The 144,179-nt window shown below is 44.0% G+C and overlaps 2 protein-coding genes across 2 annotated transcripts; both read right to left on the bottom strand.

Moving 5' to 3' along the window:
* Nucleotides 1–67,405: 67,405 nt before the first annotated feature.
* On the bottom strand, nucleotides 67,406–99,057 carry LOC311110116 (receptor-type tyrosine-protein phosphatase H-like). Its single transcript, XM_084188685.1, has 14 exons — nucleotides 98,988–99,057; nucleotides 95,939–95,981; nucleotides 95,485–95,751; nucleotides 95,093–95,359; nucleotides 90,681–90,950; nucleotides 83,899–84,159; nucleotides 83,069–83,338; nucleotides 81,534–81,803; nucleotides 80,217–80,300; nucleotides 79,983–80,129; nucleotides 70,299–70,438; nucleotides 70,112–70,221; nucleotides 69,769–69,912; nucleotides 67,406–68,818 (listed from the first exon to the last, which is right to left on the bottom strand). Exons 1-14 carry the CDS (start codon nucleotides 98,988–98,990, stop codon nucleotides 68,770–68,772), a joined length of 2,325 nt encoding a protein of 774 aa, XP_084044811.1. The 5' UTR covers nucleotides 98,991–99,057; the 3' UTR covers nucleotides 67,406–68,769.
* A 9,575-nt stretch (nucleotides 99,058–108,632) lies between these two features.
* On the bottom strand, nucleotides 108,633–111,390 carry LOC311110233 (uncharacterized protein; the record flags this gene model as incomplete). The annotated part of the gene is made up of 6 exons (XM_084188770.1): nucleotides 108,633–108,780; nucleotides 108,979–109,073; nucleotides 109,895–110,037; nucleotides 110,715–111,014; nucleotides 111,110–111,211; nucleotides 111,330–111,390. 6 exons carry the CDS (start codon nucleotides 111,388–111,390, stop codon nucleotides 108,633–108,635), a joined length of 849 nt encoding a protein of 282 aa, XP_084044896.1.
* Between the last annotated feature and the right edge of the window lie 32,789 nt (nucleotides 111,391–144,179).

Genomic DNA, 144,179 nt, shown 5'->3' with positions numbered 1-144,179 from the left:
ATCAATCCCAGAACAACAGCAAAGGACCTTGTGAAGATGCTGGAGGAAACAGGTACAAAAGTATATATATCCACAGTAAAACGAGTCCTATATCGACATAACCTGAAAGGCCGCTCAGCAAGGAAGAAGCCACTAATCGAAAACCGCCATAAAAAAGCCAGACAAAGGTTTGCAACTGCACATGGGGACAAAGATCGTACTTTTTGGAGAAATGTCCTCTGGTCTATTGAAACAAAAATAGAACTGTTTTGCCATAATGATCATCGTTATGTTTGCAGGAAAAAGGGGGTCGCTTGCAAGTCGAAGAACACCATCCTAACCGTGAAGCACAGGAGTGGCAGCATCATGCTGTGGCGATGCTTTGCTGCAGGAGGGACTGGTGCACTTCACAAAATAGATGGCATCATGAGGAAGGAACATTATGTGGATATAGCAGCATCTCAAAGCATCAGTCAGGAAGTTAAAGCTTGGTCGCAAATGTGTCTTCCAAATGGACAATAACCCCAAGCATACTTCCAAAGTTGTGGCAAAATGGCTTAAGGACAACAAAGTCAAGGTATTGGAGTGGCCATCACAAAACCCTGACCTCAATCCTATAGAAAATATGTGGGCAGAACTGAAAAAGCGTGTGCGAGCAAGGAGGCCTACAAACCTGATTCAGTTACACCAGCTCTGTCAGGAGGAATGGGCAAAAATTCAGCCAACTTATTGTGGGAAGCTTGTGGAAGGCTACCCGAAACGTTTGACCCAAGTTATACAATTTAAAGGCAATGCTACCAAATACTAATTGAGTGTATGTAAACTTCTGACCCACTGGGAATGTGATGAAAGAAATAAAAGCTGAAATAAATCACTCTACTATTATTATTTCTTAAAATAAAATGGTGATCCTAACTGACCTAAGACAGGGAATTTTTACTAGGATTAAATGTCAGGAATCGTGAAAAACTGAGTTTAAATGTATTTGTCTAAGGTGTATGTAAACTTCCGACTTCAACTGTATGTGTTTATTTATCTGTATTTAAAACAGGGCTGTCCTTACCTTTGATATTCCAGTTCAGCCTTTCTATCTCCTTCTGTAGCTGGTCACGCTCCATAGTTCTAGTGTTCAGACTATTCTGTAGCTGGTCTCTCTCTGTGGTAATGGTATTTAGACTATTCTGTAGCTGGTCTCTCTCGGTGGTCCTGGTATTTAGACTATTCTGTAGCTGGTCTCTCTCTGTGGTCCTGGTATTTAGACTATTCTGTACCTGGTCTCTTTCGGTGGTCCTGGTATTTAGACTATTCTGTAGCTGGTCTCTCTCGGTGGTCCTGGTATTTAGACTATTCTCTAGCTGGTCTCTCTCGGTGGTCCTGCTATTTAGACTATTCTGTAGCTGGTCTCTCTCGGTGGTCCTGGTATTTAGACTATTCTGTAGCTGGTCTCTCTCGGTGGTCCTGGTATTTAGACTATTCTGTAGCTGGTCTCTCTCGGTGGTCCTGGTATTTAGACTATTCTGTAGCTGGTCTCGCTCTACAGTGGCATCTATAAAAGGGAAAAGTCAATCAAAATGTGTAACTGTCACAACATTGATTACAAATGTTTTAGTAAAAAAATTAAACAAACTTACAAGAACCCCACAGGCCTATGATCACAGCCAGTAGAACACACACTGCAGCAACTCTGGAGGGTCTCTTCCACCACTGAACATTAACTGAATCACAAATTATTAAAGTAAAATCTTTGGTAATGTGTTTATGTGTTTTACTTGTATCATCAGTGCTTTATTTGAGCTGGATCCTTTGGGAACAGGATCCGGCACCTCTCCATTTTGGACTGATGCGTTACAGAACCTATTTGGCCGGATCCGCTACCTTTCGTAGCATGAAAAATAATTGTTACTGTTTGCAATGTAGAAATTATGATTAAAGACCTCAAAGTATCCTCGTTAATTCTCCTGCCCCCTAAAAAAAATGCAATGTGAAAATGTCGATTTTCAGCCCGCGCCTGATATTCTGAGAATACTAAACTTTTAACTACTTTATTACACATGATGTTATTTCTAAATGGTTCACCCGATATGGATGAAAATACCATCAAATTAAAGCTGACTGTCTGCACTTTAACCTCAGTCATGATTTCAAATCCAAACTTTTTGAGTATAGAGCCATAAGAAGAAATGCTGCACTGTCGAGGACACTAGGTAGGGGTAAGGTAGAGGAAGGTAGCCTTGAGGTTACAGTGTTGGGCCTGTAACCGAAAGGTTGCTGGTTCGAATGCCGGAGCGGACAAGCTGAAAAATATGTTGCTGTGCCCTTGAGCAAGGCACTTAATCTGAATTGCTCTAGGGGCACTGTGCATTGGAGCCATTGTGATCATTGTCAAGAAGCCGCACCCATCCCATTCGCGTTCAGAGTGAGAAAGTAAAGGCTATAGAGAAATAATTACGCTCTAATGATGAGGATTTCTATCATCTTTAACAGGAGGAAAAGTAGAATATTAGTCAAAGTAGAAAATATACTGTACCTTTACATCCCATGCTGACAAATCCATTATGATTAGTTCAGTCATTTTGATAACTAGTTAAAAATAAATAAACTTTGACACCAGACATAATACTTTAGTAGAGTACTTCCTTACCTGTGGTGAGGGTTGTTGACACCAGTTGACTTTCCTTTCCATTTTCCAGCACAGTGCAGACAGTGACAGAGTACTGAGTACCACCTTGCAGGTCAGAGAGGGTGATGCTGGGTGAAGATGTGGTAGTGATGTGTGGTTCTGTCCCTGGACAGTGGTAGGAGATCTGGTAATGATGTTGGGTTTGGTCCAATCCTGGTGGCTGGCTCCAGCTAACAGCAGCTGATGTGGTGTTCACTGAGTCAACAGTCAGCTGGTCTGGAGCAGGAAGTACTAAGTGAAAATACATTATTGTCAGTGTTACAGTTTAACTCCAGAAGTAAACTGCACTAAGAAAAGTAAAATAGTAGTAAAAGTAGAAAAGGCCTTCAATTATTTTAGGTTTGGGAAGATATAAGCTAAAAAACAGAAGTCACACAACAAAAGTTGAATTCGTAAAGTAACAAAAATAAAGGGTTTCTGCTGTATTCATTTAGCAATGGCGCTGTGCAGCTAAATTGTTGCCGCCACTCCAAAAAATATATAAATAGAAATTAAAATATGATTATAAATCCTCACCACAATAACAAGGTGTTTAACAATGTAGTACTGATAATGTTAAAGCAAGCAGAGGCAGATCAACTCCTTGACTTAATGACTCACAGGAATGGAAGAAAGCATGAATTCAGTTACTGTACTATAAACAACGTTTAATGATTTCAGCACCAAACTGCATTACAACATCTGGGGAATTTACCATAATATATTTCTCATCAGGGAAGATACTGTACCATTACATCCCATGCTGACTGTTACGGGTTTCGGTTCTGTTACGGTTTCTCCATCCATTTCGAGGTTGACTAGGTTGGGCGCTCTGTTTGGAGTCACCTCGTTAGTGAGTATGTGTTACAGCTATGCTGGCCCTTTAAGAGCTGCTGGCCCTTTAAGAGCTGCTGGCCCTTTAAGAGCTGCTGGCCCTTTAAGAGCTGCTGGCCCTTTAAGACCTGCTGGCCCTTTAAGAGCTGCTGGCACTTTAAGAGCTGCTGGCACCTTAAGACCTGCTGGCCCTTTAAGAGCTGCTGGCCAAGTGCATCAATTGGAGAGATGTTGGGAGAGCTACACCTCATGTTAGGGCGGCCATGGCATTTAGCCAGAAACTCCTGTTTATTTAGCTCCATATCCTTTTCACTCCAGATCCTGAGTTGGTGTGGTTTTGTCTTTTAGTTTGTCTTTTTGGAGGTAAACCTTAGTGGGCATCCATGGTGGGTGTCTTTCAGAACCCCTTACTAGTGGCTTTGCCATTTCTCAGTGGGCACCCCCATGGTGCCTTTCAGAACCCCTTTTGAAACCCTTTCTGTTTTTGGTTTGGTTGCCAACGTGATTATCTTTGTTAGTTCCCTTTTCTGTGAGCGATGACATTGTGTTTGTCTTTTGGGAACGTAACACTGACACATCCATTATGATTTGTTAATTTACATTAGTCTTTTTGATAACTAGTCCAAGTTTGACACCAGACATAATACTTCAATACCTGTGGTGAGGGTTGTTGACACAGGTCGACTTTGCTTTCCATCTACCAGCACAGTGTAGACAGTGACAGAGTACTGAGTGCCACCTTGTAGGTCAGAGAGGGTGATGCTGTGTGAAGATGTGGTAGTGATGTGTTTTTTTTTGCCTGGACGGTAGAAGGAGATCTGGTAATGATGTTGGGTTTGGTCCAGTCCCGGTGGCTGGCTCCAGCTAACAGTAGCTGATGTGGTGTCCACTGAGTCAACAGTCAGCTGGTCTGGAGCAGGAAGTACTAAGTGAAAACACATTATTGTCAGTGTTACAGTTTAACTCCAGAAATAAACTGCACTAAGAAAAGTAAAATAGTAGTAAAAGTAGAAAAGGCCTTCAATTATTTTAGGTTTGGGAAGATATAAGCTAAAAAACAGAAGTCACACAACAAAAGTTGAATTCGTAAAGTAACAAAAATAAAGGGTTTCTGCTGTATTCATTTAGCAATGGCGCTGTGCAGCTAAATTGTTGCCGCCACTCCAAAAAATATATAAATAGAAATTAAAATATGATTATAAATCCTCACCACAATAACAAGGTGTTTAACACTGTAGTACTGATAATGTTAAAGCAAGCAGAGGCAGATCAACTCCTTGACTTAATGACTCACAGGAATGGAAGAAAGCATGAATTCAGTTACTGTACTATAAACAACGTTTAATGTTTTCAGCACCAAACTGCATTACAACATCTGGGGAATTTACCATAATATATTTCTCATCAGGGAAGATACTGTACCATTACATCCCATGCTGACTTTTACGGGTTTCGGTTCTGTTACGGTTTCTCCATCCATTTCGAGGTTGACTAGGTTGGGCGCTCTGTTTGGAGTCACCTCGTTAGTGAGTATGTGTTACAGCTATGCTGGCCCTTTAAGAGCTGCTGGCCCTTTAAGAGCTGCTGGCCCTTTAAGAGCTGCTGGCCCTTTAAGAGCTGCTGGCCCTTTAAGACCTGCTGGCCCTTTAAGAGCTGCTGGCACTTTAAGAGCTGCTGGCACCTTAAGACCTGCTGGCCCTTTAAGAGCTGCTGGCCAAGTGCATCAATTGGAGAGATGTTGGGAGAAATACACCTCATGTTAGGGCGGCCATGGCATTTAGCCAGAAACTCCTGTTTATTTAGCTCCATATCCTTTTCACTCCAGGTCCTGAGTTGGTGTGGTTTTGTCTTTTAGTTTGTCTTTTTGGAGGTAAACCTTAGTGGGCATCCATGGTGGGTGTCTTTCAGAACCCCTTACTAGTGGCTTTGCCATCTCTCAGTGGGCACCCCCATGGTGCCTTTCAGAACCCCTTTTGAAACCCTTTCTGTTTTTGGTTTGGTTGCCAACGTGATTATCTTTGTTAGTTCCCTTTTCTGTGAGCGATGACATTGTGTTTGTCTTTTGGGAACGTAACACTGACACATCCATTATGATTTGTTAATTTACATTAGTCTTTTTGATAACTAGTCCAAGTTTGACACCAGACATAATACTTCAATACCTGTTGTGAGGGTTGTTGACACAGGTCGACTTTGCTTTCCATCTACCAGCACAGTGTAGACAGTGACAGAGTACTGAGTGCCACCTTGTAGGTCAGAGAGGGTGATGCTGTGTGAAGATGTGGTAGTGATGTGTTTTTTTTTGCCTGGACGGTAGAAGGAGATCTGGTAATGATGTTGGGTTTGGTCCAGTCCCGGTGGCTGGCTCCAGCTAACAGTAGCTGATGTGGTGTCCACTGAGTCAACAGTCAGCTGGTCTGGAGCAGGAAGTACTAAGTGAAAACACATTATTGTCAGTGTTACAGTTTAACTCCAGAAATAAACTGCACTAAGAAAAGTAAAATAGTAGTCAAAGTAGAAAAGGCCTTCAATTATTTTAGGTTTGGGAAGAAATAAGCTAAAAACAGAAGTCACACAAAAGTTGAATTCGTAAAGTAACAAAAATAAAGGGTTTCTGCTGTATTCATTTAGCAACGGTGCTGTGCTGCTAAATTGTTGCCGCCACTCCAAAAAATTTATAAATAGAAATTAAAATAATGTGAATATAAATCCTCACCACATTAACAAGTTTTTAACACTGTAGTACTGATCAAGTTAAAGCAAGCAGAGGCAGATCAACTCCTTGACTTAATGACTCACAGGAATGGAAGAAAGCATTAATTCAGTTACTGTACTATAAACAACGTTTAATGATTTCAGCACCAAACTGCATTATATCATCTGGGGAATTTACCATCATATAGTTCTCATCAGGGAAGATACTGGACTTTAACATCCCATGCTGACTTTTACGGGTTTCGGTTCTGTTACGGTTTTTCGATCCATTTCGAGGTTGACTAGGTTGGGCGCTCTGATTGGAGTCACCTCGTTAGTCAGGATGTGTTACAGCTATGCTGGCCCTTTAAGAGCTGCTGGCCCTTTAAGAGCTGCTGGCCCTTTAAGAGCTGCTGGCCCAGTGCATCAATTGGAGAGATGTTGGGAGAGCTACACCTCTCCAGGGGCAGTGAAGGGAATGGTGGTGTCTCCTTATAATAATAATAATAATAATAATAATAATAATATGCCATTTAGCAGACGCTTTTATCCAAAGCGACTTACAGTCATGCGTGAATACATTTTTGTGTATGGCCTTTAAGAGCTGCTGGCCCTTTAAGAGCAGCTGGCCCTTTAAGAGCAGCTGGCCCTTTAAGAGCTGCTAGTTTAACTCCAGAAATATATTACAGGAGGAAAAGTAGAAATGGCCGGCTTACAATTCCTTTTGATATGGAAAGAAATAAGCTAAAAAAATTGTCACACAACAACAAAAAATGGTTCTGCAATGTTGAAAATCCAAATAACAAGGTGTGGATACCAACAGTTGTTTTCAATTTCAACTTATTTCAGAAGAAATAGGGAATTATTTAAGAGCTGAAGAGCTGAGTCAAAGATCCATTTTCAGAAGCTCTGTGCACAGGCATAAAAACAGGTCTAATTAACTTTAAACAAAAGTCTACTGAAGTTAGACTTTGTCCTTGTGTTTCTTGGCTATTTTGTTCACAAGCTAGGTTGTTTTTCAATGTTTGAGTTTCAACTGCTAGGGAAGAGAAGACTATGCTGCTACTAATCAGACTCAATATCACAGGCACAAACAGGGTTGGCAGGTCAAGCTAAAATTTCCAGCCCAATGACCACTCAAAACCCACACAAAGGCCTGAAAACTAGCCCCATTTGTTTTTTCACAGCAAGGGAAGAGTTTCCATATTTATACAATAAACCCTTTTCTCATAACGCTAGAGACAATTAAGAATAAATATATTACTACTATTCGGGTTTCCTCAAAATAATAATTATTGCAAGCTATGACATGACATAATAAAGGAATTTGAATATGTGGCAAGAGAAAAGATAATTAGCCCTTATTAAACTCGCCAGATCATTTTCCATCAACGGATATCGATTTAACTTGTTTGACTGCTATGATTAAGCAATAAGGCATAAGGGGGTATAGTATCTGGCCAACATACCAAGGCTAAGGGCTGTTTTTAACATGACACAACGCAGAATGCCTGGATATAGCCGTTAGCTGTGGTATATTGGCCGTATACCACAAACCCCCAAGGTGCCTTATTGCTATTATAAATTGATTTCCAACATAATTAGAACAGTATAAAGTAATATTTTGTCATACCAGTAGTATATGGTCAGTTATAAACTGTGTGGTTCCGCGTTGGGTCTTGTGTAAGAACAGCCCTTAGCCGTGGTATATTGGCAATATACCAGACCTGCTTGGGCCTTATTGCTTAACTATACCACCGCTTTCAGCCAATCAGCATTCAGGGCTGGAACCAGGTTTATAATTGTAAATAAATCTCCTTTGTGCATGTGTTTAACTATAGATAAATCCGACAGGAGAGTTTGAGTGATGGAAGTTGGACAGAAGATCTTGAAATCTCTGAACAAGATACACTTGTTTCTGGCAATTGTGCTGTTATTATGTGCCAGATGTTAAGACTACAAACCGTTATAAATGGCCCATTTTACGAGATTGACTTGTCATTTCAATTGGCATAGGCTACAGACTAAAATCTGGGTTTATGATTGTAATTAAAAAAATTTCATGGTTTGCTTAGATAAAGGCAGGTAGCCTATATCCCCTTGTAGGCCGACATCTCATTTCAGGTAATCTACAGTAGCCTAGACAAGATGTAGGCATGATGTAAACTGAACAATTCATCAGCTTGGTTAATTCATAGCGAGGCGATTTTATTTGTTAGTTCCCTTTTCTGTGAGCGATGACATTGTGTTTTTCTTTTGGGAACGTAACACTGACACATCCATTATGATTTGTTAATTTACATTAGTCTTTTTGATAACTAGTCCAAGTTTGACACCAGACATAATACTTCAATACCTGTGGTGAGGGTTGTTGACACCAGTTGACTTTGCCTTCCAACTTCAAGCACAGTGCAGACAGTGACAGAGTACCGAGTACCACACTGCAGGTCAGAGAGAGTGATGCTGTGTGAAGATGTGGTAGTGTTGTGGGGTTCTGTCCCTGGACAGTGGTAGGAGATCTGGTATTGATGTTGGGTTTGGTCCAATCCTGGTGGCTGCCTCCAGCTAACAGTAGCTGATGTGGTGTCCACTGAGTCAACAGTCAGCTGGTCTGGAGCAGGAAGTACTAAGGGAAAACACATTATTGTCAGTGCTACAGTTAAACTCCAGAAATATATTACAGGAGGAAAAGTAGAAATGGCCGTCTTGCAATTCCTTTAGATATGGAAAGAAATAAGCTAAAAATTGTCACACAACAACAAAAAATGGTTATGCAATGTTGAAAATCTAATAACAAGGTGTGGATACCAAAAGTTATTTTTAATTTCAACTTATTTAAGAAGAAATAGGTAATTATTTAAGAAAAGTGCAAGGGGGGCAATATTTTTGGCCGCAACTGTATATAAATGAAAAGAATGCTGTGATTATAATTTCTCTCCACAATAACAAGGTGTTTTACACTGTACTACTGGTAAAGTTAAAGCAAACAGAGGCAGATCAACTCCTTGACATAATGACTCACAGGAATGGAAGAAAGCATGAATTCAGATATGAGGTGCCAAACCATTGAGCTCCAAAAAACAAATCTTCTGCTACACAAATGAAAATGTGAATTTGTCAGTTCCCTCTATTGCTATAGAACTATATCAGTAGCACTTTACATTACAACACAACATTAAAAGGTAATAATATGGTAATAGTATAGTAACAAGTTACTGTTTCTCACCATGAATACATTATTTTGCCCAGTTACTCTTTAGTGTAATTATATTATTGTTTCAGGGTAACACACCACATACATAAGAGGGGTAACAATACAATAACAATATGGTAACTTAGCTGCAAGCAGCCATGCCGGGGTTCAAGCTTTGGCCCCATAGCGCCACCATCAGGACATATTGGAAACATTGCCCTAGGATGAGCTACTTCTGTACTCCTTACCATGCTTGCCAAATATCAGAACTCAACATTGAACAGATCATTCAATATGCGTTTAATGTATTTTTGGACCATTTTAAATGATGTTGACTGCTTTAAATGTCTTCTCCAGAACCGCTCGCCCGATTGGCACCAAATTTGGTATAGCATCTATGAACCCACGTCTATGTTTTCCAGGACTCTAGATCAAAGAATATGGCCGCTATGAGCCAATGAGCTTGCATGAATGTGTTTTCCTATCCAACAGGTTAACTAGAATCACATCCCTGAGCATGTGTGCCAAATGAAACAGATAGAGATATAAATATGTACCTGTTATAGTGCCACCTTGTGTCTGATCTGAATGTGCTCGCATATATGCTGAGTCTTGACAGTGTTTGTGTAACAGTGTTACTTCCGTCCCTCTCCTCGCCCCTACCTGGGCTCGAACCAGGGACCCTCTACACATCGCCAACAGTCACCCTCGAAGCACCGTTACCCGTCGCTCCACAAAAGCCGCGGCTCTTGCAGAGCAAGGGAAACAACTACTTCAAGGTCTCAGAGCGAGTGACGTCACCGATTGAAATGCTACTAGCGCGCACCGCTAACTAGCTAGCCATTTCACACCGGTTACATTTGGAACATGTGTATTACATTTGTTACAATACGAATACCCGTGTTGGATTTATATGCATTTGTGCCAAGTCCCGCCCATGTGAATGTTTATTGGTCCATAGTATCGCCATAGTATCTCCATAGTATCTTAAACATATTGCATTGAGAGACATTGGTCCATAGATCCCACATTCCAACTTTCCTGCAGATCTGTCATTTGGTGCCAGATGAAAAACATGTTATCATAATTCTCAATGGCGAACATTAGAATAAGTTAAAACTTTTTCTGTCTCAAAATGCGAATCAGACAATTGAAATCATTGACATAGTTGCACGTGATCAAATGCTATATATGTTAGCTGTTCCCATCAGATAACCTTGCAGACTTAGCCCTATGCTAACATGCACAGCTGGCCTTGAGTATATCCAGTTCAAATTCCGTATCAGCCAATTATTACTTGTTGACGTAGTTGAACGTGATCCAACACTTTTTCATGAAAGCGTCCTTGTCCAACTGCACGTTCTGATAATCAAAGCAACTAGATCACGGGTGTTTGATTGACTGGTTAAATAGCTCTCTGTGTAGATTGCCTAGCGCCATAAATTATTGCAGATTGGGACGAAGGGTTCGAATCTTAGATTAGTTTTCTCCCCCTTTTGAAAATGTAGAATTACATTTATTATGTTAGTGTGTTGAGAAGAGAAGTGCAGCCAAAACCATTTAATGAGGATCTTCGTTAGTCCCTCTTGCAGGCCGACACAGGCTACTGGCACTGCTATAGAAATAATCGTGGCTACTATGGGCTTTATTACATAGACATGTCCAATGTTTTATATGCATATCCTCTTCATCACATGCGTTATTTGATTTGAGCATCGAGGACCAGCATTGAATAGTGTTTTACTTAACAAAAATGATAGACGCGAGCGGGGCTCGAACCCCTGGTTAATGTGCACTGTCGTTTTCAAGTCAACCGCTTTAGCGGTGTTTGTCACCAGTAAGCATTGATTATGGTACATGCTATTTGACAAATCCATAAGGCTCTTTGACTATTGTTTTTTACGATGTACGATGAACTTAAAATCTTTTACAGACCTTTTATATATTTTTTTCTGTAAAAGCACATGGATGTGTATAAAACGGATGAGCATATGCGAAAACATGCGTTTTTTATTTTGTGATGCATCATGCAATATTGGCACACTACAGTTGATACTGACCAAGAGGAACAAAAGTACATCTTGAATTTTGAGGTTTAAAATACCCCTCTGTTCGCCAAGTTGACCTATTTTAAGAAATGCCATTGGTTGGTGGACATAAAGTTTAAGATCTTTGATAGGCTGATGCAGAATTTGTTATAGGAAATAATCACTGCCAGCTGGGTCAGTGTGGCAGGTTATCTGATGGGCAAAGCTTACTGAAAACTGTAGGGTCCAACTACGTCGATGACTTTAATTGGTTTGTGGGGGTCTATTTTCTTATAACTAGATGTGATGCCTAGCTTAGAAAGAATACATTAATGATTAAACATAATAGGTTTGTGCTGTACTGATATAGACTGTTTAACATAACAAGCTGTGATTCATGTGAGGAGCTGTTAGGGAGTAGGGGGAGATAAGAACTTGTGTCTCACATACACGAACACTGCCTCTTTGTTGAACCGCGCTCAAGGACGTGTACTGCAAAAGTGCTTACTTTCTGGACAAGTTGCAAAACAACTAGACACCTGGCAACAGTGAAGTGCCAAGGGTCTGGGACCAGCCTGTGCGCCAACGATAGGCTGAGTAAGTCTAAACCACGCTCAGTCTCTACTCTGATTGGCCAGCAGGGAGCGGGAACTATCTCTGTCAGAGTATTTGGAGAATAACTTAGAACAATGGATGGTGGTATTTCAGTGAGCCCGTATACGAACCTTCATACTTATCATATATACATTTGCATATAATAAATGTAGCTTGAAATGAATACCTCTTGATCATGTTTTCTCTTATTCCAATACCAGATTTGAACTAACGCTATTCTAACAGGCTGATGCGTATTTTGAGAGAGAGAAAAAGTTAACAATTGTACTTATTCTAATGATTCACAAGTATGGAAGAAAGGGTTTGAGGATGAGGGTTGTAAAAAGGGATCCCTGTCACCATATTCTTTCTTCTTGTTCTTTGTTACCCCTTTACTTATAACCAATTAGAATATCTTATAGTGAATATTATAATGCATTATAAATGCACTTACAGGGCATTATATGTGTATGCATCATTTAAAGTGTTACAGGATATTTCATTTGTGTTGCAGAAGACCAAAACACAAATTACCATATCTGATCTGCTCTCAGGCATTAACATACAGTATCTGAATTCACCATTCCTGTGATTCATTGGGCTTCATTTTCCTCATTTTAACACTGGTCTAAACACACAGATGAACACAACGTTTAAGACTGTCACACCCTGATCTGTTTCACCTGTCTTTGTGCTAGTCTCCACCCCCCACCAGGTGTATCCCATCTTCCACCATTATCCCCTGTGTATTAATACCTACGTTTTCTGTTTGTCTGTTGCCAGTTAGTCTTGTCCCATCAAGTTCTACCAGCGTGTTCCCTGTGCGCTAGTTTGGTTTTTCCTAGTCTTCCCAGTTCTGACCTTTCTGCCTGTCCTGACCATGATCCTGCCTGCCGTCCTGTACCTGCCTGACTCTGATTTGGATTACGACTCTTTGCCTGCCTTGTCTACCCTTTTTGCCTGCCCCTTGTTCTGTAATAAACTCTGAGACTCCTACTATCCGCCTCCTGTGTCTGCATCTGGGTCTTAGCCTGAGCCGTGATAGTATGAACTGGCCATAAACAGGTTCCATTCACATTCATGTCTCACAGCTCTTTGTCTCCTGTTACCCATAAAGACGCAATCTTTGAAGTTCAGTATTTTCCTCTAGCACTTCATCAGGAGGTCATGTCTACCGTAGTAAATGGGCAGAATATTTGAATGACTAATCTCAATTATTAATCTCAATAATAATGTAATTAAGGTCTGCACCAATTGTGCTGGTGAATCAGTGTTATCCTATGTGGCACAAATGTATTCTTGATCGTTGCATTCTTAAAATATATTGACAGTACTGTATAGGCTATAGGCAATAGCAACACTGTATAATACATTAATTTGTTTAAGTTAATGATGAATGCAAAAGAGAAATAAGGCTCAAGTTCAAGTTTACTGATATATGTAATGCTGCATATAAATTCTTAGTCTACTTGCGAGAGCTAAAAAGCTATTTTAGCCAAATGTAAAAAGTAGGTAACCACACCAGCCTTGTTTAAAGCATAGGCCTACGATATTATGTTTTTGTATTATTTTTCTATCCCAGACCATTACTGTCCTTGTTTTATTCTCTTCTCAAAGCCTCTTGATACATTCATTAAATGATATTTTATGTGGAAAGGCTAATAAGCATAATGTCCAATGTTCTGCTCCACAGGTGCAAAGCGTTTACTGAGATAGCTTTGAAGAAAACAAGGTAGGGGCGTGGATCCGAAAACCAGTCAGTATCTGGTGTGACCACCATTTGCCTCATGCAGCGCAACACATCTCCTTCGCATAGAGTTGATCAGGCTGTTGATTGTGGCCTGTGGAATGTTGTCCCACTCCTCTTCAATGGCTGTGCAAAGTTGCTGGATATTGGCGGGAACTGGAACACGCTGTCGTACACGTCGATCCAGAGCATCCCAAACATGCTCACTGGGTGACATGTCTGGTGAGTATACAGGCTATGGAAGAAATTGGACATTTTCAGCTTCCAGGAATTGTGTTCAGATCCTTGTGACATGGGGCCGTGCATTATCATGATGAAACATGAGGTGATGGCAGCAGATGAACGGCACGACAATGGGCCTCAGGATCTCGTCACGGTATCTCTGTGCATTCAAATTGCCATCGATAAAATGCAATGGTGTTCGTTGTCCATAGCTTCCCCCTGCCCATACCATAACCCCACCGCCACCATGGGGCACTTTGTTCACAACGTTGACATCAGCAAGCCGTTCGCCCACACAACACCTACACGCTGTCTGAAACCGGGATTAATCCGTGAAGAGCACACTTCTCCAGCGTGCCAGTGGCCATCGAAGGTGAGCATTTGCCCAATGAAGTCGATTACGATGGCGAACTGCAGTCACGTCAAGACCCTGGTGAGGATGACATGCACGCAGATGAGCTTCCCTGAGATGGTTTTTAACAGTTTTACAGAAATTATTTGTTTGTGCAAACCCACAGTTTTATCAGCTATTCAGGAGGCTGGTCTCAGACGATCCCGCAGGTGAAGAAGCCGGATGTGGACGTCCTGGGCTGGCGTGGTTACATGTGGTCTGTGGTTGTGAGGCCGGATGGACGTACTGCATAATTCTCTAAAACAAAGTTGGAGGCGGCTTATGGTAAAGAAATTAACATTAAATGATCTGGCCGTCATTGTAAATGAGAATTTGTTCTTAACTGACTTGCCTAGTAAAAAATAGCTCTGGTGGACATTCCTGCAGTCAGCATGCCAATTGAACGTTCCCTCAAAACTTGAGACATCTGTGGGATTGTGTTGTGTGACAAAACTGCACATTTTAGAATGGCCTTTTATTGTCCCCAGCACACTTTAGATGTTGCATTTATATTTTTGTTCAGTGTAAAAGTTTTTGTGTTTTATATTTTTTCATAATGACAAGGACAAGTTTGATGTTGGACGACAATAGAATGTTCATTATGTCACTGCGACAACTGTCTACATACGTGTCGATAGACCAACTGTAAAGCAGACTATACTCCTAACCTTTAAATAGTTTAGAGATGCGTATTAATTAATTCATGACAGTGTTACCAAATCTTATGTCATTGAAAGTGGAGTGTGTCATGGTAAACATTTAAATTAGGGTCATTTAGCAGACATTAGGAGTGAGGGCAATGAAAGGAGCTGGTATGAAGAACTATAACAGGACACAATACCTTGGGTTGTTTTTATGTTTTCACTTGAGAATCCCTCCTCTGGTTTCGACTGATCCCTGACTTCCTCTTCAATGTTCTATAAAAAGTTGAATTCACAGATTAACATGTTTAATACATTATGACATTGAATCTACAACTCCGGGTCTGTTGAAAATAAAGCACAACAGGTTCAGAATTAGGGATAGTTAATGCCGTGTTTGGCATGTCTAGTTTCGGTTTAATTTACACTAAGGGTACAGCCAGACTGAGTCACATGAACATGGCTGAAATCGTATATAACATACATCATTGTCAGTTTTTGTGTATCAAAAGTATCAGTCAAGTCAAATATTTTCTGATGCCTGACGAGTTGCATACCTTAAAAGACGGAGCGTTTGTGATTTGTTTTTTTGTCTTACATCTCCATTGTCATTCATCCAGCAGCAGATGACTCCCATTAAAAAAGCAGTAGTTCCACACAAAATCCATTTGGAAAAAGTTACTTTACATTTTTAACATGAGCCCAAACTCTATTCCTTGCTGCCAACCCGTTATTGGAAAAGTAAAGTAACGTTATGACAAGCCGTTTTATTTACATGGCAATTTACAAACGTCCATTAGGGGCAACGTGCCTGTTACCATATAGTACAGGTGTTATGGCTATGGTTCAACCCAGCACTCAGAGAAACCAACACGACAAAGGGAGTGGAAGAAACAAAAATATTTTAATAAAAGTTCAAATTGTCTTAGTCCAAAAACAACTGAAGTAAAGGAACAGAGTGGGCTAGTCGGCTCCGGAGGAAGGAGAGGCTGAGGCAGGCAGGCAGGCAGGCAGGCAGGCAGGCAGGCAGACCGACAGGCAGGAAGGCAGGCAGGTTGGGAGGTATGTCTGAACTGAAGACAAAACAAACAACAGGTTAAGGAGAGTGGAGAGCCAGGCTGAAGACAAAGACAAAATAACTTTACTGGTGAGCCAAGTTACCGCTCTGGTAAGAACAACGATCTGGCGCCGGTGGAGAGCCATGCCCAGGAATAAGTAGTGCAGGTTGATGAGAGAATAGGATGCAGCTGCGTAGGCAGGAATCACTGGAAACAACCCGCAGCTGCACAGGAGAGGCAGATCCTGAGCACGCCCCCTGCTCCACTCCAGACACACCCACATAAAGGGGACAAACACACATACAACAGAAAAAGAGGGGACAAAACAAGGAGGAAGGGAAACAGAAAAGGGAGAGACAAGCTGCCCACATAACAGTACCCCCCCCTCAATGGTCGCCACCTGGCGACCCACCAGGCCTGTCAGGGTTGTCGTGATGGAAGTCCGTGATCAGCTGAGGATCCAACACAAAACGCTTAGGGACCCAAGACCTCTCCTCTGGTCCATAACCTTCCCAATCGACTAGGTATTGGAGACCCCTACCCCGCCTCCGAGAGTCCAGGAGCCTACTGACGGTGTAGGCCGGATGGTCGTCAATGAGGCGAACAGGTGGAGGTGGATCAGCCGGCGGACACAAAAGGCTGGAGGACACAGGTTTCAGTTGGGAGACGTGGAAGGTAGGGTGTATCTTCATGGCTGAAGGCAACTTCAAACGAACCGCAGCGGGGTTAATGATGGACTCCACCACAAACGGACCCAGGTACCGAGGAGACAGCTTGCGTGATTTGGTACGAAGAGGTACGTTCTTAGATGACAGCCAAACCTCTTGACCAGGATGAAACACAGGTGCGGGAGTCCTGCTCCTATCCGCTGTTGTCTTGTTCCTGTCGGTGGTCCGAAGCAATGCTTCCCGAGCGTCGCTCCACACTCTCTGGCAGCGGCGGAGGTTCTCCTGAACCGAAGGAACAGCCAATTCCTTCTCCTGAGCAGGAAACAGAGGGGGTTGATAACCCATGGTAACCTCGAAGGGTGAAAGACCGGTGGCAGAGGCGGTGAGGGAGTTGTGGGCGTACTCTATCCAGGGCAGATGTTTAGCCCAGGATGATGGATGTTGAGCAGCCACACACCGAAGGGTTGCTTCGAGGTTTTGATTGGCTCTTTCTGTTTGACCGTTGGTCTGGGGATGAAACCCTGAGGACAGACTAACGGAAGCACCCAAAGCAGAACAGAAACCCTTCCAAACACGGGAAGTAAACTGTGGGCCTCTATCAGATACGATGTCCACAGGTATTCCATGGGGACGGAATACATGTTGGACTAGGAGGTCCGCTGTCTCACTGGCAGACGGTAATTTTGGTAATGCTATATAGTGGACAGATTTAGAGAATCTGTCCACAATGGTAAGTATAGTATCATTACCTTCAGACTTGGGTAGGCCGGTGACAAAATCCATGGCAATGTGGGACCAGGGACGGCTGGGAACTGGGAGGGGTAGCAGCAGCCCCGAAGGGGACTGATGGGAGGCTTTGCCCCGAGCACAGGTTGAACAGGCTGCCACAAAAGCCCGAACGTCAGTTTCCATTGAAGGCCACCAAAAATGTCTCCTAAGCAGCGTCAACGTGCGTCTCATCCCAGGGTGACCAGCAAAACGGGAGGTGTGAATCCACTGCAACACCTGAGACCGGACCGTCTCGGGAACAAAGAGTAGGTTGGGAGGTCCATCACCCGGTCCCGGGTCCGTGGCAAGTGCAGTCTTCACAAGAGACTCGATCTCCCACTGAACAGCCGCCACGACGCATGAGGAAGGCAGGACTGCCTCAGGCTCGCTGGTCTCCGAAGGGTCAGCAAACTGGCGGGACAAAGCATCTGGTTTAACATTTCTTGACCCCGGTCTGTATGTAAGAATAAAGTTAAACCTACTAAAAAACAGGGCCCATCTGGCTTGGCGTGAGTTGAGTCTCTTAGTGGCTTGGATGTAAGCCAAGTTTTTGTGGTCAGTCCAGACCACAAACGGCAATTCAGCTCCATCCAGCCAGTGCCGCCATTCTTCCAGTGCAAGCTTGACCGCCAGCAGTTCCCGGTTTCCAACGTCGTAATTCCGTTCTGTGGGTGACAATTTCTTGGAGAAGAAAGCACAGGGGTGAAGCCTTTGGTCAGTGGGGGAGCGCTGGGAGAGGACTGCTCCCACACCTGAGTCCGACGCGTCCACCTCCACAACAAACTGCAGAGAGGTATTGGGGTGTATCAACACGGGGGAGGTGGAAAACAGTTCCTTCAAAACCCCTACCGCCTGCTCCGCCTCAGGGGACCACCGAAAAGGGACTTTAGGAGATGTGAGTCTTGTAAGGGGTGCCACCACTCTACTAAAACCCTTAATGAATCTACGGTAGAAGTTAGCAAAGCCCAAAAATCGTTGAAGTTGCTTACGGGTGGTGGGTGTGGGCCATTCCGTCACTGCCCGGATCTTCTCGGGGTCCGCCTTCACCTGCCCGCTCTCAATTATGAATCCAAGGAACGATGTAGACTGTTTGTGGAACTCACACTTCTCTGCTTTGACGTACAGCTTGTTCTCCAAGAGCCGTTGAAGGACTTGACGGACGTGTGACTCATGCTCCTCGGGTGACTTGGAAAAAACAAGAATATCATCCAGGTATACAAAGACAAAACGGTTCAAAAAATCCCTAAGAACATCGTTCACCATGGCTTGGAAAACCGCAGGGGCATTTGAAAGCCCAAAGGGCATGACCAAATACTCAAAATGTCCCAGTGGAGTGTTGAAAGCGGTTTTCCACTCATCTCCCTTTCGGATTCGGACAAGGTGATAAGCATTCCTGAGGTCGAGCTTGGAAAACACTGTGGCGCCATGCAGAGGTTCAAAAGCTGAGTTGATGAGTGGAAGGGGATACTTGTTTTTAACAGTTATGTTGTTTAAACCCCTGAAATCGATACAGGGGCGTAACGACTTGTCCTTCTTTTCCACGAAAAAGAAACCTGCACCCAAAGGAGACGACGAGGGACGGATTATGCCAGAGACCAGAGAATCACCAATGTACTGCTCCATTGCCTCTCTTTCCGGTCGGGACAGATTGTATAACCGACTAGAGGGCAAGGGAGCACCAGGAAGCAGTTCAATAGGGCAATCATAAGGCCTATGTGGTGGTAGAGACAGAGCCTTGTCCTTACTGAAAACCTCCGCTAAGTCATGGTATTCTTTGGGGACAGATGACAGATCAAGAGGAGCTGAGGGAGGAGTTGGGTTACACTTAGTGGGGGGAACCGCTGACCTCAGGCACTCGGAATGGCAGTTAGTGCTCCAACTGAAAATGGTGTGACGTGTCCAATCAATTTGTGGGTTGTGAAGAGCCAACCAGGGGAAGCCAAGGATTAGGGAGGTAGCTGAGCCAGACATAACTCTTAGCTGAATGCTTTCACAATGATTGCCAGAAATCACTAGGGAAACGGGGGTGGTTTGATGAGTTATCTCCGCGAGGAGGCGCCCATCAAGGGCTGTGACCCGGATGGGGGTAGGTAGTGGCTCCATGGGGATACGAGCTTGTGTAACGAACTGGTGGCTAATAAAGTTATCTTCTGCACCTGAGTCTATGAGAGCTGAGAGTGGCAGGGAATGACTCTGGAAACGTAAGGTTACAGGTACTTGTAATCGGGGAATGATGGGTTCAGGATCTAACTCTGGGCTCGCAAGTAGACCCACCGTTACGAGCGAGCCTTGTCTTTTGGCCGCTTAGGGCATGTAGCCAGAATGTGTGTGGCGTCTCCACAGTACAGGCACTCACCCGCCTGGAGGCGCCGTTGCCGCTCAGCTGGAGGTAGTCGAGCTCGACCCACTTGCATAGGTTCCTCCTCTGTGCTCGGGATGGAATCAGGAACAAGAAGCTGCCGACTCCGGAGAGGCGAGACTCGAGTGGTTGGAGGCTGGGGAACTCGTCCTCCTAGATGTGGCCGATCGCCTCTCTCCCGACGCCTCTCCCGCAACCGATTGTCTAGCTTGATGGACAGGGAAACGAGAGAATGTAAATCATGTGGCTCATCACGAGCAGCCAGTTCATCCTTAATGGCTTCATTCAAACCGTTTAGAAATGCTCCTTGAAGTGCCACATTGTTCCACTTGGAGTCCGCTGCCAACGTCCAGAACTCAATAGAGTACTCTGCCACACTGTTAGAACCCTGCCTCAAATTAAAAAGTATCTTGGAGGAATTACCCACATGGTCAGGATGGTCAAAAACAGTCTTCAATTTAGCAGAGAAATCAGCAAAAGTCAATCCAGTCAAAGTTTGATCTGAACACACAGCCTCAGCCCAAACCAGAGCTTTCCCTCTTAACAGCCCCAGAACATAATGTACCTTAGATGAATCAGTAGAAAACGACAGTGGTCTCTGCCGAAAAATCAAGTCACACTGAAGCAAAAATCCCCGGCACTTGTCCAATTCTCCATTGAACGGTTCAGGCGACGTGACAGGGGGTTCCCGACGGAACGAAGCCTGCCTAGTGTCCGAGGAAACAACTTGGGGTGCATCAAACTGGGGGCCAGATCGTTCTGTTATGGCTATGGTTCAACCCAGCACTCAGAGAAACCAACACGACAAAGGGAGTGGAAGAAACAAAAATATTTTAATAAAAGTTCAAATTGTCTTAGTCCAAAAACAACTGAAGTAAAGGAACAGAGTGGGCTAGTCGGCTCCGGAGGAAGGAGAGGCTGAGGCAGGCAGGCAGGCAGGCAGGCAGGCAGGCAGGCAGACCGACAGGCAGGAAGGCAGGCAGGTTGGGAGGTATGTCTGAACTGAAGACAAAACAAACGACAGGTTAAGGAGAGTGGAGAGCCAGGCTGAAGACAAAGACAAAATAACTTTACTGGTGAGCCAAGTTACCGCTCTGGTAAGAACAACGATCTGGCGCCGGTGGAGAGCCATGCCCAGGAATAAGTAGTGCAGGTTGATGAGAGAATAGGATGCAGCTGCGTAGGCAGGAATCACTGGAAACAACCCGCAGCTGCACAGGAGAGGCAGATCCTGAGCACGCCCCCTGCTCCACTCCAGACACACCCACATAAAGGGGACAAACACACATACAACAGAAAAAGAGGGGACAAAACAAGGAGGAAGGGAAACAGAAAAGGGAGAGACAAGCTGCCCACATAACAACAGGGGTATTCAAACCTTTCCTCGGGGACCCCCAGACGTTTCACAATTTTGTTGGAGACCTGAACTAGCTCACTGGTTCACCTAACCAAGGGCTTGATGATTAGTTGACAAGTTGAATCAGTTGTGCTAGCAACAAAACCAGGACATGGTAACCCACATCGAAAGTACGGCTTCAGGGCTTTCAATCATACCAAACTTTCATTTCTGTTTGCGCCTTCTCCAGATTCTTACTGACAAACTCACAGGCACGGTGCAATCTGTATCGAAAAGTGTTAACGTGCTCCAACAAATTAGTTTTATTTTTTTAGGTGTTTTCCTGCAACAACTTCTCTTTTAGCAAACTCAAAGGACCTCTGATATGATGTCCAAACATGAGCTCATTCGGAGCAACTATTGCTCAGCTGCGAAGTGATAGGCCACACAAGCTCACAGAACGGGACCACTGAGTGCTGAAGCGTGTAGCACGTAAGAATCGTCTGTCCTTGTTTGCAACACTAACTACCGAGTTCCTGCTGTCTGTATGCCTCTGGGAGCAACTCATAGACCCAAAGGATAGCAGCTTCATTTATAATAATAATAAATAATAATAATATGCCATTTAGCAGACGCTTTTATCCAAAGCGACTTACAGTCATGCGTGCATACATTTTTGTGTATGGGTGGTCCCGGGGATCGAACCCACTACCTTGGCGTTACAAGCGCCGTGCTCTACCAGCTGAGCTACATTTATATCATAATCTGAACTACTCTGATCAGGAGATGAAGCGGCATACAGTTTATGAGATTTCCCACAACACATTATAGGAGCAGTGACCAGAAATCATGCGGCCATTTTAGGGATGTGGCAATCCGCTCAAACAGAATAATATATAAATATACAGTGGGGAAAAAAAGTCTTTAGTCAGCCACCAATTGTGCAAGTTCTCCCACTTAAAAAGATGAGAGCGGCCTGTAATTTTCATCATAGGTACACGTCAACTATGACAGACAAAATGAGAAAAGAAAATCCAGAAAATCACATTGTAGGATTTTTTATGAATTTATTTGCAAATTATGGTGGAAAATAAGAATTTGGTCACCTACAAACAAGCAAGATTTCTGGCTCTCACAGACCTGTAACTTCTTCTTTAAGAGGCTCCTCTGTCCTCCACTCGTTACCTGTATTAATGGCACCTGTTTGAACTTGTTATCACTATAAAAGACACCTGTCCACAACCTCAAACAGTCACACTCCAAACTTCACTATGGCCAAGACCAAAGAGCTGTCAAAGGACACCAGAAACAAAATTGTAGACCTACACCAGGCTGGGAAGACTGAATCTGCAATAGTTAAGCAGCTTGGTTTGAAGAAATCAACTGTGGGAGCAATTATTAGGAAATGGAAGACATACAAGACCACTGATAATCTCCCTCGATCTGGGGCTCCACGCAAGATCTCACCCCGTGGGGTCAAAATGATCACAAGAATGGTGAGCAAAAATCCCAGAACCACACGGGGGGACCTAGTGAATGACCTGCAGAGAGCTAGGACCAAAGTAACAAAGCCTACCATCAGTAACACACTACGCCGCCAGGGACTCAAATCCTGCAGTGCAAGACGTGTCCCCCTGCTTAAGCCAGTACATGTCCAGGCCCGTCTGAAGTTTGCTAGAGTGCATTTGGATGATCCAGAAGAGGATTGGGAGAATGTCATATGGTCAGATGAAACCAAAATAGAACTTTTTGGTAAAAACTCAACTCGTCGTGTTTGGAGGACAAAGAATGCTGAGTTGCATCCAAAGAACACCATACCTACTGTGAAGCATGGGGGTGGAAACATCATGCTTTGGGGCTGTTTTTCTGCAAAGGGACCAGGACGACTGATCCGTGTAAAGGAAAGAATGAATGGGGCCATGTATCGTGAGATTTTGAGTGAAAACCTCCTTCCATCAGCAAGGGCATTGAAGATGAAACGTGGCTGGGTCTTTCAGCATGACAATGATCCCAAACACACCGACCGGGCAATGAAGGAGTGGCTTCGTAAGAAGCATTTCAAGGTCCTGGAGTGGCCTAGCCAGTCTCCAGATCTCAACCCCATAGAAAATCTTTGGAGGGAGTTGAAAGTCTGTGTTGCCCAGCGACAGCCCCAAAACATCACTGCTCTAGAGGAGATCTGCATGGAGGAATGGGCCAAAATACCAGCAACAGTGTGTGAAAACCTTGTGAAGACTTACAGAAAACGTTTGACCTGTGTCATTGCCAACAAAGGGTATATAACAAAGTATTGAGAAACTTTTGTTATTGACCAAATACTTATTTTCCACCATAATTTGCAAATAAATTCATTAAAAAATCCTAAAATGTGATTTACTGGATTTTTTTTTCTCATTTTGTCTGTCATAGTTGACGTGTACCTATGATGAAAATTACAGGCCTCTCTCATATTTTTAAGTGCAAGAACTTGCACAATTGGTGGCTGACTAAATACTTTTTTTCCCCACTGTACGTCCATCTCCTTTTTATTTAAAGGTGGTACAAGTCGGCTGTTCTGACCAAGATCAAACTCTGTTGAGGGTGCCTGACTGGATTCGGAGTGCTTCCAGATTCAATTCTCTTAATCGAATGGCTGCTCACGTTCTTCTTGTTTTTCATTGTGCTCAAACTCTTATTTCTGTTGCTCCAACTTTGCCTTTAGTTCTAACTCCCTCAGTTGCAAGTCTACGGGGTACTCTACCACATGTAGAACCCTTTCCATTATCCTGCCTCTCTGGGAGGATTTCCTCCTCCACCAAAGCAGTACCAATTAACTCTGACTAATGCTTTTGGATCGGTATGTGCCACTTTGATGACATAATGCCTTACAGTGATGAGCAGTTTCACATTTACATATTTACATTTTAGTCATTTAGCAGACGCTCTTATCCAGAGCGACTTACAGGAGCAATTAGGGTTAAGTGCCTTGCTCAAGGGCACATTTACGTCATTTAGCAGACGCTCTTAAACAGAGCGACTCACAAATTGGTGCATTCACCCTATAGGCAGTGGGATAACCACTTTACAATTATTATTTTTTTTTTTGGGGGGGGGGGGGGGGTAGAAGGATTACTTTATCCTATCCCAGGTATTCCTTAAAGAGGTGGGGTTTCAAATGTCTCCGGAAAGTGGTGAGTGACTCCGCTGTCCTGGCGTCGTGAGGGAGCTTGTTCCACCATTGGGGTGCCAGAGCAGCGAACAGTTTTGACTGGGCTGAGCGGGAACTATGCTTCCGCAGAGGAAGGGGAGCCAGCAGGCCAGAGGTGGATGAACGCAATGCCCTCGTTTGGGTGTAGGGACTGATCAAAGCCCGAAGGTACAGAGGTGCCGTTCCCCTCACTGCTCCATAGGCAAGCACCATGGTCTTGTAGCGGATGCGAGCTTCAACTGGAAGCCAGTGGAGTGTGTGGAGGAGGGGGGTGACATGAGAAAACTTGGGAAGGTTGAACACCAGACGGGCTGCGGCATTCTGGATGAGTTGTAGGGGTTTAATGGCACAGGCAGGGAGGCCAGCCAACAGCGAGTTGCAGTAGTCCAGACGGGAGATGACAAGTGCCTGGATTAGGACCTGTGCCGCTTCCTGTGTAAGGCAGGGTCGTACTCTCCGAATGTTGTAGAGCATGAACCTGCAGGAGCGGGTCACCGCCTTGATGTTAGCGGAGAACGACAGGGTGTTGTCCAGGGTCACGCCAAGGCTCTTCGCACTCTGGGAGGAAGACACAACGGAGTTGTCAACCGTGATGGCGAGATCATGGAACGGGCAGTCCTTCCCCGGGAGGAAGAGCAGCTCCGTCTTGCCAGGGTTCAGCTTTAGGTGGTGATCCGTCATCCATACTGATATGTCTGCCAGACATGCAGAGATGCGATTCGCCACCTGGTTATCAGAAGGGGGAAAGGAGAAGATTAGTTGTGTATCGTCAGCGTAGCAATGATAGGAGAGGCCATGTGAGGATATGACAGAGCCAAGTGACTTGGTGTATAGGGAGAAAAGGAGAGGGCCTAGAACTGAGCCCTGGGGGACACCAGTGGTGAGAGCACGTGGTGCGGAGACAGCTTCTCGCCACGCCACTTGGTAGGAGCGACCGGTCAGGTAGGACGCAATCCAGGAGTGAGCCGCGCCGGAGATGCCCAGCTCGGAGAGGGTGGAGAGGAGGATCTGATGGTTCACAGTATCAAAGGCAGCAGACAGGTCTAGAAGGACAAGAGCAGAGGAGAGAGAGTTAGCTTTAGCAGTGCGGAGAGCCTCCGTGACACAGAGAAGAGCAGTCTCAGTTGAATGACCAGTCCTGAAACCTGACTGGTTTGGATCAAGAAGGTCATTCTGAGAGAGATAGCAAGAGAGTTGGCTAAAGACGGCACGCTCAATAGTTTTAGAAAATAGAAAGAAAAGAAAGAAGGGATACTGGTCTGTAGTTGTTGACATCAGTGGGATCGAGTGTTGGTTTTTTGAGAAGGGGAGCAACTCTCGCTCTCTTGAAGACGGAAGGGACATGGCCAGCGGTCAAGGATGAGTTGATCAGCGAGGTGAGGTAGGGGAGAAGGTCACCGGAGATGGTCTGGAGAAGAGAGGAGGGGATGGGGTCAAGCGGGCAGGTTGTTGGGCGGCCTGCAGTCACAAGTCGCAGGATTTTATCTGGAGAGAGAGGGGAGAAAGAAGTCAAAGCATAGGGTAGGGCAGTGTGAGTAGGACCAGCAGTGTCATTAGACTTAACAAACGAGGATCGGATGTCGTCAACCTTCTTTTCAAAGTGGTTGACGAAGTCATCCACAGAGAGAAAGGAGGGGGGGGGGGGGGGGGGGATTCAGCAGTGAGGAAAATGTGGCAAATAGCTTCCTAGGGTTAGAGGCAGATGCTTGGAATTTAGAGTGGTAGAAAGTGGCCTTAGCAGCAGAAACAGATGAAGAAAATGTAGAGAGGAGGGAGTGAAAAGATGCCAGGTCGGCAGGGAGTTTAGTTTTCTTCCATTTCCGCTCCGCTGCCCGGAACTCTGTTCTGTGAGCTCGCAATGAGTCATCAAGCCACGGAGCTGGAGGGGAGGACCGAGCCGGCCGGGAGGATAGGGGACACAGAGAGTCAAAGGATGCAGAAAGGGAGGAGAGGAGGGTTGAGGAGGCAGAATCAGGAGATTGGAGGGAGAAGGATTGAGCAGAGGGAAGAGATGATAGGATGGAAGAGTAGAGAGTAGTGGGAGAGAGAGAGCGCAGGTTGCGGCGGTGCATTACCATCTGTGTAGGGGCAGAGTGAGTAGTGTGGGAGGAGAGCGAGAGAGAAAAGGAAACAAAGTAGTGGTCGGAGACATGGAGGGGAGTTGCAGTGAGATTAGTAGAAGAGCAGCATCTAGTAAAGATGAGGTCAAGCGTATTGCCTGCCTTGTGAGTAGGGGGGGACGGTGAGAGGGTGAGGTCAAAAGAGGAGAGGAGTGGAAAGAAGGAGGCAGAGAGAAATGAGTCAAATGTGGACATAGGGAGGTTGAAATCCCCCAAAACTGTGAGGGGTGAGCCATCCTCAGGAAAGGAACTTATCAAGGCGTCAAGCTCATTGATGAACTCTCCAAGGGAACCTGGAGGGCGATAGATGACAAGGATATTAAGCTTAAATGGGCTAGTGACTGTGACAGCATGGAATTCAAATGAGGAGATAGACAGATGGGTTAGGGGAAAAATTGAGAATGTCCACTTGGGAGAGATGAGGATTCCTGTGCCACCACCCCTCTGACCAGATGCTCTCGGGGTATGCGAGAACACATGGTCAGACGAGGAGAGAGCAGTAGGAGTAGCAGTGTTTTCAGTGGTAATCCATGTTTCCGTCAGCGCCAGGAAGTCGAGGGACTGGAGATTAGCATAGGCTGGGATGAAGTCAGCTTTGTTGGCAGCAGAACAGCAGTTCCAGAGGCTGCCTGAGACCTGGAACTCCACAGGTGTGGGGTGCGTGCAGGGACCACCAGGTTAGAGAGGCAGCAGCCACGCGGTGTGGGGCGTTTGTGTAGCCTGTGCAGAGAGGAGAGAACAGGGATAGGCAGAGGCATAGTTGACAGGCTGTAGCAAATGGCTACAATAATGCAGAGGAGATCGGAATGAAATGAACTAAGCATCTGGGAGAGTAGAGAGCAGGGCCTCCCTCACCAAAAACTTCTACCTCAGAAACTATAATTGTTTCACTGAACCACCCGAACAAAAACTCTACCAACTTCCACCTTTAGAAATCAGAATTGTTGTGAACCACAGCAGTTCAATGTTTAAAGGAATAGACTCAACCCACTTTATTCAGCTAGCTAACTATGACACCATAGCTAACTAGCATGCTAGCATCCAATAACACACAGTTTAGCACCAACACTTGGTCACAACAAACCACCAATAGTGTGTTAACACACTAAGCAGATAATTCGGCTATGTAGCACAACTATATTGTATTTAGCTACCACAGTACAGTTAGCTGGTCATGTTGGCTAGCTAGCAATGGCCACTGTGTTGACCTTGTTGAAGAACGGCTAGCTAGCTAACTAGCTTCGTGCAACCCCCGGCACCACCGAAGAACAATGCCAACCTACAGTAACAACCCACAACAGCCCACAATGCCTAGCTATGACGCCATAGCTAACTAGCATGCTAGCATCCAATAACACACAGTTTAGCACCAATACTTGGTTACAACAAACTACCAAGAGTGTGTTAACACACTAAACAGATAATTCATGTCCGTGTCTAGTTCCTTTCATAACGCAGCAAAAATTAAACGTTGGCTAGTGTTGATGATCACAAGTTTACTGGAGAACGGAGACCAAGTAGAGACTTTTGGACAAGGTGGATGATTGTATAATATAAGGCAGTTTATTCAGAGGTAAAGATATCTGTAAATAGCGTGCACGGACCCGTTCGTCAACCTCGTAGGGAGATATCTGAGAGCGCGCCCCAAAACATTGTGTGCTGACATTTTATACAATAAAATAAAGTAGGTTGATTCTAGTAGTTCCGATCTTCCGATTGGTCCTGATGAGTTGGTCGAGGTCATCTCCATTGCATTGGCTCTGAGTCGGGTTCTCTGTCTTCAGATGTTCAGCCTGACAGAAGGGGTTTTTTGTGTGTGTGTGCTTAACAATGATGATGTGTGTGTATGTGTGTGTATGTGTGTGTATGTGTGTGTGTGTATGTGTGTGTGTATGTGTGTGTGTATGTGTGTGTGTGTGTGTATGTGTGTGTGTGTATGTGTGTGTATGTGTGTGTGTGTGTGTGTGTGTATGTGTGTATGTGTGTGTGTGTATGTGTGTATGTTTAACAATGATGATGTGTGTGTGTGTGTGTATGTGTGTGTGTGTGGGGGGGGGTGTGTGTATGTCCTCAGAGCAATAACTCGTGAGTTTGGGAGAACTTGAGAGACCTATGGCGTGGGTGTTGTCCATAGCCACCTGCTGATAAGGCCGACAAGATAGAAGTCTTTGTGCATTGTATTAAGTCCAAAGGCCCCAACACAAGATGGGTTATGCACAAGATTTTAGTCAGACCAAGCTATAACATAATATATTTACCACGACACTAGCTAGCACATTAACACTGGAAACAACTCTCCACCGTTGCACTAAACAGATAATTACCAATAAACGTTACCAGTAGCTACCCGCTAGCTAGCTAGCATACCAAGAGTGTGTTAACACACTAAACAGATAATTAATGTCCGTGTCTAGTTCCTTTCATAACGCAGCAAATATTAAAAGTTGGCTGGCTAGCTAGCGCATTAACACTGGAAACAACTCTCCACCGTTGCACTAAACAGATAATCACCAAGAAACGTTACCAGTAGCTACCCGCTAGCTAGCTAGCTAGCTAGCCTCGTGCTTCGCCGTAAACAATACAATACTTACCTACTTACCTACAATAATTGCCTACGGAAACCTACAATAACAACCTAAATAACTACGTAAATAAACTACCTACCTACGATCTAAATACATGGTTTAAGCTTTACTCAACACCATATGAGAAGCCAAGCTTACCTCCTGCTAGAGAAAAACACAACCTCTCCCGACGAAGCACGACCCAATGTCAATGAGCAGTTTCACCTTCGTATATTTATCAAGCATCTCCCAAGTAGGATTTTCCACAAACGCTTCCAACTTCATGTCCATATTTTTTATTTATTATCCTGTGTGCTTATGCAACTTTCAAAAAGATTTCACCAATCTTATAGCCCCTCTGAGTGATTGTCAGTGACAGAAACTCTACCACAAAAGTGTATTTTAAACACTCAAATATCTGGGCACAGTAGAGATTCAGAGTAGGTGATTAGAGCTCATTGGAAATAAAATTCCGGACGAGCCCCCATTCTGTTACGGTCATGGGGGTGTCCACTGAAAGTTGACTAGCAACAAGAATCTGGGACCTAAAAGACCCCCACCATGAGACACCCATGCTTGAAACAACTTTAGAACCAATTATCCACAGTTGCTAATAGTTACTGGTAGATAGCTAGCTAGCTTTATTGGTCCAGGGAGTAGGTTAGCTAGCCCCTAGCTTCACCGATAAAACTCCAGTAGTACCGCTAAACTCTGTATTCATCCATTATTCTTCAATTCCATTGCAGAAGAGGGAGGAGGAGAGTGGATAGTCTTCGCCTTATCGTAGCTACCGTTAACTGTGCTGTGCTCTGTAGCAATTAGCACAAGGAGGAAGGTGGAGATGTGCACGCTCGATTAATCATTTTTAGTCATTTAGCAGACGCTCTTATCCAGAGCGACTAACAGGAGCAATTAGGGTTAAGTGCCTTGCTCACAGGCACATCGACATATTTTTAACCTAGTCGGCTCGGGGATTAGAACCAGCAACCTTTCGGTTACTGGCACAATGCTCTTAACCACTAAGCTACCAGTATGTCAAGTTGTTTTCTTCTTCCCAGCTCAGCTCTAACACCTGATTTAAATAATGAACATAACAAATCACAGTTATGATTTGTAATCAGGTATGAGCTGGGCTGGAACAAAAGCTTATACACACTCCTGCCATTCAGATCTGGAGCTGTCCACCCTTTAAAGTCATTATTCTGTACTATGGGCTCTCCTCTCCTCTCCTCTCCTCTCCTCTCCTCTCCCTCCCTCATTCAACTCAAGTTGAAGTTGAACTTGTTGACTGATGCCAAGGCGGCAGCTGCCAAGATGAAGGGAGCAGCTGTGGACCAGAAGACTGCAGCCAAGGCAGCACTGGTCCACACCTGCTCTGTCTGTGGGTTGAGTAGTATTGGTTGGTACTGTATGGACCTTTAGGTTCCTCTCCATGTGTACTGGCCTTTTGATTTGATTTATTAGGATCCACATTAGCAGACGCCAATGGCAACAGCTAGTCTTACTGGGGTACAACACATAACGAACACGACATTACAGACAAAATACTTTACAATTGACATACATTTAAAAACATTAACATGTAGTGGGTGTGTATCTATCAGTTATTGCTTAGTTTATCATTTGTGTCAACTTTGAATTCAATCTCTGCCACAGATTCTTAACTTCCTCCATTTTATACTTGACCTTTATAGACGCAGACCCGAAGACATTCAAGCAGCATTTTGAGAGCAAGCATCCCATGTCTCCAATGGTCCCAGTACTGGTTGATGTTCAGGCCTAAGTGACCACAAACTCAAATGGACCTACAGCTGGGGTAAGATTCTTCCATCATTCACACACACTAGGCATAGTGTAAACCATCATGTTGTCAACAAAATTATGTCCCAAATGCTTAAGTTGTATTGTGTATGGCTCAATTTGTGGAAATGCTGTTATCACTCATCGTCTTTAATGTTGTGATTCACAGACACACGATGAGCACGATTTGACTGCTGCAACTAAGACAGAATGCCTTCGAGGGACACACGATGAGACCCTGAGTATGACTGGACAAGGGCCAGATATTTGTGACAAAGACCTAAAAGGGGAAACACACCAACACCTCATTTTGTTTATTCCATGGCCAACCATCCCTCTAGGTGGCATTGTGTTGTGTGACAAAACTGCACATTTTAGAGCGGCCTTTTATTGTCCCCAGCACAAGGTGCACCTGTGTAATGATCATGCTGTTTAATCAGCTTCTTGACATGCCACACCTGTCAGGTGGATGGATTATCTTGGCAAAGGAGAAATCTCACTAACAGGGATGTAAACACATTTTTGCTTTTGTAGCTTGTAGCCATCTAGCTAGCTGACAGCTAGAGATGACGTGATGGAGCATGCAGGGATTTGTTGTCTTGCATGATGCCTACTTTGATGCTAATTAGCATTTTCAAATCTGAGATTAAATAGAGCTGGATATATTGATAAAAGTCACCTTGTCCGAGAGAGATTTACATGGTTATCAAAACGCAGTGGCGGCTCCTGAAAAAATTCTCAGGAGGGGCAATTTTTCTGATGATTTAGGTGACCTACACACATTTAAAAAAAGATATGTCCAGCAATAACATGAAGACAGGGGCAGCATATAAGTCAATACCAGAAGCATTTATTGACTGATCTCAAAAGTGTTGGCTTCCCAGGGTTGGTGGAGCCCTCAGTTTCATATTTGCCTCGCAAAGCTAACTCAAACACTCCGCAAAACTTCACACACTGGATTAGCCGGCTGAGGATGTGGCGGTTCTTGCTAATGTCGTAGTAAATATATTTGTTATAGTGAATATGGAATATGATATGTTGAGTAAAATGTTGTGCTAAGATCTATTTAGGTCAGGAGCTGGTTATAAGTTCTGTTCCTATCCAATAACAATGGACAAAAGGGTCCTATCTTGTCCGCCTTGTCAGCAGGTGGCCAAGGACAACACCCACGCCATAGGCCTCTCAGTTCTTCCAACTCACGAGTTCTTGCTCTGAGGACACACACAAACACACACACACACACACATCATCACTGTTAAACACACACACACACACATAATAAATAAATAATAATAATTGGTCATTTAGCAGACGCTCTTATCCAGAGCGACTTACAGGAGCAATTAGGGTTAAGTGCCTTGCTCAAGGGCACATCGACAGATTTTTCACCTAGTGGGCTCGGGGATTAGAACCAGCGACCTTTCGGGTACTGGCACAACGCTCTTAACCACTAAGCTACCTGCCGCCATATCATCACTGTTAAACACACACACACACACACACACACACACACAAATCCCCTCTCTTAGGCTGAACATTTGAAGACAGAGAACCCGACTCAGAGCCAATGAGAGCCCAATGAGAACCCGACTCAGAGCCCAACCCTTTGTGTATGGGTGGTCCCGGGGATCGAACCCACTACCTTGGCGTTACAAGCACCATGCTCTACCAGCTGAGCTACAGAAAGTGGATACTCATGGATGCGCATCGCAATTGTAAAATGTCAACACAATTGGAGACACGACGTCATTTTTGGAGACATGTTATTGACAGTAAACTATTGTAGATGCGACTGCTAACTAAATAAAACATTTTAGCTGGCTAGCTAATCATCTTAGCTAAATGTGGGGCAAACAATTCAGTTATTTACCGTTAATTTGAGGGATTGGGGTGAAAGAAATCGAGTTACATAGTGATACTTTACGATATACTGTATTGACAATATCGCAATATTTTAGCGCTAGTTGGCTGTACCTGCACCAAAACACCATTATTGTTCCTTCATAGCTTGTTCTCAATCTTTTCACATTGGGAGCCAATTTGTTTTCAGCACTTTTATTTCCATGACTGATCAAAACTCGTTCTCATGGCTTTCTGATCCCTCTGCAACAGACATATGGTGCGCAATAAAATCACAGTATCGAATCGCAATACGTATAGAATCATGAGACTCGCAATGCTGATGCATATATCTTATCGTGAGGTTCCTGGCAATTCCCAGCCCAAGTTCATTTGCCACAACAAATCTCTTCGCTAGCAAACGCGATGTCTTCTCCAAAACGGCAATGTGTCTTCAATAATGTTTACTTTTTTGACGTTCTATGGCATCTCCACTTTCCAAGCATATATGACCACATGTAATATTTTGGTAAGTGATGCAAATAGTGAACTATGTAGGGCCAGGATGTAAAATATATGTAGCTGCAGCAATTTCTCTTATCTGATATGGTAAGTAATGGGGCTTAATTTATAGCTCCCTAAGAGTTTGACGAACGGGTCCGTGAACGCGATTCCAGATATCTTTACCTCTGAATAAACTGCCTTTATTATACCATATCCACCCTGTCCAAAGTCTCTACTTGGTCTCAGTTCTCCAGTAAACTTGTGATTATCAACACTAACCTCATCGTTGTGGCGGCGGACAGCTAGCCTGTATCCCTCATCCAGTTGAGTGAGTGGCAATGTATTTTTTCGTTCGTAACCAATTTTTGGAAAATCCTCGGGTGTAGGACTTTCCGCCTTTAGTAGAAACCTGTTGAATTATTAAATTTGGTCTGGGAGGTCCAAATTGTTTCGTTGCCAATTTATCTTCATTTGTTCGCCGACAAAAAGGAACTTCTTTCAAACAATCCGCTTCCGCTCTTTTCTCAGTTACCTTCATGGTTACGTAACGTATGACGAAAGCGCGTAAGTGCAAGCCCACAGACACCCATTGAGATTGTATTGAAGGCTCTGAAATTTGAAAAAAATAGATTTTACATGGGAGTCTATGACAGACTTCTGGGCGATTTTCAACCTGACTGAAATCGCCCCAAAAGGGGGGGGAGCCATTTGAAGCACGACTTTAGCCTGATTCGACATTTAGTGGCAGTGTGGCACTGTGGCAGATCAGACGTATAGATGACAAAACTGATAACTACTGTTGCCGTGATATAATTGATTAGAAAAAAAATCCCTTCCTTTTCCCGTTTGGCAGTGCGTCGCCCATATCGCCCTATTGAACAGGCCGCCCCTGTCAAAACGTCATGCCAGGGAAAGCCTACATGAAACACAAACCTCGTTTGAAGTGGTTCTTAAAATCCCCTATAGGAAAAATGCATGGTGAAAAAATTATTGGAACCATTTCCGTGTTAGACCGCTAGGTTTTATGGGTATTATGACGCGTCCACTGTGGGGCTCTATAGTGGCGGTAACGTCCTCTGGAGGGGGCCATAGACGGGCTGTGTTAAAGCCTGGATTTTGTAGTTCTGAGCCATCTCTGCCTCTGACGTAAAAAACGTTTTTATCTTCCACACAAAATTACTTCTTTACTTATTTTTAGTGATGGGATGATTGATACCGGAGCTCCGACACTCTGATGCAGATTTCAAAGCACTACTGATTTTATATAATGTACTGATGCTGATGATGACGTTCGAAGCTTCAGACATCACACTACAATCTGACAGGTGTCGGAACTCGGAACTGATGCTCTGCTGGAAGCTTTTTGTTTTTATCTAGATATTTCACCTTCTTAACAGGTGGAAAGATCAACTAGTTCTCACAGTCTCACCTCAGAATTAGACGTTCATCCACGTTTCTCAAACAACACATTTTTTTTTTTTCAAACGTCAAACTTCAAAGTGTTTAAGCTCAGGTCGAGTCAAGTCACAAGCCCCTCATTTTGGGTTTCGAGTACTCAAGGCCACTGGTTCGAACTAGGTGAAAGATCTGCCGATGTGCCCTTAAGCAAGGCACTTAACCCTGTTTGCTCCTGTCGGTCGCTCTGGATAAGAGCGTCTGCTAAATGACTAAAATGTAAAATCGGGTCCCACTCCCATCATTGCCCATATATATATATTTTTTACAACTAATGAATCACTGTCAGACCCTATAGGGTCCGGATTTATACCTGGTTAGGTTACCAGATCAGGAAAAGCTCTGGGTCCCAGGGGAAACAATTTGCCCCACCACTCTGGGACCTGTGGTGCCACCTCTGCATCAGGGCATCATCACAACGCACAGAATCTGCAGCACTCCAATATTGTGAGCGAGATGACAAATCGAATCTCGAGTCATACAGCTCAAGTCCATGTTAAATCACGAGTCATAGATGCTCAAGTCGAAGTCGAATGGCAAGTCACAAAATGTGCAACTCGAGTAGTACTCAAGTCCAAGTCACGTGACTCAAGACTCAAGTCTCTGCCCATGTCTATGCTTCCCATCCTTAAGTTTCCTTTTTTGCATAATTTTACATTTGTTTTGTACACCAGCTTCAAACAGTTGAAAATACAATATTTTTGGTTATTCCAAAGATATTTCACTGCAGTTTAGACATTACAATGATTCTCTACACTATATATTGCTTGCTTTGTCATATAAATTGAAATGAGCCAGTTTAGAATTTTAGCAACCAGTTAATGGAGGAGTGATTTCTAAAGCCGGAGTGATGTAAAGAAAGCTGAAAAAACATAACACATTACAGGAACATGATCAGCATGACCACTGAGGATGTAAACGATGGAAGTGTGTCTTACCATCTCTGCTTCCTCCTCCTTGTCAAGGTGTTCACCTAATACCTCCTCTGCTGGGCCTTTCTTGTCAAGGTGTTCACCTAATACCTCCTCTGCTGGGCCTTTCTTGTCAAGGTGTTCACCTAATTCCTCCTCTGCTGGGCCTTTCTTGTCAAGGTGTTCACCTAATACCTCCTCTGCTGGGCCTTTCTTGTCAAGGTGTTCACCTAATTCCTCCTCTGCTTGGCCTTTCTTGTCAAGGTGTTCACCTAATACCTCCTCTGCTGGGCCTTTCTTGTCAAGGTGTTCACCTAATACCTCCTCTGCTGGGCCTTTCTTGTCAAGGTGTTCACCTAATACCTCCTCTGCTGGGCCTTTCTTGTCAAGGTGTTCACCTAATTCCTCCTCTGCTGGGCCTTTCTTGTCAAGGTGTTCACCTAATACCTCCTCTGCTGGGCCTTTCTTGTCAAGGTGTTCACCTAATACCTCCTCTGCTGGGCCTAGAATGGAGGGTGAGATATAGTATTATACATCAGCATACATGCAGAAAGTGGTTCTTATGCAGAATGAACATATGCAGTGTTTCATTGTTGTGTATTGTGTCTTTATCCTTAAAGAGCTGCATGTTGAACAACTCATCTGGTGACTGAAGCTTACAATTGAGTCATTTAGCAGACGCTCCCATCCAGAGCGTCCCACAGCTAATGCATTCATCTTACGATAGTCAGGCGAGACAACCTTATGATAGCCAGGTTGTGACCCCTCTGCCTGTAGAAATGTACATGTAGTGCTATGTATGTTATGTATTTTATTTGTTGTGCTGTTTCCTGTTTGGACCTCAGGAAGAGTAACCGCTGCCTTGGCAGCAGCTAATTGGGGATCCTAATAAAATACTAAATACTAAACACCAGAGCTGCCGGAAAGCGTGTGGCGAGACCACATTTGCTCCAGTACTTTTCAATCTGGTGTGGTCCTGCTACACCACTTTCAGAGCAGCAGCACCAACCGAGACAGTTCAACGTTTACCTGCTCTGTCGCAGTCTACCATTCTTCTTCTGTGGGTTTTATGGCGGACTACAACCCCAAAAGGTGTATTGCCGCCACCAACTGGACAGGATTGAAAAAACATCCATACTTGATAGGGAAAACTAACTTAATCCACCCATATAAAAACAGTACATTGACAAAACAAAAATCAAACACAAAACTCCCACTTCTTCCTTCCTTCACATCTCCCTTCTCAGGCTCTGGGGCCTGAGAGGCTGGTACGGATTGTGACAATATTCCATGCAACTCCTCCGCTGAGAAGTCTTTCAGTCCCAGGATACGCTCCGCCGCATCCACAATTATATCTATTTTCCTGGACTTCCTCTCCACCTTGGCAGTACCATTAATCACCATAGCTATAAAGGCCACAAAGTCCACCTTCTTAACCTTTAAAATATCTGGGTCCTGCTGGTGAAAGGCAACCCCTGCAGCTTTCAGTGAAGGCCTATCCACCATCATGGACTCTTCAGGAGCACCATTCAACCCTGAACCCTTTTAACAGCCGCTGCATATGAAATGCTCTGGACAGCCCTGACTTTGGCCATCTCATTCTCTTTCACCCTTGTCGGGCATTCAAAAGACGTGGCTTCATGGTTCCCACCACAATTGCAACATGTCACATTTTCATCACTTTTAAAACACATGATATGATCTTTTCCACAACTTGGACATCTCGGCTTCTCCCTTCTGCAAACACTTGAAACATGTCCAAAAGCTTTACAGTGATCACACTGCATTGGTATTGGGATAAATGCTCTGACTCTGTAGTTTATATACCCCAACTGCACTTGAGTAGGGGGAGACTCCATATCAAAAAACAAAAGAACAGATACACTTTTTCTTCATTCACCACATGATTCATCCGACGTACATCAATCACTACAGGAATATTTTTAATTTCTGCAAAATCGACTTCTCACGAGATGTCAGATGTTACCCCCTTGAGAGGTGCACTGTTCCGAAGAGACACACGACAAGTCAAACTTCTCAAATCGGGTGAGACGCAACACACATTCCTTCTGATCCTCAGAAGTACAAATAAATCGAAACAAGCCCGCCTCTAGTGATCCTCACAGCCTTCACTTGGATTCTCCAAGATTGGTAATCCGATCAGCTGATCCTCATTAACAAACTGTACTCCTACAAGACACGAAGGGACATTCTCAGCACTGTACGCTACTTTGCTCCGTTGTCCATTCTTTTGGACAATAGTCCAATTCTCCTTGATTCCAACGCCATTAGATTCAAGATCCACATTGACCTTTGCGAAGCCTCAGTTCCGCAGTCTACCATTGAAAACCATTGAAGACTACACGCAGAAAAGTCGTGCCATTTGTATTTGATTATAGATGGGTTAGTTGACAGTCAGGAAAATGACGTGTGCACTTCCATGGGGCAGAAGTCAGTTTGTTGTTGTGATTCTGGATGGCCAGATGGCTAGTAACCATGACAATAAACTGCCATGTGGGGAATCGTAAGTGACTCCTTACAGCTCGTTTCATCTTGTTCTTGATACCATGTCTTGTTTTGAGGTGTTTTGACTGATTTCATGTCAATGCTAATTTGGCAAAGATTCGCTAGCTAGCTAACCAACTACTGTAATGATGTATTTGAGAGACAACAAGTGCTTATTGTGCAAATGTATATATGTTGTCAAAAGACATTGGAGACTAAATATAGCTTCAGAGCTGCCAACTCTCACGCTTTCGCCGTGTGACACACGTTTTTGCCTGTTTTCACACGCACTCACGCCACACATCCAATTCCTCACGTAAATAAAATCGTCCGAGACTCGTTCGTTCCTTTTTTCAAACTCCCCAATGGTATATGGCGCTGATGAGCGCCACTGAACCATATGCGCTGCACCCCGAAGTTAGCGACAGAAGAAGAGATACTGTTGCCGCGAAAGACAAAAGGAGAAGAAACGGTCACTACCTCAAGAAGTCTGATAAGAAGCTGAGCTGAGACTAGGTATGTAACAATGAAATGTCGTCCAATTGAGTACTCACTCTCTTAAACTTTAAATCTTGAAATACATTATTTGTTTGTGCTTGTGAACACGATTTAGTGTGGTGAATGTAAACTCAGCTGATTTCGAACAGGTAAGATGTATTCCAAAGAATTTAACATAAATACAGGAAATGTGTGCAATAGAAGTAAACCTGCTGTTCTTCCAAGCCACCGTACCAACTTTCACTTCTTTCAACTCGCTGCTTCAGAGAGAGCAGTCATCACTATTTTTGTTACATGATGAGGTGGGATTGGATTTTGCTGTTTTTTTCCATTCTGTGTTTCTTGCTGATATCTGCAGGGATCCTCTAAAACAGGTTTCACCTACTATTTTTGTAAATGTCTGTTATAGATGGTGAAATTCGAACGCAAGCTATGTTCCAAGTTTATGGTTCCAGCAGCTCTGCAGTGCCATGAGAAGCCTTGTGAAATTGCCTTTAAAGAAAAGGCAAACCATTTACCAGGTTAGTATTTGACTATTATTATGATCAAACACTGTGATATGTGATATTTAGCCTTGTACCTTATACCGATATGCTGTATATGTGACAGGAAGAAAGTTGAACATTGGGTTCACAACCAGGGCTAAATTTAACAGATTACTCGACGAGGGTGACATCACACCACAGCAGGTGGATTCATTCCATGAAGCTGTGTTGTGTTTCCTGACAAGTGCTGTGGACTATGCACTTAAGAAGCTGCCACTGGAAGAGCCACTGATCAAGCACGCACAATTTATAGATGTACGGCAGAGGGCTGAAAGTGACATCGAAGATGTCCCGTACTTTGTTGAAAGGTTAGTTTTTTTCTCTAATTATTGTCTATCATCTTAGCTAAAATACCCTGTGTTTTATGATGAGGTGTGTTCACTCCTAAACTGCACATGAGATATTCTTATGTGGCTTCTCCTCAAAGATGTGTATGAACTGCTGCTGGTTGATGACTATATACCTAAAACGTAACAACTTGTAACTCTACTTTCATAAATAGGTTTCCCCATCTCCTCCCATACCATGGGCCAGAGGAGCATGACCTTCTGGGTGAGGAGTTTCTAAATTATCAGACCATGCCAATGATATCCCTGCAGGACGAAACTGAAATGGAAAGCTTCTGGGCTGAACTGGCAACCCGGAAGCATAATGTAAACATATTTTCCTTTTTTGTCTTTCCTTTTGGCAGGTGTGGCTTGGCTACATCTGTTGCTTAAAATTGATGCATGCATATATGTGTCATGCATGTTGCAAATTATGTATGTTTTTATCTGAACTTTGTTAATGGATCAACCTACAGTATACTTACAGTATTAATCAATCAAAAATCAAGGTATGTTTTTCCATTGTGTTTTGGTGCATTTTCCATAGATGACAGGAGCCAATGAATTTTAGAGGCTTGCTGCCTTCACCCAGCTTGTCCTGGTGTTGCCCCATGCAAACGCAGATGCTGAGAGGGTGTTTTCATTTGTGGGACTGAACAAAACCAAGAGAAGAAACAGCCTAGCATTGGATGGCCCCCTGTCCTCAATAATGACCATAAAGATGGCCAATCTGGAGCCCTGCTTCAAATGGGAGCCCCCCTCCGATATCATCAAGGCCTCCAAGAAGGCCACAGGCCAGTATAATCATGCCGACAGATCCTAGACAAGAGGCTCATTTGAGATGAGCCAGGTCTGCGCAGAATCGATCACCGGCGATCACCGCCCAATGCATGTTGGTTAGATTTGTGTCCGACTTGATCCCGACTTTCTCTGACGTCATGCACACGTGGGCAACGATAACCTCATGAGATCAATGCGGCCGCAGTTCTGAGACACAGGCAGTGCAATTGCTTTTCACCGACTGCAGGACCCAGGCGGACCCAGGACAAAATCTCACTCCAAGGCTTTTTGAAAAGTTGGCAGGTATGTAGCTTACTTGTTGTCAACAATCTAAACCAACCCCGTCTGTTTTGCCCCATGGTTGTGCACGAGTCGGTTTTGTTGCTAAACAACCAACCCGTATATATGATTGGCCATTCATTCAAACGCCACTATGCTCCCGCAAGCCACAACTTCTCGAGCAGTACAGCAGTTGATACATTCACACAGCACACGCAAGCTGTCCTGAGCAAAAATAATCAATCTACTCTCTAAGTTTATTTATTTGAGGTTTAGTGATCTTCAATATTGAACATACTACCAATATGCTGGCTACTGTTGATAGTCTGCTAAAATAAATCTACAAAAATACATTCCAGTTTTCATCTTGCCTAGCCTTCTGGAATACTTTTTTGGAATGCAGTTCGCTTAAAGGGGCAGCGTCTTATTTTGAGATGTATAAAAAAATCTCTAAATTACAAAGATAAATGCAATGCAATTCTAAAGAATAGACGACTTATATTGCTAAATTATATTAAACAGCTTTTTAATACATATCACAATAACCAAATATAGCCTATTAATAGCTGAATATAGAGAGAAAGCATGCCAACCTATGACCCTGTATGACCCTAATGCATTTAGAAACTACACCATGTCTGGGCCAGTAGAAATTTGGTTCAGGACAGTACGTTTTTGGCCAACTGATACTCATAGCCTATGAATGGGACCCATGGTTTTACCTGACCAGGTCATGAGGTCAGGAAAAACCCCAGGCCCCAGAAAAGATGTACACATGTACACATTTTTTTGTGACTACACTTTTGAACCTGTGGTGTGTGGGGATCTATTTTCTTATAACTAGATGTGATGCCTAGCTTAGAAAGAATAAATTAATGATTAAACATATAATAGGTTTGTGCTGTACTGATATAGACTGTTTAACATAACAAGCTGTGATTCATGTGAGGAGCTGTTAGGGAGTAGGGGGAGATAAGAACTTGTGTCTAACATACACGAACACTGCCTCTTTGTTAAACCACGCTCAAGGACGTGTACTGCAAAAAGTGCTGACTCTCTGGACAAGTTGTGATGATAACAACTTATGCCTGGCAACAATGTGCAACAGTGAAGCGCCAAGGGGCTGAGACCAGCCTGTGCGCCAACGATTGGCTGAGTAAGTCTAAACCACACTCAGCCTCTACCCTGATAGGCCCAGCAAGGAGCGGGAACTATCACTGTCAGGGTATTTAAAGAAGAGCTTGTAATAAGGAAGTTAGTTCTCTGTCTGCCCTGCGTGGTATTTCAGTGAGCCCGTATACGAACCTTCATACTTATCATATAAACATTTGCATATAATAAATGTAGCTTGAATTGAATACCTCTTGATCATGTTTTCTCTTATTCCAATACCAGATTTGAACTAACGCTATTTCTAACAATTAGTGACCCCAACGTGATCTGGTAGCGGAACTTCGCTGGAATTCATCCAGCCCATTGGACATCGCTGTCGTCAGACGGTGTGTTTCACAAAGTGCCCAGGCTTCTAAAAACAGGTAAGCAGACACCTATTGTTATGTAACTAAAGGTCTGCACATTGGCTTTATCCAAATTAATTTTGTGAAGCACCTGTTTGATGTAAGTGAACCCTATTGTACTATAAATAACGATTACAGTATACTACTTCGATTTCATAATATACTATGCAAATGTTTGATAATTGTGATGGTTAAACCCATGGGAATTGTATGATCATAAGTGCGACGCTATGACTGAGGCTCATAGGAGGTACTTTAAATAGTTAGACAGTGCGATGCTATGACTGAGGCTCATAGGAGGTACTTTAAATAGTTAGACAGTGCGATGCTATGACTGAGGCTCATAGGAGGTACTTTAAATAGATAGGCGGTGTGACGCTATGGCACATATCAGTTCAGACTAGATATGACTAGGTTCATAGGAGGCACTTACAATTCTTTAAGAAAGGGGTGACGCTATTGACACGTATCAGCAAAGGCTAGGTACAGCTAGGATCAGAGGGACACTTTAGAGTATAGAGTGTTGTCGTCTGCATGATAATGCGAATGATCCCAGTGTAATAAAATAGTGTTTGCAGACGAAATAAAAGAGTGAATGCGGGTTACTAAAGTTAACAAACCTGTATACCTTGATAGAAAACTAATTAGGAATTAAAGACGTCTGTGGCTGTCCAAACTGTATAATTTGTGAACAACTGTTGGGTTTGTGGTTGCTTGAACCGTATAACCGGTTAATAACAATTGGGAACATAAAGGTAAAATAATGAATAACTAGTATGACTAAACTGAAACGTTTGAACGGATATTATTGAACTGTAACGTTTGATGTTTGACATAGCATAACACTGGTTTTAAATAATTATGTTGAAGCAATTTGGTTTATTATTTGATTTAATGTTTGATGTTTGACATAGCATAATACTGATTTTAAATAATTAAGTTGAAGCTATTTGGTTTACTATTTAATTTAACGGTTGATGTTTGACCCTGCAAAATACTGGTTAAATAATTAGACTGAAAAAATGTGGTTTATCGTTGAAATATAAAGTAGAGAATATTTACATTTGCATTTTTGGTCATTTAGCAGATGCTCTTGTCCAGAGCGACTTGAAGGAGCAATTGGGGTTGGGTGCCTTGCTCGAGGGCACATCGGCAGATTTTTCGCCTGGTCGGCTCAGGGATAAGAACCGGCAACCTCTCGGTTGCTGGCACGGTGCTCTTGGTTACTGGGCTACCTGCCGCCCCATATGAGTTTAAGGTTGTGCCGTTGTTTGATCATGTGATGGGGTTTGATGGGTGATCGGACCATGACTGGTGTGGTTATGGAAGTAATGTATAATATAGTGGAGAGCCAATTGGGGCTCCATTGAACTATTATGGTTTATTTGGCATTTCAATGGCATAAGGTGAAATCTGTATGTATGAGGGGAATTCGATTATGTATTATTATATTATTATGGACACTCCGTAATAAATAAACTGAACCAAACAAGACGTTACTACAGCAATAGAGGATGGTTAATGTTGTTACGTTAGTGTTTAAACCCGATGATAGAGGTAAATGCAGAACGCTGTTTGAGAGTGTGTTTTATGTTTGCTACTAGGGGATTTAGTGTTTGAGATGAAAGGGCTGGCTAGTCGGGAGTGATGACGTGGCTGGTTGTGCGACATGGAAGTGGTTGTTTGGCGTACTTTGAAAGCATCGCGGAATGTGTGGGGTGACTGGCAATGTATCTAAAGGTCCCTGGTTCGAACACAGGTAGGGACAGTGGGTAAAGCTTTCGCATTGGGGCTATAGACCTAGATTACTACGTGGATTGAGAAATGTGAAAGGTTAAATTAGATAGCTTAAGTAGAAGTATTCTAGAAAGGTCTATGAAAATATGTTACAAGGTCCCCTTGCGCCTTCCCCGTTGTGTAGGAAGGAGCATGGGGAGGGGTGAGAGATAGTTCAAATGATAGGAATATCATTAAATGTATGCTTATCAACGATAGCAAGTATTTGTTTTATTAATTAGGGCCTAATCAGAGAGAACAGTTAAAGAAATTGAATAGCGAACTGAAATGGCGATAGAGCTGTGAAAATTGAGTTGAGCACAAAGGAAAGTAATTCATGGCTCTGGTTAGAAGAAAAAAAAATAGAGACAGTCAAGCGAGTTGGGTTGAGCTGTGGGATTTCAAGTGTAGGTCTGAATGCTTGACTGGAAGGCAGTGCTTTGATAAATTCTAATTGTTATTACTTTATTCGATGGGTTGCTTGACACCAGTGGTGTATGCAAATAGTTGGTGAATTCTAGAACGATCATTTATTTTCGTTACGGGGACCAGGGGATGCAAGTGGCTTTGGCTGTTGTGCTGGGGGAATAGCGCCAGCCTGTGGTGGGTTCTAGATTTGTTAAATAAACAAACTTATATTTTAAACTAAAGTAATGCAATAGGCTACAATTATAACATTATCAGAAAAAGGGCACAACATAATGTGAAATAGTTATTACAATTATTATGAATAGTTATTACAGTTATTATCATTGATCCAGTAATGATAGAAGGATAGTAGAGGAAAGGCAGGGGATTAAATCTCATTTAGGGAAAGAGGAAGAGTATGAAGATATATTAGGGAGAAAATACCATTAACTGAGGGAACATTTGATGTAACCGTGATTGTATTGGCTAAAAAATGATATATGACATTTACAGGGGAGACAGGAACAATAGAAGGGGAGACAGATTTTCCTAGGGGGTTGATCAAATAATTGATAACGGATCATTTGAGATGAGATCACATGTAGCAGATTTAGGGTAATCAATTAAATAATCATTGTATACTCGAGGAATTTTGAGTGGTTTTATGGACTAGTTATGAGGAATTAGATTGATACAAACAATTATTGATGGGTTAGGAATGGGGATATCTGTATCATGTTTTGTGTGTACTACCATCTTTAGATTATAACCAGGAGAAAGAGAATTAGCTTATCTCATTAGAATGTTGCCCAGGGCTAGGGGGAGCATTAGTGAAGTTAGGCAATATTAAAAGTGAGCTACCAAATCAAGTGAGGCCTGGCTATTTGTGGTTGTTGTTTTTCAAACAAAAAACAACACACCTAGTATGATGTTTATAAAGCCTTGTTGTTTCAATTTTGGGGGGTTTTCAGCAGGTCAAGGGTGATAGGTCTTGGAGGAGCACGCACAGTGAATTTTTTTGGAGTTTTTCGGTTTTGGCTGAGTTTGGGGTATATATGATTTCTTATGAGAATGAATGTCATGAGGACTTAATGAACACTTGGGATAAGTAACATTTATGAAATATTTAGATTAATGGTTATGTTTGGTATACTATGGGATTGAACAGTTTTTTGAATAATTTCAATTGCCTCTGATCTCTGTTTTAACTTTCTGGTGTTAATTAATCATCCACACTAGTAAATTCTAAAGGCATGAGAGGAGGACTATGAGATAGTTTATTTTACTAAATTGAGGGTAAATTATAATACTGTGAAAAGTGTGAAGAAGATTATAATTTGGTAATAATATATATGATTTGAACCATAAAATAACAGAAGAGAGAGAGAGCTTTCCCTGAATGAGGGATACCTGTTGCTAGTCAATTGTACTAATTACATTTACATTTACATTTTAGTCATTTAGCAGACTAATCTTGGATTACTTTTACGGGATAAAAGTAAATTGAGGTGTTATCAAATGTTGTCATTTAAAATTCATTTTTAGTATGCTTTAATAAACAACAAGTTGGTATTTGAAACTAAATTAATGCAATGAGCTGCAGTAATCAGAGGAAGGCACAATCTAATGCGAAACAGCTATAACCTAGATCATTTATTTAGTAATGAGATCAGGAAGATAGGAGCAATAAAGAAGCAAGGGACAGTCTCAAAAATAAATAAGGGAATGCAATTGGATGATAAATTACCAATATTACCTAAGTGATTGTTTAGGTAGGTGGTAATATTGACACATGGGCAAAACATGTGTCAAAAAGGGGATGGTAGGATTAAATAATAAATATATACGAAGGAGAGGACAAAATACTTTTAAAAAAAAGTCTGAAATAGAAATTGAGAGCTGAACATGTGTGAATATTAGTTTATTAACCACACCCGTATGTCAGAGGTTTTGTGCCCCACAGGTGAACTAAAGGAGAAAGTGACCCACTCAATCTAACCAGGTGACTGGTGAGCATCCAGTCCCTAAAGAATAAAAACTGGAAGCAGGCCTGTTGGGAAGGGCCCTATTAGGTTATATTGGTCACTGCCTTTGCCATTACAATAGCTGAAAGAGCCACTTGGGTCAACGTTACCCACTGCAAAAAGGTAGGCCCACATGCCAACACTGTTGAACACACACAGAGATAAAGAGAAGAACTGAAACCAATAGGGTCTGGGGGTAAACTCTGTTAATGAAGATCCCCTACCCCGACCTTTCATCACTGTGGGGTGTTTATAGAGGTGTGAGTATGGGGTAGTACCAAGCAGAAAGACTGAGGACAGGAGAGGGTTGGCGGTTTTTGGGAATATGGATAACTTGAGTTGCATCATAGTCTTGGTAATGGTCTTGATATGTCAAGATCCACCACCAATTATGCTATGCCCTTACCATTGTTAAGAAGTAAAAGAGAAGAGAAGCGACCCGACATACTGACCGTCAAGGACGAGTGGCCTACAAAATGGGAGTCAGAGAAGGGCAGACTGTCAGATTCAAAATAAGGGTTGGGGACGTAGCCAATGGGTGGGGTACATGTCAATAAGCAAATTGGGATTATACAATCCTATTATATTCGTGTTTGGCACCCACGGCGGATTGTTCCTAGACTCAAGTGTTTAAATACACTTGGGGATGGGGATATGAGACCGAGGGGGACTGAACATCCAGAAGGGGGGTAAAGAGAAATAAAGACATCACCAATTATCAATTGGAGACTTAAGTTCGGAAGCACAGGAGAGAATTCTAAACCTTACAGCCCCTGTAATCGATGTGTGGTGTGCCAGTAAGGGCAGTGTAAGGCAGAGAATTCCAAAGGGGTGGCTAGATACATGCGCCCTGGTTATACTGGTTCAACTAGTTAGAATTAGTCACCAGGAACCAAGGAATAAACAGATGTAGGAGGAGTTTTAACAAGAAGGAGAATAGCCCTATTTAGATGGATGCGATTGGGATACCAAGGGGGGTATCGGATGGATACTGAGCTATGAAACAATTAGGGGAAGGGTTTACTACCACGTTATTTTAGTGGGTGACAATAAACAACATTGTGAATTGGATTAATTATATCTATTACGACCAACAACGATTTATTGGCTGGACTAGGGATGCAACGGAAGGGATCTTTTGAACAATTATCCGCCATCTCACTCCTATGACTTAGTAAAAAGAGGTTGGCTCTAGATCAGGCAGAAAGGGGTGGTGTCTATAGAATGGTAAGCCATTGTTGTACGTTTATCCCTAACAATACCAGTCCTGACGGGAGTATCTCTAAAGCCCTAGTTGGTTTAGATAAACTATCAGCTGAAATGAAGAGCATGGCTGGAATGGAGGGTGTCTAAAGGGGGCCAAAATGTACTTCCCTGTTTGTGTTTTATGTTCTATTAATCTTTGTGTTTTATGTTTTATTAATCCTGTGTTTTATGCTTTATTAATGGCTGGTAGCCAATGGCTGGTAGCCAACCTAGTACAAGTTGGGTGTAGATGGAAGGACTGAAGGCCTATTTATTATCATTATTGCCTATTAATAAAAGTGTGATTATTTTTGTTTGTATTGTATTTTAATGAGTGACACCCTAAATTTCCCTGAAATTTCTTATTTTGGGTTCTCTTATTTTGGGTTCACACCCAGTGGGTGTGAAAAGGGGGATTGTGGGAATCTATTTTTTTATAACTAGATGTGATGCCTAGCTTAGAAAGAATACATTAATGATTAAACATAATAGGTTTGTGCTGTACTGATATAGACTGTTTAACATAACAAGCTGTGATTCATGTGAGGAGTTGTTAGGGAGTAGGGGGAGATAGGAACTTGTGTCTCACATACACGAACACTGCCTCTTTGTTAAACCGCGCTCAAGGACGTGTACTGCAAAAAGTGCCGACTCTCTGGACAAGTTGTGATGATAACAACTTATGCCTGGCAACAGTGAAGCGGGAGCAGGGAGCAGCCTGTGCGCCAACGATAGGCTGAGTAAGTCTAAACCACACTCAGCCTCTACCCTGATAGGCCCAGCAAGGAGTGGGAACTATCACTGTCAGGGTATTTAAAGAAGAGCTTGTAATAAGGAAGTTAGTTCTCTGTCTGCCCTGCATGGTATTTCAGTGAGCCCATATACGAACCTTCATATTTATCATATATACATTTGCATATAATAACTTTAGCTTGAATTGAATACCTCTTGATCATGTTTTCTCTTATTCCAATACCAGATTTGAACTAACGCTATTTCTAACAGGTGCAACTTCTGCTAAACACACTGCTGCTTTGTCTTTCCTTTCTGCACCTCCTCCTGTAGCTGGCTGATCTGCTGCTGTATCTTCTGCATCTGTTGGTGCTGCTGTTGATTCAACATAAAGCCCTGTAGCATTGCTAACATCTCTGGTGTGCTATCAGGAGTGCCAGTGCTGTGGACAGGTGTGGTGTCTCTGCCACCACCTTCACCACCTGCTGCACCTGGTGACTCCTCATCATCAGGCCTCTCCACCACTATAACTCCACCTGGTGACTCCTCATCATCAGGCCTCTCCATGACTATAACCCCACCTGGTGACTCCTCATCATCAGGCCTCTCCACCACTATAACTCCACCTGGTGACTCCTCATCATCAGGCCTCTCCATGACTATAACCCCACCAGGTGACTCCTCATCATCAGGCCTCTCCATGACTATAACCCCACCTGGTGACTCCTCATCATCAGGCCTCTCCACCTCTATAACCCCACCTGGTGACTCCTCCTCATCAGGCCTCTCCATGACTATAACCCCACCTGGTGACTCCTCATCATCAGGCCTCTCCATGACTATAACCCCACCTGGTGACTCCTCATCATCAGGACTCTCCACCTCTATAACCCCACCTGGTGACTCCTCATTATCAGGCCTCTCCATGACTATAACCCCACCTGGTGACCCCTCATTATCAGGCCTCTCCACCTCTATAACCCCACCTTGTGACTCATCATCAGGCCTCTCCATGACTATAACCCCACCTGGTGACTCCTCATTATCATGCCTCTCCACCTCTATAACCCCACCAGGTGACTCCTCATCATCAGGCCTCTCCATGACTATAACCCCACCTGGTGACTCCTCATCATCAGGCCTCTCCATGACTATAACCCCATCAGGTGACTCCTCATCATCAGGCCTCTCCATGACTATAACCCCACCTGGTGACCCCTCATCATCAGGACTCTCCACCTCCTATAACCCCACCTGGTGACTCATCATCATCAGGCCTCTCCATGACTATAACCCCACCTGGTGACCCCTCATTATCAGGCCTCTCCACCTCTATAACCCCACCTGGTGACTCATCATCAGGCCTCTCCATGACTATAACCCCACCTGGTGACTCCTCATCATCAGGCCTCTCCATGACTATAACCCCACCTGGTGACCCCTCCTCATCAGGCCTCTCCATGACTATAACCCCACCTGGTGACCCCTCATTATCAGGCCTCTCCACCTCTATAACCCCACCTGGTGACTCATCATCAGGCCTCTCCATGACTATAACCCCACCTGGTGACTCCTCATCATCAGGCCTCTCCATGACTATAACCCCATCAGGTGACTCCTCATCATCAGGCCTCTCCATGACTATAACCCCACCTGGTGACCCCTCATCATCAGGCCTCTCCATGACTATAACCCCATCAGGTGACTCCTCCTCATCAGGCCTCTCCATGACTATAACCCCACCTGGTGACCCCTCATCATCAGGCCTCTCCACCTCTATAACCCCACCTGGTGACCCCTCATCATCAGGCCTCTCCATCACTATAACCCCACCTGGTGACTCCTCATCATCAGGCCTCTCCACCTCTATAACCCCACCTGGTGCCTCCTCATCATCAGGCCTCTCCACCTCTATAACCCCACCTGGTGACCCCTCATCATCAGGCCTCTCCACCTCTATAACCCCACCTGGTGACCCCTCATCATCAGGCCTCTCCATCACTATAACCCCACCTGGTGACCCCTCATCATCAGGCCTCTCCATGACTATAACCCCACCTGGTGGGGAATCCCAACACCTAAAGATGGACGGCTGCAGCAGTCTTCTAAAGAAAACATGTTTTTCAGAGTTTGTCAAAGTAACGTAATAAACATTGTTAGTGGTTTATTCTCACAACAAATACAATTAGTGTTGGTTGATCATTCACTCAAGACAGCTGGGCAAAGATACATCAAAATGTATTCTGTTTCAAAGTACAAAATACCATCCAACAAATTATCAACAGGATCAAAGTACTGATGGGAAACTGAGGCTTTCTGAAGGCTTCGGAGCTTTACGTCACGCTTCCCTTTTTTGCCTTCAAGTTGACTATTTAAAAAAAGAAAAATAATCTATGGCATTATTTAGGATGCGTAAGACAGAAGCTTATACTATACTAAATAAAACAAATTATGCAGAAAGTGTGGTTTCACATGAAAAATAAATCTGAAATATTTAGCCTTTGACAGGATTGGACCTCATACCCTTATGTACCTGAATGTTCCATAGTTCCCTGCTCTACCTGCTAAGCTACCAGTCAGGTGAAACTACATGTACAAAATCCTAACTATATGTGTAAGTATGGTGTCCAATAGAGGTTGGTGTTTGAAAGTAGCTTAGAATCGGAGAAAGCACCAGAACCATGGTGAAATCAGTGGGATCTCGCATTTTGCAACACTGTGTGAAAAGCATGTGATCAAACGAAGCTTCAGACGTCATTGATGACATACTTCTGATAAAGTGATACACGCATCCGCTCACTGCTTCGAAGTTAGCTGCTTAGCGATTTCGAGACGTGTCAGAGCTCCAGTAGTAAACGTAACATCACTAATTTCCAGTGTGTGAGTGACTCCAATTTTTGGCCAGTACATGCTCTGATTGTATGTTTAGTGTACAGACACCGGGGACAGGCCCGACGCAGCTGCGAGAGGCTACACCCAACGCTACAACCCAGCAGGCTTGTCGCCGACAGAGAAACAGCCCAGCAAGCAGCAACCGAAAACCGAGCCAGGCTGCCAAGAGCTCAACTCATTCAACGCTTTCTATAGCACTACTAAAGGAAAGTGCTTATTCCTCAACAAGCTCTGTCTCGCTGCAGAATTAGACGGTCATCCACGTTCTGCAAACGTTACATTTTGGAAGTTGCCCCAAACGTCAAATGTCTAAGTGTTTCTGTTGCTTCTGCTGTTCTGTATCGTTCCATTTCTCCAAACGTCAAATTTCAAAGTTAAGGGTTAAGTTTAGGCACTTCTTCTTAATGGTTAAGGCAGTGGTTCCCAAACTAGTGGTTGAGACCCTATGTGTGGTCGCCTGAAATGAAAATGGGGTCGCGGGAGGATTTAAAAAATCCTGGTATATTATATCATCTTTGTCTCTCAAAATCATTGTAATGTGGTTAACCATAACAAATCTAAATGAAAATTCATTAAATCTAAAAGTTCTAATTCAACCAGAGAGCACCCTCAGATCGTGGGAAAAGGCAGCACTTGACCGTTGCATTTGAATCATTCCCACTGTGAATGGCTATGCCCACTATGTTATGAAACCACACACTATTGCAGAGACTTTGATATTACTGGCTGCAATTGATATGGTGAAAACAATGTGTGGGACCTGGGGAGGCACAGAAACTCACATCAATACCTTTGTCAGATAACACTGTGAAACTAAGAATTTATGCTATAACTAGCAATCAAGAGGAAACTGACTGAACTACTCAACAATTTAAAATGTTTATTTAACCGTTATTTAGCTAGGGACTCCCAATCACGGCCGGAATCGAACCAGGTGGTCTGTAGTGACACCTCAAGCACTGAGATGCAGTGCCTTAGACCGCTGCGCCACTCGGGAGCTCCGCCTTAAGCTCTCCAAATAGATGTTAGCTGTGAGGGGCGAGATGAATTGACTTCTGTTCGCTACATGTCAGGGGCTGCTATTCATGAGGACATAATTGTTCTGTCTCACGATTCCCGAGCATGAAACGATTCCCGAGCATGAAACGGCACAGGGGATGTTCAGTGTGCTGCGTGGCTATATTAACAAAAAACAGATTCCATGGGATCGAATGGTGGGCTTTTGCACAGATGGGGCTCCATCTATCACGGGACTGCGGGCAGGCCTCTGCACTCTAGTTATGAATGTGTCTCCCTCTGCCATATGGACCATTGTATGATACACCCACTAAGCTATAATGGATACACCGAGAGCAACTGCCGGCAAAAGAGCTGATCGTAGAACTACGAGATATGCAGCAGGTAACTTTGATTGTAAACTACATCGCGCATGCCTGTTCGCAAAACTTTGTGGAGATATGGGATCAGAGCATGATAATGTTCTTTTCACACCAGGCTTGGTGGTTATCAAGGGGTAGTGTTGGAACAATTTTTCAATTTGAGACAGGAACTGTTATTCAAAATTGATATAAAAAACAGACTTTGTTGACTTTCTAATGAAAATAAAATGTGTCTCCTTGCCGAAGGTAACAGACATATTTGGAAAACTGAACGAACTAAACGCAGGCATGCAGGGGGAATAAAAAAATCTACAGATGAGTGACCGAATCAGCGAAATCCGTTTGACTGTAATCCTGGCTCAGTTGACGTGCCAGTAAGTGAAATTGAACAGCTGATGGAGCTGTCATGTGTTTGAATGCTACAGACAACTCATTCACGGGTCACTATGGAGGAGTTTTGGTTCCTAACTCAAAGGGAATACTGTGCCGTCTCCCTCCGAACATTACAACTCATGCTATCTGATTCAGTGCTCTCGTCTGTATTAAAAACAAATATCGATCCAGGAGCAATGAGGTGTGCACTGTTGACCACGCCCCCTGACTTTGAGAAGCTCCAACGCGTCATGCATCAAGCACACCCACGACATCCGATCCTTGTTTGTTAAGTCTAATGACACTGCTGGTCCTGCTCACACTGCCCTACCCTATGCTTTGACTTCTTTCTCCCCTCTCTCTCCAGATAAGATCCTGCGACTTGTGACTGCAGGCCGCCCAACAACCTGCCCGCTTGACCCCATCCCCTCCTCCCTTCTCCAGACCATCTCCGGTGACCTTCTCCCCTACCTCACCTCGCTGATCAACTCATCCTTGACCGCTGGCCATGTCCCTTCCGTCTTCAAGAGAGCGAGAGTTACTCCCCTTCTCAAAAAACCAACACTCGACCCCACTGATGTCAACAACTACAGACCAGTATCCCTTCTTTCTTTTCTTTCCAAAACTATTGAGCGTGCCGTCTTTAGCCAACTCTCTTGCTATCTCTCTCAGAATGACCTTCTTGATCCAAACCAATCAGGTTTCAGGACTGGTCATTCAACTGAGACTGCTCTTCTCTGTGTCACAGAGACTCTCCGCACTGCTAAAGCTAACTCTCTCTCCTCTGCTCTTGTCCTTCTAGACCTGTCTGCTGCCTTTGATACTGTGAACCATCAGATCCTCCTCTCCACCCTCTCCGAAATGGGCATCTCCGGCGCGGCTCACTCCTGGATTGCGTCCTACCTGACCGGTCGCTCCTACCAAGTGGCGTGGCGGGAAGCTGTCTCCGCACCACGTGCTCTCACCACTGGTGTCCCCCAGGGATCGGTTTTGGGCCCTCTCCTTTTCTCCCTATACACCAAGTCACTTGGCTCTGTCATATCCTCACATGGCCTTTCCTATCATTGCTACGCTGACGATACACAACTAATCTTCTCCTTTCCCCCTTCTGATAACCAGGTGGCGAATCGCATCTCTGCATGTCTGGCAGACATATCAGTATGGATGACGGATCACCACCTCAAGCTGAACCCTGGCAAGACGGAGCTGCTCTTCCTCCCGGGGAAGGACTGCCCGTTCCATGATCTCGCCATCACGGTAGACAACTCCGCTGTGTCCTCCTCCCAGAGTGCGAAGAGCCTAGGCGTGACCCTGGACAACACCCTGTCGTTCTCCGCCAACATCAAGGCGGTGACCCGCTCCTGCAGGTTCATGCTCTACAACATTCGGAGAGTGCGACCCTGCCTTACACAGGAAGCGGCGCAGGTCCTGGTCCAGGCACTTGTCATCTCCCGTCTGGACTACTGCAACTCGCTGTTGGCTGGGCTCCCTGCCTGTGCCATTAAACCCCTACAACTCATCCAGAATGCCGCAGCCCGTCTGGTGTTCAACCTTCCCAAGTTCTCTCACGTCACCCCCCTCCTCCGCACACTCCACTGGCTTCCAATTGAAGCTCGCATCCGCTACAAGACCATGGTGCTTGCCTTTGGAGCAGTGAGGGGAACGGCACCCCTGTACCTTCAGGCTCTGATCAGTCCCTACACCCAAACGAGGACATTGCGTTCATCCACCTCTGGCCTGCTGGCTCCCCTTCCTCTGCGGAAGCACAGCTCCCGCTCAGCCCAGTCAAAACTGTTCGCTGCTCTGGCACCCCAATGGTGGAACAAGCTCCCTCACGACGCCAGGACAGCGGAGTCACTCACCACCTTCCGGAGACATTTGAAACCCCACCTCTTTAAGGAATACCTGGGATAGGCTAAAGTATTCCTTCTAACCCCCCCCCCCCCAAATTGTAAAGTGGTTATCCCACTGGCTATAGGGTGAACGCACCAATTTGTGAGTCGCTCTGGCTAAGAGCGTCTGCTAAATGACGTTAATGTGCCCTTGAGCAAGGCACTTAACCCTAATTGCTCCTGTAAGTCGCTCTGGTTAAGAGCGTCTGCTAAATGACTAAAATGTAAATGTAAAATGTAGTGGGGGTGAGATGAGATACATTGTCAGACCAATTTGCAATTGACTGCCATAGCTCCAATTAAAAAAGTTAACATTGACAGTTAATTACATAAATGTTTCAAATGTTTCACATGGTTGGGGTTGCGAGAATTTTCAGATATCAAAATTGGATCGTGGGCCCAATAAGTTTGGATGCCCTGGGTTAAGGTACGTTTTGGGATAAGGATTAAACATTACCTTTAGGCACTCATTCCAAATGGTTAAGGTAAGGGTTACATTTTGGGACATGGTTAAAACCAAACAATTTAAAACAAGGGATTGAACACGCAACCTTCTGCAAAACTAAAGCCTAATTGATGGTAATAGTGCTCACTGTTGTCCCTAGTGGCCAGTATTGAAATAATTTTCTGACGTCCTCGGGACATGGTTAGATGTCCAATTTTGACATCAATCTGGCTGTATTCCTAAAGCGCGAGTCTAAACCCAATTGTTCAGTGTACGTTCTAATTGCCTGTTTTGTGTCCCCCGAGACCACAGCCACGGGGGACACGTCGACAACGCTCAGACGCCGCTACTGCTCGGGAAGAAGAGCTGAACCCTCCTCTAAATATTTAGCAGTACTGTAAGTATATTACAAAACTGTCTTCCAAAGATTCCCTTAGCATATCCAATGCACAGTTAAAAGGGTGAGAGAGCGTTTATAGTGCAGGCTGAAATTGTTGAATTCATTGCCAGATAGCAGAATGTGTATTAAATATTTAAGTCCATATTAGTCCCTTTTTAGGAATGGGCATAATGTCATCATCATCATTTCTTTATCATTATGCCCACATCATAATGCCTTTTATATAATACCTATATTTACTAATTAAATGTATGCATTGTTATTATCCTAACAATAAACTTATTACGGAAGGCTTTGTATAAAATAAATTACATAATGTCTTTACAAAAGTCATACTTCATTTTATATGTCCATTTTGAAAGACAAAACACCCATGTATTGTTTCAGGCTTGTGTCTTGTAATAGTAACTTTATAGATGTCCTTACCTTTGCCTGTTGAGTTGGTATCTAGAATCATATGTCTACACGTGGAGATGCAGCTGACGCTTTATAGCGATGTGGGGCCTAGTTGTACTTCATGATGTGATTGGTCACCTTTAGCTTGAAGGTTTTTCTTTTGTAGTCAGTCAGGTGATTTCTTGTAAATCATGAAGGTTGTTCCAGTCTGTCTAGTTCAGGTGCAGGAGCAGTTGCCCCTCCCTCGCATGCCTCCTGCCTCACCTGGGACAAATTTAGAGATTCCTGTTTTTCTACGGTCAAAAGACTACAACAGCCACAAGGCTGGTGGCAACCGTGAATGCAGTTGTTTAACATAATAAACATACATAATATGCCATTTAGCAGACGCTTTTATCCAAAGCGACTTACAGTCATGCGTGCATACATTTTTTGTGTATGGGTGGTCCCGGGGATCGAACCCACTACCTTGGCGTTACAAGTGCCGTGCTCTACCAGCTGAGCTACAGAGGACCATACATAGCAGTCTACCTATTTCCTGTAGTCTCAAAATGATTAAACATTTTGTTTAATCTAATAAAGTTTACTTTCAATGTATTCATCAAATGGAGAACATGTATTAAATCATATCAGAATATCGTTATTCAAATAAGTTGACTCACCCACATACAGTGGGGTCGGAATTATTGGATCCCTTGATAAAGATGAGCAAAAAATATTATAAAATAAATCAAACAAATATTGTATGCAAAACAATACATAATTATATATATAAATATACTAATACAATTGCTCAGAGAAAGAGATTTTGTATAACAAGTAATAAAAAAAGCAATATCAAAAAGATAGGTGTCAAAATTATTGGATGCCCTGTTTTCAATACCCTATCACCTTCCCCTTGCAAGCATAACGACGCTGAGCCTTTTTTCAACCACAACAAAATATGAGATTGGAGAACATATTAGGAGGGATCTTAGACCATTCCTCCATACAGAATATTTCCTTATCCTTGATATCCTTCATCTGCGTTTATGGACTGCCCTCTTCAATTCAAACCACAAACCATCGAAACCATCGAAAGCTGAGACTCACATGAACACATACATGTCAGTTGTTTTGCTCTGCGATGAACACAAGCCTCACAGGACTCGTCTGAACCAGGTACCAGTTTAAAAAATATAATTGAATTACTTTAATGACAAAAAAGGGGTTAAATATGGGTAAAATAAATATATAATAATTTCCGGAGCTTTCTTATATCTCAGATATAGGACAGACAATTTAAAACATATTTCATTTTTTAATAAATGTTTAACTATCTGGTTTGTTATTCAGTGTGCTTCTATGGGCTAATAGCAGTAAGGCTAAATTCATTTTTTTTTTATATACCTACAGGGGTCTTAAAATTCAAAATCAAATAGATAAATGATCCTCGGTATGACCATCTTAAAACAATCATCTAAGGATACCTTGACTTGCATTACACACCCTCACTGAATAAAAAATGTCCATGAAATCATGTAAACACACCCTTCTACAAGCAGGAAATAAGTTATGGACGAACCAGAAATGTGACATATCTGTTAGACAGTTCACACAGTCATCATCCAGGATTACTGTCTTGTCATCTTTTTGGCTAACCACATTGGAACATTCTAATCTTTAAGTACATGAACTGACAAAACAGGTTTAAGCGAAGTACAGTGCCATTGTTATCAGGAAGCTGTCTCCATGGTGATAGGAGGGAAAGGAGGCAGACTAGGGACAAGGGAAGGGCAGCCACCTGAGGTCAATAACTGCCCTACAAAGGCAAATAGCAGTAACTATGCAAACAGCGAAACTGAGAAAAATAGCTTTAAAGGGGCAATCTGCTGTTGCTACATCATTTATTTAAATGTTTATGAATGATATATACCTATTTATTCTAGAAGAATATAACTTATAAATACCTCATGAGTTTAGATCAGAACCCAAAATATATAAGCTTGTTTTACTCCAATGTTTTTAAACAATGTAAATGTAAACAAACACTGTATAGCCTCAAAACATGGTTAAAACTATAATCTTGATATCATGGATGGTCAGTCCTTGTATCCATGGCTTTGTCTATGAATTTGAGAGTTCTCCAGGCCCATCCCTCAACTTTGGCCCTTTTAAAGTGTTTTGGCTGTCCAGAAAAATATATTGTAGGTAGATAAGAGATAATGCACCGAGGGACTATTATCTTATTATGAAGTAATTTTGTATGCATATCAACCATGAACACATGACCTATGACCCCTAAAATGTTGATACTGCACTCTGCCTTTGTATGACCTTAAACAACTATATGGGTAATGCAAACGCAAAGTGCATTATCTAAAATCTAAATGTGTTAAAGGGATAGTTCACCCAAATTACAAAATTACATATTGGTTTCCTTACCCTGTAAGCAGTCTATGGACATAGTATTTATTTTTATTTTTTATTTTTATGACAGCAATCAATGTTTGGTTTTGTTTCCTGGCAACAGGGCCGGCGTTATGGGCGGGCCTTAGGAGGCCTGGCCCGCCCTACCGTACGTCCTTGCCCGTCCAAATAAAATATTAAAATATTGATCATTTATTTGACCCAGTTGCGTGCCGACAGAAAGAAGCATCCATTTCAGATAAAGCGTCCAAGCGAGCAAAACAGCGACCCTCTGTCTCAGTATGTGTAGACCGTGTATCTGATGCTGTCTGGACCAAAAGAGGATGGCATGTCGTACCATTTCTGGCCAGACAACATTAGAGACATGGGCTACACACTGTGTAGTAAGACAGAGGGGCGCTGTTTCGCTTGCTCGGATGCTTTCTCCCGTGAGATAGTTTCAGCGGAGAGGAAGAGGCGAAGCGAGAGGGCTCACTCTCGCCAAAATCTGTCCAGAGTTAACCCAATGTGTTTCTATGAGCATAATATGCAGACCTAAGCTTGTAGCCTGCCTTCCTGCCTTTGGGACAACTAATCCCATTGTTAGGGCAGAGACATGAGCCTCATGTCATTATATACAGATCTCTGGTTTCAGCCTCTTGCGAATTGGAAGGGAAAGTTGCCGGGTGCACACTGTACCAAAATTATACAATTACGACAGTATAGTATCTGAAGATTATGCCTTTGTTAAATGTTTTTCATGAAGAAATGGAATGTGTTTATGTTAGTATCAAGAGGGAATGTTTTAGGTGTAACGCCATATCCAACAGACCGGAAGTGTGTGTGTAGACAGGGGAGACTGGGGATTGGCCAGAAGAGGGAGTTTCATTGTTTATAAATAGGGGGGTTAAACGAAGAAGACGTCAGAACGGCCATGGCAATCGGAGGAGCCGTTCTCCAGGTGTCATGTCACCTGTCATTTATGCTGTAACCTCGTGATTTTAATAAAAGCCTCTAACACGATACAGCATAGACGGACTCTTTGTTGACAGCAATAATGGCCACCATTCACCCGATACGACATAATGGCGCCCAACGTGGGGCTGGGTTTGCGTCTCTTCCTTGTTTCAGTCAACCGCCAGGCTAACTCGCTTTGAAGCATGGCCAAAAGGGTGAGTGTTTTCTTACCGCTTCGGAGTTTGTTAGATTGGATACGACTTGTGTACACTGGAGAGATGTACCAAATGACCTTGCCTCGGGTGGCGTTATTGTGGTCGACTAGAGTCTGCTAAAATTTATTCCATTGGAAACGGCAGATAATTGGGAGTTTTAGAGCATTAAACGGTAGGATTTAAGTATTGAAGTGTACGATTAAGGCAGATATGCGCATTCTTTAGGGCACCGTGAATCTGGAAAGACCCCCAGCGGGGGCGACTCGCAGGAGTGGGCTACAAATCCGGGGCGAAGTATTAGATTTTGTCAGGTTGGTTCTGGGAACCATGAGCTGGACGAGGATATTGTATGTTATGCTCATCTTATAGTTGACAAATTATTCGTTTTGGGGTAACCGCTCATAATTATTCAGAACTCAAGGCAGCATAAAGTTAGGCGGAGATATGGATAATGATGGATAATGATTTGGCCACGGTGCAGGTTACTTAGGGCTGGGTAGACCGCAGTTAGCTAAAGGCTAAGGCTAATGTTAGGGCTAAATGGGAGTGTGTTTCATGCTACATGGTACATGGCGGCTAATGCTAAATGCTAATTGTGTTGTGTGCTACATGCTAATGTATCCTTAGAGACTCCATTGCGATGGATTAAAGTCTCTTAAATTTGTCTCTGTGTTTAAGTCAGGTTATATGTTTTGTGAGCGCTGTTAAATGTTGTTTGACTATAAGGGGGAAACGGGAGTTATAGCTGGACTGTTATTCTGTCTGTTTGAGGAGGGAGTAGAAAATCGCCCGTCCACGGTGAAATTGTATTGAGGAATGGGTATGCGCATGCGTTTAATTTTGCGACACTACACTACAGAAAGGGGGAGTTTATGACACGAGATTAGGACACGTTTTGGTTTACGGCACTAAAACTACGACATGCGGTTGTGCTCAGCCTACAAAACAAAATGGTTGGTTGAGGTCATAGGTCCCATTTGGGACCTGCAGGGGCAGACAGAGAAACACACGGACAAAGAGAAGATAGATTTTAGCACGATTATTCTAGTTTAAACTGCGATTGGTTAAAGATGAAACTTGTTTTGTAACCTATTGAATTTATAAATTAGATATATGGTAGCGGATTATAATAAATTGAATTAAATAATTAAATAACGGATTAAAATAAAATAATGTTTTTGAGCGATCTATTTAGTTCTGAGTTTAGTCTTAGAGTGAATAATGTAGAACGAATGAATATTGAATGGTTGGAAATACTCAGTGATGGCATTAACTACTAAAAGCTGTTTCTGTGTCTTTGTCCCTTGTCATGAGAGACAGGAGAGAGGGGGAGCGAGGAGATACAGGAAGTGATCACGTGATGCGGCAGAGGATCAAGTCAAAAAAAAAAAAGGTTACTGTTACAAGATATGTGATGTTATGACGATTTTACATAGGCTTGGCAAATGCTATTTCATTAAAAATTGCATTTTGGAAGATCTGTGTATCACTGGGGTTTGATTACAGATGTGTTGGGAATCAAGGATTGACATTGTTCTGTAAATTTAAGATAATTAGAGCTGATAGAGCAAGGGGTTTATGGGAATTGGAGTAATGATAGGGTTAGAGGCTTTGTTTTTGGGGGATTGCTTTGAAGTGGACTAACTACATTTACTTGCATTTGATGGGTTGTGGTAAGATAGCCAACACTGATAAATTGGTGACATAGAATATAGAAATAAAAAATTGGTTTTAAATTATTCATAATTTTTAATTGATTTTTTAATTGGTTTTTTATTTTTAATTAAAGGGTTTTTGAATAAGGCATTTAATTGAATTTTTTAATATTCATATTTTATTTTATTTTATTTTTTGGGGAGGAAAAAAAAAATTTTTTTGGGGTTGTTAGGGTTATATTAATAATTTAAGGGGGGAAGCCATAGGCTATACAGTCTAAAATAAAATAATTCACGATAAAGGAATATAAAAGGGTTTTTACAATGGGGAGAAAGGACAGCAAGGCTAGAGTAAGGTGATTACACCGATTGATATAGGGGAAAAATAGTAATCCTTTAATTAAAGTAGTGTTAGAAAGTAGGGTTAGAAAAACTAATGGCAGATGTTAGTACACCTTTCTCACATACGGATTCAGCAAAAAGACACCCACCTTACGAGAAGAAAAAGTACAGCTTAGGGATGTTTATCCTCAGCTTTCAGTGATCATCCAGCAGGGTGATTATGGCATCAGAGATGAAGACGAATAATAGATAGAGGACAAGCAGAAACGACGATAAAGATGAATCCAAAACTCCAGAAGGAAGAAAAACCGAGATGTCGGGAAGAGAAGAGTGAGGTTAAAGAGGACGAGGATGATGAAGATGAGAGTGATGATGAAGAGGTCATGCATGGGTGGATATGACTCTGTGATCAGAAGGAAGTTGGCAAGAGGAAAAAGAAGAAGGATACACGAGATTTGATCTCTGATGGAAGTTGAAGATGAAGAAAGCGATGAAGATTTGGAGATATAGACCGATGCTTATCAGGCCTGGATAAAGCAAATAGTTTAGAAGTAACACAGCTGAAGATACAGAAGAGGAGAAACTGCTGAGAGGATCCCAAGATTTGGAGAAGAAGAAGGAGAAGATAAGTTTTGGTTATGAAGAATCAGAGTGAACCAAATCAACAATCACTGTTACAGCTTCAACTGAACAATATCAAATGCAATTGTATCAGCCACCAAGGGCGACACCAGTTGATTCATATCCAAAGCCAGTTTCTGGACAGACACAGAATTGGAGAGGAAGAGGACGAGAAGAAATAGGAGGAGGAAGATTTCAGCTACACTTCCAGCAACTTTCAGAAGACTGTTATAATTGTGGACAGATTGGTTACTTTACCTGGGATGGAAATGCGCCAGGAGAAAACAACAGAGGAAGATAAAGGAGCAAGTGAAGATCACCTGTTAGTGCCTAGAAGAGACGAAGGGGGGTGTCAGCTGAGAGAATCGATTAGAGAAGAAGAGAAAATAGCTAACAATTGAAATTAGGGAATCAATGGAGCTCTGCTATAAAAATCAAAGAGAAATCAAAATCGACATACTAATATTAGAAGATACTGTTATGGCAGTGTTGGGAAGAGATGCATTGTTTAAATTGAATTGTACAATAAGATGTACACTAGACGACTGGGTTTTTGGGAATCATGTGCTTAAAAAAGATAATATCATAGGAAGGATGATAATCTATTGTTCTGTCTATTAGACAATCTGTCTGGAAAAATAAAGTTAAAAGGGGTGACTATTATTCTGGGTTACATTCTTACACTGAGATTTCAGGCTAGGCTAAAAGGTGTTTAGTCGTTTGCCAAGTCTGTGTGTAATGAGTCAGAAGCAGGTGGGGAACTTTCCCAATCACATATTCCAAAAATTTGGTGGTAAGGGATTTTGTGAATAAATCAAGGGAAAAAGTTTTAAATGTTATGAGAGAAAAGATTGGATTAAAATAAGTTAGGAGTAGATTAGGGTTGAAGGAACTCTGAGACAGTAAGCTAAGTTTCAAAGTTAGTAGTAAGACAGAGAGAGAAGTGGTGAATGACATTTTTAGAAGTTTAGTGGGAAGATATGGTAGGAGGTTAGATCTGTTAGGGGCAGATGCATTGAGAAAGTATGTGTTGCTGATTGATAAGAGAAGATTGAGGGTGATTGAGTATCTATATTTACAGTTTCCAGCAGGAAGATCAAGGTAATTATAGGTGTATTTGTTATAATCAAAAGTTTGAAAGTTTAGAGGTAGGACTGAGAGTGGGAAAAAGTGACACTAGTGGTGATAGATGGAAGTACAAGTAAAGAGTTCAAAGTCTTAGGGGAAAACTGGGGAAATTAGAAGTAACAACAATAAGGACATCAACACGTGAGTCTAGTAAAACAACAGTGAGAAGCAATTTAACTCTTTCAACATTGATAGTTATTAAAGCCATAAATATATCGCATTTGATTATAAGGGAACCAATACAGCACCAATTTTAGGGGAATGAATACTTATTAGGGTTAGGATGGGGACGTTGCTCCCATATGGAGAGATAATTATGGAGAATAAGTATTGTTATCAGGACCAGGAGTAGAAGCTGTTGCACCTAGTCAAAGGAGGGATAGTTGTACAACGATATGAAGTGGAAGATGTTAGGAGTGACTGTTCACTTATTTGGTGTAATGTTACAGAGAAAGGTCAGGGAGAATATATGTAGACTTATCTAGGGCAAGCATTAGAAGTTGTTCCGGTTAAGAATTATTGGTTAAAAGGCTATGTAATTCGTAAAGTAACGCTTATAATGGAAGAGTTGAGGTCTGTTGTAGCTTCCACAGTCATTGAGGGAGTTCAGGAGGAGTAGAACTGAATGGACAGTAGTCACTCCAACAGTAGATAATACACCGAGGATAATGGGAACTTTTGCACTAGAAGTAATTAGGGTTGATACAGCAATTAAGTCAACTACTTTAATGGTAACTTTGGAAGGGATTAGTGATACGATGGCAATAGCAAAGGTAGGGAGTATGACATCGACAACAACGTTTCTGAAATTAAGGGGTTATGTTACGGATGGAGAGTGCTGTCAATGATAGTACGAATAGGGTTAAAATAGGAGAACAGATAGTAGTAGAGAGAATATAGATTCATCATGGAGGACAGGATGAGATCTTTGATTTTGATGACAGACAAGGAGAGGTATCTGATCAGTACCGCTCGTTCTTCTGTTGTGAAAGTTAGAGATAGATTAACTCATTCTGTAAGATCAGTGAGGAATCTTGAGGGTCCATGTCTGTTGAGAATTCCAGCACCAAACATGTTAGACGGTCGCGCGGCCTCTATCAGGTATGGGTCAGTCTTATGCTTTGTCATAACTGTGGTATCAGCAACAGTCATTGACAGATAAAATAATGTCGTTGTCAGAACAGTGGTTTAAGCATAGGTTTAAGTGTTCTTGGGTAAATGAATTACCCTATGGGAATTGTTAAATGGGAAAGGAAAATCAGGTAACAACGGAACCCTGAAGTATTCAGGTGAAACATTGAGGGCTAAAAGTTGTTTTTGTTCTAATAAAACATATGAGGTAAAGGGTATGTTTATGGGAATATCAGATTGTGATGATTGTATGATGACTTTGGATAAGCATGAACATAAGGTTAGAGATGACAAATATAATGTAATTTTTATGGACCAGTTAGTAGGAACAGCAGGACTTTGATGGTTAAAGGATTAGTTTTGCCTGACAATGTGACTATGGGGAATTTTAGAGATATTTAGAGGGTTTGGGGTGATAAAGCATATATATTCTTACATTAGGGATGGATAGGATGTTGTTAATGTCAACGTTGAAGCTTCCATATGAGGGTTTTATCATTATAAGAGGGATAGCAACGGACACAGCTAAATCTAGGGTTAAAAGGATGACATGGCTACATGTCATAGTCTTCAAGTCTATCATTGAAGGATGAATCTAAGGGAGAAGGGGGGATTGACTTTATTCATGGTATGGTGTAACATTTGGCAAGATCATATTGATAAATATTAGTTATACTTTGAGTCCAGATAGTTCAGATAATATCACTGGGGTTATAGATGCATTGAAGGAAATAAGGGATGCATTTGGAAAACTTGGTTGCAAGATCAGTTAGGCCAGTAGGGGCAGTGATGGGTCAGATTTTAGTTTCAGCTTTGATAACACTGTGTGATGTTTGTAATTTGTTACTGACCTTTGAGAAAGCTATGATATTAAGATAGGTTGGAGAGTGCCTGGAGACAACACTCAGATGCCAGTGTTGACTGTTCCTGATCTGGATAAAGATGGACCAGTGGAACTGAATGGATAAATATAATTTTTGATTATTTGATCATTTTTCAATTTTTTTTTTCAATATTAGGGTGATGTTGGTATGATTTATGAATCAAAGGGGGGAATAGGTTTATGTGATTCATACATCATTTATAGATCATTTCTATATTCTTAGTTGATATTGATGTTCAATTTGAAAGTGTTTTTTTTGGAAAAGATACTGTTTGGTTTCTTTTCTTTTCTTCCAGAAGCATTTGGGGGACATGTGGAGATTGAAATACTCAAACAAAGATAATATGAAGGGACAATATGACTGGAGGAGATGAAACAAGGAGGGTGTGGCTGATTCCATCATCAACAGTCCATTGGAAGCCGAGACTACAGGGAGATGAAGTGTAGTGGACTACATTCCAGTGTCTGCAATGAAATATAGACATGTGTAATACATAATTGTGTAATAGCCTCAGGGATTAATTTTTGTAGAATAATGTTTGATGTTATTGAATACATGTGAGGATCTTAGATGTTTTTGTTTATTTCGTGAATGTTTAGGGACAGAGAGGCTAGGAAGGGAGAGTTCCACTTTTGGGTCCAATGGGTTGACCAGCCTTTAGAGTGGATGTTTATGGATAGGATTTTGTTTGCAGGGGCTTACATGTGTATTTAATTGCATCATACTTTCAAGTGCATTTACATGGGTTATGAGGTTATCTGGAGTACCGAGGTGGTTGCCTTGGGCAGAGGGACCGTGAGAGAATTTTACTGTCTTGATTGATGGATGGATATCTGAAAAGATGGCTGCCGGACAGTTTTTCGCTCTCACACTCCATAGAGATTACTTCATAAAGATAGTAATGTATTCACACTTCATAAAGATAGTAATGTATTCACACTTCATAAACAGTTATTCATATTTCATAGAAAGGTATTTACACTCTAGAGGAGAATGTTTTTTGGTTTAATGTTAAAGATACTCAATAAGATAAATTGCTACTAGTCATAATCCTATTCTGTTTGTTTTCGAGACGTTTAGTTCGTCTCGAAGGGGGGAATATAGTATCTGAAGATTATGCCTTTGTTAAATGTTTTTCATGAAGAAATGGAATGTGTTTATGTTAGTATCAAGAGGGAATGTTTTAGGTGTAACGCCATATCCAACAGACCGGAAGTGTGTGTGTAGACAGGGGAGACTGGGGATTGGCCAGAAGAGGGAGTTTCATTGTTTATAAATAGGGGGGTTAAACGAAGAAGACGTCAGAACGGCCATGGCAATCGGAGGAGCCGTTCTCCAGGTGTCATGTCACCTGTCATTTATGCTGTAACCTCGTGATTTTAATAAAAGCCTCTAACACGATACAGCATAGACGGACTCTTTGTTGACAGCAATAATGGCCACCATTCACCCGATACGACAACAGCCTAAATAAAATCATTCAAAATACTTCACCAGAGAGCATGACTTCGCCACAATTTTTTTGTTTTTGCTGTGGATTGATACAAATCACAAGTGCCTAGGCCAAGGCCTATTTAGGATGCCCGCAATTTGGGAAGCGTGCGTGGCAAAAGGACTAGCTGATTGAGTTGCGGCTGTCAGTGAAAAGCATAAAAAATATGTGTGAAGATAATGTGTCTTGAGTATAATTGAAAATGTTGCAACAAGAAGAAAGGGAGGGGTGTGTGGCGGATATATGGCATGTCTCTCTCCAGAATGCATGCACTTCAGCAGCTCTCCAGAATGCACTCAGCTGTCTCCCGCCAATTCGTGAGCATTCATTGTTTAATTGTGTGAATTGTTTGCCTTTGTTTATTTTGGATCAATTGCCCATTACATACAGTGGCTTGCGAAAGTATTCACCCCCCTTGGCATTTTTCCTATTTTGATGCCTTACAACCTGGAAATAAAATGGATTTTTGGGGGGTTTGTATCATTTGATTTACACAACATGCCTACAACTTTGAAGATGCAAAATATTTTCTATTGTGCAAAAAACAAGAAATAAGACAAAAAAAAACAGAAACTTGAGCGTGCATAACTATTCATTGAGGTGATGTTGAAGTAGTCAGGCGCAGGAGGGTAAAATCACAGAATAACAAGCTTTATTCTGCGAATACAGAGTTACGCGGTAATGCGTTAAAAACACTCCAGTGGGCAAAACAGGCACACTGGAAAATACAAGGCACCCGGGGAAATACAGTGAGGGAAAAAAGTATTTGATCCTCTGCGGATTTTGTACGTTTGCCCACTGACAAAGAAATGATCAGTCTATAATTTTAATGGTAGGTTTATTTGAACAGTGAGAGAGAGAAATACAACAAAAAAATCCAGAAAAACGCATGTCAAAAATGTTATAAATTGATTTGCATTTTAATGAGGGAAATAAATATTTGACCCCCTCTCAATCAGATTTCTGGCTCCCAGGTGTCTTTTATACAGGTAACGAGCTGAGATTAGGAGCACACTCTTAAAAGGAGTGCTCCTAATCACAGTTCGTTACCTGTATAAAAGACACCTGTCCACAGAAGCAATCAATCAATCAGATTCCAAACTCTCCACCATGGCCAAGACCAAAGAGCTCTCCAAGGATGTCAGGGACAAGATTGTAGACCTACACAAGGCTGGAATGGGCTACAAGACCATCGCCAAGCAGCTTGGTGAGAAGGTGACAACAGTTGGTGTGATTATTCGCAAATGGAATAAACACAAAATAACTGTCAATCTCCCTCGGCCTGGGGCTCCATGCAAGAACTCACCTCGTGGAGATGCAATCATCATGAGAATGGTGAGGAATCAGCCCAGAACTACATGCGAGGATCTTGTCAATGATCTCAAGGCAGCTGGGACCATAGTAACCAAGGAAAAAACAATTGGTAACACTACGCCGTGAAGGACTGAAATCCTGCAGCGCCCGCAAGGTCCCCCTGCTCAAGAAAGCACATATACATGCCCGTCTGAAGTTTGCCAATGAAAAATCCAGAAAAACACATGTCAAAAATGTTATAAATTGATTTGCATTTTAATGAGGGAAATAAGTATTTGACCCCTCTGCAAAACATGACTAAGTACTTGGTGGCAAAACCCTTGTTGGCAATCAGAGGTCAGATGTTTCTTGTAGTTGGCCAAATAGGTTTGCACACATCTCAGGAGGGATTTTGTCCCACTCGTCTTTGCAGATCTTCTCCAAGTCATTAAGGTTGAGGCTGACGTTTGGCAACTCAAAACTTCAGCTCCCTCCACAGATTTTCTATGGGATTAAGGTCTGGAGACTGGCTAGGCCACTCCAGGACCTTAATGTGCTTCTTCTTGAGCCACGCCTTTGTTGCCTTGGCCGTGTGTTTTGGGTCATTGTCATGCTGGAATACCAATCCACGATCCATTTTCAATGCCCTGGCTGAGGGAAGGAGGTTCTGTCTCTCTGATATCTGGAGGTCAGACACTGTTTTCATAACTGATGGTTATTTATGACCCAACCCTTCATTCTGGTGTTGTCACTGCAAAGAGGTTAAAAATATGAGTTAAAATGGAAACAGTAACATTCACACTCTATCCATAAGTGGCAGAGAAGTGTCTTATCCTTCTAGATTCCATGTTAATATTAGATCAAGTATAAAACAGAGAGGTGTCTGGTCCTTCTAGATTCCATGTGAATATTAAATAAAGTATAAAACAGAGAGGTGTCTTGTCCTTCTAGATTCCATGTTAATATTAGATCAAGTATAAAACAGAGAGGTGTCTGGTCCTTCTAGATTCCATGTTAATATTAGATAAAGTATAAAACAGAGAGGTGTCTTGTCCTTCTAGATTCCATGTTAATATTAGATAAAGTATAAAACAGAGAGGTGTCTGGTCCTTCTAGATACCATGTTAGATAAAACAGAGTACAGAACAATAATGTACTAGAAAGGAAGTGTCTTTAATCTAGGTTAAATGATTTATTAAAATAGCAGGACGTAGACATTGTTTATGTTCAGTATGATAAAAGCACAAGAAGCAAACATACAGTATATCTGAAACATATACAGTCATTTCAAATGTATTTAGTACTGTAAAACTTAACAGTAATTGATTGACAGCGGCTATTGAATGATATACCCCTATTATACAACTCATTGTTTGACATATTAATAAATGATTGTGTGTCAGCTTGTGTAGAGGACATGTGTCGGTCATGATTGGTTGCTCATGGTCACGTGACGAGGTAGCCCCGCCTGCAACTTCAAAATCAGTGTCTCGGCCCAAAAGGGAATTTCCTCTAACTAAGAGGTTGTTTTCTCCCGTTGGAGACTCAGGTTCAGATCAGTGTGTGTGTGTGTGTGTGTGCGCACGTCTGAATGTGTGTTTGTCTCCTACCTGTAGTTCAGAGTACCATTCTACCAAATCACGCCAGTCTTCAGACCATCATTAACATAAAGTAGATTAATCAGCAGTGCAGATAAATTACCTATGAGAAGCCTCTTTCTCACAGATCCATTCTTGTGAAAATGAACACATATAATCCCTCCATACTCTTTGGCCTGATGACATGTAACAGATTTCCCCACAGTTCTCCGCTCCACCACCATCAGGCTCTCCACTCTCCCAATACCTGCAGTAGAAACAACAGAGTTAGACTGGCCTCTCTCTCAGAACCTAGAGTATGAACAACACAGAGAGTCAGTCCTACTCCTTACACTGTGGTCAGTGTTATTACAGTAGTATTCTCTTACCTTGGGGTGGTCAGTATTATTAGAGCAGTAGTCTCTTACCTTGGGGTGGTCAGTGTTATTAGAGCAGTAGTCTCTTACCTTGGGGTGGTCAGTGGTGTGCCGTCCACCCATTTCCAGGTCCCCTCAGTAACAGAGTCAGTCAGACCAATCCAGACAAAATAGACTGATTCAAACCCATTGATGAATGCCTGTTGTGGTGGCACAGAAAAAGCATTGTTAATAATACATGATAAATACAGTAGTTCTCTCTGTCTCTGTCTCTCACCTGTTCCTCTTCACTGTTAATGATCACCAGGTCTGCTCCTCTCTCCAGACAGTCCTGTCTACTCTCCTCCCAGGATTTCTTCTCAGTAGAGAGATAGTAACATCTGCAGCCAAACCTTCTCCATCCTTCAGGACAGGACCCTAGATGTTTGACATTTTTACTATCTTTGACACTCGAATGTTACAAAAAATAATGTATGAAAAATAAAAAGAACATTGCAAATAAAGCATTTCTAATGAACTCTTCCAATGAGCTGATTGAGATGTCACCTTGCAGCTTTAGGTAATAATTCAAATGTTCTGGGGATTTCACAGAGCAATTGTTTGTGTGAATTGCCTGTTTGCCTATAGCTTTTACACTGAACAAAAATATAAACGCAACATGCAACAATTTCAAAGATTCTACTTAGTTACAGTTTATAAGGCAATCAGTCAATATTGCCCCACTCCACATCAATGGCTGTGCAAAGCTGCTGGTTATTGGCGGGAACTGGAACACGCTGTTGCACACGTCGATCCAGAGCATCACAAACATGCTCAATGGGTGACATGTCTGGTGAGTATTCAGGCCTTGGGAGAACTGGGACATTTTCAGATTCCAGGAATTGTGTACAGATCCTTGCTACATGCAGATGAGCTTCCCTGAGACGATTTCTGACAGTTTGCGCAGAAATTATTTGGTTGTGCAAACCCACAGTTTCATCAGCTGTCTGGGTGGCAGGTGAAGAAGCAAAATGTGGAGGTCCTGACCTGGCATGGTTACACGTGGTCTGCGGTTGTGAGGCCGTTTGGACGTACTGCCAAATTCATTAAAACGACATTGGAGGTGGCTTATGGTAGAGAAATGAACATTCAATTATCTGGCAACAGCTCTGGTCGACATTCTTGCAGTCACTATGCCAACTGCATGCTCCCTCAAAACATGTGAAGAGTCGTCGTCGTCGGGTGAGGTTGTGTCTCTCTCTGGCGGGAGGTAAGCATGGCTTATATGGCTTATATACATAGTTTGGGCTTTGTCGAGTAAAGCTTAAACTATGTATTTAGATTGTAGTTAGGTATTGTAGGTAGTTATCGTGGGTTGTTGTATGTAATTATTGTAGGTTAGTATTGTATTCGGCTGAGCCCGGTGAAGCACGAATCTAGCTAACCCACTACCTGGACTAGCTAGCGGGTAGCTACTGGTAAGTATTAGCAACTGTGGATAGTTGTTTCACGCCTGAGAGTACCTGTAATTACGCCAGCTAGCTGCCTACAATAATTACATACAATAATGCCTACCATTCAGCTGTTTTTCTAACCTCATTCTTCTGAAGCGTTAACGTTAGGTAGTAAGTGGCTACTGTGCTTGAAATTTAGCTAGCTTGTTGCTACCTGGATAGCTACTAAACAATAGCTGGAACGACCTAGCGAACAGACGCGAACTGGCTGAGTCAATTCAGTGGCTAGCTTTGCACTTGGCTAGCTAACAGTATCTGCTAGGGGTAAGTTATAACCTACATTTGTGTTTTGTTTTTACATACTGGTAGCCAGAGTCGTTCAAGGGAATTCAGGACATGGGTGACTAGTTAACGTTAGCTTGGCTCTCTCTGTGTGTTCGTGCCGTGGGAGGAGGGGTTTCTTCTTTGTCTGAAAGCAATGGCTAGCTAGTATGCTAACTATTATAGCTTTCTAGCTAACCCTCCAGGCCCTCGACTTCTTGGCGCTGACGGAAACATGGATTACCACTGAAAACACTGCTACGCCTACTGCTCTCTCCTCGTCTGACCATGTGTTCTCGCATACCCCGAGAGCATCTGGTCAGCGGGGTGGTGGCACAGGAATCCTCATCTCTCCCAAGTGGACATTCTCTCTTTTTCCCATGACCCATCTGTCTATCTCCTCATTTGAATTCCATGCTGTCACAGTCACTAGCCCATTCAAGCTTAACATCCTTGTCATTTATCACCCTCCAGGTTCCCTTGGAGAGTTCATCAATGAGCTTGACGCCTTGATAAGTTCCTTTCCTGAGGAAGGCTCACCCCTCACAGTTCTGGGTGACCTCAACCTCCCTACGTCTACCTTTGACTCATTTCTCTCTGCCTCCTTTCCACTCCTCTCCTCTTTTGACCTCACCCTCTCACCGTCCCCCCCTACTCACAAGGCAGGCAATACGCTTGACCTCATCTTTACTAGATGCTGTTATTCTACTAATCTCACTGCAACTCCCCTCCATGTCTTCGACCACTACTTTGTATCCTTTTCTCTCTCGCTCTCCTCCAACACTACTCACTCTGCCCCTACTCAGATGGTAATGCGCCGTCTCAACCTTCGCTCTCTCTCCCGCTACTCTCTCCTCTTCCATCCTATCATCTCTTCCCTCTGCTCAATCCTTCTCCCTCCAATCTCCTGATTCTGCCTCCTCAACCCTCCTCTCCTCCCTTTCTGCATCCTTTGACTCTCTATGTCCCCTATCCTCCCGGCCGGCTCGGTCCTCCCCTCCTGCTCCGTGGCTTGATGACTCATTGCGAGCTCACAGAACAGGGCTCCGGGCAGCCGAGCGGAAATGGAGGAAAACTAGACTCCCTGCGGACCTGGCATCTTTTCACCCCCTCCTCTCTACATTTTCTTCATCTGTTTCTGCTGCTAAAACCACTTTCTACCACTCTAAATTCCAAGCATCTGCCTCTAACCCTAGAAAGCTCTTTGCCACCTTCTCCTCCCTGCTGAATCCTCCTCCCCCTCCCTCTCTGTGGATGACTTCGTCAACCATTTTGAAAAGAAGGTTGACGACATCCGATCCTCGTTTGTTAAGTCAAATGACACTGCTGGTCCTGCTCACACTGCCCTACCCTATGCTTTGACTTCTTTCTCCCCTCTCTCTCCAGATAAAATCTTGCGACTTGTGAAGGCTGGCCGCCCAACAACCTGCCCACTTGACCCTTTCCCCTCCTCTCTTCTCCAGACCATCTCCGGTGACCTTCTCCCTTACCTCACCTTGCTCATCAACTCATTCTTGACCACTGGCTATGTCCCTTCCGTCTTCAAGAGAGCGAGAGTGCAAAGAGTGCAAAGAGCCTTTGCGTGACCCTGGACAACACCCTGTAGGTTCATGCTCTACAACATTCGGAGAGTACGACCCTGCCTTACACAGGAAGCGGCACAGGTCCTAATCCAGGCACTTGTCATCTCCCGTCTGGATTACTGCAACTCGCTGTTGGCTGGGCTCCCTGCCTGTGCCATTACACCCCTACAACTCATCCAGAATGCCGCAGCCCGTCTGGTGTTCAACCTTCCCAAGTTCTCTCACGTTACCCCGCTCCTCCACACACTCCACTGGCTTCCAGTTGAAGCTCGCATCTGCTACAAGACCATGGTGCTTGCCTACGGAGCTGTGAGGGGAACGGCACCTCCGTACCTTCAGGCTCTGATCAGTCCCTACATCCAAACGAGGGCATTGTGTTCATCCACCTCTGGCCTGCTGGCCCCCCTACCTCTGCGGAAGCACAGTTCCCGCTCAGCCCAGTCAAAACTGTTCGCTGCTCTGGCACCCCAATGGTGGAACAAGCTCCCTCACGACGCCAGGACAGCGGAGTCACTCACCACCTTCCGGAGACACTTGAAACCCCACCTCTTTAAGGAATACATGGGATAGGATGAAGTAATCCTTCTAACCCCCCTTACACCACCCCCCAAAATGTTTTTTAAAATATATATATTGTAAAGTGGTTATCCCACTGGCTATAAGGTGAATGCACCAATTTGTAAGTCGCTCTGGATAAGAGCGTCTGCTAAATGACGTAAATGTAAAGTGACATTTATGGCATTGTGTAGTGGACAAAACTGCACATTATAGAGTGGCCTTTTATTGTCCCCAACACAAGGTGCACCTGTGTAATTATCATGCTGTTTAATCAGCATCTTGATATGCCACACCTGTCAGGTGGATGGATTATCTTGGCAAAAGAGAAATACTCACTAACAGTGATGTAAACAAATTTGTACATACAGAACATTTCTGGGATCTTTTATTTCAGCTCATGAAACATGGGACCAACACTTTACATGTTGCGTTTATATATTTTTTTCTTCAGTGTATGTGTGACATTTTCACATTAAATGTAACTTTTGCAACTACTATTTAATCACACATTCAATAAGTGAGTAGCTTTGCACGAGCCTTGGCTTGAGAGAGTCCGGAACAGCTCATAGGATCTAGGCTCCTGCTCCTGTTTCTGTAGCGGGACCATAGTCACCAAGAAAACAATTGGTAACACACTACGCCGTGAAGGACTGAAATCCTGCAGCGCCTGCAAGGTCCCCCTGCTCAAGAAAGCACATATACAGGCCCGTCTGAAGTTTGCCAATGAACATCTGAATGATTCAGAGGAGAACTGGGTGAAAGTGTTGTGGTCAGATGAGACCAAAATGGAGCTCTTTGGCATCAACTCAACTCGCCGTGTTTGGAGGAGGAGGAATGCTGCCTATGACCCCAAGAACACCATCTCCACCGTCAAACATGGAGGTGGAAACATTATGCTTTGGGGGTGTTTTTCTGCTAAGGGGACAGGACAACTTCACCGCATCAAAGGGACGATGGACTGGGCCATGTACCGTCAAATCTTGGGTGAGAACCTCCTTCCCTCAGCCAGGGCATTGAAAATGGGTCGTGAATGGATATTCCAGCATGACAATGACCCAAAACACACGGCCAAGGCAACAAAGGAGTGGCTCAAGAAGAAGCACATTAAGGTCCTGGAGTGGCCTAGCCAGTCTCCAGACCTTAATCCCATAGAATATCTGTGGAGGGAGCTGAAGGTTCGAGTTGCCAAACGTCAGCCTCGAAACCTTAATTACTTGGAGAAGATCTGCAAAGAGGAGTGGGACAAAATCCCTCCTGAGATGTGTGCAAACCTGGTGGCCTACTACAAGAAGCGTCTGACCTCTGTGATTGCCAACAAGGGTTTTGCCACCAAGTACTAAGTCATGTTTTGCAGAGGGGTCAAATACTTATTTCCCTCATTAAAATGCAAATCAATTTATAACATTTTTGACATGCGTTTTTCTGGATTTTGTTGTTGTTATTCTGTCTCTCACTGTTCAAATAAACCTACCATTAAAATTATAGACTGATCATGTCTTTGTCAATGGGCAAACACACAAAATCAGCAGGGGATCAAATACTTTTTTCCCTCACTGTAACAGAAACTCAGATTTGTTGTGTGCAAAAAATATGTGAACCCCTTCAGTCAATAGCTTGTGGCACCTCCTTTAGCAGCGATAACTTGGACTAAATGTCTCCTATAGCCAGTAATTAGTCTCTGACATCTCATTTGAGGGATTTTTGCGCACTCCTCCTTACTCAGCATCTCGATTGGATTTACATTTTACATTTTAGTCATTTAGGTCAGGACTTTGACTTGGCCAATCCAAATCACAAATCTTCTTTCTCTTGAGCCATTGTTTGGTAGATTTGCTTTTATGCTTTGGGTCGTTGTCTTGTTGGAAGATCCATTTTCGGCCCAGCTTTAGATCCTTGACTGATGGCCTGACCTTCTGTTCAAGAATCTCCTGGTATACCTCAGAATTCATGGTTCCCTTAATGATGTGGAGTCGTCCAGGTCCAGAGGAGGAAAAGCAGCCCCATATCATGACATTCCCACCACCATGCTTGACCGTTGGGTTAAGGTTATTTTAGTGGTAGGAGGTGTTGGTTTTTCACCAAACATCGCGGGGTGTTGATTGTGACCAAAAATGTCAATTCTGGACTTGTCGGTCCAGAGAATGGACTTCCAGAAACCTTCAGGTTTGTCCAAGTGGTCCATGGCAAAGTTAAGATGGGCAGTTTGGTTCTTTGTTGACAGCAGAGGCTTCTTCCTAGCAACCCTCCCATGAATGGCATTTCGATTCAGTAATCTTATTGTTGAAGCATGCACAGTTATCTGAGAAGCAGCAAGGGAGGTATGCAAATCTCTAAGATGTTTGGGTTGGCTTTTACCTGATTTATGATTGTTCTTGTGGACCTTGGGGATAAGTCCATCCACTCCTAGGCCGAGTTGCTGTCATGTTAAATGCTCTCCATTTGTAAATGATTTGCCTCAGTGGACTGATGGAGCTCAAATCTTTTTGAGATGATTTTATAGCCTTCCCCAGACTAATGTGCTCTCACTACCCTCGTCCTGATGTCCTCTGAGATCTCCTTTCCTCTCGGCATGGAGTGCTTTGCATTCACCTGGATGAGTAACACCAAACTGACCAGGTTTCTATTTATCAGAAACCCGCCCAAACGCTTTCCTAATGATCTCTCCTTTGATTGGTTCATTTGGTTGCTAATTATTTACCCACCTGATTCTACTTACCTACTTGATTTAATCAATGCAACTTGGGGTTCACTTATTTTTGCACCTGCACTAATTCCTTTTAAATTGTGTTTTTCTACTACAGGCATGATGTCCTCTACACCAACATATGTTATTGGGAAATATAAACCTGTTATGTCAGATAAAAAAAGACTGGTTCTGATTAAATGAAGATTTCATAGTAAAAACTGAAAAATCTGTAATTGCACAAGGGGTTCACATACTTTCAAGCAGCACTGTATGTCTTGTGTCTGTGTAGTTGTGCATATACCTTCGCACTTTCTCCACATTTTGTTACGTTACAGCCTTATTCTAAAATGTGTTAAATTGTTTTTTTTACCTCATCAATCTACACACAATACCCCATAAATGACAAAAGGGAAGATTTTTTTGTTGTTGACATTTTTGCTAATTTATTTAAAATAAAAAACAGAAATATCACATTTACATAAGTATTCACACCCTTTACTCAGTATTTTGTTGAAGCACCTTTGACAGCGATTACAGCCTTGAGTCTTCTTGGGTATGATGCTACAAGCTTGGCACACCTGTATTTGGGTAGTTTCTCCCATTCTTCTCTGCAGATCCTCTCAAGCTCTGTCAAGTTGGATGGGGAGCGTCGCTGCACATCTATTTTCAGGTCTCTCCAGATCGGGTTCAAGTCCGGGCTCTGGCTGGGCCACTCAAGGACATTCAGAGACTTGTCCCGAAGCCACTCCTGCATTGTCTTGGCAGGTTTTCATCAAGGATATAAGCACTTTACTCCGTTTATCTTTGCCTTGATCCTGACTAGTCTCCCAGTCCATGCCGCTGAAAAACAACCCCACAGCATGATGCTGCCACCACCATGCTTCACCGTAGGGATGGTGCCAGGTTTCCTCCAGATGTGACACTTGGCATTCAGGCCAAAGAGCTCAATCTTGGTTTCATCAGACCAGGCAATCTTGTCTTCATGTGCCTTTTACTGAGGAATGGCTTCCGTCTACTATAAAGGCCTGATTGGTGGAGTGCCTCACAGATGGTTGTCCTTCTGGACGGTTCTCCCATCTCCACAGAGGAACTATAGAGCTCTGTCAGAGTGACCATCAGGTTCTTGGTCACTTCCCTGACCAAGGCCCTTCTCTCCCGATTGCTCAGTTTGGCCGGGTGGACAGATTTAGGAAGAGTCTTGGTGGTTCCAAACATCTTCTATTAAAGAATGATGGAGGCCACTGTGTTCTTGGGGACATTCAATGCTGCAGACATTTTTTGATACCCTTCCCCAGATCTGTGCATCGACACAATCCTGTCTCGGAGCTCTGCAGACAATTTCTTCGACCTCATGGCTTGGTTTTTGATCTGACATGTACTGTCAACTGTGGGACCTTATATAGACAGGTGTGTGCCTTTCCAAATCATGTCCAATGAGTATAATTTACCACAGGTGGACTCCAACCAAGTTGTGGAAACATTTCAAGGATACATTTCGAGTCTCATAGCAAAGGGGCTGAATTCTTATGTAAATATGCTATCTGTTTTTTAATTTTTAATAAATTGGCAAAACATTTATGAAAACCTGTTTTCGCTTTGTCAAGGGGTATTGTGTGTAGATTGCTGAGGATTTTTTCTTTATTTAATCCGTTTTAGAATAAGGCTGTAACGTAACAACATGTGGAAAAAGGGGTCTGAATACTTTCCGAAGGAAATGTACAGTTGAAGTCGGAAGTTTACATACACTTAGGTTGGAGTCATTAAAACTCGTTCTTCAACCACTCCACAAATTTCTTGTTAACTAACTATAGTTTTGGCAAGTCGGTTAGGACATCTACTTTGAGCATGATACAAGTAATTTTTTCAACAATTGTTTATAGACAGATTATTTAACTTACAATTCACAGTATCACAATTCCAGTGGGTCAGAAGTTTACATACACTAAGTTGACTGTGCCTTTAAACAGCTTGGAAAATTCCAGAAAATGATGTCATGGATTTAGAAGCTTCTGATAGGCTAATTGACATCATTTGAGTCAATTGGAGGTGTACCTGTGGATGTATTTCAAGGCCTACCTTCAAACTCAGTGCCTCTTTGCTTGACATCATGGGAAAATCAAAAGAAATCAGCCAAGACCTCAGACATTTTTTTGTAGACCTCCACAAGTCTGGTTCATCCTTGGGAGCAATTTCCAAACGCCTGAAGGTACCATGTTCATCTGTACAAACAATAGTACGCAAGTATAAATACCATGGGACCACGCAGCCGTCATACCGCTCAGGAAGGAGACGCGTTCTGTCTCCTAGAGATTAACGTACTTTGATGCGAAAAGTGCAAATCAATCCCAGAACAACAGCAAAGGACCTTGTGAAGATGCTAGAGGAAACAGGTACAAAAGTATCTATATCCACAGTAAAACGAGTCCTATATCGACATAACCTGAAAGGCCGCTCAGCAAGGAAGAAGCCACTGCTCGAAAACCGCCATAAAAAAGCCAGACAACGGTTTGCAACTGCACATGGGGACAAAGATCGTACTTTTTGGAGAAATGTCCTCTGGTCTGATGAAACAAAAATAGAACTGTTTGGCCATAATGACCATCGTTATGTTTGCAGGAAAAAGGGGGTCGCTTGCAAGTCGAAGAACACCATCCTAACCGTGAAGCACAGGAGTGGCAGCATCATGCTGTGGCGATGCTTTGCTGCAGGAGGGACTGATGCACATCACAAAATAGATGGCATCATGAGGAAGGAACATTATGTGGATATAGCAGCATCTCAAGACATCAGTCAGGAAGTTAAAGCTTGGTCGCAAATGTGTCTTCCAAATGGACAATAACCCCAAGTATACTTCCAAAGTTGTGGCAAAATGGCTTAAGGACAACAAAGTCAAGGTATTGGAGTGGCCATCACAAAACCCTGACCTCAATCCTATAGAAAATATGTGGGCAGAACTGAAAAAGCGTGTGCGAGCAAGGAGGCCTACAAACCTGACTCAGTTACACCAGCTCTGTCAGGAGGAATGGGCAAAAATTCAGCCAACTTATTGTGGGAAGCTTGTGGAAGGCTACCCGAAACGTTTGACCCAAGTTATACAATTTAAAGGCAATGCTACCAAATACTAATTGAGTGTATGTAAACTTCTGACCCACTGGGAATGTGATGAAAGAAATAAAAGCTTAAATAAATCACTCTACTATTATTATTTCTTAAAATAAAATGGTGATCCTAACTGACCTAAGACAGGGAATTTTTACTAGGATTAAATGTCAGGAATCGTGAAAAACTGAGTTTAAATGTATTTGTCTAAGGTGTATGTAAACTTCCGACTTCAACTGTATGTGTTTATTTCTCTGTATTTAAAACAGGGCTGTCCTTACCTTTGATATTCCAGTTCAGCCTTTCTATCTCCTTCTGTAGCTGGTCACGCTCCATAGTTCTAGTGTTCAGACTATTCTGTAGCTGGTCTCTCTCTGTGGTCCTGGTATTTAGACTATTCTGTAGCTGGTCTCGCTCTACAGTGGCATCTGTAAAAGGGAAAAGTCAATCAAAATGTGTAACTGTCACAACATTGACTACAAATGTTTTAGTAAAAAAAAAAAAAAAACACTTACAGGAAACCAACAGGCCTATGATCACAGCCAGTAGAACACACACTGCAGCAACTCTGGAGGGTCTCTTCCACCACTGAACATGTACTGAATAACAAATTATTAAAGTAAGACCTTTGGTAATGTGTTAATGTGTTTTACTTGTATCATCAGTGCTTTATTTGAGCTGGATCCTGTGGGAACAGGATCCGGCACCTCTCAGTTTTAGACTGATGCATTACAGAACCTATTTGGCCGGATCCGCTACCTTTCGTGGCATGAAAAATAATTGTTAATGTTTGCAATGTAAAAATTCTAATTAAAGACCTCAAAGTATCCTCGTTAATTCTCCTGCCCCCTAAAAGAAAATGCAATGTGAAAACGTAGATTTATCAGCCCGCGCCTGATATTCTGAGAATAGTAAACTTTTAACTACTATATTACACATTATGTTATTTCTAAATGGTTCACCCGATATGGATGAAAATACCATCAAATTAAAGCTGACGGTCTGCACTTTAACCTCAGTCATGATTTCAAATCCAAGCTTTTGGAGTATAGAGCCATAAGAAGAAATGCTGCACTGTCGAGGACACTAGGTAGGGGTAAGGTAGAGGCAGGTAGTCTCAATATTAACGGAGGGCGCTGTAGGTAGGGGTAAGGTAGAGGCAGGTAGCCTCAATATTAACGGAGGACACTGTAGGTAGGGGTAAGGTAGAGGCAGGTAGTCTCAATATTAACGGAGGGCGCTGTAGGTAGGGGTAAGGTAGAGGCAGGTAGCCTCAATATTAACGGAGGACACTGTAGGTAGGGGTAAGGTAGAGGCAGGTAGCCTCAATATTAACGGAGGACACTGTAGGTAGGGGTAAGGTAGAGGCAGGTAGCCTCAATATTAACGGAGGTCACTGTAGGTAGGGGTAAGGTAGAGGCAGGTAGCCTTGAAGTTACAGTGTTGGGCCTGTAACCGAAAGGTTGCTGGTTCGAATGCCGGAGCGGACAAGGTGAAAAATATGTTGCTGTGCCCTTGAGCAAGGCATTTAATCCTAATTGCTCCAGGGGTGCTGTGCATTGGAGCCATTGTGATCGTTGTCAAGAAGTCACATCCATTTGCGTTCAGAGTGAGAAAGTAAAGGCTATAGAGAAATAATTACGCTCAAATGATGAGGATTTCTATCATTTAACAGGAGGAAAAGTAGAATATTAGTCAAAGTAGAAAATATACTGTACCTTTACATCCCATGCTGACAAATCCATTATGATTAGTTCAGTCATTTTGATAACTAGTTAAAGTTTAATCAACTTTGACACTAGATATAATACTTTAGTTGGGTACTTCCTTACCTGTGGTGAGGGTTGTTAACACTAGTTTACTTCTCTTTCCATTTTCCAGCACAGTGCAGACAGTGACAGAGTACTGAGTACCACATTGCAGGTCAGAGAGAGTGATGCTGTGTGAAGATGTGGTAGTGATGTGTGGTTCTGTCCCTGGACAGCGGTAGGAGATCTGGTAATGATGTTGGGTTTGGTCCAATCCTGGTGGCTGGCTCCAGCTAACAGCAGCTGATGTGGTGTCCACTGAGTCAACAGTCAGCTGGTCTGGAGCAGGAAGTACTAAGTGAAAACACATTATTGTCAGTGTTACAGTTGCAGGACGAAAAGTAAATTGCAGGACGAAAAGTAAAATAGTAATCAAAGTAGAAAAGGCAGCCTTGCAATTATTTTAGGTTTGGGAAGAAATAAGCTAAAAAACAGAAGTCACAACAAAAGTTGAATTCGTAAAGTAACAAAAATAAAGGGTTTCTGCTGTATTCATTTAGCGACGGTGCTGTGCTGCTAAATTGTTGCTGCCACTCCAAATAATATATAAATAGAAATTAAAATAATGTGATTATAAATCCTCTCCACAATAACAAGTGTTTAACACTGTACTACTGATAAAGTTAAAGCAACCAGAGGCAGATCAACTCCTTGACTTAATGACTCACAGGAATGGAAGAAAGCATGAATTCAGTTACTGTACTATAAACAACGTTTAATGATTTCAGCACCAAACTGCATTACAACATCTGGGGAATTCACCATCATATATTTCTCATCAGGGAAGATACTGTACCATTACATCCCATGGTGACTGTTACGGGTTTCGGTTCTGTTACGGTTTTTCGATCCATTTCGAGGTTGACTAGGTTGGGCGCTCTGATTGGAGTCACCTCGTTAGTCAGGATGTGTTACAGCTATGCTGGCCCTTTAAGAGCTGCTGGCCCTTTAATAATAATAATAATAATAATAACAATATGCCATTTAGCAGACGCTTTTATCCAAAGCGACTTACAGTCATGCGTGCATACATTTTTGTGTATGGCCTTTAAGAGCTGCTGGCCCTTTAAGAGCAGCTGGCCCTTTAAGAGCTGCTGGCCCAGTGCATCAATTGGAGAGATGTTGGGAGAGCTACACCTCATGTTAGGGCGGCCATGGCATTTAGCCAGAAACTCCTGTTTATTTAGCTCCATATTCTTTTCACTCCAGGTCCTGAGTTGGTGTGGTTTTGTCTTTTAGTTTGTCTTTTTGGAGGTAAACCTTAGTGGGCATCCATGGTGGGTGTCTTTCAGAATCCCTTACTAGTGGCTTTGCCATCTCTCAGTGGGCACCCCCATGGTGCCTTTCAGAACCCCTTTTGAAACCCTTTCTGTTTTTGGTTTGGTTGCCGACGTGATTATCTTTGTTAGTTCCCTTTTCTGTGAGCGATGACATTGTGTTTGTCTTTTGGGAACGTAAAACTGACACATCCATTATGATTTGTTAATTTACATTAGTCTTTTTGATAACTAGTCAAAGTTTGACACCAGACATAATACTTTAGTAGGGTACTTCCTTACCTGTGGTGAGGGTTGTTAACATAGGTTTACTTTGCTTTCCATTTTCCAGCACAGTGCAGACAGTGACAGAGTACTGAGTGGCACATTGCAGGTCAGAGAGAGTGATGCTGGGTAAAGATGTGGTAGTGATGTGTGGTTCTGTCCCTGGACAGTGGTAGGAGATTTGGTAATGATGTTGGGTTTGGTCTAATCCTGGTGGCTGGCTCCAGCTAACAGCAGCTGATGTGGTGTCCACTGAGTCAACAGTCAGCTGGTCTGGAGCAGGGATAACTAGTGGAAACACATTATTGTTAATGATACAGTTTAACTCCAGAAATATATTACAGGAGGAAAAGTAGAAATGGCCGGTTTACAATTCCTTTTGATATGGAAAGAAATACGTTTAAAAAACAATAGAAGTCACACAACATTGGTTAGATTTGTAAAGTAACATAAATTAGAGGTTTCTGCTGTATTCATTTAGCAACGGTGCTGCTACATTGTCACCGCCACACCAATTTCTTTCAATATAAAGAATGCTGTGATTATAAATACTCTCCACAATAAGAAGTGTTTTACACTAGTACTGATAAAGGTAAACCAAGCAGAGGCAGATCAACTACTTGATATATTGACTCACACTAATGGGAAGCATTAATGATTTCAGCACCAAACTGCATCATGAGATCCAGGGAATTCACCATGATATATTTCTCATCAGGGAAGATCCTGTACCTTTACATCCAATGCTGACACATCCATTATGATTAGATCATAGTTATTTTGATAACTAGTTAAAGTTTAATCATCTTTGACACTAGATATAATACTTTAGTAGGGTACTTCCTTACCTGTGGTCAGGGTTGTTGACACAGGTTTACTTTGCTTTCCATTTTCCAGCACAGCGCAGACAGTGACAGAATACTGAGTCCCACATTGCAGGTCAGAGAGAGTGATGCTGTGTGAAGATGTGGTAGTGTAGTTGGGTTTTGTCCCTGGACAGTGGTAGGAGATCTGGTAATGATGTTGGGTTTGGTCCAATCCTGGTGGCTGGCTCCAGCTAACAGTACCTGATGTGGTGTCAACAGTTAACTGGTCCGGAGCAGGAGGTACTGAGGGAAAATAAATTGTCAGGGCCGTTGTTAATTTCTAGAAACTACAGAAGGAAAAGTAAAATAGTACTTGAAAAATCAAGGTCAGCTTGCAATTCATTTTGATATGGGAAGAAATAAGCTAAGGCAGAAGTCACACAACATAGGTTAGATTTGTAATGTAACAGAAATGAAGAGTTTCTGCTATATTCATTAAATTACATGAATTAAAAGAATGGTGTGATTATATAGTGGCTTGCGGAAGTATTCACCCCCCCCTTGGCATTTTTCCTCTTTTGTTGCCTTACAACCAAAAATTAAATTAGATTTTTTGGGGGTTTGTATCATTTGATTTACAAAACATGCCTACCACTGAAGACGCAAAATATGTTTTATTGTGAAACAAACAAGAAATAAAACTTGCATAACTATTCACCCCCCAAAGTCAATACTTTGTAGAGCCACCTTGTAGAGCAATTACAGCTGCAAGTCTCTTGGGGTATGTCTCTATAAGCTTGGACCCTGGACAACACCCTGTCGTTCTCCGCTAACATCAAAGCGGTGACCCGATCCTGCAGGTGCATGCTCTACAACATTCGCAAAGTACGACCCTACCTTACACAGAAAGCGGCACAGGTCCTAATCCGGGCACTTGTCATCTCCCGTCTGGATTACTGCAACTCGCTGTTGGCTGGGCTCCCTGCCTGTGCCATTAAACCCCTACAACTTATCCAGAACGCCGCAGCCCGTCTGGTGTTCGACCTTCCCAAGTTCTCTCATGTCACCCCACTCCTCCGCACACTCCACTGGCTTCCAGTTGAGGCTCGCATCTACTACAAGACCATGGTGCTTGCCTACGGAGCTGTGAGGGGAATGGCACCTCCTTCCCTTCAGGCTCTGATCAGACCCTACACCCAAACGAGGGCACTACGTTCATCCACCTCTGGCCTGTTAGCTCCCCTACCTCTGCGGAAGCACAGTTCCCGCTCATCCCAGTCAAAGCAATTTGCTGCTCTGGCACCCCAATGGTGGAACAAGCTCCCCCACGACGCCAGGACAGCGGAGTCACTGACCACCTTCTGGAGGCACTTGAAACCCTACCTCTTTAAGGAATACATGGAATAGTATAAAGTAATCCTTCTAACCCCCCCCCCCCTCCCCCACCCCCCAATAAAAAAAAAGAGGTTGTCCCACTGGCTATCATAAATTGAATGCACCAATTTGTAAGTCGCTCTGGATAAGAGCATCTGCTAAATGATGTAAATGTATCAACTGGGATTTTTGCCCATTCTTCAAGGCAAAACTGCTCCAGCTCCTTCATGTTGGATGGGTTCCGCTGGTGTAAAGCAATCTTTAAGTCTTTAAGGATTACTTTATACTATTCAGTGACTCCCCCTTCTGATAACCAGGTGGCAAATCGCATCTCTGCATGTCTGGCAGACATATCAGTTTGGATGACGGATCACCACCTCAAGCTGAACCTTGGCAAGACGGAGCTGCTCTTCCTCCCGGGGAAGGACTGCCCCGTTCCATGATCTCGCCATCACGGTTGACAACTCCGTTGTGTCCTCCTCCCAGAGTGCGAAGAGCCTTGGCGTGACCCTGGACAACACCCTGTCGTTCTCCGCTAACATCAAAGCGGTGACCCGATCCTGCAGGTGCATGCTCTACAACATTCGCAAAGTACGACCCTACCTTACACAGAAAGCGGCACAGGTCCTAATCCGGGCACTTGTCATCTCCCGTCTGGATTACTGCAACTCGCTGTTGGCTGGGCTCCCTGCCTGTGCCATTAAACCCCTACAACTTATCCAGAACGCCGCAGCCCGTCTGGTGTTCGACCTTCCCAAGTTCTCTCATGTCACCCCACTCCTCCGCACACTCCACTGGCTTCCAGTTGAGGCTCGCATCTACTACAAGACCATGGTGCTTGCCTACGGAGCTGTGAGGGGAATGGCACCTCCTTCCCTTCAGGCTCTGATCAGACCCTACACCCAAACGAGGGCACTACGTTCATCCACCTCTGGCCTGTTAGCTCCCCTACCTCTGCGGAAGCACAGTTCCCGCTCATCCCAGTCAAAGCAATTTGCTGCTCTGGCACCCCAATGGTGGAACAAGCTCCCCCACGACGCCAGGACAGCGGAGTCACTGACCACCTTCTGGAGGCACTTGAAACCCTACCTCTTTAAGGAATACATGGAATAGTATAAAGTAATCCTTCTAACCCCCCCCCCCTCCCCCACCCCCCAATAAAAAAAAAGAGGTTGTCCCACTGGCTATCATAAATTGAATGCACCAATTTGTAAGTCGCTCTGGATAAGAGCATCTGCTAAATGATGTAAATGTATCAACTGGGATTTTTGCCCATTCTTCAAGGCAAAACTGCTCCAGCTCCTTCATGTTGGATGGGTTCCGCTGGTGTAAAGCAATCTTTAAGTCTTTAAGGATTACTTTATACTATTCAGTGACTCCCCCTTCTGATAACCAGGTGGCAAATCGCATCTCTGCATGTCTGGCAGACATATCAGTTTGGATGACGGATCACCACCTCAAGCTGAACCTTGGCAAGACGGAGCTGCTCTTCCTCCCGGGGAAGGACTGCCCCGTTCCATGATCTCGCCATCACGGTTGACAACTCCGTTGTGTCCTCCTCCCAGAGTGCGAAGAGCCTTGGCGTGACCCTGGACAACACCCTGTCGTTCTCCGCTAACATCAAGGCGGTGACCCGATCCTGCAGGTTCATGCTCTACAACATTCGGAGAGTACGACCCTGCCTTACACAGGAAGCGGCACAGGTCCTAATCCAGGCACTTGTCATCTCCCGTCTGGATTACTGCAACTCGCTGTTGGCTGGGCTCCCTGCCTGTGCCATTAAACCCCTACAACTCATCCAGAATGCCGCAGCCCGTCTGGTGTTCAACCTTCCCAAGTTCTCTCACGTCACCCCGCTCCTCCGCACACTCCACTGGCTTCCAGTTGAAGCTCGCATCTGTTACAAGTCCATGGTGCTTGCCTATGGAGCTGTGAGGGGAACGGCACCTCCGTACCTTCAGGCTCTGATCAGTCCCTACACCCAAACGAGGGCATTGCGTTCATCCACCTCTGGCCTGCTGGCTCCCCTTCCTCTGTGGAAGCATAGTTCCCGCTCAGCCCAGTCAAAACTGTTCGCTGCTCTGGCACCCCAATGGTGGAACAAGCTCCCTCACGACGCCAGGACAGCGGAGTCACTCACCACCTTCCGGAGACATTTGAAACCCCACCTCTTTAAGGAATACCTGGGATAGGATAAAGTAATCCTTCTAACCCCCCCCCCACTGGCTATAGGGTGAATGCACCAATTTGTAAGTCGCTCTGGATAAGAGCATCTGCTAAATGACGTAATTGTAAATGTAAATGTATACTATATATAAAATGTATATTGAGGTCTGGGCTTTGACTAGGCCATTCCAAGACATTTAAATGTTTCCCCTTAAACCACTCGAGTGTTGCTTTAGCAGTATGCTTAGGGTTAAATTTACATTTACATTTTAGTCATTTAGCAGACGCTCTTATCCAGAGCGACTTACAATTAGTGAGTGCATACATTCTTTTTTAATTTTTCATACTGGCCCCCTGTGGTAATCGAACCCAAAACCCTGGCGTTGCAAACGCCATGCTCTACCAACTGAGCTATATCCCTGCCGGCCATTCCCTCCCCTACCCTGGACGACGCTGGGCCAATGTCCTGTTGGAAGGTGAACCTCCGTCCCAGTCTTAAATCCCTGGAAGATTGAAACAGGTTTCCCTCAAGAAATTCCCTGTATTTAGCGCCATCAATCATTCCTTCAATTCTGACCAGTTTCCCAGTCCCTGCCGATGAAAAACATCCCCACAGCATGCTGCCACCACCATGCTTCACTGTGGGGATGCTGTTCTCTGGGTGATGAGAGGTATTAGGTTTGCGGCAGACATAGCGTTTTCCTTGATGGCCAAAAAGCTCAATTTTAGTCTCATCTGACCAGAGTACCTTCTTCCATATGTTTGGGGAGTCTCCCACATGTCTTTTGGCAAACACCAAATGTGTTTGCTTATTTTTTTCTTTAAGCAATGGCTTTTTTCTGGCCACTCTTCCGTAAAGCCCAGCTCTGTGGAGTGTACGGCTTAAAGTGGTCCTATGGACAGATAGTCCAATCTCCGGTGTGGAGCTTTGCAGCTCCATCAGGGTTATCGTTGGTCTCTGTTGCCTCTCTGATTAATTCCCTCCTTGTCTGGTCCGTGAGTTTTGGTGGGCGGCCCTCTATTGGCAGGTTTGTTGTGGTGCCATATTCTTTCCATTTTTTTATAATGGATTTAAATGGTGCTCTGTGGGATGTTCAAAGTTTCCGATATTTTTTTATAACCCAACCCCGATTTGTACTTCTCCACAACTTTGTCCCTGACCTGTTTGGAGAGCTCCTTGGTCTTCATGGTGCCGCTTGCTTGGTGGTGCTGCAGACTCTGGGACCTTTCAGAACAGGTGTATATATACTGAGATCATGTGACAGATCATGTGACACTTAAATAAAGTCCACCTGTGTGCAATCTAACTAATTATGTGATTTCTGAAGGTATTTGGTTGCACCAGATCTTATTTAGGGACTTCATAGCAAAAGGAGTGAATACATATGCACATACCACTTTTCCGTTATTTATTTTCTATAATTTTTTTAAAACTATTTTTTTCATTTCACTTCACCAATTTGGACTATTTTGTGCATGTCCATTACATGAAATCCAAATCAATTTAAATTATAGGTTGTAATGCAACAAAATAGGAAAAACGCCAAGGGGGATGAATACTGTTGCAAGGCACTGTAAATCATCTCCACAATAACAAGTGTTTAACACTGTACTACTGGTAAAGTTAAAGCAAGCAGAGGCAGATCAACTCCTTGACTTAATGACTCACAGGAATGGAAGAAAGCATGAACTCAGATATTAGTGCATTTGAAGTATTCAGACCCCTTGACTTTTTCCACATTCTGTTACGTTACAGCCTTATTCTAAAATGAATTAAATTGTTTTTCCCCCTTGTCAATCTACACACAATATCCCATAATGACAAAGCAAAACCAGGTTTTTACAAATTTTAGCAAATGTATAAAATAAAATAAACGGAAATATCACATTTACATAAGTATTCATCCCCTTTACTGAGTACTTTGTTGAAGCACCTTTGGCAGCGATTACAGCCTCGAGTCTTCTTGGGTATGACGCTACAAGCTTGGCACACCTGTATTTGGAGAGTTTCTCCCATTCTTTTTAGATCCTCTCAAGCTCTATCAGGTTGGATGGGGAGCGTCACTACACAGCTATTTTAAGGTCTCTCCAGAGATGTTTGATAGGGTTCAAGTCCGGGCTCTGGCTGGGACACTCAAGGACATTCAGAGACTTTTCCCGAAGCCACTCCCCAGTCTGAGGTCCTGAGCGCTCTGGAGCAGGTTTTCATCAAGGATCTTTCTGTACTTTGTTCCGTTAATCTCTCCCTCGATCCTGACTAGTCTCCCAGTCCCTGCCGCTGAAAACCATCCCCACAGCATGATGCTGCCACCACCATGCTTCACCGTACGGATGGTGCCAGGTTTCCTCCAGACGTGATGATTCGCATTCAGGCCAAATAGTTAAATCTTGGTTTCATCAGACAAGAGAATCTTGCTTTCATGTGCCTTTTACTGAGGAGTGGCTTCCGTCTGGCCACCCTACCATAAATGCCTGATTGGTGGAGTGCTGCAGAGATGGTGGTCTTTCTGGAAGGTTCTCCAATCTCTACAGAGGAACTCTGGAGCGCTTTCAGAGTGACCATCAGGTTCTCGGTCAACAACCTGACTAAGGCCCTTCTCCCCTGATTGCTCAGTTTTGGCCAGGTGGCCAGCGCTAGGAAGCGTCTTTGCGGTTCCAAACTTCTTCCATTTAAGAATGATGAAAGCCACTGTGTTCTTGGGGACCTTCAATGCAGCAGACATGTTTTGGTACCCTTCCCTAGATCTGTGCCTCGACACAATCCTGTTTCGGAGCTCTACGGTCAATTCCTTCCACCAAATGGCTTGGTTTTTGCTCTGACATGCACTGTCAACTGTGGGACCTTTTATATAGACAGGTGTGTGCCTTTCCAAATCATGTCCAATCAATTGAATTTACCACAGGTGAACTCCAATCAAGTTGTGGAAACATATCAAGGAGGATCAATGGAAACAGGATGCACCTGAGCTCAAGTTCAAGTCTCATAGCAAAGGGTCTGAATACTTTTTTATTTGTAATATATTTGCAACAAATTCTAATAACCAGTTTGTGTTTTGTCATTATGGGGTACTGTGTGTAGATTGATTAAACAAAATATATTTTATACATTTTTTATTAAGGCTGTAATGTAACAAAATGTGGAAAAAGTTAAGGGGTCTGTATACTTTCAGAATGCACTGTATAAACAACGTTTATTGATTTCACTACCAAACTGCATTTCGAGATCTGAGGAATTCACATAGTCATTTTGATAACCAGAAATAATACTTAAATAGGGTACTTACCTGTGGTGAGGGTTGTTAACACCAGTTGACTTTGCTTTCCATTTTCCAACTCAGTGCAGACAGTGACAGAGTATTCAGTAGCAGGTTGCAGGTCAGAGAGAGTGATGCTGTGTGAAGATGTGGTAGTGATGTGTGGTTCTGTCCCTGGACAGTGGTAGGAGATCTGGTAATGATGTTGGGTTTGGTCCAATCCTGGTGGCTGGCTCCAGCTAACAGCAGCTGATGTGGTGTCCACTGAGTCAACATTCAGCTGCTCTGGAGCAGGACGTACTAAGGGAAAATAAATACATTATTGTCAGGGCTACAGTTTAACTCCAGATATACACTGAGTTTACAAAACATTAAGGATATCTGCACTTTCCATGAAAGACTGACCAGGTGAATCCAGATGAAAGCTATGCTCCCTTATTGATGTCACTTGTTAAATCCTCTTCAATCAGTGTAGATGAAGGGGAGGAGACAGGTTAAAGGATTTTTAAGCCTTGAGACAATTGAGACATGGATTTTATACATGTGCCATTCAGAGGGTGAATGGGCAAGACAAAATATTTAAGTGCCTTTGAACGGAGTATGGTATGTGCCAGGAGCATAAATTTGGGTCAAGAACTGCGACGGTGCTGGTTTTTTCACACTCAACAGTTTCACGTGTGTATCAAGAATGGTCTACCACCCAATGGACATCCAGCCAACTTGACACAACTGTGGGAAGCATTGGAGTCAACATGGGCCAGCATCCCTGTGGAATTCAAAAATTGACTATGCAAATTAGCAAAAGCTGTGTGCATTAAGGAAATAGAAGCCTGGCTCAAATAGAAGCCTGTCTCTAAAAATCGCCTGTTGTGTCCAGTGATTCATGCAAATAAACACCTGGGCTATGATGCGTGCCTTTGAAACATCAACAATTTTAAGAAGTCTAAATGATTTAATATGCACCATCACAATAAATCAATGATTTATTTTAGGCAGGACTAAAGAAACATGATATGAAGAAAATGTATTTCGGAAGAACAGAAGAGTTGGCCTACTGTATATTATCTGGCTATGCACCATGCCATAGACTGTAGACTAGTTCATTTAGCAGACAAGATATGCTCAAGTCCCATGCAATTATTTTATAGTTAGAAGAATATAATTGAATTTATGTGAATAAAATAGAAAGGATATTTCTCCCAATCCAGAGCCCATGCGCATATGAAGTGGCTATGCTGAGCGTAAAAGTGATCATTTGAAACAGATCCTATATGCTAGATTTAAAGTTATTTGGAAACTTTAGTTGTGAATTACAGAAACCTTAGACTGTCTTACAAACTAAAACATATGGGCTGCATGATGGGATTATAGGGACAGAGTGCAAGCAAAAAAAGCTTCAGGCTGCACACACTGTTCTCTCATCAAGTAATCACATTTTTACCCATCAAACTAGTCTCAATTTAATCTTGTCTTTACTATACTAAACAAAAATATGAACGCAAAATGTAAAGTGTTGGTCCCATGTTTCAGGAGCTGAAATAAAAGATCCCAGAAATGTTCCATACACACAAACAGCTTATTTCTCTCAAATTTGTTTACATCCCTGTTAGTGAGCATTTCTCCTTTGCCAAGATAATCCATCCACCTGACAGGTGTGGCATGTCAAGAAGCTGATTAAACAGCATGATCATTACACAGGTGCTGGGAACAATAAAAGGGCACTATAAAATGTGCAGTTTTGTCACAACACAATGCCACAGATGTCTCAAGTATTGAGGGATTGTGCAATTGGCATGCTGACTGCAGGACTGTCCACCAGAGATGTTGCCTGAGAATTGAATGTTCATATTTCTACCATAAGCCGTCTCCAACATTGTTTCAGAGAATTTGGCAGTACTTCCAACTGGCCTCACAACCACGCCAGCCCAGGACCTCCACATCCGGCTTCTTCACCTGCGGGATCGTCTGAGACCAGCCACCCGGTCTGTAATTAAGCCCTTTGTGGGGAAAAACTCATTCTGATTGGCTGGGCCTGGCTCCCCAGTGGGTGGGCCTAATCCATAGATTAGGGCCTAATGAATTTATTTCAATTTACAGATTTTCTTGTAAGAACTTTAACTCAGTAAAATTGTTTAAATTGTTGCATTTATATTTTTGTTGAGTATAATACGTAGCTGAGCAACCTCTGTCCAGTGAAGTCCACAAAGCATATTGCATGTACAGTAACATGACCTACAGCATGGTCAAGCAAGTTAATGTTTAACATTTTAGGACCACTAAACAACGATTGATTTAGAACCACAGAGAGTTACCGCAAGTCGCAAAGAAAACAGGAGCTGCCTCCACTATTCCAGCACCATTTCAACTTCAACATCATCAAATCACCTCTGCTTAGTCGAATACAGTGACAACTAAAAGATACCAAAAAAATGATTTTGTCCAATTAACGTAAGCTAAATATGATGTGACTGTTGAAATGACTGTCCATGAGAATCCAAATAGGTCAGATCAGGTTTGAAATGAATAACTTCAATCAGACCAATCACCAGTAGAGGGGGGAGGAAAGAACTAGGAGGGGTTAACAGCTCACGCCCTGTTGTAAATCAAAGGAGAACATTCATGCTCTCCCTCTCAACATCCACCAAAGGAATGTCTGTTTCAACAGACCTTTTCCAGCTGAAACTAACACTTTCAAAAGCGAATACTGGAACAATATTTTGAATGTAGAATGTGGGGAATGGTCAGATGCGATCTATTGGACACTAAAGTCATTATGTTTGTTATTTTGTGTTGTCATTAAACATTTTATAAAAGGAAATACTGTAACTTGGAAAGTATACCCACTACATGTACGAAGTGTCCATCATATGCGTTGTGCATGTAATATGAAACATGAAAGTATGTGTTTATTTATTTAGTCATTTAGCAGACGCTCTTATCTAGAGCGACTTACAGTTAAGTGAGTGCATACATTTTTTTTTATACTGTTAAGAGGGATGTGATTTCAGAAGCTCTGAGAGATAATAGTTTTTCATAACTTTGCACAGTTACTAGTCACCTTCCCGAAGTGAGGTCAGAGAGCGTGTCAGCCTGACGGAACCGCCCCTTTCAGAGTGTATAAATGGGGGGGAAATAAATGAACATACTAGACCAGAAAAACGTGAAGCAGCCACTACATGTTTCAAATGGTTGGAACTTGGAATCTCAACACGATGTGAAGAAAATATACTCACCTCCCGGACAGTCACTGGTACGGCTGATTAGCTGTCCTAATTAAGGTCTCTTCGAAAGCGAATTTAAGTAGGACCATCTGCTAACCTGCTCAAACCACCGTATTACGCTACTCTCATCACCCCACTGGGGAACCATCAATATGGCTGGCTAGCCTATCTTCAAAGAAGCAACTTCAAGAGCGTATGGAAGGAAAATCAATTCTGTAGTTCTGTTCAGGACCGGATACCAGACAACTACAGAGGAGTAAAACAAGACTTGTTGGAACCCTTTTGGATAATCAGAGACTTACAAGCGTGCCGCGAAAAGGCCCAACTACCTTTCCAAGGCGGCCCTGTCCACCGAGAGAGATACATGGCGAACCAGGCATTTCAAAGAGGGCGGCGGTTCATGTGCAAAGTATGTGGTTACAGTAGAAGAGAGTAGTTTCCGAATGTGGCAATGTTAAGGGATTCTCTCCCTCTCTTCTTTAACAAGCATCAATGTTGTTGTCATTCCACTAGGGACCTGTTTTCATCACATTAAGTTTCCAGTCAATAACCGGTATAGTGGGTGTGTTTATCCTGTGTTCCAATTTAATTAGCTACTAAATAAATAAACTAATTTCTGTAGTACTGAATCATAAGTAAGGCTCGGGTTTTTGCAGATGAAAGGAGGTTATGACTGTTCAGGATAATGATATGATACGAGGTTATGATTAATACGTTGACTGTTTATAGATGTGATAGGTAAAGACCTTTTAGAGTTTAATTTGGGAGATGGTGACTCTTTAAAGAACCGCTCTCGTGGTGCCCCAGATCCCTATGAGTTAATTGTTACATTATTAATTTAATCGGGTAACAATTAATCATAGTTGATTAGATAAATAACAGTCCTCAGATTAATGTTGAAGTCAAGTCACGACACTGTCCATGGTTCTGATATGAAGATGTTGAAAGGTCATGTAACTGTTTGTTACTGTACATGCAAGCCCTAGTTCTACCTTAAATTTTAGCTCACCTCATTTTCAAAAAATTTAATAAAATATTTATAGCCTTACAGGTGGAAAAGTAAAAAAATCCAGGGCTTTTGATATGGGGAAAAAACGAAACAAATAAAAAAACATAACAGAACACTAACAACAAAACAAAAACGTGTATTTGTAATGTAACAACATCGTTGTAGTTAGTGGTAAAGAGACAATGAGCTGTAATTGGGGGAAGATCTCTTACTAGTGCAGATTGTTGTAGAGACAGGTTCACTCTGTTCCCCATTGTTCAACACAGTTGCAACACTAACAGTGTACTCTGTGCCAGGCTGCAGGTTTGAGAAGGTTTTGTGGCAGTCGTCAGTAATGGCTGTGAGGGGGTCTGTTCCTGGGATACAGTTGGATATGAAGAAGTGCTGTGGGACTTTCCCCATCCCTTCAGCCTTGGACCAGTGGAGAGTGAAGGAGGTCTCTTCCAAATGGTCTATCTTTAAATCTCTGGGTAGGACCACTGGAACAAAAATCAAGATTTGTTTAGAATAGAGGATGTGCTGTTTTTGACAGAGAGTCCAACAACGTCTCTAGGAATGAATGAATGATGTAGTGTGAATAAAAACACAAGTTAGCCTACTGTACCTGTGGATAGGGATGCTGAGACACATCTGCTTTGGCTTCCATCTTCTCCCTCTGTAGCCACGTTGAACTGGTACTTTTTACCAGGTTGGAGACTGCTTATTTCAAGATGATGCCCACCTTTCACTCTTGTTGAGCTTGTTTCCCCGTCACACCCCCAGGTCACTCTGAATGTCTGTGGTCCTGTCAGCCCCTGAGGAGAACTCCAGCTCAGAGACACAGAATCTAATGTCAGCAACAGGACCTGGATGTCACCAGGAGGGGGCAGCACTGGTGAAGGAATAATGAGAGAGAAACAAACTTTATTGACAGTAAAATGACATTAACAAATGTGTATTATTCATCCCAGCAGTTAAGGGACAACAATTGATATCTTACTAAATATCCTCTTAAACTGAGATTTAAATTAAATAATATAGCTTGGGTCAGTTTATTACGTGTTTCCAAATATACCTACCATCATCTGAGGCCAGCATTGTGTGATGGTCGCCAACACAACTCTTAAAGTGTGAGAACAAAATATGAATCAGTCATTTCTTTAAAAACACAGAACTTGTTTCTTTGGTAAATGTACAACAGATATTTTAAAATCAAAATACATCAACTGCTTTTGACATACAGGTAACTGCCAACATAAAGGAAACACTTGAGTAAATGATGGAACAAAGTATATTGAAAGCAGGTGCTTCCACACAGGAGTGGTTCCTGAGTTAATTAAGTGATTAAAACATCCCATCATGCTTAGGGCCATGTATAAAAATGCCCAGGTGCCCATTATTTTGGTTACCATGGCTAGACAAGATCTCAGTGACTTTGAAAGAGGGGTCTCAACGGAGCACAGGGGCTTTAAAGGATGCGTGTCTGTCGCCAGGGTGGAACACTTATATAGCAAACGCTCTTATCCAGAGCGACTTACAGTTAGTGAGTGCATACATTATTTTTTTATTTTTCATACTGGCCCCCTGTGGGAATCGATCCCACAACCCTGGTGTTGCAAATGCCATGCTCTACCAACTGAGCTACATCCCTGCCGGCCATTCCCTCCCCTACCCTGGACGACGCTGGGCCAATTGTGCGCCGCCCCATGGATCTCCCGGTCGCGGCCCGGCTACGACAGAGCCTGGATTCGAACCAGGATCTCTAGTGGCACAGCTAGCACTGCGATGCAGTGCCTTAGACCACTGCGCCACTCGGGAGGTCTACAATCAACAAAACACCAAATTATAGAATTTATTGTGGAAGAACTCCAATAGAGTTCCAGACCATTGTAGAATCTATGTCAAGGTACATTGAAGCTGTTCTGGCAGCTGGTGGGGGCCCAACTCCCTGTTAAGATACTTTATTTAGGCAGATACCTGTATAATCATTTTACATTTACATTTTAGTCATTTAGCAGACGCTCTTATCCAGAGCGACTTACAGTTAGTGAGTGCATACTTTTTCATTTTCATACATATTCCTCCACAGCGTTCCGACTTATACGGGCACTGAAGTTCTCCTGAATGTTTTGCCACGGTGAAAGAAACAAGCACAATTGCACGTTTCATTGCATAAAAAAAAAAAAGACATGTTCGGATAAAACACTGACGGTGCCTTTTCCAACTTGTTAGTAGGTGCATAATCCTAACAGGGTGGAAACTAACTGGGTGGACATCTGTTGGCTAAATTAGCCATAGTTTTGTGAGTGATCAAGTTTGAGCTAGCATAATGTTGGACCCTTCAACATGATTTTAACTTCTCTATCAAACATATTTTAACATTTTGAAATGTGGTTAATTTTCATGTAGCTTTAGAACATTGTTTTCCCACCAAAGAAATTATGATAATTCCTGAATGTGGGGTCATTGTAGGAAAGGGTGGTTTTCTTAAATGGAGATTTACAAACTAACAGGGTGGAAAGTGATATCAGGGTCACACATAACATCTTAAATACAATAATAATTAATAAAAAAACATTATTGATGAGAGAATTTAACTTGGACTATAAAATAATGAAGAAAGATTAAATATTTTATGTCTTATATTTCTTGTGGAAATTGATGAATAACACCCGGGGACATGGCAAAAACACCAACATCCACTGAAGAAAAGTGTTCAAAATACATACACTTCCCTTTCAAGATCCATATTTTTGTGTTTTTAAGGACGGCAGACCTTATATTTAAAGCCTTTTGGAATCCACATGTTAAACTAAATAAGAATTTATATTTCCTGGAGACAGAAAACGCACCGCATTGTAGAAATGATCCAGGCCTAGGCTGGACACCAATTCGACCTAACCTGATACAGTTTATGTCTAATTCACGTCAAAATATGATTTCCTTTTGCATTTAAGTTAACCCTAACCCGTTTCCTAACCTTAACCTTAATTATCCTAACTTGCTGCATAATTTATCCTAACCAACCTGCTACGAAAAGTCAAACCTGGTCATTTCTGACAAATGGTATCCCTTCTAGCCCAAACGCCCCAATCATAGAGAATGATAGAGGCCTCTAGTGGCCAAAAGGCCACGTTAGAATGGGCAGCGCCATTGAGGGATGCCATCATATTAATGTAGTCAACTGGGTGGGACTTCCAACATCACTGGCTGAAGAAGAAAATGTACTCCTTTAAAATGGAGATAGCCTCATCGGCTCTGCCCAAGCTGTCAGAGATGCTAAATAGAACAGATACAAGGGTGAGTCCTCTATCTGGCTCTATGGTTCCAACTTAAACCGAAAGTGGTCGCGTTTTTACGCGTCCATGTTGTCCGGTTTGACTGGGTGCAGCTGCGACGGGAAGTCATAGGCCATGTCTGAAATCTGTATTGCCCACTACATAGTGTACTAATCGTAATACATACTATTTAGAAACTACTGTTTTGTAAAAATGAATGCACTAAGTACACTGCATCCCCTCAGCTAATAACCATCTGTCAAACAACGGAATCTGTAAAGACGAGTATCTTCCTTAAGTGTGGAGCGAATTCTACCAAAGCCGAAATGAGTATAAAATCCTAGTAGTTAAAGCACTCAATTTTCGAAATGTTTCATTATTTTCGAAATTTCACATAATATAGAAAACGGACTATTTTCGCATACCTAAAATTAAACGCAAGTATTCGGACACAACCACTGTAAAAATGTACTGCAAGTCAATTAGGCCTACAGAGCACTCATCGACATGACTACCTATCAAAGTTTGAAAGAAATACACTGTATACGCACGATTGCCTATTGTTTCTTTCAATATCAGCATGCATTATTTTAGGATAAATATATCGGCTTAATAGATTACATCGTAGCGTCAGATCGCTGTGTAAAAGAGAACACCTTTCGTAGACTTCCTTGTGCGCACTCCGCCATAGTGGGTCTAGTTGGGTTTTTGATATTTTTACCTGCCATTTATTAGAAAGAGAAGTTAAAAACCGGGACTTATTATGTTCACGTTTTGTTGGGATAAATAAGAATTGACTCCTAAAGAATCTTACATCTGACCTTTTAAAAAAATACAAATATGAACCTACCATTTCTCCTGCTGTCGAGAAGCCTCGGGTGAAGCCACATAAAAGAGTTGTCGAATTGACTTTCCTCTTCTTCTTTGGTATAATGGCATTCGCAACAATTGTATCTGCATTCCGCCACCTACTGTACATGTGGATAATAAGGATCCTTGCAGTGCTTCTGCTGTTAAGTCTTGGAGGCCCAAAAATGTATCGGCTGCAGATATAATGCTGTCCAGCTTCTTGGACACTTGTGCAGTACAATTAATAACTGTGGCTATAAATACTACAATATACACCTTCTTCACAATAAGTGTATCCAGATCACTTGGTTGATGTATAACATGTGCAACTGGTTGTGGTGCATCCACCGCCATATCTTCTTCAGAACTGTGGCCTCTTTCCCCTTCAACGTTCTTCACCGCCTCCACATAGGATATTTGCTTGATAGCTCAACCTCTTTCACCCTAACAGGGCACTCAGGGAATTCGGAAATATGATCCCCACCACAGTTGCAACATTTGATATTCAGACTCGTCAATAACATATTCCTTCCATCTGTAAACACTTGACACATGGCCATAATTTTTACACTTCTAGTATTGTATTGCACAAACGCTCTTACGGCGTATCTTATACATCACTACTTTACATAGGTTGGTAAATACTCGTCAAACATCAATAATACAGATAAACTTTGCTCATTTTTCCCATTCTCCATACGGGCCAAGCGACGTGCATTAACTACTCCTGGATTTTTTAGCCTAAGATATTGATTATCAATGTCCAACGGGACGCCAGAAATAGAACATTTGACCAGTGCCCTGCTCCGAAAATCAAAGCTGTTCACCTCATGTGTGAATAATTTATCGAGCCACAATGCACACTCCTTTTGTTCTTTAGATAGACACGATATCAACACCATACCACTCCTGGTTACTATGATATCAACACCATACCACTCCTGGTTACTATGATATTGTAGTGTAGGTTATTCGTAGGTGTTACCGTCAATCAAGGAGTCTGCTTAGGCTGTATCGTGTTCAAAGGCCTTTATTCAAACCACGAGGTTCCAGCGTAAGTACAGACACAATGTCCGGAGAACCAGACCCAAATGAATCTTGCTGTATTCTAACACTCCGTCGTTGCTCCCCCCTTTATATAGCCCAAGAGTTGACTGGCTCCCTCTACTGTTCAATCCCCGTACCCACTTCCTGTCTGTCATATGTGACGTCACGCTAAAACCTTCCCTCTTTACATTTACATTTACATACATTTTAGTCATTTAGCAGACGCTCTTATCCAGAGCGACTTACAGGAGCAATTAGGGTTAAGTGCCTTGCTCAAGGGCACATTAACGTCATTTAGCAGACGCTCTTAGCCAGAGCGACTCACAAATTGGTGCGTTCACCCTATAGCCAGTGGGATAACCACTTTACAATTGGGGGGGGGGGGATAGGATTCCTTTATCCTATCCCAGGTATTCCTTAAAGAGGTGGGGTTTCAAATGTCTCCGGAAGGTGGTGAGTGACTCCGCTGTCCTGGCGTCGTGAGGGAGCTTGTTCCACCATTGGGGTGCCAGAGCAGCGAACAGTTTTGACTGGGCTGAGCGGGAACTATGCTTCCGCAGAGGAAGGGGAGCCAGCAGGCCAGAGGTGGATGAGCGCAATGCCCTCGTTTGGGTGTAGGGACTGATCAGAGCCTGAAGGTACAGAGGTGCCGTTCCCCTCACTGCTCCATAGGCAAGCACCATGGTCTTGTAGCGGATGCGAGCTTCAACTGGAAGCCAGTGGAGTGTGCGGAGGAGGGGGGTGACGTGAGAGAACTTGGGAAGGTTGAACACCAGACGGGCTGCGGCATTCTGGATGAGTTGTAGGGGTTTAATGGCACAGGCAGGGAGGCCAGCCAACAGCGAGTTGCAGTAGTCCAGACGGGAGATGACAAGTGCCTGGATTAGGACCTGTGCCGCTTCCTGTGTAAGGCAGGGTCGTACTCTCCGAATGTTGTAGAGCATGAACCTGCAGGAGCGGGTCACCGCCTTGAAGTTGGCGGAGAACGACAGGGTGTTGTCCAGGGTCACGCCTAGGCTCTTCGCACTCTGGGAGGAGGACACAGCGGAGTTGTCAACCGTGATGGCGAGATCATGGAACGGGCAGTCCTTCCCCGGGAGGAAGAGCAGCTCCGTCTTGCCAGGGTTCAGCTTGAGGTGGTGATCCGTCATCCATACTGATATGTCTGCCAGACATGCAGAGATGCGATTCGCCACCTGGTTATCAGAAGGGGGAAAGGAGAAGATTAGTTGTGTATCGTCAGCGTAGCAATGATAGGAGAGACCATGTGAGGATATGACAGAGCCAAGTGACTTGGTGTATAGGGAGAAAAGGAGAGGGCCTATAACTGAGCCTTGGGGGACACCAGTGGTGAGAGCACGTGGTGCGGAGACAGCTTCTCGCCACGCCACTTGGTTGGAGCGACCGGTCAGGTAGGACGCAATCCAGGAGTGAGCCGCGCCGGAGATGCCCAACTCGGAGAGGGTGGAGAGGAGGATCTGATGGTTCACAGTATCAAAGGCAGCAGACAGGTCTAGAAGGACAAGAGCAGAGGAGAGAGAGTTAGCTTTAGCAGTGCGGAGAGTCTCCGTGACACAGAGAAGAGCAGTCTCAGTTGAATGACCAGTCCTGAAACCTGATTGGTTTGGATCAAGAAGGTCATTCTGAGAGAGATAGCAAGAGAGTTGGCTAAAGACGGCACGCTCAATAGTTTTGGAAAGAAAAGAGAGAAGGGATACTGGTCTGTAGTTGTTGACATCAGTGGGGTCGAGTGTTGGTTTTTTGAGAAGGGGAGCAACTCTCGCTCTCTTGAAGACGGAAGGGACATGGCCGGCGGTCAAGGATGAGTTGATCAGCGAGGTGAGGTAGGGGAGAAGGTCACCGGAGATGGTCTGGAGAAGGGAGGAGGGGATGGGGTCAAGCGGGCAGGTTGTTGGGCGGCCTGCAGTCACAAGTCGCAGGATTTTATCTGGAGAGAGAGGGGAGAAAGAAGTCAAAGCATAGGGTAGGGCAGTGTGAGCAGGACCAGCAGTGTCATTAGACTTAACAAATGAGGATCGGATGTCGTCAACCTTCTTTTCAAAGTGGTTGACGAAGTCATCCACAGAGAGAGAGGAGGGGGGGGGGGGGGAGGATTCAGGAGGGAGGAAAATGTGGCAAAGAGCTTCCTAGGGTTAGAGGCAGATGCTTGGAATTTAGAGTGGTAGAAGGTGGCCTTAGCAGCAGAAACAGATGAAGAAAATGTAGAGAGGAGGGAGTGAAAAGATGCGAGGTCGGTAGGGAGTTTAGTTTTCTTCCATTTCCGCTCCGCTGCCCGGAGCTCTGTTCTGTGAGCTCGCAGTGAGTCATCAATCCACGGAGCTGGAGGGGAGGACCGAGCCGGCCGGGAGGATAGGGGACACAGAGAGTCAAAGGATGCAGAAAGGGAGGAGAGGAGGGTTGAGGAGGCAGAATCAGGAGATTGGAGGGAGAAGGATTGAGCAGAGGGAAGAGATGATAGGATGGAAGAGGAGAGAGTAGTGGGAGAGAGAGAGCGAAGGTTGCGGCGGCGCATTACCATCTGTGTAGGGGCAGAGTGAGTAGTGTGGGAGGAGAGCGAGAGAGAAAAGGAAACAAAGTAATGGTCGGAGGCATGGAGGGGAGTTGCAGTGAGATTAGTAGAGGAGCAGCATCTAGTGAAGATGAGGTCAAGCGTATTGCCTGCCTTGTGAGTAGGGGGGGACGGTGAGAGGGTGAGGTCAAAAGAGGAGAGGAGTGGAAAGAAGGAGGCAGAGAGAAATGAGTCAAACGTGGACATAGGGAGGTTGAAATCCCCCAAAACTGTGAGGGGTGAGCCATCCTCAGGAAAGGAACTTATCAAGGCGTCAAGCTCATTGATGAACTCTCCAAGGGAACCTGGAGGGCGATAGATGACAAGGATATTAAGCTTAAATGGGCTAGTGACTGTGACAGCATGGAATTCAAATGAGGAGATAGACAGATGGGTTAGGGGAAAAATTGAGAATGTCCACTTGGGAGAGATGAGGATTCCTGTACCACCACCCCTCTGACCAGATGCTCTCGGGGTATGCGAGAACACATGGTCAGACGAGGAGAGAGCAGTAGGAGTAGCCGTGTTTTCAGTGGTGATCCATGTTTCCGTCAGCGCCAGGAAGTCGAGGGACTGGAGGTTGGCATAGGCTGGGATGAAGTCAGCTTTGTTGGCAGCAGAACGGCAGTTCCAGAGGCTGCCTGCGACCTGGAACTCCAGGTGAGGGGTGCGTGCAGGGACCACCAGGTTAGAGAGGCAGCAGCCGCGCGGTGTGGGGCGTTTGTGTAGCCTGTGCAGAGAGGAGAGAACAGGGATAGACAGGCTGTAGCAAATGGCTACAAAAATGCAGAGGAGATCGGAATGAAATGAGCTAAGCATCTGGGAGAGGAGAGAGGGGGGCCTCCCTCACCAAAAACTTCTACCTCAGAAACTAAAATTGTTTCTCTTGATAGCAATAATCAACCTTCCATTTCTTCATGAAAAACATTTAACAAAGACATAATTTTAATACACTACAATATCAACACCATACCACTCCTGGTTACTATGATATCAACACCATACCACTCCTGGTTACTATGATATCAACACCATACCACTCCTGGTTACTATGATATCAACACCATACCACTCCTGGTTACTATGATATCAACACCATACCACTCCGGCTTACTTTGACTGCATCCACTTTTCCCAAAGCCTTCTTCGCCATCCTCATGACTTCAAAAGGGTTTCCCAAATAAACATCTTTATCCAAAAAACGTATTCCAACAAGGAACGATTCATCACTCATTTTCCACAACAATTGTAACCCTTTTTGTTCCATTCTTGGACTTCACTGTTGTCCACTCATCTTTCTCGCTAACTGTCCTCGACGTGGTTAAATGGTGTTAACATACAAACATAGAAACGAACATAGACCAGAAAACATACAGTATTCGTATTAGCTTTTAGTCATCCCTGTAACAGTTGTAATCCCTCCTTTGTTCCTCTAGGTGGAAGCAGAGGACTTTGTGGATCTGATGGTCCTAAATGTTGTCTTGTCAGAAAGAAGACATGATAAGAGTGAAGGAGCTCATGGATGATTTCAAAGCAGTACAGAGTCCCAATATTCATTAAATTCAATGCGTTTATGATATAAAGAGATTGGTCACCAGATATTAAATTACATAATTAATTTTCTCTCAACCCGCTTTTTTTCTACACTTTTCTCCCTCTCTCTTTCATCTCTCTCTCTCCCTCAGTCATTTTACTTTCCATTCCCTCTCCATGTTCATACTTATTGTAGTTTATTTGGGAACAATCCCCACAATTAGAAATAATGTTCATTCAATGAGTTGTATATATTTTTTATGTGTTCATTTATTTTCCAATAAACAATTGTTATTTTAAATCTTGTACATCTTTGTTTAATGTTTAGCAGATGAATCGATATATGTTGCATGCATGTTTCTATAATAAAAGAATACTGAGATTTTAAAAATAAATCAGAAGTCATTCTTTACATTTTGTATCTTTGACAAAGATACAATACACTTGTCTCTCCCATACTGTATAGTTGTGTCGTTATGTTTATGTGAATGAGTCCTTGCAGCAATAATCTGTATATTCAAACAGGTCAGTGATTGCAGTGCTATAATACTGCAGAAAGTATTCATACCCCTTGACTTATTCTACATGTTGTTGTATTACAGCCTGAATTCAAAATGGATTCAATTGGGGGGTTTTCTCACCCATCTACACACAAAACCCCATAATGACAAAGTGAAAACATGTTTTTAGAAATGTTTGCAAATTTATTGAAAATGAAACACAGGAATATCTCATTTACATAAGTATTGACGCCCCTGAGTCAATACATGTTAGAGTCACCTTTAGCAGCGATTACAACTGTGAGTATTTCTGGGTAAGTCACCAAGAGCTTTGCACACCTGCATTGTATTCTTTAAAAAATTATTCAAGCGCTGTCAAGTTGGTTGTTGATAATTGCTGGACAGCCATTTTTTGAGTCTTGCCATAGATTTTCAAGCCAATTTAAGCCAAAACTGTAAATAGGCAACTCGGGAACATTCAGTGGCATCTTGGTAAACAATTACAGTGTATTTGACCTTGTGTTTTAGGTTATTGTCCTGCTGAAAGGTGAATTTGTCTACTAGTGTCTGTTGGATAGCAGACAACCAGGTTTTCTTCTAGGATTTTGCTTGTGATATAGCTGTATCCCATTTATTTTTATCCTAAAAATCTCTGTACTTCTTTGCCGATGACAAGGATACCCATAACATGATGCAGCTACCACCATGCTTGAAAATATGAAGAGTGGTATACAGTTATGTGTTGTGATGGATTTGCCACAAACATAACACTTTGTATTTAGGACATACATTTCATTTCTTACCCACATTTTTAGCAGTTTTACTTTAGTGCCTTATTGCAAACAGAAAGGGACACCTAGTCAGTTGTACAACTGAATGCATTCAACTGAAATGTGTCTCCCACATTTAACCCAATCCCTCTGAATGCGGCAACTGAGTTAGGAATGGACGCCTTTATCTTTGTAGTGACTGGGTGTATTGATACACTATCCAAAGTGTAATTAATAACTTCACCATGCTCAAAGGGATGTTTTTTTTTTTTTACCCATCTACCAATAGGTGCCCTACTTTGTGAGGAATTGGAAAACCTCACTTTTCCTTGTGCTTACATTAGTGTTTTAAATTCACTGCTCGACTGAGGGACCTTACAGATACTTGTATGTGTGGGGTACAGAGATGAGGTAGTCATTCAAAACACTATTAGTCATGTTAACACTATTATTGCACACAGAGTGAGTACATGCAAATTATTACTTGTTAAGCACATTTTTACTTCTGAACATATTTAGGCTTGACATAACAAAGGGGTTGAATACTTATTGAATCAAGACATTTCAGCTTTTTATTTAATTCATTTTTAAAGATTTCTGAAAACATAATTCCACTTTGACATAATGGGGTATTTTGTGTAGGCCAGTGACCCAAAATCTGAATTTAATCCATTTTAAATTTAGGCTGTGACACAACAAAATGTGGAAAACATCTATTGGTGAGAATACTTTCTGCAGGCACTGTATGTAGTGTTTGACAGTGTACAACTACATTCACAATTTTAATTGGCTGATGCGGATTTTGAGACAGAGGCAAAAAGTGTAATGTTTGTTAAAAGGGATCCCTGTTACCATATTTCTTTACATTTATTGTTGTATGTTACACATTTACTTATGAGCAATTCTAATATCTTATAGTGAATATTAAGGCGTTATAAATGTTTTACAGGGCATTATATGTGTATGCATAATTGAAATTGTTACTGGCAATTTCTTTTGTGTTGCAGAAGATGTCTCCAAATTTAACCAAACAGAAATTACCATATCAAATCTGATCTCATACATTACAATATCTGAGCTCATAAATTACCATATATCTGAGCTCAAATATTACCATATCATATCTGATCTCATACAGTATCATATCATATCTGATCTCATACAGTAATATATAATATCTGAACAGATCCCCCAGGAAGGTTGTGGGTGAGGGAGAACAGATCCCCTAAAGCCGCGTTGAAAACACCTGGGAACTCAGAAATCTCAGACGTCAGTATGTTCAAGACACCTGTTAAGGTGTAGATGTGTAGAAATTATATTGAATATAATAATAACCAACATTTATCAATCTGACTCCATTATTATGTGAATGCTATAGGTCCACAATGGTATCCAGTGGGTATAGCTAAGGTTGGAGCCTTAGAAGATGCACATGTCTAGGTTTTAAGTTCAAGTTCCAGAATACTGCACAGAAGTTCTAAATGTGAATATTTCATCCAACAGGAGTATTGTGTCGCTAGTTGGGCAGAGTTTGCTCTTTTGGGACTATCCCATCGGTTCCTTTGTACTGGGTAAGCTAAGTAAAAAATAAAAAAAAAATAACATTACCAGAGAGAGGTCAAAGACAAAACTGATCCTAGATCAGCACTCTTACTGTGGGATGCTTTGTGAATACGGGCTCTGGTCACATGTCCATGGATGACACAACCCTTCTAGTGGTCAATTCTGGTACTGCTATAACTTTACTGATAACGACTGTTTTCTACATTTACATTTTACAATTTAGTCATTTAGAAGACGCTCTTATCCAGAGCGACTTACAGTTAGTGAGTGCATACATTTTTATTTATTTATTTTCATACTGGAATCAAACCCACAACCCTGGCGTTGCAAATGCCATGCTCTACCAACTGAGCTACAGCCCTGCCGGCCATTCCCTCCCCTACCCTGAACGACGCTGGGCCAATTGTGCGCCGCTCCATGGGTCTCCCGGTCGCGGCCGGCTACAACAGAGCCTGGATTCGAACCAGGATCTCTAGTGGCACAGCTAGCACTGCGATGCAGTGCCTTAGACCACTATCTATTAACTAATGTTTTTTGTTTTTTTTACTGTGCTATGTGTTAGAAATTGCGTAATTCAAATCTGGTATTGGAATAAGAATCATGAGATCTTCAATCCAACCTTAATTTATTATATGCAAAATGTATGCATGATAAGTATGAAGGTTCGTATATACGGGTCCACTGAAATACCACGCAGGGCACTCAGAGAACTAAAACATTGTTTACAGGTTCTTTCTCAAATACTCTGACAGATAGTGCCCACCTCTTCTGTTGGCCAATCAGAGTAAAGGACTGAGTGTGGTTTAGACTTTACTCAGCCAATCCGTTGGCGCAGGGGTTGGTCCCAACTCCTCGGCACTCCATTTGTTGCACACTGTTGCCAGGCACAAGTTTATCATAGCAACCTGTGGAGTCAGCACCCAAAAGACACCATTCCACTGTACTACGTTCAAGGACGGTTCACAGACAACAAAGAGCCAGTGTTCGTATCTGTGAGAAATACAAGTCTTATCTATAAGAAATACAAGTTTTATCTCATCCTAGCCCCTAACGTTCCTCACATGAATAACAGCCTGTTATGTGAAACAATTTATATCAGTACAGTTCAAACCTATGCTCCTCATTAATGCATTCCTTCTAAGCTATTCATCACTTCAATCCAATTATTAGAAAACAAATCCCAACATATGTCAACTAATAACTGACACCATTTAGAAGGAGAACATTGGAGTTACTATTAATACATTACAACACTTAGTATTACAGTGTACCTGACAAGTAAATGACATACTTAGATCACAGTATATAGATGTATTTAATCAGTAGAATGAACACATGGTACATATGGAATGGAATGGAAGGAAACATAGAACACTGATGCATTTGAAATGGATTGATAACTGTAAAAACTTAAATGGAAACCACAGTTGGAGCCTACTAGACCACAGTTAGAGCCTACTAGACCACAGTTAGAGCCTACTAGATCACAGTTCCACTCCCCTGGGCCTGATGAACGGTGAACAAACTCCCCATAGCCCTGGTCTCTTTAAAGACATCAAATACATCTTTCAATGTAGATACACATAGAAACACGTTAAGCCTAACAAAGGGAAAACCAGTGCAACTCCATAAGATAGGGGCTTACATTAGTTATTATAATTAGACTACGGTGTGAACGGTTTTTCACACACCCAGTAATTTGAAGTATATATTCCACCCTTCCAACTCTTCAATGGGTCTGATGCCGTCTGTGAGATCTCAATACAAGTCACCTTGTCATTCAAGTTACTTGGTTCCCCTTCCATCCAATAGCTATAAACAACACAGAGAATCAGAGTTTAATATCATCCAATAGAAAATAGAGAATCAGACGGTTAACCTAGTCTCCAGGCTCAATTGCTACCATTCGACAGAGAGTGAGAGAGACATCTGGCTGAGGACAAGATTATCAGACTGTAAAAAGTAATTTATTACAACAGAAAAAAAGTCCTCCAGAACCTGTTCACTTACGTAGGTTTAAATGTTGAGTTGCCAACCCACTTCCAGATTCCGTCTTTTTTATATGCACCAATCCAGACATTCTTCTTAAATCCATTGATAAATATCTATAATATCATTTTGTAAATAAAACAATGACCATTATTTAATCTCCACAGCAGAGAAACACTTTTACATTTTTATAAATAATAATAGTAGTAGTAGTCTAATAGTAGTAGTAGTAGTATAATAGTAGTAGTAGCAGTAGTAGTAGTATAATGTACTGAGCCTGGTCAATAGAAATACAAGGGGATTTAGGATGTTTGAAAAGGTCCTAAGTACTTTGATATATGCCTTCCTCAGCGCTCACAAAAAAATACAAAAAGTTGCCGAGCGCTGGTGCAAACTCAGGAAGCTTGGAGGGGAAGCGTGCTCACACCACACAGACCAATCTGCACTGACGACTGCGCCACGGCAGTTCACAATGCTCAGGCAAGAGGGAGAGTACTTGATGGAAACAGAGCGTTGTTTTTAATCATTTTTGTTTGAAGCCTTCCCCAACCAATTGCCCTAACCTTAACCCCTAACCATAACCCTTTGAGTTGTTTCTGTTTGAACGCTGTAACCTCACAGAATTAACCCTGTAACGACATGGAATGAATGCGTCAAAAATAGACTTTCATCCAGATTACGTCGAATGTCGAAGTGAAACTATGAGATCAGGTTGCAGCCTCAGCTGCTATACTATAGTATCGGTATAGATATAATTTCATGCAAACTTGCTTTGCTGACAGGAAGTATATTCTATAAATTGACATTGACATGAACATTGGTGATACAATTATTTACACATATTGAATACTAATCAGAGATGTAGATAATGATTAATAATTATAATTATAATAAAGAAACAGTAGTATTATAGCATTACTAATGTATTCTCTATTACCTGTTCTTCTCTGCTGTTTATAACAACCAAGTCAGCACCCATTGCTCTGCACTGCCGCTGACCGTCCCCGCCTGTGTCCCTCGTGGAGGAGACATAATAACAGCTGGTGCCAAACTTCCACCATTCATTCAGACAGGGTTTCTCTGAAATAAATGAAATAGAACAGAAGGCATTTCAAAGTCTACAAATATATGAAATCTCTTCTAAGTATGAAATAAAATGATACTTGTAAATTAAGAAAATAAAAGACTGCACTCACCATAGGACCTAAGCCTGGTATTTAACTGGTCTCTCTCAGTGTTCCTGGTATTTAGACTATTCTGTAACTGGTCTCTCTCGGTGGTCCTGTTATTTAGACTATTCTGTAACTGGTCTCTCTCAGTGGTCCTGGTATTTAGACTATTCTGTAGCTGGTCTCTCTCTGTGGTCCTGGTATTTAGACTATTCTGTAACTGGTCTCTCTCCAGAGTTATTGTGGTGAGATTATTCTGCAACTGGTCTCTCTCCTTAGTTTTGGTTGTGAGACTATTCTGTAGCTGGTCTCTCTCTGTGGTCCTGGTATTTAGACTATTCTTCAACTGGTCTCTCTCTTTGGTCCTTGAATTAAGATGATTATTTAATTGATCCCTTTCAGCAGTCATAACGTTAAGTCTATCTTTCTGCTGGTCCCTGTCTTTGGTCCTTGTGGTGAGACTATTTTGTAGCTGGTCTCTCTCTTTGGTCCTGGTATTTAGACTATTTTGTAGCTGGTCTCTCTCTGTGGTCCTGGTATTTAGACTATTCTGTAGCTGGTCTCTGTCTTTAGTCAGGTTGTTGTAACTGGTCTGTAGCTGGTCTCTCTCTTTAGTCAGGGTGTTGTAACTGGTCTGTAGCTGGTCTCTCTCTTCAGTCAGGGTGTTGTAACTGGTCTGTAGCTGGTCTCTCTCTTTAGTCAGGGTGTTGTAACTGGTCTGTAGCTGGTCTCTCTCTTCAGTCAGGGTGTTGTAACTGGTCTGTAGCTGGTCTACCTCTTTAGTCAAGTTATTATAACTGGTGGGTTGCTGATCTCCTTCTTTAGTCAGAAGGCTGTAACTGGCCTGTTGGTCTCTCTCTGTTGAGTAGTGATGACCAATAACTCCACCTTTAAAAGGGAAAAGTTAATCAATTATTCAAATATGTGTAACTATCACACCATGGAAGTTTACAAATGTTTCTGTCCAAACCTTCTAAACTTACAGTAGACAGACAGGCCTATGATCCCAGCCAGTAGGAGAACATACAGCAGCCCCAGACACACTGCAGCAACTCCAGAGGGTCTCTTCCACCACTGAAAATTAGCTGAATTACAGGGAATTATCATGTAAGGTTTTTGAACTCTCTCTGGTAATGTTAAAAATACCTATATCATCCAGGATTGTAAGCAACAAAAGCTGTGTGTTTGTACTTGAATTGATACCTGAAAATGTAACACTGGGCTTGTTGGGATACGTGTCGTCATCAATATCCATGGTCTGCATTGTTGGATTCTCCACCTGTGGTTGTATAGATTGTCTCTTACATTTCTAGAAATCAAATGCTATATTTTCCTCTGTTACTTCAGGAATTATCATCAAGATTCAGCCATGGGACAATTTTGTAGGTTTGTATCTGTGCCTTATGTATCATCAACTCAAATACTAGAGGTGAGTTTGACTTCGCTTAACCGGTACAAAGGAAAAAATAGGATAGTCCCAAGTGCAAATTCTACCCAACTAGCGACACATGCACGGTGGTCAAGCTCAATCAAGCTTACTTCAGTATTTGACATACAGTGCATTCGGAAAGTATTCAGACCCCTTGACTTTTTCGACATCTTCTTACGTGGCAGCCTTATTCTAAAATTGATTAAATTACTTTTTTTCCACATCAATCTACACACACAATACCCAATAATGACAACGTGAAAACTGTTTTTTAGAATTTTTGCAAAGGTATAAAAAAACAAAAACAGAAATACCTTAATAACATAAGTATTCAGACCCTTTGCTATGAGACTCGAAATTGAGCTCAGGTACATCCTGTTTCCATTGATCATCCTTGAGATGTTTCTACTACTTGATTGGAATAAACCTGTGGTAAATTCAAGTGATTGGACAGAGTTGACAGTGCATGCCAGAGCAAAAACCAAGCAATTAGGCTGAAGGAATTGTCCGTAGAGCTCAGAGACAGAATTGTGTCGAGGCACAGATCTGGGGAAGGATACCAACAAATGTCTGCAGCATTGAAGGTCCCCAAGAACACAGTGGCCTCCATCATTCTTAAATAGAAGAAGTTTGGAACCAGCAAGACTCTTCCTATGGCTGGCCACCTGGCCAAACTGAGCAATCGGGGGAGAAGAGCCTTGGTCAGGGAGGTGACCAACAACCCGATGGTCACTCTGACAGAGATCCAGAGTTCCTCTGTGGAGATGGGAGAACCTTCCAGAAGGACAACCATATCTGCAGCACTCCACCAATCAGGCCTTTATGGTAGAGTGGACAGACGGAAGCCACTCCTTTGTAAAAGGCACATGACAGCCCACTTTGGAGATTGCCAAGAGGCACCTTAAGGACTCTCAGACTATGAGAAACAAGATTCTTTGGTCTGATGAAAGCAAGATTGAACTATTTAGCCTGAATGCCAAGCGTCACGTCTGATGGAAATCTGGCACCATCCCTACGTTGAAGCATGGTGGTGGCAGCATCATGCTGTGGTAATGTTTTTCAGTGGCAGGGACTGGGAGACCAGTCAGGCTTGAGGGAAAGATGAACAGAGCAAAGTACTGAGAGATGTTTGATGGAAACCTGCTCCAGAGCACTGAGGCCCTCAGACTGGGGCGAAGGTTCACCTTCCAACAGGACAACGACCCTAAGCACACAGTCAAGACAACGCAGGAGTGGCTTCGGGACAAGACTCTGAATGTCCTTGAGTGGCCCAGCCAGAGCCCAGACTTGAACCCAATCGAACATCTCTGGAGAGACCTGAAAAAGACCTGAAAATGGTTGTGCAGCGATGCTCCCCATCCAACCTGACAGAGCTTGAGAGGATCTGCAGAGAAGAATCAGAGAAACTCCCCAAATACAGGTGTGCCAAGCTTGTAGCATTATACCCAAGAAGACTCAAGGCTGTAATCGCTGCCAAAGGTGCTTCAACAATGTACTGAGTAAAGGGTCTGAATACTTATGTAAATGTATATTTCAGTTTTTTTTTTAACCTGTTTTTGCTTTGTCATTATAGGATATTATGTGTAGATTGATGAGGAGAAAAAACTATTTCATACATTTCAGAGGCTGTAACGTAACAAAATGTGGAAAAAGTCAAGGGGTCTGAATACTTTCCGAATGCATTGTAGATGTGTACTTTGTCCCAGTTACAGTTCACCTACTTAGTATCCCAGAGACTCTAACATATTACAAAATAATTAGACAATGCATAAAATAATAATATCTGGTGAAATAGAGAAAATAAATCTTACCACAGTCTTTGAGAGTTGAAAACGGATACATACAACTAAGTTATATTGGTTTGTTACGTCAACCTAATGAATGAGCATGACATGTCAGATTGGAGTAACGTGTCCACAAGTTTTTTATAGTCTAAGCGACCCCACCTTTCGTGTCAACATCAGCATTTCCTTTACCTTATTTAGCCTAACAATTATGAACTAATATACCACTGGATGGTAGGTTCAGATATGAGGTAACGTGGTTAACATGTGGTCAAGCTCAAGTCAAACTGAAAGTTCAAGTTACAGAATGCTGCATAGAAGAGTTTCATTTCCCCTCTCTCAAGCACATAAGCTACACGAGTATAGTTTATACTTAAATTTATGGTTGAATGTTCAGCTACTCCAACATTCTAAAGCTTGGTAAGCTTGGAAGGCTGAATGTGGCAAGGCAAAATGTGTCTATACCTTATTTAAAGCCCTGTCAACTGCCATTATATAACAATGTTCAGTGTTCAAACTTGGTTCTGAACTTTCTCACCCTTTTCCTGTCCCGACCTACAGTAACTCAGTAACTGGTTGTTGAACCCTGTTCAGGAGGAGGGTGCTAGAATGGTTTTAGCCAACAACAGATTCACCGAAATGTCCATGACAGGCATAGCTGGTAACATCCTAATCATTCTGGATGCAACGTTAAACATTCCCCCTACACTTTAATGGATTTGACATCCTGCAGTCAGTGCGTCAGCATCCTGTAACGCATTTGTCATTCCCAAGTTTTCATCACTTGTAAAAATACAGCTTTCTCTTTGACATAGGGTTGCTAGCTAGCCTATAGCCTATTGTAGGGGTGCTGTCTTCATTTAGACTTGCTAGTTAGCCTATTGTAGGGTCGATAGCTTAATTTACACTGACTTGGTAGCCTATTGGAGGGTCGATAGCTTAATTTACAGCAACTTGGTAGCCTATTGTAGGTTTGCAAGCTTAATTTAGAGTTGCTAGTTAGCCTATGACGTGATTTGCATCTCTGGCGGGTTGATTTGTATCTGGCGGGTTGATTTGTATCTGGCAGGATGATTTGTATCTGGCAGGATGATTTGCATCTAAAAGCGGGCGCCCTGTCAGTAAGGCCGGTGAGCAAGTCTGCTGTCTCGCTGCCCAAATCATTTTGGAGAGCCACCTGCCTGCTGAGTGCTTGTTGATAACTGGGTAGCTAGCCTGTTGGAGAGCCACCTGCCTCCTGATTGCTTGTTGATAACTGGGTAGCTAGCTGTTGGAGAGCCACCTGCCTGCTGAGTGCTTGTTGCTAACTGGGTAGCTAGCTCTTGGAGAGCCACCTGCCTGCTGAGTGGTTGTTGATAACTGGGTAGCTAGCTGTTGGAGAGCCACCTGCCTGCTGAGTGCTTGTTGCTAACTGGGTAGCTAGCTCTTGGAGAGCCACCTGCCTGCTGAGTGGTTGTTGATAACTGGGTAGCTAGCCTGTTGGAGAGCCACCTGCCTGCTGAGTGCTTGTTGATAACTGGGTAGCTAGCCTGTTGTAAGGCCTTGTAGGGCTTACAATAGGTTAACCAAGATCATGTGGTTAACAAGAAACTGCATAGGACTTTAAGAAGTCACATGGTTCCATCGTGGAGTGTTAGGTGGATTCCTTCTTATTACCCTGACACAGCTCCGTCACTTCTCCTTTTCTCTCACCAAACTTTCATATTTTTCATCTTTCACTTTCCTCTCTTTTTCTCTCTTGTTTCTGTAGAATATTTAGACGGATGTAAAATCTAAAGAAAGTGCTGCGTCAGCAGACTCAAGTCAGGTGTCACGATCGTTAGAGAGAGTAGACCAAGGCGCAGCGTTGCAGGCAAACATCTTTAATAAAGAGAGTAAACACTCGAACAAAACAACAAAACGATAACGTGACAGTCAACGGTCTAACACAAACCAACTAGAACAAGATCCCACAACTATTGTGGGAAAACAGCCTCTATAAATATGGCTCCCAATCAGAGACAACCAGCAACAGCTGACACTCGTTGCCTCTGATTGGGAACCACTCTGGCCAACACAGAAATACAATACATAGAATATGGCCTGGCCTGGTGCGTGGAGCAGGAACGGGCCTGACCGGGCTGACGATGCGCACCCCTGGCTTGGTGCGTGGAGCAGCAACGGGCCGGACCGGGCTGGCGACGCACACCGTAGGCTTGGTGTGAGTGGCAGGAACAGACCGGGCCGGGCTGGCGACGCACACCGTAGGCTTGGTGCGAGGAGCAGGAACAGGCCGGGCCGGGCTGGCGACGCACACCGTAGGCTTGGTGCGAGGAGCAGGGACAGGCCAGGCCGGGCTGGCGACGCACACCGTAGGCTTGGTGCGAGGGGCAGGAACAGGCCGGGCCGGACTGGCGACGCACACCGTAGGCTTGGTGCGAGGAGCAGGGACAGGCCGGGCCGGGCTGGCGACGCACACCGTAGGCTTGGTGCGAGGAGCAGGAACAGGCCCGGCCGGGCTGACGACTCGCACCGTAGGCTTGGTGCGAGGGGCAGGAACAGGCCGGGCCGGGCTGGCGACGCACACCGTAGGCTTGGTGCGAGGAGCAGGGACAGGCCGGGCCGGGCTGGCGACGCACACCGCAGGCTTGGTGCGAGGAGCAGGAACAGGCCGGACCGGGCTGACGACTCGCACCGTAGGCTTGGTGCGAGGGGCAGGAACAGGCCGAGCCGGGCTGGCGACGCACACCGTAGGCTTGGTGCGAGGAACAGGAACAGGCCGGACCGTACTGGGAACACGCACCACTGGCCTTAAACGGGGATCAGGAACGGGCCGGACCGGACTGGCAATACACCTCAGTACCTCTCGCCGTGCCTCTCCAACTTCCTTCCCTCCTCTCGCCAATGGCTCCCGTAACCCGGTGGCCTTCTCTCCTCGTCTCCCATTTCGCCCTGTGGCAGCCTCCTGCTGCCCAGTCGCCTATGCCGTGTGCCCCACCCTAAAATATTTCTGGGGTTGCCTCTCGTCCGTCCGACGACGACACTGTTGACGCCGTTGCTCCTCTCTCGCCAGGGCCTTAATCCTCGCCCATGGCCCTTTGCCCCCGAGCATGTCCTCCCAGGACCACGATTTGCCCACCTGGGCCATCGACAACCTCTCCAGCTCCTTTCCCGGCGCTTCCTCCCATGTCCAGGCCGCCTGCTCCTGGACACGCTGCTTGGTCCTGGTATGGTGGGATCTTCTGTCACAATCGTTAGAGAGAGTAGACCAAGGCGCAGCGTTGCAGGCAAACATCTTTAATAAAGAGAGTAAACACTCGAACAAAACAACAAAACGATAACGTGACAGTCAACGGTCTAACACAAACCAACTAGAACAAGATCCCACAACTATTGTGGGAAAACAGCCTCTATAAATATGGCTCCCAATCAGAGACAACCAGCAACAGCTGACACTCGTTGCCTCTGATTGGGAACCACTCTGGCCAACACAGAAATACAATACATAGAATATGGCCTGGCCTGGTGCGTGGAGCAGGAACGGGCCGGACCGGGCTGACGATGCGCACCCCTGGCTTGGTGCGTGGAGCAGCAACGGGCCGGACCGGGCTGGCGACGCACACCGTAGGCTTGGTGTGAGGAGCGGGAACAGGCCGGGCCGGGCTGGCGACGCACACTGTAGGCTTGGTGCGAGGAGCAGGAACAGGCCGGGCCGGGCTGGCGACGCACACCGTAGGCTTGGTGCGAGGAGCAGGGACAGGCCGGGCCGGGCTGGCGACGCACACCGTAGGCTTGGTGCGAGGAGCAGGGACAGGCCGGGCCGGGCTGGCGACGCACACCGTAGGCTTGGTGCGAGGAGCAGGGACAGGCCGGGCCGGGCTGGCGACGCACACCGTAGGCTTGGTGCGAGGAGCAGGGACAGGCCGGGCCGGGCTGGCGACGCACACCGTAGGCTTGGTGCGAGGAGCAGGAACAGGCCGGGCCGGGCTGACGACTCGCACCGTAGGCTTGGTGCGAGGGGCAGGAACAGGCCGGGCCGGGCCGGGCTGGCGACGCACACCGTAGGCTTGGTGCGAGGAGCAGGGACAGGCCGGGCCGGGCTGGCGACGCACACCGTAGGCTTGGTGCGAGGAGCAGGGACAGGCCGGGCCGGACTGGCGACGCACACCGTAGGCTTGGTGCGAGGAGCAGGAACAGGCCGGGCCGGGCTGACGACTCGCACCGTAGGCTTGGTGCGAGGGGCAGGAACAGGCCGGGCCGGGCCGGGCTGGCGACGCACACCATAGGCTTGGTGCGAGGAGCAGGGACAGGCCGGGCCGGGCTGGCGACGCACACCGTAGGCTTGGTGCGAGGAGCAGGGACAGGCCGGGCCGGGCTGGCGACGCACACCGTAGGCTTGGTGCGAGGAGCAGGGACAGGCCGGGCCGGGCCGGGCTGGCGACGCACACCGTAGGCTTGGTGCGAGGAGCAGGGACAGGCCGGGCCGGGCTGGCGACGCACACCGTAGGCTTGGTGCGAGGAGCAGGGACAGGCCGGGCCGGGCTGGCGACGCACACCGTAGGCTTGGTGCGAGGAGCAGGAACAGGCCGGGCCGGGCTGACGACTCGCACCGTAGGCTTGGTGCGAGGGGCAGGAACAGGCCGGGCCGGGCCGGGCTGGCGACGCACACCGTAGGCTTGGTGCGAGGAGCAGGGACAGGCCGGGCCGGGCTGGCGACGCACACCGTAGGCTTGGTGCGAGGAGCAGGGACAGGCCGGGCCGGGCTGGCGACGCACACCGCAGGCTTGGTGCGAGGAGCAGGAACAGGCCGGACCGGGCTGACGACTCGCACCGTAGGCTTGGTGCGAGGGGCAGGAACAGGCCGAGCCGGGCTGGCGACGCACACCGTAGGCTTGGTGCGAGGAACAGGAACAGGCCGGACCGTACTGGGAACACGCACCACTGGCCTTAAACGGGGATCAGGAACGGGCCGGACCGGACTGGCAATACACCTCAGTACCTCTCGCCGTGCCTCTACAACTTCCTTCCCTCCTCTCGCCAATGGCTCCCGTAACCCGGTGGCCTTCTCTCCTCGTCTCCCATTTCGCCCTGTGGCAGCCTCCTGCTGCCCAGTCGCCTATGCCGTGTGCCCCCCCCTAAAATATTTCTGGGGTTGCCTCTCGTCCGTCCGACGACGACACTGTTGACGCCGTTGCTCCTCTCTCGCCAGGGCCTTAATCCTCGCCCATGGCCCTTTGCCCCCGAGCATGTCCTCCCAGGACCACGATTTGCCCACCTGGGCCATCGACAACCTCTCCAGCTCCTTTCCCGGCGCTTCCTCCCATGTCCAGGCCGCCTGCTCCTGGACACGCTGCTTGGTCCTGGTATGGTGGGATCTTCTGTCACAATCGTTAGAGAGAGTAGACCAAGGCGCAGCGTTGCAGGCAAACATCTTTAATAAAGAGAGTAAACACTCGAACAAAACAACAAAACGATAACGTGACAGTCAACGGTCTAACACAAACCAACTAGAACAAGATCCCACAACTATTGTGGGAAAACAGCCTCTATAAATATGGCTCCCAATCAGAGACAACCAGCAACAGCTGACACTCGTTGCCTCTGATTGGGAACCACTCTGGCCAACACAGAAATACAATACCTAGAATATACACACCCTGGCTCAACATATAGAGTCCCAGAGCCAGGGTGTGACATCAGGGCCCATATTTATCACGTCTCAGTGCAGGAATGCTGATCTAGGATCTGTTTAGCCTTTTTGATCATAATGAATAAGGTGATGTAGACACTGATGACTTGATCCCAGGTAAGTATTCCTGAGATGGTTGATCTCTAGATCTGCATTTGTTTTGCATTGAGTCAAGGTTTGGGTTTATTTCACTGAAGAAGATTCCCTGCACTGTCATTCACACAGAACACATTAACTTTAGTTACACTTCCTGCCTGTTTCCAACCACCCACACATTCTGTTGTTGCCACATGTTGTATCTGAACCTACCAGACAGCAGTACATTAGTTCATTATTGTTTGGCCAATCTTAATAATGCTCCATCAATACTATTGTGTTATGTTTGTGTTAACAACAAACCAACATGATAAGATGTAGTTTTTCTTCATTTCACATGATATGATCATTTTATGGATTGTCTGATTCTTATGTAATGTGTTAGTGGTTCTGGGGGACTGAGCAGGGGGTGATAAAATAACATGCCAGCAGGGTTGAAAGCAAATAATCCAACTAGAGCAATGCAGACAATGGATATTGATGTCGACCCCTATGCTGACAAGGCCAGAAAAATTGATGGCATTAGTGTTACATTTTCAGGTTTCAATGCAAGTACAGACAGACACATAGACAGAAACACACACACACACACACTACTCATTTCATAAGTAGAATGAACACATGGTCCATATTCAACTGCTGTCATTTAAATGTATTGATAACTGTAAAAACGTACAAATGAAATCAGTATGTGGTTAAATTGTTACATCACACTATAATGGTAAATATTGATATTGCAACCACAGCCTATTAGACAAAGGCGTGTGTCCCCTGGACCTGATGAATGATGGACAAGCTCACATAGCTCCAATACAACTCCATTAGACATGGGCTACAGCACGAAACATCGTCGGTAATTTACGTTTGAAGCGACATGCACAGCATTTACCATTAATGCGGTTTCTGCAAACATACTGTAGGGGAAAATGCCTTTAAAATACGCATTGTCTGCTGTATAGTGCATTTCACAATTGAACAACGTACCATTTTCATAAAGTTTTTACAGTTATTAATCATATTTCAATGTTTTACTTCCATTCTATTGTATGTACCAATCGTGCATTCTGCTTATTGCATTTCCCATGTGGCTCTTATGTACCATTTCTAAGATTGGCGTTTTGTACATTTTATCAAAGTAGGGCCTCAAAGCTTCGAAATGGTATATCATACACTGCAGTTGGGGGAAACATGAGGAAGTTATGCTTATTTGATATGTGATTAACTTGTTATTCCACCTTGTAGACAAGTACCAGAACATCTATATAATGTGTTTAAAGATGTATGTATGCTGTACTACTAAGTGTTTTAATGTACTAATACTATAGTAACACCAGTATTTCACTTCTAAATGGTGTCCGTTATAAGTTGACAAAGCACAGTTTGAAAAAAAGGTCAGATTGAACAGATAGAAACCAATGATGTATATAAACCCTGGTTTGCTGATGCTATGTATTGGCCAATGAGGGGCTTTGAAACCACCGGTCGGACATATTGGCACTCCCCAGTAGGAGCAGTCCTCCATAGGAATGAGTGGAATTCTACAGTATTTCAACCAAATGTTTCTAGGACCAAATTACATGTATTTAAGTATTTGTTGTTGTAGTGGGGACAGTAACATTCATACGCTCTAAAATATATTTTAAGGAATATGTTTTTGTAAAAAAATATATGTTCATGTTCAGTTCAGTTAATATCGTTTTTAAGTATGCATTACGGTGTCTGTAATATAATATACTATACCAATGTAGACGTTAATAAAAGTTCTGTGCTATCCGGGATCCTTGGGACGTCCCTACCCCGTTGAACTTGAAATACAAAATATCACTTTGCAAACAATGTAAAAAAATTAATATATCATTGAGTTAATAAAGCCGGAAACAAACATGGTCTCTTTTTTGTTTTTCTTGAGTAAGACAGCTCCAAAATGCAGGTGTTTCAGCCTAGCTCAGTGCTTTCTGTGGTGGTGCAAGCCAGCAGAAAATACAGAGTGTTGTGCCGTGATTGGCTCACTGTTCTGTCACTCATGGGGACACTACATCACTGCCAAGTCTAAGGGTAGACTTCAAAAATTCAAGCCCCTTGGGTGCTGCCATAGAGTTACATTAGAAGTGCCCATCCAAGAAGGCTCAAGGTCATTGGCTACAGATAAAATGACGACAGATCACATTATATGTACAGTAGCTTTGATTGGACTGATCATGTCATCATCATACTTTCAAAATCTTAGCTAGCAGTCATCATCATGAATCAAGTCGACAATCTACTGGCAAATCCTTTTTAATCCTTGTCATATGAAGAGAAATAATGAAGATAAATTATAGATAAAACGTATCGGTGCCCATCGGCCATTGGACATAAACATTACACAACAAGTTGGAAATCGCAAATTCAACAATGAGTGGTTTGGTAGGAATCAGTGACAGTGGCTAACTGCAAGCAAAGCAAAGCAATCACTAGCCTGCTATTCAGTGGAGTGGCAGAGTGGTCCCAAATCTGGGATTAAGGGGCTCTTTTCCAAGTTTAAAATGATAAACATTCAACATTGGCCATGCTGTCACGGATTCTGCCGAGGCTGCTCCTCCTCCTTGCTCGGGCAGGCTTCGGCGTTCGCCGTCCCCGGAGTACTAGCTGCCACCGTTAGATGTTTCAGTGTTTGATTGCTTTTGTCTGTCTATTGCACCTGTGTCCGTTTGTGTCTGATTATGTGTCCTATAAGTTGCCTGTTTTGTGTTGGTTAGTTTGTGTGTTGTTATTCGCCTGTCTGTTAGTGCTGCGTGTTTTCTCTGTTTGTTGTTTTTGTAGTTTACGCAGAGTTTGCGTAATCGCTCGCCTCTGGTTTATGTTGAGGCCGTTGATTTGTATTGTGCCTTGTGTTGCACAAGTAAACTTTGTTGGACTAAGCTTCGGTGTCCTGCGCCTGACTCCCACACCACATTCACCTCAGCCATTGACAGAACAACACACCCGATATGGAGTCAGCAGGAGCAGCGGCGGCACCCAAGTCGCTGGAGGATCGGATCAGCGACCAAGACGCCATGATCCGGCAACTTGGGGCCGCCATGAACGAGGTGTCCAACACTCTGCGCCGGTTGGTTACAGGAGAGGTGCCCACGCCTTCGCACACCTTACCATCACCATCGGCCAGTCCTCCTCTCCCAGCACCGGAACCCAGTGGCATTCGGCTCTCGCTCCCGAGGGCATATGATGGTTCTGCAGCCGGGTGTCAGGGGTTCCTCCTGCAGGTGGAACTCTACCTGGCCACCATACACCCGGCGCCCTCGGGATACGAGAGCGTTTCCGCCCTCATCTCCTGTCTATCCGGCAAGGCATTGGAGTGGGCCAACGCCGAATGGAGGGGAATAGACGCCGCCACCATCACCTACGCAGAGTTCTCCCGCCGCTTCAGGGCTGTGTTCGATCATCCACCTGAGGGGAAGGCGGCGTGGGAGCGTCTGTTCCACCTCCGACAGGGGAAGAGGAGTGCACAGGAGTTCGCCCTGGAGTTCCGGACTCTAGCGGCGGATGCGGGATGGAATGAGAGGGCCCTCATCGACCATTACCGGTGTAGTCTACGAGAGGACGTTCGTCGTGAGCTGGCCTGCAGGGACACCAACCTATCCTTCGACCAGTTGGTGGACATTTCCATCCGTCTCGACACCCTGCTGGCTACCCGCGGACGTCCCGAGTGGGGGTCGTCCATTCCACCCTCCAGCACCTCCGAGCCGATTCCCATGGAGCTCGGGGGTGCTGGCGCTAGGGAGAGGAGGGGAGAGAACCCGAGGGGGGCCGTCACCTGCACCAACTGTGGCCGTGGAGGACACACTGCGGCTAGGTGCTGGGGAGGGTCTCCTGGGAGAGGGGACAACAGGTCACGCACTGGGGAGTCATTTCAGGTGAGTAGGCGCCCCACTTACCCAGAGCTCTCTGTTGGTCACCTGTGTATACCTGTGAGATTTCCACAGGTGGCACCTCATTCCCAGCATAAGGCGCTAGTAGATTCATGCGCAGCTGGGAATTTTGTTGATCGTGAATTTTGTTATAGGTTAGGAATTCCCCTTCGGCCGGTAGAAGCCCCATTTTCCTGTTCATGCCCTAGACAGCCGGCCGCTGGGGTCGGGGTTGATCAGAGAAGTCACAGCACCACTTAAGATGACGACGCAGGGGGGTCATGAGGAGATCATTCAGTTTTATCTGATCGACTCTCCTGCGTATCCCGTGGTGCTGGGGCTTCCCTGGTTAAGTGCCCATGAACCTACCATTGCGTGGCAACAGAGGGCTCTTATGGAGTGGTCTGCCCAGTGTGTAGGGAGATGTCTAGGTGTTTCCTTAGGGGCGACCTCGGTGGAGAGTCCGAACCAAGTGCCCGCAATGCGCATTCACCCTGAATATGAGGATTTAGCACTTGTGTTCAGCAAAACTAGGGCAACACGGCTACCACCTCATAGACAGGGGGATTGTGCGATAGATCTCCAAACGGGAGCGGCACTTCCGCGGAGTCGTGTGTATCCCCTGTCTCAAGAGGAGACAGCGGCTATGGAGACTTACATAGCCGAGTCCTTGGCACAGGGATACATACGGTCCTCCACTTCCCCGGTTTCCTCGAGTTTCTTCTTTGTGAAGAAGAAGGACGGGGGTTTGCGCCCGTGTATTGATTACCGTAGTCTCAATCAGATCACGGTTAAGTACAGTTACCCTCTTCCTCTGATTGCGACTATGACGGAGTCATTACGCGGAGCGCGGTTCTTCACAAAGTTGGATCTCAGGAGCGCGTACAATCTGGTGCGCATTAAGGAGGGGGATGAATGGAAAACAGCATTTAGCACCACCTCGGGTCATTACGAGTATCTCGTCATGCCATACGGGTTAATGAATGCTCCTTCAGTCTTCCAATCCTTTGTTGACGAGATTTTCCGGGACATGCATGGGCAGGGTGTGGTAGTATACATTGACGACATCCTAGTGTACTCTTCTACACGAGCCAAGCATGTAGCCCTGGTGCGCCGAGTGTTGAGGAGGCTGTTGGAGCATGACTTGTATGTCAAGGCAGAGAAATGCTTGTTCTTCCAGGAGTCCGTCTCCTTTTTGGGTTATCGGTTGTCCGCGTCTGGTGTGAAGATAGAGGTTGACCGTGTGTCGGCCGTGCGTAATTGGCAAACTCCATCCACTGTAAAAGAGGTGCAGCAGTTTTTGGGTTTTGCTAATTACTACCGGAGGTTTATCCGGGGCTTTGGACAGGTGGCAGCTCCCATTACGTCCCTGCTAAAGGGGGGTCCGGTGCGTTTGCAGTGGTCAGCTGAGGCGGACAGGGCGTTTGGTAAACTTAAGAACCTGTTCACTTCGGCTCCGGTGCTGGCGCATCCTGACCCCGCTTTACCATTCCAAGTTGAGGTAGACGCGTCCGAGGCCGGTATTGGGGCAGTCCTGTCGCAACGGTCCGGCACGCCACCTAAACTCCGCCCCTGTGCGTTCTATTCTAAGAAGCTCAGCCCGGCGGAGCGCAATTATGACGTAGGGGACAGGGAGCTGTTAGCTGTAGTCCAGGCCCTAAAGGTGTGGAGGCATTGGCTTGAGGGGGCTCAACACCCTTTCCTCATTCTGACTGACCACCGTAACCTGGAGTACATCCGGGCAGCTAGGAGATTGAACCCTCGTCAGGCTAGGTGGAACATGTTCCTGACCCGGTTTGTTTTTAAGATCACATACATCCCAGGGTCCCAGACGGTAAGGCAGACGCCCTGTCCCGGCGGTATGACACAGAGGAGAGGTCCATTGAGCCTACTCCCATACTGCCGGAGTCTTGTCTGGTGTCTCCGGTGGTGTGGGAGGTCGATGCGGAGATCGAGCGGGCACTGCATACCGACCCTACTCCCCCAGAGTGTCCGGTGGGGCGGACGTACGTTCCGCTCGAGGTTCGTGACCGCCTTATTTATTGGGCTCATACATCACCCTCCTCTGGACATCCAGGTATTGGCCGGACAGTGCACTGCCTTAGCGTGAATGTCACGCCCTGGCTCTGGGGACTCTGAAATGTTGAGCCAGGGTGTGGATTTTCTATGTTTAGTTTCTCGGGGTAGCTTCTATGTTGTGTTTTCTATGTTTTGGGTTTTGTTCTAGATCATATAGATCTATGTTGGTCAGGGTGGTTCCCAATCAGAGGCAGCTGTTGCTCGTTGTCTCTGATTGGGAGCCATACTTAGGTAGGCTGTTTTCAGCTATTCTTTGTGGGATCTTGTTCTGATTTGGTTTGTGTTATACCGTAGACGTCATGTTATCGTTGTTGTTTTGATCGTGTGATCATTCTAAATAAATAATATGTTCACCTTCAACGCTGCGCCTTGGTCCGCTTCATCATGTGTCAACGATCGTGACAGAAGATCCCACCTTGACTGGATCAAGCAGCGTGACGAGGAGAGAGGATGGACGTGGGAGAAGATGAGTGCGAGTCTGGCAAGAGGGATGGAGGCCTTGGCCACGGGTAGGAGTGAAGCCCATACATTTTTTAGGGGGGGCTAACGCCGTGGACGACGGGGCAGCAGGAGGACGCCAGGTTACGGGAGTCACTGGTCACCAGGGGGAAGGAGGTTGTAGAGGCACGGCGAGAGGTACAGGCGTGTGTTGCCAGTCCGGTCCGGCCTGTTCCTGATCCCCACGTAGGGCCAGTGGTGTGTGTTCCCAGTACGGTCCGGCCTGTTCCTGCCACTCACACCAAGTCAGTGGTGCGTTTCGTCAGCCCGGCGCGGCCCGTTCCTGCTCCCCGCACCAAGTCAGTGGTGCGCTTCGTCAGCCCGGCTCGGCCCGTTCCTGCTCCCCGCACCAAGTCAGGGGTGCGCTTCGACAGCCCGGCTCGGCCCGCTCCTGCTCCCCACACCAAGCCAGTGGTGTGCGTCGTCAGTCCGGCTCGGCCCGTTCCTGCTCCCTGCACCAAGTCAGGGGTGCGCTTCGACAGCCCGGCTCGGCCCGCTCCTGCTCCCCACACCAAGCCAGTGGTGTGCGTCGTAAGTCCGGCTCGGCCCGTGCCTGTTCCCCGCACCAAGTCAGGGGTGCGCTTCGACAGCCCGGCTCGGCCCGCTCCTGCTCCCCACACCAAGCCAGTGGTGTGCGTCGTCAGTCCGGCACGGCCCGTGCCTGTTCCCCGCACCAAGTCAGGGGTGCGCTTCGACAGCCCGGCTCGGCCCGCTCCTGCTCCCCACACCAAGCCAGTGGTGTGCGTCGTCAGTCCGGCACGGCCCGTGCCTGTTCCCCGCACCAAGTCAGGGGTGCGCTTCGACAGCCCGGCTCGGCCCGCTCCTGCTCCCCACACCAAGCCAGTGGTGTGCATCGTCAGTCCGGCACGGCCCGTGCCTGTTCCACCGGTGGCTGGTCCGGCACCGGTCAGATGCTTCACGTCGGAGCTAGAGCAATCCGCTCCACCAGTGGTCAGTCCAGCTCCGGCCAGCAGGGCCAGACCGGACCAGGGGTACTGTGGGGGGTTAGAGAGGGAGTGGGGATCATGCCCAGAGCCGGATCCGCCGCCAAGGCGGAGTGCCCACCCGGTCCCTCCCCTGTGGTGTTATGTTGGCGTGGTCGGAGTCCGCGCCTTTGGGGGGGGGATACTGTCACGCCCTGGCTCTGGGGACTCTGAAATGTTGAGCCAGGGTGTGGATTTTCTATGTTTAGTTTCTCGGGGTAGCTTCTATGTTGTGTTTTCTATGTTTTGGGTTTTGTTCTAGATCATATAGATCTATGTTGGTCAGGGTGGTTCCCAATCAGAGGCAGCTGTTGCTCGTTGTCTCTGATTGGGAGCCATACTAAGGTAGGCTGTTTTCAGCTATTCTTTGTCGGATCTTGTTCTGATTTGGTTTGTGTTATACCGTAGACGTCACGTTATCGTTGTTGTTTTGATCGTGTGATCATTCTAAATAAATAATATGTTCACCTTCAACGCTGTGCCTTGGTCAGCTTCATCATGTGTCAACGATCGTGACAGTGAAATACTGGTGGCCAACGTTAGCTAGGGATGTGAGGGTTTATGTCTCCTCCTGCTCGGTGTGCGCCCAGTGTAAGGCGCCTAGACATTTGCACAGGGGAAAGTTACATCCCCTGCCCATTCCACAACGACCATGGTCCCACCTCTCGGTGGATTTTGTGACTGACTTTCCCCCCTCCCAGGGGAATACCACTATTTTGGTCGTTGTGGATCGGTTTTCTAAGGCCTGTCGTCTCCTCCCAATGCCGGGTCTCCCTACTGCCCTACAGACCGCTGAGGCCCTATTTACCCACGTTTTCCGGCACTATGGGGTGCCCGAGGATATAGTGTCTGATCGAGGTCCCCAGTTCACCTCCAGAGTCTGGGGGGCGTTCATGGAACGCTTGGGGGTCTCGGTGAGCCTTACCTCGGGTTACCACCCAGAGAGCAATGGGCAGGTAGAACGAGTCAACCAGGATGTGGGTTGGTTTCTGAGGTCCTATTGCCAGGGCCGGCCGGAGGTGTGGTCTAGGTATCTCCCCTGGGCAGAGATGGCACAGAACTCTCTCCGCCACTCCTCCACTAATCTAACCCCTTTCCAGTGTGTGTTGGGGTATCAGCCGGTCCTGGCACCATGGCACGAGAGCCAGATCGAGGCCCCTGCGGTGGACGAATGGATTCGGCGCTCGGAGGAGACGTGGAACGCTGCTCATGTCCATCTGCAGCGGGCCATCCGTCGACAGAAGGCGAGCGCCGATCGCCACCGCAGTGAGGGTCCGGTGTACGCACCGGGAGATCGAGTCTGGCTCTCGACTCGAAACCTGCCCCTCCGCCTGCCCTGCCGGAAGCTGGGTCGGCGGTTTGTGGGGCCCTTTAAAGTCCTGAGGAGATTGAACGAGGTGTGTTACAGGTTACAACTGCCTATTGATTATAAGAATATTAACCCCTCGTTCCATGTGTCTCTTCTCAGGCCGGTGGTAGCTGGTCCACTCCAAGAAGGTGAGATAGGAGAGACCCCTCCGCCCCCTCTGGACATCGAGGGAGCTACGGCGTACATGGTCAGGACCATCTTGGACTCGAGACGTCGGATGGGGGGTCTCCAGTATCTCGTGGAGTGGGAGGGGTACGGTCCGGAGGAATGGTCCTAGATCCATCTCTCCTGACTGAGTTCCACCGTGGTCATCCCACGCGCCCGGCTCCGCGTCCTCCTGGTCGTCCCCGAGGCCGGGGTCGGCGCACGGCTGGAGCCGCGCGTCAAGGGGGGGGTACTGTCACGGATTCTGCCGAGGCTGCTCCTCCTCCTTGCTCGGGCAGGCTTCGGCGTTCGCCGTCCCTGGAGTACTAGCTGCCACCGTTAGATGTTTCAGTGTTTGATTGCTTTTGTCTGTCTATTGCACCTGTGTCCGTTTGTGTCTGATTATGTGTCCTATAAGTTGCCTGTTTTGTGTTGGTTAGTTTGTGTGTTGTTATTCGCCTGTCCATTAGTGCTGCGTGTTTTCTCTGTTTTTTGTTTTTGTAGTTTACGCAGAGTTTGCGTAATCGCTCGCCTCTGGTTTATGTTGAGGCCGTTGATTTGTATTGTGCCTTGTGTTGCACTAGTAAACTTTGTTGGACTAAGCTTCGGTGTCCTGCGCCTGACTCCCACACCGCATGCACCTCAGCCATTGACACATGCTGTCAATGAAGCATGATTTGTGCCGCGCTCAAAACAACTGTTAACTCGGAACTGCGAAAACTTGACTTCGGTGAGTTCAAGACAACTGGGAAGTCGGTAATAAACGAGCTCCAACTGGGAAAATACGTTTTGAACGGTCATCCAACTCGGAATTGTAAATCCTGCCTCTATCTATCGCTGCGACCTGAAGATCAATGACGTCATCATGATTCAACCTTGTTTTTTTCCCGAGTTCACAGTTGTCTTGAAAGCACCATAAATCCAGAGAATGCCAGACTTTGATGACAAAATCTGCCCACGAAGGACCGCCGCGCCACCTTCCTGTCCAAATGAGCACAGCACAACAACGTGAGTCCAAAAATGTACTGTATGCTGCTGCATAAATGATGTAATATGCCTTGGGAGATATGTATACTGTAGCTAACAAAGTAATACTAAGTATATGGTGTGTAGTAAGCTGTTAGTAGCCCATGTGCCTCACCCTAATAATTCGAGAATTGTAATCATTGAATTTTGTAAGAGCTTTTATTGTCTGCTTATATGCCGACGTTATTTATTCTACGGTTCTGACTTGGTGTACCGGTTGAACACAGTAAGAACGGCCCATGTTCTGAATTCTGTCTCTGTACATTTCAAAAGTGCTAAACAAATAGTTATATTGACTACGTCCGTCCCAGCTCGCTCATTAATGTCTTAATCGAAATTACGGATTGCCTCTTATCCGCTTGTCATCCCCTTATGCCATAGTTTGTACATATCAATTGTCATTAGAAACCACATTTGTTTAAGCAAGTCAGTCATATCAGCTATGTTTTTTTAAAGGCAGTAAATGAGGCTGAATGAACTGTTTTGCTGCCAGACAAGGCTCCGCTGATAGCCAGGTGTAGCAGTGGTAAGATGTTGGGACAGCTTTATGTAGGCCCTAACAGTTTGTGGGCACCGTTTGTCACCGTTCTAGTGCAATTAATGTATTGTTTAGTGTTGTGTTGTGTTGTGTAGTGGCTTTGCTGGCATGCATCCCCCTTTCTTTCTTTTTTTTTGCCCCACCAAGACCTACATGCTAAAATCGCCACTGAAAATGGGTAATGATTAGCTAAGGGTTTTGGTTAGGATTAGGGTAAGGGTAGGGGTTAGGGTTACAATGGAGGAATAGTACCAAAATCACTGTGCAGTGGCTTCAAAACAGCGCTCCCTGTCAGTCATTTAGGGTTAATACACATCATTGATAGAAACTAGACTTTATAAGGAAAGTTATAGCAGTACAATAATTGACCACTAGATGGTAATCTTGGTACGTCATATGTGGACGTGACCAGACCAAGTGTGTGCCTGTTTAGCAGGATGCAACGTTTAGGAACGTTCAGATAGGCTAGCTTTTTTTCTACACAGCATATTTATATCTGACGCTTAGAATAAAGAATCATGTCTGCTTTATTCATGGTATTTCTATCTACAACATTGGACTACTGAATGTGGCCAGAGGCTTTCTCAATTGTCTCCTCCTCTTCATCGGCACTGATTGGCTTCACTGGTGAAAACAACATGGTGGAAGGAAGCTCGTCATTAGACTGGCTCAGGGTTCACCTGGTCACTTCTTTCAGATCAGTGCAGGAGAGGACAGAGTGTTGTGTTGTTAACTGAATCCTGTGTGTTATTACTGCGCTGGGCTGGAACTGAAGCCTGCTCAGACTGTAGCGCTTCTGGGCCAGTGGTTGTGAGACCCGACATGGGTCATCATGCATGGTCACTGAGCACTCACACCGAATGGATGTATTTACATTAATCATACGTGAACCTCATGCATTCTCTGTCACACGCACAACACACAAACGTCACGCCTAAGGCCGTCTCTCTGCAAACGTGCTCTAACATACAGGACAACACAACCACAGGTTAAGATCGTGTGTGTGTGTGTGTGTGTCAGTTGGGTTCAGTGTATGTTTCTATATATCCACCACAGTACAGTCTTGAATCACAACAGATGTCAACGTCTAAAGGCCCACAACCACCACAATGACTTTGATGGATGCGTCTAAAATGGCACCCTATTCCCTTTAAAGTGCACTACTTTTGACCAGGACTAGTGCACTCCCAGCAAACGGGGAACATTCCCAGAACATTAGCTATGATTCCCATTTAAGTTCTAGTTAGGGTTTAGAATGATAACATTCCAAGATGTTGTTCCAATATCCTTGGAACAATCTTTTTTTTAAATTTACATTTGAAATGAAATATCCTTGGAATGTTGTCCTAAGATTCACTAAAATGTTGTGCAAAGCATCTGTAACAACCACCACAGAACATTCCCCAAACGTTCTCATTATGTTTCCAGGTAATATCGTAACACAATGTACCAGTAATATTTTCCCAGCAAACCAACAATGGTTCTGTGAAAGCTCCCAGAACATTCATTAGGTTGCGGCTGTTCAGTTGTGCATTTGTTTTAGTACTTTGTTTTTTAAAGAGACATGGTTAAACAATAAGTGGGATTGAACCTGCAATCTTCAGATCTGCAGCCTGATCATTAACCCTCTGCGCCACCAGGGGATAGCTGTGGTTTGCTGGGGTTTTTCAGTCTAATATGGTCAATCTGGACACAGAACACCATTTCTGAGTAATTAAAATGTACTTGTCACACTTATGATTTTGCCGTTTGCTATTGTGTTTTTCACTTTTCATTTACCATTATCTGTTTGTCTCTGTATCACCTACATTCTCTTGTAATGTACCTACACTGATCCCATAACCTAATGAAATGTGCTGGGAACCTTTAAAGAACTCAGAAAGGCTGTTCTGGCAACATCAAAGGAATGTTTTGTGCACCCTGATAAAAACATTATCTGAATGTCAGCACAACTGGACCGTTTTTGTGTTTTGGGAACCTGTCTATTGTCATATCCCCACAATGTTCCCACAACCTAAAGACACGTTCTTGGAACCTTTAAAGAACTGACAAAATGTGTTCTAAGAACGTTCTTTCAACATCAGGTGAATGTTTTTTTCACCCTAAAATGAACATTGTAGAATAATCTACACAACTGGACAATTTTTGTGTTTTGGGAACATACTGTATATTTTGTGATGTCCCCACAATGTTCCCACCAGACTGTTCCCACAACCTAATCAAACATTCTGGGAACCTTTTAAAAGGACAGACAAAATGTTTTCTAGGAATGTTCTTGCAATATCACGTGAATGTTTTATACAAACGTTCTATAATCATCAGCATGACTGGAGAGCGTTTGTGTTCTGAGAACATTCGCCGCAACTTAACGAATGTTCTGGGAACATTCACAGAACCAATGTTGGTTTGCTGGGCTGTATAGGGAATCGGTTACATCCAAAATGGCACTATATTGAATGGGGTGCCATTTCAGACCAAACCGATGTTTCTGCATGAGGTTAGGTAGGTGTTAAAATGAGAATGAGAACTTAGCTAGCGATTAGTGTGGCAAGTCATAGATCAAATACAAAACAGACTTTTAGGAAAACGGTGTTATAAAGATATGCCTCATTTGTCCCAAAGTTGAACTATTCTAGTGTGTGTGTGTGTGTTGTGTGTGAGTGTGCACCAAAAAATGCAGTGTACATCTGGTAGGGGAGACCAGTGGGAGAGACTTTCAAAAGAGCTAAATGTGACTTGGCTCCATTTAAAAGGGAATTTAAAAAGCAGCATTTATTAAGTGCTGATAGCTCCTGACAAACTACCCTCTGTTCTTAATCTCTTAATCTCTCTCCCTCTTTCCTCTCTCTCTCTCTCTCTCTCTCTCTCTCTCTCTCTCTCTCTCTCTCTCTCTCTCTCTCTCTCTCTCTCTCTCTCTCTCTCTCTCTCTCTCTCTCTCTCTCTCTCTCTCTATATATATATATTCTACAAAGGGTGATACTGTACTTGGCACACTGACCAAACTTTATCTAAGCTACTGAGAAGTTTTTAATTAATGAATCAACATTTTAAATGCATGATTACTGATAAGTATTGCATAATAATATTTTAGTCGTTTCTAGAGAGGTCTAGGGTAAAGGTAGGATCGGGGTCTATTCCAGCTTAGACAACTCCAGTTTGAGGAAATTAAAAATCTTGGTTAAATGTATGGATATAACCATAATCATGATGCTTGAGAAAATTCAGCATAGAGCCATTAGCAGTGATGATGTCACAAAGACAGCGTTTCCCATAGTGATGGGGGGAAAAGTTGAAGGCTCTTTCTTGTACCTCTCTTGTCTCTCTACAGCATAGTGAGCAATATGTTTGGTACATTGAACAGCAATAAAATTGCAGGATCGAATCGCAATACTCATAGAATTGCGAACAACCATATTTCCTGTCGATCAGATATTGAGGGTACGTCCCAAATGGCACACCCTATTCCCTATATAGTGCACTACTTTTGACCAGAGCTATATGGGCCTTGGTGAAAAGTACTGCACTATGTAGGGAATAGGGTGCGATATAGGGTGCAGACTGAGTCAGCGTTTACCATGTGAACCCAAAATCACTGTTCTATAATCATACAGCAGGTTCATTTCTCTGTTCTATAATCATGCAGCAGGTTCATTCCTCTGTTCTATAATCATACAGCAGGTTCATTCCTCTGTTCTATAATCATACAGCAGGTTCATTTCTCTCTGCATGTTATTATTCTGTTGATTTGTTTAGAGTAGTGGTTTGTTTATGTTCGGTGCCGTAGTGAGAGTCACACTTCCATAAGCCTAGAGGTCACAGAGAGAGAGACTGAGTGAGTGAGTGAGAGAGAGAGACAAAGACCAGAGGCCTCTGGGCCGTTGTCAAAAGTAGTGCTCTAAATAGGTAATAGGTGGCCATTTGGGACGCAGTCAGAACACTAATCAATGTCCACGTTCTGCAGTGCCATCACATGCCTTCTACAGAATCAATGCATAGTAGACATGTACCTGAAATACAATACTGCTGTAATCTGTAATCTGCACTTGTCTTGAAACACTGGACGGTAGTGGCAGCTTTCTCCTCTCTCATTCTCCCTCCCTCCCTCCCTCCCTCCCTCCCTCCCTCCCTCCCTCCCTCCCTCCCTCCCTCCCTCCATCCAATTCTCCATCCCTCCCTCCCTCCCTTCTCTCTCTCTCTCTCTCTCTCTCTCTCTCTCTCTCTCTGATACGACCTGAGGAGGGTTCTGACTGAGCTAAATCACACTGAATACTGCTAGCCTGGCTAAACCACACTGAATACTGCTAGCCTGGCTAAACCAGACTGAATACTGCTAGCCTGGCTAAACCAGACTGAATACTGCTAGCCTGGCTAAACCACACTGAATACTGCTAGCTTGGCTAAACCAGACTGAACACTGCTAGCCTGGCTAAACCACACTGAATACTGCTAGCCTGGCTAAACCAGACTGAATACTGCTAGCCTGGCTAAACCAGACTGAATACTGCTAGCCTGGCTAAACCAGACTGAATACTGCTAGCCTGGCTAAACCACACTGAAAACTGCTAGCTTGGCTAAACCAGACTGAACACTGCTAGCCTGGCTAAACCAGACTGAACACTGCTAGCTTGGCTAAACCAGACTGAATAATGTCTGCTAGCCTGGACCGAGTTGCAAAAATTCTGGTAACTTTCCCAAAATTCCCTGGTTTTCCAGAAATCCTGGTAGGATGATTACTGGGTATCCTGCTTATTCCTATGTAATTCCCGGAGTCTTCAGACCAGCAAAACTGCAGAATTTGGGGAAAGTTACCGGAGTTTTGCAACCCTAAGCCTGTCTAAACCAGACTGAACACTGCGTTCACAGTGTTTTAAGGCAAGAACCAGGCTAGTTCAGTCTGGTTTAACCAGGCTAGTTCTGAGTGGGATATGAGTTGTAACATCATGTAACCGTTTTCATAACTTTGTAGAAAACGCAGACCCAGATGACGTTGTTGCTGGCGGCGGCCCCTGTGTTGATGTGTGTGTGTGTCAGAAAGCCTTAAGGTGATTCACCTCTCACCTCTCAACTCCTGCCCTCTTCCAATAGCACCTAGTGCCATTTTCACTCCCAAAATAGACCTGCTACACCCTCCCTCCCTCCCTCCCTCCCTCCCTCCCTCCCTCCCCCATCTCCCTCCCTCCCTCCCTCCCCCATCTCCCTCTCTCCCTCCCTCCCTCCCTCCCTCCCCCATCTCCCTCCCTCCCTCCCCCATCTCCCTCTCTCCCTCCCTCCCTCCCTCTATCCCACCCCATCTCCCTCTCTCCCTCCCTCCCTCCCCCTCCTTTCTTCCCTCCCTCCATCCCTCTATCCCTCCCTCCCTCCCTCCCTCCCTCCCTCCCTCCCTCCCTCCCTCCCTCCCTCCCTCTCTCCCTCCCCCATCTCCCTCCCTCCCTCCCCCATCTCCCTCTCACCCTCCCTCCCTCCCTCTATCCCACCCCATCTCCCTCTCTCCCTCCCTCCCTCCCCCTCCTTTCTTCCCTCCCTCCATCCCTCTCTCCCTCCTCAAGATAAAATGTTACTTAGAAATAGCGTAGATGGCATGTTTCAGGCTTGGTTGGCTGGATAGCCACATGCTTTCTGAATGTGTGATTTTGTCAACCTGAGTCTGAAAGTGTGTCGGAGTGCTAAGTGTACTGTGCTCTCTGACGTGGCACCCTATTCCCGACATAGTGCACTGCCTTTGACCAGAGCCCTCTGGGTAATATGGTCCCATTTGGGATGCAGTCATGGTTTAACAGATGAGTAGAGACTGCTACGGAGGATGGAAAAACTCCACAAGTGTTATTTGGCCGCTTCGCTATTTGTTGGATTGATTAACAAATGATATGTTAAACAAATGATATGTTAGTCGGTGGGCCGGTCGGTCGGTTGGCTGACTGATTGATTGAGGCATCTTCCAGCTGATGCCATGTCTCCCCAGCCATATCTCCCCAGCCCTATCTCCCCAGCCCTATCTCCCCAGCCATATCTCCCCAGCCCTTCACTTGGTGCTGTCATTCTGAGAACACTCAGACACACCAAGCCAGCCAGACCCTGAGCAGACCTCCTTGAGGCTGATTAGAATGCTGTCTGATGTCTTCTACAATAGAACAGTAGAACTCCAGAAGAGCTTCTATCTAACCTTCTGTTCCCTTCAGTTCAGTGTGTTCCATCTATGCACAGAGATCACTGTCAACCTTCCTATAAACGCCCTGAGATACCCTCATTAGCTCAGTAACTACAACATGACTGTGTCCCAAATAGCACCCTATTCACTATATAGTGCACTACATTTAACCACAGCCCTTTGGGGCCCTAATCAAAAGTAGTGCACCATTTGGGATATAGCCATGACAATGGGGATAGACGTGTTCCTGTGTCCTGTCAGATGTCCTATCAGATGAGCTCCACACGTCATAACATAGATACTGAACTATACAGATAGATATATAACATAGACACTGAACTATACAGAGAGATATATAACATAGACACTGAACTATACAGATAGATATATAACATAGACACTGAACTATACAGATATATATATAACATAGACACTGAACTATACAGATAGATATATAACATAGATACTGAACTATACAGATAGATATATAACATAGACACTGAACTATACAGAAATATATATAACATAGACACTGAACTATACAGATAGATATATAACATAGACACTGAACTATACAGATAGATATATAACATAGATACTGAACTATACAGATAGATATATAACATAGACACTGAACTATACAGATAGATATATAACATAGATACTGAACTATACAGATAGATATATAACATAGATACTGAACTATACAGATAGATATATAACATAGACACTGAACTATACAGATAGATATATAACATAGACACTGAACTATACAGATATACATATAACATAGACACTGAACTATACAGATAGATATATAACATAGACACTGAACTATACAGATAGATATATAACATAGACACTGAACTATACAGATAGATATATAACATAGATCCTGAACTATACAGATAGATATATAACATAGACACTGAACTATACAGATAGATATATAACATAGATACTGAACTATACAGATAGATATATAACATAGACACTGAACTATACAGATAGATATATAACATAGACACTGAACTATACAGATAGATATATAACATAGACACTGAACTATACAGATAGATATATAACATAGATATTGAACTATACAGATAGATATATAACATAGATCCTGAACTATACAGATAGATATATAACATAGACACTGAACTATACAGATAGATATATAACATAGATACTGAACTATACAGATAGATATATAACATAGACACTGAACTATACAGATAGATATATAACATAGACACTGAACTATACAGATAGATATATAACATAGACACTGAACTATACAGATAGATATATAACATAGATATTGAACTATACAGATAGATATATAACATAGATCCTGAACTATACAGATAGATATATAACATAGACACTGAACTATACAGATATATATATAACATAGATACTGAACTATACAGATAGATATATAACATAGACACTGAACTATACAGATATATAACATAGATACTGAACTATACAGATAGATATATAACATAGACACTGAACTATACAGATAGATATATAACATAGATACTGAACTATACAGATAGATATATAACATAGATACTGAACTATACAGATAGATATATAACATAGACACTGAACTATACAGATAGATATATAACATAGACATTGAACTATACAGATATATATATAACATAGATACTGACCTATACAGATAGATATATAACATAGATACTGAACTATACAGATAGATATATAACATAGACACTGAACTATACAGATTGATATATAACATAGATACTGAACTATACAGATAGATATATAACATAGACACTGAACTATACAGATAGATATATAACATAGACACTGAACTATACAGATAGATATATAACATAGATACTGAACTATACAGATAGATATATAACATAGACACTGAACTATACAGATAGATAGATAACATAGATACTGAACTATACAGATATATATATAACATAGATACTGAACTATACAGATATATATATAACATAGATACTGAACTATACAGATAGATATATAACATAGATACTGAACTATACAGATATACATATAACATAGACACTGAACTATACAGATAGATATATAACATAGACACTGAACTATACAGATAGATATATAACATAGACACTGAACTATACAGATAGATATATAACATAGATACTGAACTATACAGATAGATATATAACATAGACACTGAACTATACAGATAGATAGATAACATAGATACTGAACTATACAGATAGATATATAACATAGACACTGAACTATACAGATAGATATATAACATAGATACTGAACTATACAGATAGATATATAACATAGATACTGAACTATACATATATATATATAACATAGATACTGAACTATACAGATATATATAACATAGATACTGAACTATACCGATATATATATAACATAGATACTGAACTATACAGATATATATATAACGTAGACATACAGACAGAAATACCATAAATAGAGCTGACAGGATTCCTTACTTTACATATCAGATTTCACTTTCTCCTGAGCTCTCGCTCGCTCCCTCTCTTCTACCCCTCCCCTCTCTCTCTGACCCCCCCTCCCACCCCTCCCTATCTCTCTCTGACCCCCCCTCCTACCCCTCCCTATCTCTCTCTGACCCCCCCTCCCACCCCTCTGTATCTCTCTCTGACCCCCCCTCCCACCCCTCCCTATCTCTCTCTGACCCCTCTCTCCTACCCCTCCCCTCTCTCTCTGACCCCCCCTCCCCTCCCACCCCTCCCTATCTCTCTCTGACCCCTCTCTCCTACCCCTCCCCTCTCTCTCTGACCCCCCCTCCCACCCCTCCCTATCTCTCTCTGACCCCCCCTCCCACCCCTCCCTTTCTCTCTCTGACCCCCCCTCCCACCCCTCCCTATCTCTCTCTGACCCCCCCCTCCCACCCCCCTATCTCTCTCTGCTACCTGGTCTAACCCTGGTCACCACTCATGCTCTGTCTGATGGTCTTCTGGCTGGCTTGCTGTGGGGACAATCCGATTGGACACACACCTGCTTCCAGAGCTAGTGTTCCGTAGCGTTCCATAGTGTTCCGGAGGGTTCTGTGATGTTCCGTACATCTTGTCCCCACTGCCAAGAGGTCACAGCTGTAGCTTTGCCCTCCTCTCCTCTCCTCTCCTCTCCTCTCCTCTCCTCTCCTCTCCTCTCCTCTCCTCTCCTCTCCTCTCCTCTCCTCTCCCATTCTCTACTCATCTCTCTTTCAATTGCACTTGTCTGTCTGTCCCTATTCTCTCTCCTCTCCTCTCCTCTCCTCTCCTCTCCTCTCCTCTCCTCTCCTCTCCTCTCCTCTCCTCTCCTCTCCTCTCCTCTCCTCTCCTCTCCTCTCCTCTCCTCTCCTCTCCTCTCCTCTCCTCTCCTCTCCTCTCCTCTCCTCTCCTCTCCTCTCCTCTCCTCTCATTCTCTACTCATTTCTCTTTCAATTGCACTTGTCTGTCTGTCCCTATTCTCTCCTCTCCTCTCCTCTCCTCTCCTCTCCTCTCCTCTCCTCTCCTCTCCTCTCCTCTCCTCTCCTCTCCTCTCCTCTCCTCTCCTCTCCTCTCCTCTCCTCTCCTCTCCTCTCCTCTCCTTTCCCCTCCTCTTCTCCTCTCATTCTCTACTCATCTCTCTTTCAATTGCACTTGTCTGTCTGTCCCTATTCTCTCCTCTCTCCTCTCTCCTCTCCTCTCTCCAATCTCCTCTCCTCTGTCTCTATCTATGTGACTGTTCTGGGCCCAAGCTTCCTTCCTGTATGAATCTAATATTCATTCCTATATGAATGTAATAATGATTTATCCTGACTCCCAGATAGGGCTGGTCCACGAGAGAAGGCGAAGAGGAATATGAGGAGAGGAGAGTGAGGGGTAACAGACATGGAGGAGTGTAGCTGAGACAGTCTGATTGGACAACGAGACAGGAAGTGACCTAAGTCTGAACTTTGACCCTGGAGCTGTGAGATGGGACGCACGCACACACACTTGCATACACACACTCACACACACACACACACACACACACACACACACACACACACACACACACACACACACATCTTGACTGGGGTGTTTGGGCTAAGAGACACATTGACTTAAGCCCCCCCACAGACTGTACCATTTTAATAATCTTATGCCACGATTTTACCGCCTCAGACAAAATGTCCTGTTTGTGGGCATGTCCTTAGGTTGTAAACGATTGTCGGACGTCTTGGCTCGTCCAGTGTGACCGGGTCTAAGTACTAGCGCATGCAGTCATAGGCTCCGACAAAGTTCTGGCCATGTCACAATGTTTTGTTCTTTACCGTGACGTGTGGTTGGTGTTACAAGCCGATCCCCGTAACTGACCAATAGGAACACGCCTGGCACTAAGTATGCACACAATAATATGATTATTGTGAATAGTCAGATTAATTAATAGTTCGATTTAAACGTTTACATGCTGTACAAGAATAACCATTTCCCTAATCATCTTGTTTACATGACACATCTGAAATCAGGCTACCTGATGGGATTTTAATAAATGCACAAAATCGCCAAACAAAATGGTTGTTCTACCATAGCGACCATGTTATTTTGGGGAAGCCTATTTGATTCTGAGTTTGGAAATAATAAAGTTCATATGTGAAAACTATTTCTAAGATGCATACTTTTGGTTTTTCCGAACTCACTTCACTCGTGCGTAGGCATAGAGAGAGGCTGGCGCTGCTGGTGTTGACACTTGCTCAGATCAAACACACTGCTGCAGATGACGTAGCCGACGTCGGCTGACGTAACCTCGCAAGCCAATCGCAAAATATGACTAACCTGAAGCAAATGGTACAATCTGGCCAGTTCGCACAGTGTGACGTGATAATCGTAAAACACTGAATCCGACCTACGGTCTGCAAAGGCCTTACATCTCAAATCATGCCCTATTCCCTAATGCACTACTTTTGACCTACACTATATATAAAAACAGTATGTGGACACCCATTCAAATTACTGGATTCGGCTATTTCAGCCACACTCATTGCTGACAGGTGTATAAAATCGAGCACACAGCCATGCAATTTCCATAGCTAAACATGGGCAGTAGAATGGCTTTACTGAAGAGCTCAGTGACTTTCAACATGGCACCGTCACAGGATGCCACCTTTCCAACAAGTAATTTAGTAAAATGTCTGCCCTGCTGGAGCTGCCTCGGTCAACTGTAAGTTCTGTTATTGTGAAGTGGAAACGTCTAGGAGCAACAACGGCTCAACCGCGATGCGGTAGGCCACACAAGCTTACAGAACGGGACCGCTGAGTGCTGAGCGCATAGCACTTAATAATTGTCTGTCCTCGGTTGCAACACTCCCTACTGAGTTCCAAACTGCCTCTGGAAGCAACGTCAGCACAAGAACTGTTCATCGGGAGCTTCATGAAATGGGTATCCATTGCTGAGCAGCCGCACACAAGTCTTAAGATCACCATGCGCAATGCCAAGCGTCGGTTGGAGTGGTGTGAAGCTCGCCGCCATTGGACTCTGGAGCAGTGGAAACGCGTTCTCTGGAGTGATGAATCACGCTTCACCATCTGGCAGTCCGACGAACTAATCTGAGTTTAGCGGTTTAGCGGATGCCAGGAGAACGCTACCTGCCCCAATGCACAGCGCCAACTGTAAAGTTTGGTGGAGGAGGAATAATGGTATGGGGCTGTTTTTCATGGTTTGTTTCAGGCCCCTTAGTTCCAGTGAAGGGAAATCTTAATGCTACCGCATACAATGACATTATAGACAATTCTGTGCTTCCAACTTTGTGACAACATTTTGGGGAAGGCCCTTTCCTGTTTCAGCATGACAATGCCCCCGTGCTCAAAGCGAGGTCCATATAGAATTGGTTTGTCGAGATCGGTGTGGAAGAACTTGACTGGCCTGCACAGAGCCCTGACCTCAACCCCATCGAACACCTTTGGGATGAATTGGAACGCCCACTGCGAGCCAGGCCTAATCGCCCCAACATCATAGCTCGACCTCACTAATGCTCTTGTGGCTGAATGGAAGCAGGTCCCCGCAGCAATGTTCCAACATCTAGTGGAAAGCCTTCCCAGAAGAGTGGAGGCTGTTACAGCAACAAAGGGGGGGGGGGGGGGGACCAACTCCATATTAATGCCCATGATTTTGGAATGAGATGTTGGACGAGCAGGTGTCCACATACTTTGGGTCATGCAGTGTATGTTGCTCACTGACTGGAGCCAGAAGAAATAGGTGACCTACTCTTCATTTGTGATCCTCATTATATGGGGAATTTCATGTGGCATAAGCTCTGGTTATATGTTGTGCACTATATAGATTGTTTTTTAAAAACTTTGTGACTCTTATTAAAAGTTATGCACTACCCAGGCCTAGGGAATGATTTAAGCCATAGCATCTGGTCAAATGTAGTGAGGGAATAGTGTATTTTCAGCTTTGTGGCTTTCATCAAACATTGCGCACTACCTAGGGAATAGGGTGTGATTTAAGCCATAGCCTCTGGTGAAAGGTAGTGCACTATGGAGTGAATAGGATGTCATTTAGGATTTACACACTCTCATTCATTCCAGGAAGCACAGGGAGCTGTTCCTAGACACTACAGTCCAAAACACACATACACATACTGTACATACACACACACACAATCACATTAAGGCACAAACACATGATATAAGGGCACACACACAGACACACACACACACACACACACACACAAGGAGCTCAAGTGTAACATGACAGTCACCAAACCCTTGGGTTGCTCTCCTGGGGGGGGGGGGGTCCAGGGTAAAGGGTTGTAGTCCAGGGTAAGGGGTGGTGTCCAGGGTAAAGGGTGGTGGTCCAGGGTAAAGGGTGGTGGTCCAGGGTAAAGGGTTGTTGTCCAGGGTAAAGGGTGGTGGTCCAGGGTAAAGGGTGGTGTCATGGGTAAGGGGTGGTGTCCAGGGTAAAGGGTGGTGGTCCAGGGTAAAGGGTTGTAGTCCAGGGTAAGGGGTGGTGTCCAGGGTAAAGGGTGGTGGTCCAGGGTAAAGGGTGGTGGTCATGGGTAAGGGGTGGTGTCCAGGGTAAAGGGTGGTGGTCCAGGGTAAAGGGTTGATAACCACTATACTTAGAAGAGCTCTAACAGAACAGAGACACCAGCACCCGATTCCCTACATACGGCACTACTGTTGACCAGAACCCTATGAGCTCTAGTCAAAAGTAGTGCACTTCATAGGGAATACGGTGCCATTTGGGAAGCAGGCTTGATATATAAAATAACCCACACGTCTCAGCGTCCTGGCAACCGCCTGAACACACAGGAATACAGTGCGGCGTTTCAAATACAATTTGATTTGAGTTTATTTTATAGCTCCCTGTCTCTCTTATTTAATTGGGTAATGGTGTGTGTGTGTGTGTGTGTGTGTGTGTGTGTGTGTGTGTGTGTGTGTGTGTGTGTGTGTGTGTGTGTGTGTTTGTGCGTGTGCGTGTGTTTGTGTGCGTGCGTGTGTGTGTGTGCGCGCGCGCGCGCGTGTGTGTGTGTGTGTGTGTGAGTGTGTGTGTGTCAGTAACTAAATAAGTATGACAAACACAGACACCTCCATTACATGAGATTAGAATATCCAGCGAGCTCGGAAGAGTTAGTCGTGTGTGAGTGATTTATTGTCATGCTTAGCCGATCACTAGTCACAACTATAAATCCTATGAACAGTTTGTCTTTTGGGGGACTTGTGAAGTCACAACATATGTTTTTCTATTTCTCAGTTCCACTTAAAAATATGACAATATTAGAATATTGGATTTATTATCGACCGTTTTAATGTATTAAGATCTTGAGGTCTTTGATTTTCTTTTCTTCATCCTTCAAATGAAATCGTACCGTCTGTGTAAAGCTATGATCAACATATGTGTATCTACATGTTGACTTCGTTTGAGTCTCAAATGGCACCCTATTCCCTATTAAGTGCACTCCTTTTGACCAGAGCCAATAGAAAAGTAGTGCACTAAAAAGGGTGCCATTTGAGTATTGTCCTTCTAGTGACACTATCAAAGGAATGTGGCTGAGAATAAATATCTATTCTCTATGAAGGTGCAATCTGGGATTTGAAAGACAACGCTGGAGAAATGTTAAAGCTGCAATATGTAACTTTTTGTGCGGCCCCAAAAAATGCACATAGAAATGTGAGTTATAGATATTTCATTCTCATTGAAAGCAAGTAGAGAAGCTGTAGATCTGTTCTGTGTGCAATTTCTATGCTTCCCACTTTTTAAGTTTAGTTTTTGCATCTTTTACTTTCGGTTTTGTACACCAGTTTCAAACAGCTGAAAATACAATATTTTTGTTCATGGAAAATATATTTCACAGAGGTTTAGATGGTACACTGATCAGCGGTTTAGATGGTACAATAATTATCTACTC

The sequence above is a fragment of the Coregonus lavaretus genome (assembly GCF_964263955.1).
Source record: "Coregonus lavaretus genome assembly, contig: SUPER_35_unloc_2, whole genome shotgun sequence".
In the NCBI taxonomy this organism is placed as follows: Eukaryota; Metazoa; Chordata; class Actinopteri; order Salmoniformes; family Salmonidae; genus Coregonus; species Coregonus lavaretus.
Note: the sequence above shows the minus strand (reverse complement) of the source record. Positions and strands in the feature narration are given on the sequence as shown.

Bases quoted from the DNA above. Each gene is read 5' to 3' on its own strand.
- LOC311110116 (XM_084188685.1), bottom strand. The intron at 95,752-95,938 runs GTAGGTATATTT...TTCCTTCACCAG, and splicing joins AATGCTGGCCTCAGATGATG to TGCTGCCCCCTCCTGGTGAC. The intron at 95,360-95,484 runs GTACAGTAGGCT...TTTTTGTTCCAG, and splicing joins CTCAGCATCCCTATCCACAG to TGGTCCTACCCAGAGATTTA.